The sequence below is a fragment of the Hibiscus syriacus genome, unplaced genomic scaffold, assembly GCF_006381635.1.
Source record: "Hibiscus syriacus cultivar Baekdansim isolate YM2019G1 unplaced genomic scaffold, ASM638163v2 tig00110186_pilon, whole genome shotgun sequence".
In the NCBI taxonomy this organism is placed as follows: domain Eukaryota; kingdom Viridiplantae; phylum Streptophyta; class Magnoliopsida; order Malvales; family Malvaceae; genus Hibiscus; species Hibiscus syriacus.
In genome coordinates, this window is record NW_024062617.1 from 714,449 (window position 1) to 858,127 (window position 143,679).

Here is a 143,679-nt window from a genome sequence, read left to right on the forward strand (position 1 = left end):
CACATACTCTATAGGTTGTTGATAATGAAAATTATTAGAATCAAATAACTTTTGTTCAAGAAGAATATCAAACCAATAAGGAATTGATCTTACACCAACCTGCAAGAAATTAAAAAAAAAAATCCCAAAAATGTTGACTTAAAATCAAAAGTTGAGTTATCAAAATGTAAACATACTCATGATCAAAGTGTAAAATTACCAAAAATGTTAACATCCGTGTGAGACTTAACAACACAGTGGCATGAGTACTACAATCGAATAATTGAATGATTTAATTGTGATTTTTTTGAAATACAGTAACTCAATTGTAAACTTAATAATAATATAGTGAACTACGATATAAGTTACCTATAAATATAGAAACGAGCTGAAAGTTTTACGATGATGTCTTCGATCGCTTTCATGTCTCTCGTCATCCCCTCCAAAATGCACACTTAGTAACGCTTATTCAAAACGCAAATAACTCCATCGCCATTGCTTTCATCGTCTACTCATCAATGACGAAAGCCAAGTCTCAAGCCGTGGCTTGTTCTCTCGAGCCAAACAAAAAGGGCCTTCATCACCGCCACCACCACAACAGCAACAACCAAAACGCCACCGACGTAGTCTTCGACCCTTCGTGTATGCCCCTCGATGATGATCCCAACTCCGCCGATGCCCTTTCTCCCGCCACCGCTAATTTGTCTCTTAAAAAGGCGACCCCGCCTCAACCCGCCAAAAAGCTTGTCATTAAACTCGTTAAAGGTATGTTTCTCTCTCTCGATTTTTTTTTTTTTTGTCTTTGTGAAATCTAATTCCTGGGAAATTTTTAAGTTGCTCGTTTAGTTAATTTGAGTGTTTGATCTTAGAAATTGAGTGGATTTAGTTGTTGGGTTTTTTTTGGAATGAACAATTAGAGGATATTAAATTCAGAAAATTGGAGTTTTGTTCAATTTTAGGATCCTGCAACTGGTTTGTTTATTTTTATAGTTTTCGCTGTTTTACTGAGCTAACACTCTTTAATAGGCATTGAATTATGGGATAAGATATACTTTCATAGTGTAAAACTCGTTACTTTTACACGGAAATATAGCAAACTTTTAGTATCAGTCATCCATTTAGATAAATCTGATGACTATATTTTCATGTAAAACTAATTAGCTTTACAGTGTGACTTGGTCCTACCCTTGAATTATTTATTTATTTGTTTGTTTTCGATTGTTCCATTTAGGCCATGTAAATGAAACCAAGTACTTCCCATTACTTCCTAAATAGCTTTAAATTAAGGTTTTACGAAGATCTGTTAACTGATCTTAAGAAGTGTCACCTTTGTCACTTCAATCATTTTCTAGAGTAGGGACCTTTTATTTTATGATTATTTGAAACTGGAATTGGTTTTTAGGAGACACTCTTTGAGGCTAAACAAATGAGGGACATAAGTTTCTCGTTTATTTACATGGCTTCAGAACTAACTGCTTATGGACATTCTACATTTTCTTGACATTGTGATGTAGAACTATTAATTAATGCAACTTTACTTGACAAGCTCTGAACCTAAGTTCTTTCGCTTTGCATGGTTTTTCGGTTTGGCCATTTATTTTTGTTAATTTATCGAACGAAAAATGATTTGAATATTGTCCTGGAGATAAACTCTACCCTCAGCTTTTCGAAAAAAGTTATTTTCTATCTTCTACTTGACCAATTTTTGTAGGCATCTGTGATGCTAGCTTTCATGAGTATAATCAATTACTTCATCTTCCTAAACAGCTAAATATCGCTTTTAGTTAGCTGGTGATTGAACCTGTTATTAGTAAGGTTATTTGCTCAGAATAGTAATGTCTTTTGAACTAAGGTTTACTTTTATATGCTTTTCCTCTAATTGCAAATCAGATTTTATCTTCAAAACTATGTTATTTATGTATACTAATGTAGAGAACAGAACAGCAGCTCTAAAATGGAAAATGCAATTTGAAGGTATAGTCAGAAAGGTAAATGGTTTCTGATAGATTTAATTTCTTGTGTTATTAACGTGTAGCAAAACCAACATTACCTGCTAATTTTGAAGATGAGACGTGGGCAAAACTGAAGTCAGCCATTAATGCTATATTTTTTAAGCAGCCAAATTCTTGTGACATGGAGAAGCTTTATCAGGTAAACCTCACATATTTCTTCATTTTCTCTGCTTTTACTATCCATTTGTGTTTTGATTGATATTATCTCTTTGATAATTGTACATGCTTCCTGTAGGCTGTTATTACTCTTTGCCTGCACAGGCTGGGAGGAAGGCTTTACCAACGGATTGAAAAAGAGTGTGAAGAACTTATGTCTGTGGCACTAAGATCTTTGGTTGGACAAAGCCCAGATCTGGTTGTTTTCTTATCACTCGTTGAGAAATGTTGGTGAGATATTTGTGATCAAATGTTGATGATTCGTAGTATAGCCTTGTTTCTAGACAGAACATATGTTAAACAAACCCCAACTGTACGTTCATTATAGGACATGGGCTTGCATCTCTTCCGGAAATATCTTTCTCTGGCTCCTGAAGTTGAGCTCAAAACTGTTGCTGGTCTTTTGAGAATGATGAGCGTGAGAGGTAATTCTAATGAATTTTGATTTGAAATATATATATTCTCCTTTTTCTTTTTGGGTTCAAAAGTATAGACCTTTGCAAAGCTGCATAATAGTTTTAGATGAATGTTGTAATGGATTGTGTGTCAATGAGTATAGCAAAACTTATGGATGAAACTCTCCTTCCGTTGTTGTAGTTGATGAAAAGGTATAATAAGTTGATAAAAGCTGTGCTGTTGGATGGAAGTAGACATAAACTTATACTATGGTTAACTTGTTTTCTATGCCTTCAGACCAACCAACTTGATACCACGTTGAATTTTCTGTGCAATTACAAGTGGAGAGGTAAAAAAATTGAAAATGTCAAGCTGCAACATCTTGAGTATTGGTCAACTTGAATTGACTCATACACTGTTGTCTAATGTTATTGTTCTCTTGGCATTACATTCTTGCCACCTGACAAAAGGCTAGAGAGCAAGAAGTAGTAACATGGTTTTTATTGCAGAAAAAAGTTTCTTTTTTTTTTATAAGAATTGAAGGCCTCGTTAAAAACTCCCTTCATAATTAATGGAACTCGTAGAGGAGTTCCTTAATCAGCAGAAAAAAGTTTCTTGAAGGGATGATTAAGATGTCTGATCAATTGACTATAGTCTGCTTGTCTATTATTTTTATTTTCTAGGTCATTTTAATTATTTTAACTTCTAAGAGTTTCCATTAGTTAAAAGAGTTTCCATCTACAAATTCACCATCTTGGGTCATGAATGATGTGACATGATAAATTTTCATCAGTGTTTATAATTTACATCTTGAAATCCGCTGTGCTCTGTTTTTGATCGTGCAGGTTAGGTGAAGCCATTGACAGGACACTCCTTAACCATCTTTTGAAGATGTTTACTGCTTTAGGCATTTACTCAGGAAGCTTTGAGAAGCCATTCCTGGAACACACATCCGAGTTTTATGCAGCTGAAGGAACAAAATACATACAACAATATGATGTTCCGGATTACCTGAAGCATGTTGAGGTGCTTCTCATATTTTATGTTCTCGATCTGCAATGACTAGGGCTCTGTATTTTGAAGTGTACATGTTTCATCCTTAAAAGAATGTTATCCATATTATTCCATTTTTATTTGGAGTACAGCTGGTTATCCCCATAAGATTTTTAGGGGGATTATCTTTGTTAAGATTTTAGTTGTATTCTTACAGACCAGGCTACATGAAGAACATGAAAGATGCGTACTCTACCTGGATGCTGTTACAAGAAAGCCGCTAATAGCAACGGTGGAAAGGCAACTTCTTGAATTGAATGCCATATACATGCTATTCTTGATAAGGTATGACCGTATGAATATGAATCTTCAGTTGTTTATGCAATTTGTATTCCTGCTTAGATTTGTATCTTTCAGTAGTTATAATTTCTCTGATTTCTGTAGGGATTTATGATGCTTATGGAAGGACACCGTATTGAGGACCTCCGGAGGATGTACTCACTATTTTCAAGGGTCAATTCTCTTGAACCACTCAGGCAGGCCATAAATAAATTCATATATTCGGAAAACTGGGCAGATCATGGTCATAGATGAAGAGAAAGACAAGGACATGGTGCCTTTCTTGTTAGAATTCAAGGCATCGCTTGACTCAATTTGGGAAGAATGCTTTTCTAAGAATGAGACACTTTGCATCCACATTAGGGATGCATTTGAGTATCTAATTAACCTTTGTCAGGTTAGCATTTCTTTGTCATTTGCATTTGGAGATTATTGTATTTTTAAACTGCATTCTCGATGTTAAGTTTATTCATTTCAGCAGCATTTCTAATTTAGATTACCGTATTTTTCACACTAGACTGATGGTTTAATTCTGTTTTTTGTTTAGCAGAACCGCCCCGCAGAGCTGGTTGCTAAGTTTCTAGATGAAAAGCTTCACACTGGTAATAAGGGTACTTCTAAAGAGGAATTAGAATGTACACTTGATAAAGTTTTGGTTTTATTCAGGTTCATTCAAGTAGAGTTCACGTTTTCACAATAAAAATCATTAAATTTACATTTTACCTTGAATAATAGTTCTCTTTATCTGTATTTCTTGCTTTTCCTGTCCTACAAATTAATGCTAGAGATACGTTTTTGATGGTAAATAAGGGCAAGGATGTCTTTGAAGCATTCTATAGGAAGGATCTTGCAAAAAGGCTGTTGTTAGGAAAGAGTGCTTCTATTGATGCAGAGAAATCCATGATTTCTAAGGTCGGTATTTTCTTATTTTGTATCCAATGACGCATTTTCTAGATCGTTTTAAATTGTTATGTTGTTATGATGCTGCAGCTGAAGACTGAGTGTGGCAGCCAGTTTACAAACAAACTTGAAGGAATGTTCAAGGTCCGCCTCTTTATCATTTTATATAAATTTGTCCAGTATATGTATTTAATAAATGTTGCCATCGGAATTTCTAATAAAACCATTAAGAGTATGCACTGAACTAATAATTATGTAACAATTTTATTGTGCGGCGAGGATGGATTATACAGATAAATATTAAAGTAATAGAATCATGTAAGAATAGAAGTGAAAAGGATTCTAGATTCATCTTTCATTTCTTGGATTACCTTCTCATGTATTGGTCAATGTAGGATCTGACAGTCTACAAATTGTTTCTTAGATTATAGCTTTGTCTTGTGTTAGTAATTAAATCACCTCATGTTCAATTACTGATCTTGCCTGGTGAATTTGTGCAGGATATTGAACTATCAAAGGAGATAAATGAATCGTTCAAGCAGTCATCGCAGGCCAGGACGAAGCTTCCATCGGGAATTGAGATGAGTGTCCATGTTTTAACAACTGGGTAAATCATATTTCATCATTGTCTCAACTAAATCATAGCTGCATAATAACTTAGTTATCGTTTAGGAATTTAATTCTCTTTGGCCGTTGACAGGTACTGGCCGACATATCCACCTACGGTTCTTCGGCTTCCTTGCGAGTTGAATGTCTATCAGGTTTGATGTTGGATTTAGTATGAAATGTTCACTGTTATAAAAACCGGGAAGTTTCCTTTATCAAGAAATGATCTAAAGCTATATTCTAGTTGGTGTAACAAGACATCTTTAAGGAGTTCTACTTAAGTAAGTACAGTGGGAGGCACCTAATGTGGCAAAACTCGTTAGGTCATTGCGTGTTGAAAGCCGGTTTTCTCAAAGGTAAAAAGAGCTTGCAGTTTCCCTTTTTCAGGTTGGTACCTTGGTGTCTCGTCGACCTTTGTTTTCCGTGTTATAATGTTTTGTACAAGCTGATATATTCTGACAGTTTTCTCGTTTTGTTGCCGTTTACCCTCTAAGACTGTAGTTCTGATGTTGTTCAATGATGCCGAAAAGCTTAGCTTCCTAGACATTAAGGGCTCTACTTCCATAGAGGATAAGGAATTGAGAAGGACCTTGCAGTCTCTTGCATGCGGGAAAGTACGAGTCCTGTAAAAGGTATCTTTAAAATCCTTTTTTTCTTTGTTCCAAAGCCCGTTTTCTTTTTGATTTCTCGGTTTGAATTAGTGTGCTGCAGTTTCCAAAAGGGAGGGACGTGGAAAATGATGATTCATTTGTTTTCAATGACGGATTTTCTTCTCCTCTCTTTCGTATAAAGGTACATCTATTTGCATTTTGTTCTCTCTTTTCTCTTCGACATAATTCCCATATAGAGCGATTTTATCGTGAACCTATTTCCTAGTGAATATAACTCGTACGATAAGGGAATTAACTTCCTTTCCGGAATGCAAGTAAATGCAATCCAGATGAAAGAGACAGTGGAGGAGAACACAAGCACTACCAAAAGAGTATTTCAGGACCGTCAATATCAGGTTCGGTTCGGCTCTGCTCTGCTTCACACTCACATTTCCTCTCTATCTATCCACCAAACATTGTAAAACACAACAAAAGAACAGGAACATATCTCAGACAAAAGAGCTTAATAAAGTAATATCCTTTATTACTCGGTTTATCACAGGTCGATGCTGCCATTGTTCGGATAATGAAGACAAGGAAAGTGTTGAGCCACACTCTGTTGATAACCGAACTCATCCAACAGGTAAGTGTATTCTTATTTGCTTGCATTGTGTATAAACCTGTCAACTCTAACTTGAACCCGAAGAAAACCCAGCCCCTTCGATTCATTTTAAGAAATAAACTATTCTTCCATGTGCAATGATTATATCACTGCCATTGATGATCTCTCGGTGGGAGATATCAAACAGATAATATGTTTTGTAAGTTGCAATTCGACATGTATTGAGAATATGTTTACGGTCGTTGAACAACTCAAGTTTCCGAGAAAACCGACCGATTTGAAGAAAAGAATCGAGTCTCTCATCGACAGGGAGTACCTGGAGCAAGGCAAGAACAACCCACAAATATACAATTACTTGGCGTAATTGTAACCTTTTCTTTTTCCCCCATCTTTGTTGATGCTAGATATCTCCTTGTTAGATCCATGTGCAGTAACTTGCAGTATTTGAGATTGTAATTTAAAGCATTCGGTATACGATAATTGCATCGAGTCTCGATTATTCCGGTGCTTAAGTCGGGTTAGTGTTCAAACGGTTTAATTAATGTCACGAATTAACTATATGAATATAGTTCAATGATATTTAATTTACTTCATCCAAAAATAAATGCATAAATTTATTTTCTTTTGAACAATTCCTATTTAGGTGAGGGAGAAAGGAAATTTTACTTCTAATAGGTACTAAATTCACAACCAAAAGAAGAAAAATGTTAAGTGAGAGTCTATAACCACATGCTCTAAATATTTTGACATATATCCATTTATTTTAAATATTATTACTTGAGCATATAAAACCCCCAAATAGTATTATATAATATTTTCATAATTTAATTTCCATGAGAACTACGAGCCATTCACATGTAGTATCCATTGTTTTCAAAAAGAATGTGAAATCACCGCTAAGGTAATTTCCAAATATGAAAAAAAAAAAAAACGTTAGACGGAATGGATTATACATTTGACCTCGTTGAGTGTATAGTAATTCCAGTTTCTCTACATGCAACTATTGATGTCATTTCAGCCACAAGATCAAACAAACAACAAGATATCGAAAACAAAGTTGCATGAGCACTGGTTTTAAAATAAACATGCCGAGAGTAACGTAACTTTACCTATGCAATCACTGGTTCAGCTACTACTTGCAGAGTTGCTCGACGGCCGTCACGATCTGAGCAGGCTGAACGACGGTCCATTCCTCCAATGTTCCGGCGTATGGTGTAGGGACATCCTGTGAAGATAAGCACATAATCGGAGAATCCAAATAATCATGGAAATTCTCGGTGATGGCAGCTCTCAAGCTAGCACCGATACCACCGGTCCGCATGCACTCTTCCACGATAAGAACACGGAGTTTTCTTCACCGAGTTCCCGATAGTGTAAAGATCGAATGGTTTCAAAGACCTAATATCAATTACTTCAGGATCATAACCCTTGTTCACCAATGTTTTAGCTGCCTGCATCACATGATACCTCATCCTTGAATAGGTGAGAATGGTGACATGTTCTCCAGGCCTTACCATCTCTGCTTCCTCGAGGTTGCATATATAATCCTCGTCCGGGATTCTCTCCTTGAGGTTGTACAACAAAACATGCTCGAAAAGTATAACAGGGTTCTCGCTTCTGATCGCAGCCTTCATTAAGCCCTTGGCATTGTAAGGGGTTGAACATGCAACCATTTGGATTCCAGGGATTGACTGAAAATATGATTCGAGACGTTGAGAGTGCTCAGCCCCTAGTTGACGTCCGACACCGCCAGGCCCACGAATGACTATCGGTATAGTGAACTGGCCACCAGATGTATAATGAAGCATACCACAGTTGTTGGAGATCTGATTAAAAGCAAGGAGGAGGAATCCCATGTTCATACCCTCGACAACTGGTCTCAGACCGGTCATGGAAGCTCCGATTCCCATGCCAGTGAATGAGTTCTCTGCAATAGGGGTGTCGAGAACCCGGAGGTCCCCATACTTTTCAGCCAATCCTCTGGTCACTTTGTATGATCCTCCATAGTGACCAACATCTTCACCCATGACACATACACGGGGATCCCGATCCATTTCTTCTTCCAAACCCTCTCGTAGAGCTTCGAAAAGTAAAAGCTCATGCCTGGAGTTACAACATAGATTTACTTAGATATACCACTGATAAGAGATGCTAACATCCGTTCATGAAAACGAAACAAAAGACAAGATGGTGACAACAGACACCCCTAAAAATTTCAAATTGCCTTATATTTTAGGTATTTTGTTTATATTTTCTATTGATTGTCTAATTTCATACTCCTAAATTTCAAATATAACTTCTTAAGTTCGTACTCCTGACATAAAATTATGTGTCCGTCTTTGATAACAAGTATAAATTTTGTATATACAACTTAAATTATCATAAACAGAAATCACACATATATAAATTTAAATTTATTTGTTAAAATATTGCTTCTCCTAAAAGTTTCAAAGCTAATAAAATGTCATAAGATATAATTGATATATATACATACACAAACTTAGTCTTTTTATTGAGTTTTATTTCAATATTATTGCTTATTCTTATTTCTCAAATCATGATTTTTTTCCCTCTATTCTTTTATAATATTTTCAAATAAAAATAAAATAAGAAAATATACATTGGCGAAAATCAAAGACATTCCTACTTTATTCTATAAATAAGTGCAAAATCTTACTAATTTACTCATCATTTTAATAATTTATTCTACAAATTGAGCGTCAATATCTGCTATTATAATTTTATATCGTTTTTTTTTCAAGAAAAAGCTCGATGAATATTTATTATAGATTTACATTTACTCCATAAAATTATACATCGACATTAAAATTAATCTCGATATTTGACTCCCTCAAATTAAAATGTCCATTCTAACACTGTCAAATGTCAATGCCAAGAATATAGTACACTTAACTATTTGCTTAACTACTACTAGCTTGTAACTTTCTTAATAATATAACAAGGATTGAGCAATTGAGTACTACAGATTACAGTGTAAAACCATTTCGTAGAGTTAACTATGAATCAAAAACAAAATCCATACCCTGGTTTCGAAGATGACGAAGCTGGAGAGCTATCAGATTTGGTCTAAAAGAATTAAACAAAAATACAATCAAGTTTAGTAACCAAAAAAAAACTTATAACATTAAAATTCAGGGAGAGAGAGAGAGAGGAGAGGAGAAAAACATTACTGCAACTGCATTGGCAATCACTTGTTGAGCTCTTCGACCCTTGGGATTAAAATCCAAGCTCACGCTTCCCTCAGATCTAGCCACTACAAGGCTTGTTCCTTTCCTCACTGCATCAAATCAAATTTCTTTTATAAGAAAACTGAATTGAAATGAAAAGGCAAGAAAATCAAAGAAAAAATCGAATATGTCGAACCGGGGAAGGATCTGCGATGAGAGCAAAGGAGTTTCTTGGAATCAACAGAATTGGACGGTGATGATGATAAAGCTGCAACAGCTGCTCCAACTCCATGGAAGCTCGTAGCCATCGGAATTTTGATTTTCAAAGAAACGGAAATGCAAATGAATTAGTGAAGCTTCATATGAGCCAACAGTAGGAAACGGCGGAGAATTTATGTCCTTCGATTAATTTATCTTGGTATATTTATTTTTTAGTCCCTTAATTTTTATATAATTTGATCCTCTATCATTATAATGTTTATAATATGAGAAAATAATTTAGTGACCGAAATACCTTATAATATACGATTTTAGTCAATTTTTTTAGATTTGTAAAAAAACCAATAAATTTACAACACGAACTCCTATTTCGCAACATAATTTCCAAATTCGCAACTCGAACATGGAAATTTTCGCAACGCGATTTCAAATTCGCAACACGAACTCTAATTTCGCAACACAGTTTCCAAATTCGCAACGCTAATTTAAAATTTTAGCAACGCTAATTACCGATATAGGTAAACACAACTATTCGCAACGCGAATTTCGTTTTCACAAATCGAATTAGCCAATTTCGTAACTCAATTACCGATATTGGTAAACACGGTAGAAAAAAACCGGTCAAAAATCTGAATTCGTCAATTTGAAAACTAAGTTGCGAATTTAGCAAATTCGTGTTGCGAAATGTAAAATCTCGCCTCTTAAAGAAAAAATCATTTCGACAGTTCGTTTGTTTGGTTAAAGTTAAACGAACAAACGAACGAACATGAACATACCCTTGTTCGTGTTTGTTAAATTCATTTACAGGCGTAAGTTTAATTGAGTGATTCATACGTAGACTTAGCAACTGTGATGTAAAACAACTCCAGTGCATTTTATGTCATTTAATTTTTTCTTTAAGAGGCGAGATTTTACATTCACAACACGAATTTGCCAAATTCGCAACTCAATTTTCAAATTGTCGAATTCGGATTTTTTACCGGATTTTCTACCGTTTTACCTATATCGGTAATTGAGTTGCGAAATTGGTGAATTTAATTTGCGAAATTCGCGTTGCGAATAGTTGTGTTTACCTATATCGGTAATTACCGTTGCGAAAATAAAAATCACGTTGCGAAAATTTTCATGTTCGAGTTGCGAATTTGGAAACTGTGTTATGAAATTGGAGTTCGCGTTGTGAATTTGTTGATTATTTTTTAAAATAAAAAAAAAATTGGTTAAAATTATATATTATAAGACATTTTCGGTTACTGGAGTTATTTATTTTTATAATATATCTAAATGAACATTATTAGCTACTATCATTATAGTAACAACGTACGATTTCAAAATTACATAAATTAAGTCTTGGCCCTCTAACGTTTTAGATTAAATTGCTTTTCGGTCCCTCTCAATTTTAAAACTATATAAATTGTCATTATCCTTAATATTTTTAAGTTTGAATACTTCCTAAATCCCTATTAATTTTAAAATTAAACAAATTAGAATAAGATAGCTTAACTTCCAAATATTAAATTGAGTACTTAATAATTAGGTTATGACTCATTTTGTCACTGTTTATTTGCCCAATGAAGTTTGATTCTGACTATGTTCCTGGTTGGGAAGAGCATCTGCAACCTAAACATGAACGGTAAAACGGACATGAGAGATACCCAAAAAAGTAAGATATATGGAAAAAATAAAATTTTAGCATAGTAAAGGGGCTAAATCAAAAGTAGCCGTTTATTTTCATTTTGTTGGGTATTTTGGGGATTTACTTGAGGAGAAACATGTTTAAAGGGCTTTTTTTCCATCGAACACTCTCTTACTTAGGGCTTTTAAGACTTTTAGTACAAAAAGTGGGATAAGCGATTGAAACGTCGACACGTGGAAACTAGCAGCTACTTAGTGTGGTTGAAATATGATTTCTGTTCAAAGAGGCAGTTAGTTATCTATTGCAGCCGAGCCTACAATTCGTGGGCACGAACATTCGTGATTGATACAGTCAGTTTTCATTTACTTTATCTAAGGTACGTGGTACCCCATAAATTATATGGGTAAACATATATTTTGATACAAGAATTTAATATTTATTTTTTTATTCAATTATATATCTAAATTTGACTAAGATTTAAATTGTATTTAAAGTTCATTGGTTCAATTATATACTTCAATTTAATTTGTTTGTTTGAGTTAATATCCAAATTTCATTTAGATGTATATAAATATATATATATAGTTCATGTATCATAATATTACACGTTAAATTAAAGTGAAATATTTTGTTTAAGTATTCTACTCACTCTACGTCGTCAAAATCTAAGAATTTTGTTTTCACACTTAACCTCTAATGTAAATTTAATTTGCACATTAAACTTATGTTTGATCATAGTAATATTTTTTTATAATTGTTTAATAGAAATGCAATTTACTAACATTCTGTGACAATGATATCAAAGCACTAATAGTATTTAGGTTTTTTCTAATCTAAAGAATGTTTACTATTCAAAAATCAACATCAAGGATAATTTTAGGAGTTAAAACTTTTAACAGGAATGTCATTGTTCAGTTTAATCAAATTAATTAATTGAACTAAATTTTATTTCAGTTAATTGGTTGAATAATTAGATGTTGGATAAGTTAACAATTACTAATTATTTTTTTAAAAGTTCAATTATCGTTTAATTCGACTTGAAATTAGTTAATTAACTAACATAACAATATATATATATATGCACGAACCAAGACTAATAAAAAGTATTATACATTAAGCTCATACCTCTAAAGAATTAAGACTCAATTATTTTTCTATATAACATCTTGATTTTTCTTTACTTTTTAATTTCTAATAACTTCGTCTTTATACCAGCCAGTTTTAATATATTTTTATGACATGTTTTTTTAGACTCGTTTTTTGTTTTTTATCGATAGTTTGATTATTCTCTTCCTTTAAACAACCATACCAAATGAATTAAGATACAATCTTATATACACTATATATTATTATGGATACATTACAACATATATCATTAATTATGTTTAAATAACCGTTTTAATAATTAAATTTTTAAAAATTATAAAATATTTATTAAATTATTTAACTATTTTACAACAACTTAATAAATTTAAAATACTTTTAAGAATTTCACGATTTAATCATTTTAACATAATTAAAAATGAAAATAATCTACCCTATTATTGCTACATGAAGAGATGAACCGCGACTAATCGACACTGGAGGTTTGGATTTCATAGAGTCGAGACTCGAGAGCAGCCATAACCGAGCAAAAGACCTCGAATGTCGACAGGAACAGAAGCACAACCGCCGCCAGCAGTGTGAGGAACCGCCATGAACGATAGACGTAGTGCTTCAACACGTTATTGAGCTTAACCTTCCATGTGCCAGTGTGGTATTTGTTAACGTCTTCAATCACTTTATCCACAACGGGACTTTGGTTATCTGATGGACTTACTCATCCCGTTCCACATATCAGCAGCTTCCTTGTCGCTCTTCAAACCATTCCAAACACACCCTTTTCTCGTAACAACCTCACGTCCTCCTCCGTGTCGATGATTCCATTTATTAACTCGGTGTATCGGGCGAAAACCAGCGGTCCTATCGCGTACGATGCTTCGTATGCCACCAAGTTCCTTAGGACGACATCGGTGTTATTGTCTGGAGATGATCGGGAGGTGTAATGTGACGGTCTGGACATCGAAACCGATCGTCGAGATGTTTCCGTTCGTCGGGACGATACGGACACCGGCTTTCGAGAGGTCAGATACGGATGGGATTGTGATCTCTTCTATCATGGAATTGTCATCTTCCTTCTTTAGCTCTTTCATTATGTTTGATAGGATTTTCCAGGGGAAATTGAGTATGAGCCGGAACGGTTTGTGCAACTGAGTCATTTTCGAAAGCGTCGTCCATATCTCGATCACAGCTGGTTCCTGTAACTAATGCTTTCTTTTCATCTGTGTGTTCCTTCTGTTCTTCCAATTCGACGACTTGTTCGGAATCTTCGGATGGTATTTGTTCAAGGTTAGGGACGATCATTTGGTAGAGAAAATCCAGAATATGATGACATTTCGAAACATCGATCGTCTCCATTGTTTTGAAAGGGGAGAGCTCGCCAGAAAATCCCTTCAGCATCGAAAGCATGATATCATCGGCTGTTTCCGACGATGAGTATTGGATTTCCAGCACCTTTCGCAGCACAAACAAGGGGATCTGATTCTCCAGCATCACAACGTCTCTGAGAATCGAGTCGTGATTCAGTTTCGACATCGTCATGCTCACTTGATCCTCACGACAAACATGGATTCGAAGAAACTCGAGCAAGAACGAACCGTTAACGGCCATCATCCAAGCCAAAGTTTTCATCCTCGAAGTCCAAGTACTTGTTGTAACAAGCCCGGATCCTCCTTCAGTACCTTCACCATCTTCTTCATCGTCAAGGAACGTACGGATGTTTATCACCCATCGACGTTCATCACGATTTGAAACCAAATCTGATGACCTTCTTGCTTGGGAACAAGACATGTCTGTTTTTTTATATATTATTTAAGCTCTTATTGTCGTATGTTTCTTTGGGTCGATGTGGCCGTACGGGCAGATGCTTTGGCTCTTTCGATGCTTGACGGCAGGGATTGTGATAAATGAGGGGCGCTTTTATAGAAGAAATCATAGGACATGACATGCAAGGATGGACGGATGTAGTTTATATTTCTGAAAATTTAAATATTTATATAATTTATGTTTTTATTAATAATTTAATTTTATATTTTTATAATTTTACATTTTTTAATTTATAATATAACTTATTAAATTTATCACTATTGTGTATATCTTAATGAGATGTGAGAAAATTTTCTAACCATATAATATATAGATTTTATAACAAACGGATTTATGAGTGTTAGTTAAACCTTAAATTATATTCTGTGTTCTCATTTTCTAAATCAAACGATATAGTAAGACGACACTAGTTTGAGTTATGAGCATCACTTAGTGCGAACTCAACTTTAGTATTTCTAAATTATGGGATGAAACCTCATAAGAATAGTTACTCTATGTAAAATTAGTTTCATTAAAACTATGTTTGAAGAACGATATATTTAAATATATAAAACTCAAAATAATTATAAATCTTATATTTTTAAATATTTATTAATTATTTACACCTATTTTTCAAAATTCTAGATTCTTTCTATTGGATTTATATTTTTTTAAAAATATAAAATGAATATAAAATATTTTTTATTTATTAACAATGTATATACATTTTATAAATATAATTATTCGAATTTAAAGTCGCTAAAGAGAAAAATACTCTATTTTATTAATGAAACCACTTAATAATTACATAAATTTATATTTTTAAAGTATATAACTTATCGGTTATGTAAGTTCACCCACGTCATTGAAATATTATATTTTTAAATATTTTATTAATTATTTACACTATTTTTCAAAATTCTAGATTCTTTCTATTGGATTTATATATTTTTTATAATATAAAATGATTATAAAATATTTTTTATTTATTAACAATGTATATACATTTTATAAATATAATTATTCGAATTTAAAGTCGCTAAAGAGAAAAATACTCTATTTTATTAATGAAACCACTTAATAATTACATAAATTTATATTTTTAAAGTATATAACTTATGGTTTGTTGAACAAAATGAAGGCTTATGGTTTTCTGAAACCCAAAAAAATGATTTATATTACTATGGATACATCTTTTAGAACCTGATTCTAATAGGGGTTTAATCACGTAAAGGCTCCCTTTAGTTTCAAGTTGTGTTTTGGTCCTTGCTCAGAGGTTCTGTAACTTTCCAATATGGTTCTTAAGTTTTACATGCATTTCATTTCGATCCCAATTTTTTTTTTATGTTGTTTCAGGCATTTGACCTTCAAGTTTTGCATGTTCTATTTTAGTTATCTTTATACATTAGGTGGCAATATATACACACACTTAATACCTTCGAAATCGTGTTCCGGAGTAATCCGAAAGAAGTCTACCCCCTCGTACCGAATTTTAGGGACCTAGCGAATTGCGATCCCGTTCCACGTTCCCGTACCGAGCGTACCGCGATCCATGTGACTATGTTCTGGACTATTACTTATTCTTAGGCTTTGAAATTTACCAAGTTAAAACATCTGGTTATCTGTGAAAGTTTAGTCTATTCAAATTGGAAGTAAGACTTCCCGAACTAATGTATCACAAAGTTGCTTTACTGTTCCTATCAAACTTTAAGTATTGGTGAAATCAAATTAACTTCTTTTTCGATGAATTAAATTTAAATTTGAGAAAGTTTAAAATGCTGTTTCCCCCCTTCAATTTTTTTGTGAAGTATCCAAAGCTTTGACTTGTGGTCATCTATGCATCTTTTTGTGGTTGGTATTCCTTCAAATGTAGGTGCATTGTTCTTAGTAGAGTACCTTTCCCCGGGTCTTAAAAATTCTGCTTGTGACGGGTTTTTGGTAACACTTCTTTGTTCAAGGAAGGTGTTGAACACGTTGATTCACTGTGAAATGTGTCTTTTTCCTTTCATGTGTGTTTATTTTGCATCTATACCATGCTTTGTAGGTTCTCAAGTACATGAAAGCTCCAATTTACATTTACTACCAGCTCGATAATTATTATCAGAACCATCGAAGGTGCAGACTCTTCGCTTAACCATTTAATGCTTTAACTTGATCAACATTGATGCTAGATTGTCCAGAACTACTAAATTGTTTAGGCATGCTGCGCTCTTTTAGGCAGTAGTAGTTTAGTTATATTTGTTATTTACAATTAGTCTGAAGTTTTGTTTAATCTCCGTTGTTTCTTCGATTTGCATTTCCTTTGTTTTATATATTTCCAGGTATGTCAAAAGCAGAAACGATAACAACTCTTGCATGGTCCGAAGTATCATGACAGAAGTTCCTGTAACCTGTTGAGTTGAACAACGGTCAACCCATTGTTCCTTGTGGATTGATAGCATGGAGTTTATTTAATGATTCATTTACATTTATTCGCGAGAGAGCAGTACTTAAAGTTAACAGGAAGAACATTGCCTGGAAGAGTGATCGGGATCACAAATTTGGAAAAAGCATTCATCCTTTCAATTTCCAAAATGGAACCTTGATCGGTGGTGGGAAACTGAATCCAGAAATTCCTGTAAGTATTAGCTCGGCATCGAGACTTCCTACCATGTTCTTTCCGATTCTTTTATTAGCATTACTTACTCAAAACACCTGTTTTCGAAATGACAAATGACATATCCTGCAATAACCACTTTTCTTTGTTATTCTTTGTTATTCTTTGAGGATCTTATTGTATGGATGCGTACATCTGCTCTCCCTAGCTTCCGGAAATTGTACGGTAGAATCGAAGAGGACCTGGATGTCGATGATGTCATAGTAGTCAATCTAATGAACAACTACAACACTTACAGTTTTGGCGGTATAAAGAAGCTTGGCCTTTCAACATCAAGCTGGTTGGGGGGAAAGAATGACTTCCTCGGCCATGCTTGCTTCCTTGTCGGTAGTTCTTCTCTTATCCTCGCCATCTTCTTCACGCTACTCCATCTAAAATATCGAAGGTAAAAGTTCAAGAGGTAATGACCTCTACACTTCAAAGACTGCACGATAATCTGTTGGATAGCATCTCTCGGTTTTCTGGAAATGCTATGAAGTCGTTAACAGAGCCATAATCTTGCTGTTTGCAGGCCTTACGGAGGCGCGAGTTATTTGCCTTGGAACATGAAAACTCTATCGGGGTGATTCTGGTGAGATTGATTTTACGTTTGAACTTTCAAACCGGTGAATGATTTTATATCCTTCGGAACTAGTTCGGACCGATAGGAAGAGAAAAACCGAGTGGCTTCGAGGGTAGGTTATATACTGTATATAATAGTTCAAGTAAAGAAACATTATCAGCAAATCCTCTCTCTAGGTGATAAATCAATTATGCAAATATGAATATTATTCATGTTTTAAATGTATTACCTTGTGTTTGTTACGTTACGTCGTTCGTACCGTGTTCCATCCTGATTAGGAGTGTTCATTGTTTAATTTTATTCGATTTAACGATCAAATCAAAATTTTGGTCGATTAATCAGTCGGATAATTAATGTTAGATCGGTTTACGGTTAAAATTTTTATTAAAAAATTGGTTATCAGTTAATTCATTTTCTTTAGTGGAACCAAGAATAAGGTAACAATCGTGTCGGAACCGTCTTTCGGTAGGGCCCCGGAATTGGGCTTCGACTTGGAAAATGTGGTTAGAGTCGCCACCGACCACTTTAAAACGAATTTAGGTGGGCCGGAACACCATCTTTCCTGATCTGCCTTGTACCAGAAACGTATCGGGTTCGGGAGTCGGTTACGGTCAAGGAAGGATTAGCACCCTTGAATCGCCCCTTTCGGTACCAATTAATTATCAGTTGTCTTAATTAATTGCGAAAAATTAAATTAAAATTAGAATTTAAAAAATTAAATTCAAATCATTTACCTTGATCGATATGAAAAAAATCCTCTAAAAAGAAAAAAAAATGTTATATAAGAGATGTTAAATAAATAAAAAAACAAAAGAGATGAACTAAAATAATAAATAAAAAAAAAATTTAAAAGTAATAACATAAATGAAAATAAAGTGGACCCATAATAAATGAAGGACCAAATGGAGAATTTACCCAAATCCTTGGTCACATGGGGTTTTGTTTTATTTCACGTGTACAGGAGCCTTTGCCTTTGCAATTCAATTTAAAACATTCCCTTGTTAGTGCTCTTTCCTATTCAAGACATGCTTGGCAACCATTAGTCAAAAGCTCTTTCTCAAGTCTCTATCATCATTACTAGCTCTGGATCAATCACCATTATACGCCACATGGACAAATAACATGTTAAATCTGCAAACATTTATTTGCAGAGCAAGAGCAACATCTTCCTCATACATTGCCATCATGCTATATATATGAACACAGGCACATCCATTTTTCCTTGAGGCAAAGGCGCAGGGAATACTTAACATCATAAAATAAATCAAGTCCGTTCTCTTGCTCAACTGTTTCTAGATAATTCCAACAACCGAGGTCATAAAATCCAGATCAGCATCCATGCAAAACAAAAATAGAAATGTACCAGTGGTCTGGATCCCACAAAAGCGACTTTATCGACGAGTGAGTAGTAGGGATCGAGGCATGTTGGGGCTAAGAAAGGAGATGAGAGATTTTGAGGCTTCTGTGTCTCGTTTAGACTTCTTGGGCAGTCGTTGAAGCTGGTCGAAGGGGAACTTTGTCGTCGAGTTATGACGAGCAGTACAGGGCCACGGGCCACGGGCAGAGCTTCCGCTTGCTCTGGGATGCCAGAATACAAATATTCAACAGCTCTCTCTGGGTTGTTATAAGCTGCTCGAAGGGCCCGGACAACGGTATCCCTATCCCAGGTTCCTCCACCCATGTCCAGAATTTGTGGATTGCTCCCTCCAAGTTGTTCCTGCTAACAGATTAGAAGATGCTTGGCCATAAACATCAGTTTCTGACGCAGTGGTATTTGATGCCAGAGGTGCAAATTCAGATACAGGTGCAGCAACTGCTGAAGTCTCAACAGGTGTAGAAGAAACTGTTGCTGGAGCCGGAGCTGGTACCGACGCTGGAGCCGGGGCTGGTGCCGATGATGGTTGTACTTGTCTGAGGAGCCAAAACTAGATCTTATTTTAGCTGTAGGAGCTGTTGAAGCAGTTGCACCCCCACCAGATGAACTCTTATTCTTTGTCAACATGATGACAATAAAGCTATTTTCAGCAACACTGTTCTCAGCCAATGTCGTATCATCTTTAAGAACTTTCCCCTTATGGATAAGCATTTGTTGTGAAGCAGGATAAACATCTGATCCTTGAACTGTTTCTATGTTCTTTTTTACGTCAGCTACCTCAGAATGCAGAACTTCATTCTCATTCGATATCGAAGTGAGTGCCCTTGAGAGTCTTGACGAAATCTTCATCTTCTGCTAATGGATCTCTCTCGCACACTCTGGTTCTTTTTCCTTTTTTCCAGTGCTCACAGGTATCTCTCGTGTCCCATTTTGAATACCCCTTTTTCCTTCCATTCTCTGTGTATTTATAGTGCTAATTCGGTTTTAGACTCCGTTAGGACTAAAACTCTTGCTTTGCTTGTGGCGAGGATTCCGGTGACGTGGATGGAGACGTGAGGCGAGAGGAGTCTTCGGGTTGACCGTGGAACTCGGCTGGCAGTTCCCCCCTTGCATGTTGGCTGCAACGCTGAAGATGTAGAAGACTAGGTTTTCTGTTGGGCCATTGTGTACAGGGCCTTGGAGTTTAAACTCATTTGTAGTATTGAACCTGAAAAATAAAATAGCAAATGAATAATAATATATAATGATATAATATAATAACATGTATATAAAATATAAGTCGGACGAAAATGCATGTCGACAGTTGCCCCTCTTTGACCTTTTTCGTGGAACGAAAAATAGGACAAAGAAAAAGACAAATTTTCGACCATATCGAATATCCTCTGTCGTAGAGTTGAAATCCGATATTTGATTGGTTTGTCAAATTGAACTGAAATATGGAATGACTCCCTCGTCGTGAGGTCGAATTGAACTGGAAGCTTTTGAGCACAACATCCTTCGTCGTAAAGTTGAAATCGAACTCAAAAAACCATTGGCAAGTAGCCTCTGAATCGTCTTCTTGCTCAAGATACTTCATCGTGAAGGTGAAACCTGACTTGAAGACTTCTGTGTTGATGTGTTATAGATGACTCCTTTGGGTCAATCTGTTTGTGAAGTTGGAATCGTATATGACCCTTCGTCGTGAAGTTGAGCCTTGGATTTGGATATCCTTCATCGTAAAGTTGAAATCCAATGTAAGTTGCGTTGTTTCGAGGCCAATATCCTTCGCTGTGAAGTTGAAATGACTCTGAAACTGAAAAGTGTGTTGACAGACACTTCTTCATTGAGTTGGATATCCTTCGTCGTGAAGTTGAAATCCAATCTAGAAATGGATGTTGCTTGTGTGCACGATTCCCTTCGTTGTGAAGTTGAAACCGTTGGTGACCCTTCGTCGTGAAGTTGAGTCTGGAATTGGATATCCCTCGTCGTGAAGTTGAACATGCATTGTCTGGAGTCCAATATCCTTCGCTGTGAAGTTGAAATTGGCTCTGAAATTGGGAAGTTGTTTATGACAACCAGCGGTCCCTTCGTCGTGAAGTTGAACTTGCGTTGTCTGGAGTCCAATATCCTTCGTTGTGAAGTTTTAAATTGGCTCTGAAATTGAGAAGTTGTTTGTGACAACCAGCGGTCCCTTCGTCGTGAAGTTGAACATGCGTTGTCTGGAGTCCAATATCCTTCGCTGTGAAGTTGAAATTGGCTCTGAAATTGAGAAGTTGTTTGTTGACAACCAGCGGTCCCTTCGTCGTGAAGTTGAACATGCGTTGTCTGGAGTCCAATATCCTTCGCTGTGAAGTGAAATTGGCTCTGAAATTGAGAAGTTGTTTGTTGACAACCAGCGGTCCCTTCGTCGTGAAGTTGAACATGTGTTGTCTGGATTCCAATATCCTTCGCTGTAAAGTTGAAATTGGCTCTGAAATTGGGAAGTTGTTTATTGACAACCAGCGGTCCCTTCGTCGTGAAGTTGAACTTGCGTTGTCTGGAGTCCAATATCCTTCGTTGTGAAGTGAAATTGGCTCTAAAATTGAGAAGTTGTTTATTGACAACCAGCGGTCCCTTCGTCGTGAAGTTGAACTTGTGTTGTCTGGAGTCCACTATCCTTCGTTGTGAAGTTGAAATTGGCTCTGAAATTGAGAAGTTGATTGAGGTGTAGCTTCTTACTGCCGAGTTAATCAACCACCATCCTTCTTTGAAGGCACTTGAGAATCGAGTTCTTCATCCTGAAGTCAAAACTTGACTCTAAAAGCTGCAAAATTATGAATGTGATGCACCTAAGTATGTCTAAGATGCATGCAACATGAATGAATTATGTGTTATTCCTTGGATGGAGTCTCGTGCTTTGTCTGCCAATCTGGTCCTTGGAATCGATCGTGCCCCATTCCCTTTTCCGGGCTTTGGCTTTACAGACCTTTCATATCCGAGCTATCCTGTTTGAAAATGTTTTTCTCCTTTTTTCTTGTTTTAGGAGGGAAAATGGTGAAAATTCTGTAAAATATTGTTCGTAATTGAATCAAATTGTAAACATGAGTTCAAAGTATATCAAAGGAATCAATAACACTTTTTATGATTTCAGAGTTACAGGTCTTTGACAAATGCTCAAAGGGATGAGTTGGCTTTAGGTTGGCCTCCTATTTTCTAAGGTTCTGGCAAAAAGAAAAAAAAATGTCATTTTTCTTGGTCATTGAACATGTTTTAACATTTTGGTTGGATGCAGACAAAATGACGCAACTAGCATTATCAACTACTAGGCCTTCTATTTCGGTTCTCCGAAATCTTTCATTTGTTCAAGTTTTGTAGGCTCCTCTAACAAAGGTAGTGTAGAAATATCGGTCTAAAATGAAATTCTTGAGTGCTCGTGTGTAGTTGACTATAACAGGTGTTCCTTAACTCCCTTAGTCCATTTTACCGAAAATTTCTTGCTTAGATAAATTTGATTTAATTTGTCGTTATTTGACTAGCTGAATCCATAAAGCCGGGGCGTTTAACCAATTGCTTTAGAGGGACAGCTTAATATTATAATCACAGTTATCAAGTTAACTGAAGGGTTCATCTCATCACAGAGTCTTCAGCCTGACAAGAGCAGTGGAGCAAACACCGAATTGCCAAGTGTCCGAGCAATGTCATGGTTTGAACGTAATCTACTCATAAGGCCAGGGCTTTCAAGTTTCCTCTATAACCAATTGCCTTAGCGGAATAGCTCAGTTTTTACGGATTTAATTTCCTAAGATTGTCAAGAAGAACATGTTATAGCCTAGGTGTTTTTTTGAAAGTCAAGGAATCTCATCTTTAGAGTTCAATTTTCAAGCAACTGACCTAAACTGGATTCACCTACTCGACTCTTTCATTTGTAAAGATCATCATCGTCATCGAATGTCTTAAATAAAAAACATAGTAATTGTCATAGGCAAATGATGCCCCATGTTGTCCGCACCTTATGAAAGGAAAAGGGTATATTGGTTAATTACAAGAGCAGGGTATGCTGTTTGAGGGTATATTCTGGATTAAGGTCAAAGTCTTTTTTTTTTAAATCATGTTACTTTGTCAAAGATCCGTAACTTTGAACCATTAACAGAGTTTCTTAATTCAAATGATATTCAAAGAATTGCAAGTTTGCAAATGTGATTTATTGCTCGCCATCATTAAAGCAACATAAATTTATTTAAAAGTCCTTGCAAAAACTTGAGAAAAGAATGAAAAAACAAATCCAAACAGAATGGCTCAAATGATGAAATGATATGCCTCACTTGGATGCCCCCAAGTTGTTGAAGTCGATCCGATTCTTGTTACGTATTTTCTGTATGATTCTCTTGATGGTGGAGTAATTCTCGATAGTGCACCCTGGGACTCCGCTATGATTTTCGCAATGAGCGTTCTCATCATACTACCTGGGGTACGGGGCTTCATGGACACCACGTGTGCATCAAACAACTGTTGGTAAAGCTCCTTATATGTCATAGGATCAGAAATTCTCATTTTTGATGAGACATGTGAATGCAATGAAAAAAGGGAATCATAATGCGAATGTAAAGAAAAGTAACAAAATGCACAATATGTCTGAATGTATGATGCATGAAATGTTCGAGGCATTGATCCGAAAAATGTGCCTATTATTCTGAATAATCCTTATTGGGGACAAAAATGTTACGTCTGAAGAGACAAAAAACTTTTTTTGATGGTATAGATCCTGCACAGCCTCTGGAAAGTTGATTCGTCTTCCGCTTTTTCACCGGTTGAATATCCTGTCGAACCATTTCGGTTCCTTTGGCTAAACTTGTGCGGGTGATAAGTTGCTTGCCCCAAAAAAGGTCTCGAATGACTGCATCTCCGGCCTTCACTCTATGCCGAGCTCGTTCCAAACGAAAGTGCCATTGGAACCCTCCATCCGAAGTTTGTCGACTTGTTTTTGGAATTCATCAATGATGGTCTCCGGCTTAGCTAGGGTTTCACCATCTTGTTCTCGTAATTTTTGAAAGGACTCTCCAGGTCAGTAACCATTTCCTCGTCTTGCCCCTGCAACCCTTGCCTCTGAGTATTCTTTGATCACGGTTGGACTTCTGAGCTTTTTGTCTCTTTGTATTATAACTCCTTTGTCCATTAATGCAGATTATTTATGTTTAACAAACACATTTTTGGTGGATCAACACCTCGTTTAAATGATGCGAATGATGAAAACAAAACAAAAGAGAACAATTAATGAAAAAGGTTAGTGATGTGAAAATAATAAAAAGCAATCATGAAAATAAAAGTCCTACCCCACATGATATCTACCCCACATGCTTATTATTCCTACCCGGACATGATCTCTATCCCGCATGTTAATTTTGAACTAGTCCTAACCGCATAAATTTCTAGTTCACATGCTTTGAACAGAAAGTAAAGCAGAAAATAAAATCAAAGCAGCCTAGGGTTTGGAATGAGGTTTCGGGGTGGGCTCTAGTTCTCCATAATCTCCCGGTTTAGGTTCTAAAAAGGTACTCGAGTTCTCCTTGCTGGTGCCCCCTTGGGCTTGTCAGACCCTTAGTCCTAAGCCCATTACAAGCTTGTGTGGACTAAGTTAAACTCGAGAGGACACATTCCCTTATGCCCATACGGAGAATAAATTCACACGAAGGCATAAGGTATATGAATCCCGAAGGCTACTTGCTAGGCATATGCGGTGAATAAATTCACACGAATGCGTCGCTTTCACCCCCACTCAAAACGGGTTTGGAGCTCGGGTTTAGAGCTTAGAGATGACAATTTTGAAAAAATCTGAAATCATTAAAAAACGTTAGTACAACTATTTATTTGAAAAATAACCAAAGGTAAATAATTAGAATCAAATAAACAAATTAAAATTTAGACTTGTAATTTTCGCTAAAAAAAGACAACCGGAAATTAATTTCGGCCTGACTCACTTACCTCTCCCCAGCAGAGTCGCCAAGCTGTCGGAACCGTCTTTCGGTAGGGCCCCGGAATTGGGCTTCGACTTGGAAAATGTGGTTAGAGTCGCCACCGACCACTTTAAAACGAATTTAGGTGGGCCGTACACCATCTTTCCTGATCTGCCTTGTACCAGAAACGTATCGGGTTCGGGAGTCGGTTACGGTCAAGGAAGGATTAGCACCCTTGAATCGCCCTTTCGGTACCAATTAATTTATCAGTTGTCTTAATTTAATTGCGAAAAATTAAAATTAAAATTAGAATTTAAAAAATTAAATTCAAATCATTTACCTTTGATCGATATGAAAAAAATCCTCTAAAAAGAAAAAAAAATGTTATATAAGAGATGTTAAATAAATATTAAATAAACAAAAGAGATGAACTAAAATAAATAAATAAAATAAAAATTTAAAAGTAATAACATAAATGAAAATAAAAGTGGACCCATAATAAATGAAGGACCAAATGGAGAATTTACCCAAATCCTTGGTCACATGGGGTTTTGTTTTATTTCACGTGTACAGGAGCCTTTGCATTTGCAATTCAATTTAAAACATTCCCTTGTTAGTGCTCTTTTCCTATTCAATGACATGCTTGGCAACCATTAGTCAAAAGCTTCTTTCTCAAGTCTCTATCATCATTACTAGCTCTGGATCAATCACCATTATACGCCACATGGACAAATAACATGTTTAATCTGCAAACATTTATTCTGCAGAGCAAGAGCAACATCTTCCTCATACATTGCCATCATGCTATATATATGAACACAGGCACACATCCATTTTTCCTTGAGGCAAAGGCGCAGGGAATACTTAACATCATAAAATAAATCAAGTCCGTTCTCTTGCTCAACTGTTTCTAGATAATTCCAACAACCGAGGTCATAAAATCCAGATCAGCATCCATGCAAAACAAAAATAGAAATGTTACCAGTGTGGTCTGGATCCCACATCAAAGCTGACTTTATCGACGAGTGAGTAGTAGGGATCGAGGCATGTTGGGGCTAAGAAAGGAGATTGAGATTTTGAGGCTTCTGTGTCTCGTTTAGACTTCTTGGGCAGTCGTTGAAGCTGGTCGAAGGGGAACTTTGTCGTCGAGTTATGACCGAGCAGTGTTGAGGGTTCGTTGTTTGCCCAACTACAGGGCCACGGGCCACGGGCAGAGCTTCCGCTTGCTCTGGGATGCCAGAATACAAATATTCAACAGCTCTCTCTGGGTTGTTATAAGCTGCTCGAAGGGCCCGGACAACGGTATCCCTATCCCAGGTTCCTCCACCCATGTCCAGAATTTGTTGGATTGCTCCCTCCAAGTTGTTTCCTGCTAACAGATTAGAAGATGCTTGGCCATAAACATCAGTTTCTGACGCAGTGGTATTTGATGCCAGAGGTGCAAATTCAGATACAGGTGCAGCAACTGCTGAAGTCTCAACAGGTGTAGAAGAAACTGTTGCTGGAGCCGGAGCTGGTACCGACGCTGGAGCCGGGGCTGGTGCCGATGATGGTGTACTTGTCTGAGGAGCCAAAACTAGATCTTATTTTAGCTGTAGGAGCTGTTGAAGCAGTTGCACCCCCACCAGATGAACTCTTATTCTTTGTCAACATGATGACAATAAAGCTATTTTCAGCAACACTGTTCTCAGCCAATGTCGTATCATCTTTAAGAACTTTCCCCTTATGGATAAGCATTTGTTGTGAAGCAGGATAAACATCTGATCCTTGAACTGTTTCTATGTTCTTTTTTACGTCAGCTACCTCAGAATGCAGAACTTCATTCTCATTCGATATCGAAGTGAGTGCCCTTGAGAGTCTTGACGAAAATCTTCATCTTCTGCTAATGGATCTCTCTCGCACACTCTGGTTCTTTTTTCCTTTTTTCCAGTGCTCACAGGTATCTCTCGTGTCCCCATTTTTGAATACCCCTTTTTCCTTCCATTCTCTGTGTATTTATAGTGCTAATTCGGTTTTAGACTCCCGTTAGGACTAAAACTCTTGCTTTGCTTGTGGCGAGGATTCCGGTGACGTGGATGGAGACGTGAGGCGAGAGGAGTCTTCGGGTTGACCGTGGAACTCGGCTGGCAGTTCCCCCCTTGCATGTTGGCTGCAACGCTGAAGATGTAGAAGACTAGGTTTTCTGTTGGGCCATTGTGTACAGGGCCTTGGAGTTTAAACTCATTTGTAGTATTGAACCTGAAAAATAAAATAGCAAATGAATAATAATATATAATGATATAATATAATAACATGTATATAAAATATAAAGTCGGACGAAAATGCATGTCGACAAATCGAACTGGCCAAAATTGGTTTAACTGATTAAAACAACCAAGACAGCTTTTTAAAGAAGGAATTAGTTTTTATTTTTAAAACTTTTAAATGGAAAAAAAGCATTGATTTCTTTATAATAGTATAATTTTAATGTTAAAAGAATGTTTACTAAGGATTGTGTCTATGATAACTTATTAACAATTACCTCCTAATTATTAATCTTTACATTTAATTTTAAGGGCAAGGTATATAAATAGTCCTTGAACTTTTAGTGCACTTGCATTTTGGCCATCCAACTTTTAAAACTTGCAACACAGTCACTGAACTTTTAGTTCGTTTCCAGTATGATCCCTGACGTTACCTCCCGCTAGTTTTGTCTGACGTGGCACGTTAACTCCGTCAACCCATCTTCTTCTTCCTTCTTTCCTTCCTTCCAACTTTCTTTCTTCCTTCCTTCCTTCTTTCTTCTTCTTCTCCTTCTCCTTCTCACACGTTACTTCCCATCTCTTCTTCTTCTTGAAGAAGAAGAAGAGATGGGAGGTAACGTGCCACGTCAGATAAGATTAACAGAGGAAACGGCAGGGATTTTATTGAAAATGAATTAAAAGTTCAATGACTATATTGCAAGTTTTAAAAGTTAGGTGACCAAAATGCAAGTGCCATTAAAATCAGGGACTATTTTGTATACTTTACCCTAATTTTAATTATTATATCATTTTATAACATGAGATGTGAGTTAAGATTAAATCATGACGTAAAATTATTAATATCAATCCTATCGATTTACTTAATTTTTCACTCATCAATCTCCATTCATCACATGATATATTAAAATAACGCATGGCATTTAAATTATATCTTCTTCAATTATTTTTTTATGTTTTACTTTTGACTATCACCCAATTATTTTTTATTATGTTGATGAGTTAAATAACGTTTTTAAAGTATTTATGTTCAATATATACATATATAAAATGTTTAAAGAGTTGTTGAGAGAAGGATAAGATTAAGGGTTAATGGCTCGATGATCAAAATATAATAAAATCGATAATATAATTGATTAAAGTTTAATTAATCGATAATATAAGTGATTGTAACATAACATTTTCAAAATTTGTGATTAGAAGTGACCAAAACTGAAACAAAAGTCACCATTCAGTTAGTTTACCCTTTTTTAGCCCTATTTCTCTAAAATGTCCACTCACTGTTTTGTTCCTTCGACTGAAAATGGCAATCAGTTAATCCGACACAGATTGAAAACATGACATGATTTGCTTCATCCTATGTTCTTTGCAAAAGTTTTTAATATTGCAGTATGAGGAAAATGAAGACTATTTTCTCGGGTGTTTTCCAGGATTTCTGGGATTCCCAGAAAACCTTTGTTTCATTGTCCTCAACACCTCCAATCTCTTGTTTTTACAGCTAATTCTCACTCTTCCATTGATTCTAATCCGAAGGTACATTCAAAAAAGCATTGTTTTTCCATTGTTTTTTTAACGAGAAAAAAGACAGATTCTGGGTTTCAAATATTGGTAAATTTGGATTCAGCAATCATAATCTGAAGCTGAAAGTCGATTCTTTTTTCCAGGAAAAAGTGGATCCATTTTCCCTTGTTGCTGATGAAATCTCACTTGTTTCAAACAGGTTGCGTTCATCTACAGTTTCCGAGGTATTTTCATTGCTATGTCTTGTCTTTTTTGGCTGTTTAGTAAAAGTTTATATGCTCAGAAGGTTGCCGGAATCGAATTTCCGATGCATAAGTCAGTTAAAAGAAGCATTAAGATTTACCCGAACAGTGACCTTTCTCACTAGATCTCAATAAATTAGATGTTTTAGATAAGTTTGATTACAATGAGGATGATATTGAAACATGAATTTCTATGTCATTTAGGTCCCTGAGCTTGCCTCGGCTGCTCGATATTTCTTCGAACATGGAGTGGAAGGGAAGAGAACATGTTCCATGGTAATAAGAACATTACTAAATGTTTTATGTTTTATGTTCCTTTGATGCTCATGAGTACATTTCACATGCATAAACAGGTAACTAAACACTACTAAATAGCTTTGTTCAATCTCCAACCAAAAGAAACCGAGGGATGTTGTGTATTCGATGTTCCCACCTATGTTACTTGCACTTAAATGAGTGTGTTGGTTACCAGTACTCGGTTCTTAGAGGATCAAAACAGGGGTACTTCAAGGTGATTTTCATACTTTTTTGCAGGTTTTGTTGTTGATGGCCAAATCAATGGATATACATAGACCCGAATCATCTTTTAGTTGCATCGGAGATACATCGAGAGTTGAACTGTGTCGGAAACAGCAACTTATTGCTGAAATAACCGAGATGATCCATGTTAGTTCTTCGTCTCCGAAGCAAACAGTACCTCATTCCAGGCACAGTCCAATAATCTTTGCATCAAACAGTTCTCATGTGGAGAAACATTTCTGTATCCATTGTTAGACTGATCTAATAATCTTTGTGAATTCAGGTGGCTAGTGTAATTCATGATGACATCTTGGATGATGTGAAAACGAGACGAGGCGTCAGTTCGTTAAATTTTGTGGTCGGAAATAAGGTAACCAAATACATACATCTTATGTTAATCGAAAAACATTCATAATTTTTAGTACTCATCCCTGGCTATTAATCTATATGATGCAGTTAGCAGTGTTAGCAGGGAATTTTCTGCTTTTTCGAGCTCTAAGGGCCCTTTCTTCCTTGAAAAACGAGGTATGTAGGTACAATTGTCCGAATATGAAGAAAGCTCGAAAAATCGAGCGTACCCGAGCCAGAATCATACCTATATCCTACACTTTCCCATTTCAAACTCATTATTTGCACTGCAGATTGTATCATTACTAGTTACTGCAGTCGAGAATCTTGTTACCGGTGAAGCCATGCAAATGGCTGCAACGGTCGAGCAGCGCTGTAGGTAAGATGCCGAGTTGGACCGACTCTTCATTTTTTTTTCTGAAGTATTTTTATCCGATTCTCGTGTCTAACTGAAAGATATTGGAAAAAAAACTTTTTAATTGCAGCATGGAGTATTATATGCAAAAGACATACTACAAGACTGCATCATTGGTCTCCAACAGCTGCAAGGCCATGGCCCTTTTATCCAATCAAGCACCCGAAGTTGCAATGTTGACTTTTGAATACGGCAAGAATTTGGTCTGTAAACTTCTTAAAGACCATCCTCTCGATTTTACGATCCGTGTTCCAGTACATACGTGTATCGAATATACGTTCAGTTTGTGTTTTACAGTTCATATTTCTTTGGCCATTTCCTGATTCTCTTTAATCCGTTTCCCAGGGATTGGCATATCAGCTCATAGACGATATTCTCGATTTCACAGGCACATCAGCTTCATTAGGAAAGGGTTTGTTATCGGACATACGACAGGTAATTTGTCTAACAACATCGTGTTATATCTCTTTGGCCCTGCATCTACATCTCTATGCGACATATATTCGAACAACTACATGTTCTGTTGATTCCATTTTTTTTGAAACCCTTTTTCGAGTACAAATGTTGACGAACTTGATCCGATCTTCGCAGGGAATCATAACTGCTCCTATAATATATGCCATGTAAGAGTTTCCTCGTTCAAAGCCGTGATCGAGCAGGGCTTCGACAACTCTGCCAATATAAATACGGTAAGTTCAAATTCGCAGCTCAATGCTACTTCAAATCAAACCAGTGGAAGTTTTGGTATTGATATTGAGACACTTGAGTACCTGTGGAAGAGCAAGGGAATACAAAGGACGAAAGAACTGGCGACGAAGCATGCTAATCTTGCTGCAGCAGCCATCGATTCTCTGCCCAAAAGCAGCAGCTCGGACGTAAGGAAATCAAGGCAAGCGCTCATTAATCTCGTTCGAATACTCACAATTAGGAATAAATGAGAACAGCCGAATCCCAACTTCCTTTCGTTAAACCGTTGTTATCCCACATCGATTAGAGTATTCCGTATTACTCTTGTTGGATGCTTAACATGGTATTAGAGCCTCGGTTCTGTTGTTACCCATGCCCAATATTGAAAACTGAATACTACTTTCTAAAATTATAAACTCATGGTATTATATATTTCAAAAATTCTAATTTTTCAGAATCTTTCCAGTGATTTCAATGACAAAAAAGAGTTGTTTTCTTTAGAAGTTTCGAGTTCAAACAGTTGTATCTATGAGATATAAATGTATTGTCCATAACTAAAAAAGATTCTGAACATATATTATCTTGTAACCATTTCATACTATTAAAAAAAAGAAAATTAAAAGTATCTCTCATACAAAAATTTCTTCTAAACTCTTTAACCATCATTATTTTCTATCTCTAATTTTATAATTTTTCGTAAACATCTGCAAGGATGAATTATTTTGATCCATAGTCTCCATACAAACAAACAAAATTTATAAATTATGACCATAATTTCAAAAATCTAACTTTATTAATTTGAACAAGAAAAGAAACTCAAATACAACCTATTACTATTTCTTTTTAAGAAACTAATTTATTTTATTATTTGGTGGATAACTCCCTTTGGGATTGTCTTCTTAGCGCTTGGGACACCCCGGTAAAATATGACCAATCGTCATCTAATTGTATTTGTACGTAGCTGCTACGGGTGGCATTTATATTTTAGACAAAAAGTTTATTTGCACCAAATACCACAAACTATGGTTAAGTTCTAGATTAGTCCCTAAATTTTACATAAATATCACATTAAACATATTTAAAATATATTAAGACCAAGTTATAAATATATGTGTATTTGTCGTATGAATTATTTGATACGATATATTAAAAAAACATACTATGAGAATAAAACTTAATAGGAGTGCTTTTAAAGATGCTAACGTGGTTCGAATATAATTTTAACATAATTTAATTTAATATGAATTCGATCTTAAAAATAAATTATATATTTGATTAATAAAAATGACTCAAATAATTAAAAAAAAACAATAATTTGGTTAACCTATCGAGGCACAATAGATTTGGTCTAAACCCATTAAAAAATTTTAATAAAAAATTAATCCTACCCCAAAACACAATTCTTTTTATAAAAAAAAAATCCCATAAGATTGGATCGAAATCCATCATTCGAATATTTTTGCTATTCTTTATTTATTTTTGATATATCATATTCAAATTGTCTATATAATAAGATTATACATATATAAAATTTGACCCATACATTTTAAATATACTTCACATATGATTTAAACTGCCTTTTATTGCTGAAGTGAATGGATACAATAATGATAATTTGAAGAGTCAATCAAAAACATTTTGAAGTTAGGGACTGGATTACAATCTATTCTATAGCTTGAGGACATTTAGTGAAGTTAACCCGAAAATAAAATAAGATAATGGTATACATTTATAATAATTTGTTGTATTTTCTTCTTTATTTAGCTTCTGTATGTAAATCGGTTGTTTGTCTCCTCTGTCTCTCCTTTAAACTGATAAACTCTTTCCTCGAGAATCTGAAACTCCAAATTCAAAAAGAAAAACAAAATTTCCCTTAGAATTTCATATATTTTTGTAAATATTTCATTTTTCTTCAATTTGGAAATTGGTTTTGATTTTGGTATGGCGATGTTATTGGAAGATATTGTACAATCCGTGGAGATGTGGTTGAAGCTGATTAAGAAACCTCAACCTTACGTTGACCCGAATTTGGACCCGGTTTTATTAGTTCCGGGTATTGCCGGGTCGATTTTGAATGCCGTGGATGATCAAAATGGGAAAGAAGAACGGGTGTGGGTTAGGATCCTCGGTGCCGATTATAAGTTCCGGACCAAGCTCTGGTCTCGTTTTGATCCTTCTACTGGTAATTTTTTATGTGTGTTTTTTGGCGATAAAGATTTTTAGTGGAATTGTTGAAACTAGAAAGTGTTTATATTGTTGAGTATTTTGGGGAATTTTAAGAAACTTGAGAATCTTATATTCATAATCATTAGAATCAGCTGTTGCGTGTTGGGATCTGTAAGCTAATATTTGGTTCAAAGAACTTTCCATTGAATTTAAGTGTGATTTCTTTTTAATGAGAGTCGATTTCTTTCCCTTTTTTTTGTTGAAATTTTGTGGAGCGATTATGTAATTGTGGTTTCATTGTTTGTGAAACAGGTAAAACTGTATCCTTAGATCCAAATACAAGTATTAAAGTCCCTGAAGGAAGATATGGACTTCAAGCCATTGATGTCTTGGACCCTGATATGGTATAAGCTGGATGCATGCATGCATGCATGTATATATTCCCCTTAGTATCATGTAATATACGATCCAAGAAGTTTTATTTGATGTTAACCCCAAAAGCTTGAAATTTCTTGCCCTTAACTAATGTTAGATTTCATTTTGTATGAAGTTTTCTGTCAGTGAAAACGAGACTCGATGTTTCGAAATGCTAAGATAACCCATATATAAACCTTAAGTTTGAATGGAACCTAATGACAATGAAACTAATGATGGGTTTTGACGAACTTTTCCTTTTGATGCAAGATCATCGGTCGTGAGTTTGTTGGTTATTTTCATGATATGATTGTTGAAATGATCAAGTGGGGTTTTCAAGAAGGCAAAACACTTTTCGGTTTTGGTTATGATTTTCGTCAAAGTAACAGGTATAATAAATTATTAACTCGATAATTGTTTCTCTTCCTTGTGTAGTATGGTGGCCTTATTTGTCCTTGTAATTGAAGGTTTGTTTTCAATGGGTTGATTGTTTTTCCCCCTCTCTTTTAGGCTGCAAGAAACAATGGACTGTCTGGCAGCGAAACTAGAGTCCGTGTACAATGCTTCAGGAGGGAAAAAGATAAATATCATAAGTCATTCTATGGGCGGCCTTCTGATAAAATGTTTCATGGGCCTTCACAGCGACGTAAGGAATCCACTCCCATCTTCTTCTATGCCCTTATTTTTCATCTTTTCCTTGTTCTGCTTCTCCATTTCTCTCATATCTATATACGGTTTAGTATTGTATCTCTTTGTGATCTACTGCTGCTTTTCTTCTGCAGGTTTTTCAGAAATATGTGAAGAACTGGATTGCAATTGCTGCACCATTCCGGGGTAGGTGGTCTTTGTAAATTGAGTAGAGAACAAGACACTTTAACAATTTCAGTTTAACACTTTAACTATTGTTCTATTCCGGGTTCAGAAACATTATCCATCTCAATGTCCACTAAAGAATCCAATAGTTCAGGCAAAAAAGAAAGAGATGACCTAGTATTTAGATAGCTTGATCTAATTTCAACTCAACTCCTTATTGAGATGCAATTTAAATGTTTCCAACAGGTGCACCTGGATATATTGCTTACACCTTTCTAAATGGAATGTCATTTGTTGACGGGTGGGAACAAAATTTTTTCATTTCAAAGTGGAGCATGCATCAATTGGTATGTGATTATTTTCTAAATTACTTTTGTCATTTTCAGCATTTCTACTTGGTTAGATGCTATTGAGGACATTAACTATCCTATTGATATGTCCATCACTTACGAATGTAGAGTCTGTTAAAATGTCTCAACACTCTCACTTAATTATGCAATCCTAATTCTTCACTCTTCATTTTATGTGGTTATTTCAAGTCGTTGAAATCGTCTACCAGCTGTTACTTGGGCCTTATGAGATAAGCTTCTCAACTTGAATTAAGAGTGGTTTACATTTAGGCCAAAACTTTTGATTAGTTGGCTTAAAGGAAAACAAGTAATCTCAAATGAAGTTGTAATTAAATGGAAGATTGTGATTGCATTATGATGTTGCTACAGTCTAGTATATTGAAATGTTTATGTATATTTTGTCATGTCGGTGCTCTTCATTGTTATTTTGATATTAGTTTGAGTTGTTTATTTCTGTGCTGCATCATTCAGCTGATTGAGTGCCCCTCGATATACGAGTTAATGGCTTGTCCACATTTCCATTGGCAACATACGCCTCTTCTTGAGATATGGAGGGAGAAAGAAGGTTGTGATGGAATTCCTCGGACTATTCTAGAGTCCTATCGTCCTCGAGATTGCATTGATATTTTTAAGGAAGCTCTTTCTGGGAACTCGGTAAGCTATGAACATTGATTGTGCAAGAAGGAAGTTAATTAGTCTTAGGTGTGAGTCCATTGCTAAAAAAATAAATAAATAGAGAAGGAAAAGCTTCATTGATGAGTTCCAAGTGATTGCTTGCATTTTTTAATTTCAGGTCGACTATGATGGGGAGATGATTCCACAACCTTTCAATTTGGAGATCTTGAAATGGGTTAAAGAGACACAAAAGGTGTTGTCTCATGCTAAGGTTCCTTCCGGAGTTAAATTCTACAATATATATGGGATGAATCTCGAGACACCACACAGCATTTGGTGATGCCTCTATTCCATTGTTTTGTTTAAATCGCTCGATGATTATTTCTGTTTCAGTTACAAACTTCATATTATTTGTGGTATTTTTGTACTTTGGGTTTTAGTTTTTAATTTAATAATTTTGCAGCTATGGAAGTGAGGAGACACCGGTCACAAATATGCAAGACTTGCGGTTCTTTCAGGTGATTCTTGTTGTGCTGTAATTCAAAGAACTTGTAAATCAGCCCAAATATACAATATTTGCAGATTTCATTGCTGAATTTCTTCTATATATCAGCCCAAATATATATGCGTCGACGGTGATGGAACGGTTCCAACAGAATCAGCTAAGGTCAGTACCCCAATTAACTAATTTACTCCAACGACCTCGTGGACAACACTATTATCTTTACAAATTTAGAATTTGTGCGATTTATGTATCAAGTAATCCATGTAATCTATGCGGTTTCCCGAGTATGAAGAATGTCCGGCTGACCATAGTCTTTAGATTTCAGTCAACCTCATCCTTTGATAAGCAAGTTATATACAGAATAATTGTTGAGTGATAAATATTATTTTCTAATTCGATGACGGATGATCACACCATTATTAATTATAGTAGATATTGCATGTCCAATTATTCTTTCTGGATTCTAATCTTGTGTCTCATGCGACTGAAATGGCGATATCTCTAACTCATTTTTGTTCTTGTTACTTTCAGGCAGATGGACTACATGCTGAAGCTAGGGTCGGAGTACCCGGCGAGCATCGGGGAATTCTTTGCGAACCTCACGTATTCCGAATTCTCAAACATTGGTTAAGGGCAGGTGATCCGGACCCTTTCTACAACCCGGTAAACGATTATGTTATTTTACCAACAGCATTCGAAATGGAAAGCCACTGCGAGAAGGGCTTGCAAGTTACTTCACTCAAAGAGGAATGGGAAATCATTCCCGAAGATCAAGACGATCCCGGCAATGCGGCTGGTAGAAAACCAGTCGTTAGCTCGATTTCCGTTTCGCAAGGGGGAAATAAGCAATCCTCAAGGTCTGAAGCCATGGCAACCATCGTTATTCATCCGCAAAACGAGGGTAAGCAACACGTCGAGCTAAATGCCATAAGTGTATCTGTTGATACCTAGATTCGGACTCCTATTAAAGAAAGCTTTCTTCTGTTTCCCTGTAACTCTTGTATATTAATTATGTGTTTGTAAATGGAAGACTTAACATATATTTTAATGTATATATTATAGTATTATATATTATTACAAATTTATTTTTATGTGTTATAAATTATATAACATATATTATATATATAATTAATATTAGAAGTGCCTTCTCGTTCAGGGTACAATCGAACTCAATTCTGTAATAATTGAGATCCAATGTGATTACTAAATAAATAAAACATGAACTTAAGTATAAAATGATGCTAATATTAGAAGTTGAAAATGAATGAGATTTTTACGAAAAAATAAATAATTTTAATTATTAATTTATATTTATGTTTATCTAATGATTTTAAATTAGTGTAGAATGTTTTAATTTTTATACTATATAAATAGATCTTATTCTTATATATAATTTTCGTTTTTATCTTTTATTTTTTATTTTGTCGTTGCAAGAAATAAATAAACAGCGACGCTTAGTACATTCCGTCGGGAAATGTTTGTTGTACTAAAGCATCAGCTCGTAAAGTTAGGCGCAGATCTAAGAGCCGAAATGCAAAAAAGAAAAATTAAATAATCCATAGCCTTTTATATATGGACCATCCTCTAAACCGAATCTCTAAATTTAATATCTCATTCGGTTCGCATAATTATCTTTAAAAGATAACATTTAGTTTTTAATGAAAAATCATATTTAATAATTTTAAAAATTTAATCACGATAAACTTCTTTTAATCTCAAAAGGGATTTTCGACCCTCAAATAAGTCCAATATTTATCTCTTAAAAGTCGTTTACCAGCGCGGTTTATGAAGAAATGTATAGTGTGTTATGTGTCTCGGCTAGATTGTAGAATAAAAAGGTTTCAGAAAAGATAAATCAGTGAAAAACTAAAGAGTTTGCACACGAAAAAAACTCAGTCCTGTGACCTTTACATATAGGTTATTAAATAAGGGAGATAGGTACCACTTTGCTTGCATCACTATTTAATCCATTGGAAGAACTTCAATTGATCATTAAAACCCCAAACCCACATCTGCGAATCTTCAACACAGATGGGAACCATTACGAATAAGCTTATTGTCACAGTTTCGATATTGTTTCGGGTTTTATCCATCTGTTGTGCTCAGAATATCGCTGCATTTTTCGTCTTCGGAGATTCACTGGTCGAAGCCGGAAACAACTTTTACATCGACACAGTGGCTAAACCGGTGTTTCCTAATGGTATCGACTTCCCGAAAGGCACTCCGTCCGGACGATACACGAATTCCCGAATAATTACAGACGTTATAGGCAAGTATCCGCGAAATTCTCTTTATAAAAAGGGATTGCAGAATGTAGACGACGTGACATTACGATCATTGTTTTGCTATTGATATTTGTTGCACTCGTTATACGATTCCAAATCAGACTTATGTATGATATAAACATAATATATTTCTATCAACATTATGAACATAATATATAGGTACATTAGAGTGAGATATCTAAGCATGGGTTTTAAATATGGAAATTCAATTACATGTATATCTTAAACGGGCTTAATTTTCTTTACTTAAATTGGTTTTTTTATTTATCTTAAATATGGAACATATCTTCTGATTTGGAAAGATGACTCGACTCGTGCTTTTGGTTAATTTGATTAATTCTGTGTGTTTGGACAGGTGAGGAATTGGGTTTCAAAGATTACGCTCCTCCTTTCTTGGCACCTAATATTACTGGAGATATGATTTTGAAGGGTGTTAATTATGCCTCCTCTGGAGCTGGAATTTTACAAGCTACTGGATCAATCTTTGTAATATTAATTTCTTCCCCATTTCTATGTATTAGTAATATGAACCCGAAACTAAATGGTACTTTTGTAGGGTGAAAGAATTTGCATGGATAGACAATTGGATTACTTTGGCAAGACTAGGCAAGACATCATATCCAAAATTGGTGCACCAGCGGCTCAAGCACTGCTCAGAAACTCACTCTATTTTCTTTCAATTGGGGCCAACGACGTCTTATTCGGAGAATATGAAACTCTTGACCGCAACAGCTACACAAATGAAGTAGTTTCCAATTTCAAATCCCAGATCATAGTAAGATCTTCTCCTTCTTCAGTTACGATTATTAATTCCGCTAAAATCCCACCAGACACGTCTAGAGGTTTACTCGATTTAATCACCGAGTACTAACTATCTTCGATCTATGTAAATTACAGAGACTTTATAACATGGATGCCAGGAAGTTCGCGGTAGCCGGGGTCTCGAAAGTGGGTTCCATTCCATTCGAGATCGATACACATATATGTGCCCAGAATTGTGCTGAGTCATTGAACAACTTCGCCAAGTTATTAAACTCGAAATTAAAGAGCTTGGTCGAAGATCTCACCAACAGTCTCGCGGGATCGATACTCATTTATGTCGATAATTATGCAGTAACCGAAGAAATCATTAACAACTCTAGATCATACGGTGAGATTCATCAATGGACTTTTGAATTGGGATTTGGAAGTGTCCATGAGCTTGGTTTCTTTTTCTTTTTCAGGATTTGAGAATGTAGATTATGCTTGTTGCGAAGTGATCGGGAGACACGGCGGTCTAATTCCGTGCATGGAGGTGTCTCGAGTTTGTTCCGACCGGAAGAAGTATATGTTTTGGGATCCGTTCCATCCGACGGAGTCGGCGATTTTAATTGCGGCAAAGTATATATTGGATGGTGGTACCGAATATGTTTCACCCATCAATATCCGACAGCTTGCTAATTCTTAATGTCGACGTTTCATCGTCTGATTTATTGATAATGTATGACTTAAACACTTGTTGTGGGTAGAATATAAACCTATATATTTCGTTATTATTCGAATAAATGTAAAAGTAAAAGAAATATTTCATAATATCATTCAAGAACTAGTGATGACAAATACCTTTCACGTTAATAAAATATATATATTAAATTACTAAATGCTAAATAAAAAATATTATATAACCTTTAAAAATTAAAACTAAATGCTCAAACAAGTTTAACTATCTATAGATTTGGGTATGTTGGGATAAAATTTGAAACCCTCGCCGTTGAGTTAGACTGAACTTAATTTGATCTTGCTATATCCATCCCCGCCTCGGACTGTAAGATTAATATCACTCTCCTTCCACTACACACGTAGATCTTGAAACCCACCAAAATTTTACTATATGCGTCTCACGATCTTTTTTATATGTTATATATATAAGTATTAATTTAAAAAATATATAAATGATTTTTTATGAAAAATATACGAAATATTTATCTTTCGGGCTCTCACCACATATGCAACATTATTCTAATAGTAGCCATTTTTAAAAGTAATAAGTAGTCATGACTCTTTAATTGATAAATTACAATATAATTTTAACACGGGTTGAAAAAAAATATAAAATAAAGTCCTTATATAACATCCAAATATAAATGATGATGCTAGACGAGTAAGGATAAGGGAGATACAAGGTTATACTCATGTTTATCCCACCACTTATGACAGGTCTAATTTTTTTTGTCTCGTCCCCGTCCTATCACCCTTAAAATTTCAATTTATACTCAAACTCTTACTCTTTGTTTGATCATGAATAATTAAACTTGACGTTTAACAGGTTGAGCTCGGATCAAATTTCAAATCTCGATTATCCAAAGACACAATAGGACTTAAAAGATCTAAATTCAAAAATCAAAGTCCAAATCGAAATAAATCTGAAAATCAAACCCTAAAAGGTAGCGCAGATCTATGAGGCGAATTTTTCGAAGAAATGGGGCATACTATAATTTATAGCATTAGTACTATTAACCATAGACCATAACTAAAATAAAATAATTAAAGAAAATATTGATGAGCCTTTCGATTCCTTCATGCTACATATGCTATGATTATGATTATATTTATTTAATTAAGTTTTGACATATTTAAATATTTTTTTAATAGTTTGGTGATTACAAGGTAGTATATGTTCATACTTTTTTTAACTATTAACATCACATACCCTATAAACGCAACTGCTCGAATTCAGAACCTCAAAAAATAAAACAATATAAATCATTAAATGTTTTAAAAATTATTGTATTATATGTAATTTCTTATTCATTGACGATGCATAAAATTATATACCGTCAATGAATAATAATCATAAAAGAAACATATATTAATCTTTAAATATCCATTTCTTGAATTAATTACATTTTTTTTAATTAGTTCCTATTTGGATTTGAATAATAATATTTAGATTTAATTCAAAAAATAAATTTAAATTTTAAAATAAATTTATAAATTTGAAATCGAAATTGAATTTTACTTTAGCTAGTTGTCATCCCTTTTAATAATTTAGGGTTTTAAGTTTTCTTCCAAGCAGGGAACCACAACCAAAATAAATAACCACTCAACAATAGTATAAAAATAACAATGGTAAGGTTATAATCTTCAACACATATACGTATTGGGGAACGAATGGGCACCATTTCAAAGAAGCTTGTAATAATTTGTTTAATGCATCAGATTTTAGCCATCCATATATGGCTACCCACCATCTGTTTTGCCCATAACATTACTCATTTTTCATCTTCGGAGACTCACTGGTCGAAGTCGGAAATAACTATTACATCGACACATTGGCAAAACCAGTGTTTCCTAATGGTATCGACTTCCCGAAAGGCACTCCGTCCGGACGATACACAAACTCTCGAATGATTACTGACGTTTTAGGCAAGTTTCTACAAATTATTTCTTCTTCTAATGAGTAGATCATAACAGCGTGGCGTTCCGATCACTATTTTAGGGCCAACACTTGCTTACACTCGTTATGTTATTGAGTATTCATGGATCAGGCTGGACCGAGTTTGAGTTGGACTCGTGTATAGTATCGACATTCTAACATTCTATTATGATTGTCCAAACCCGATTCGATTTAAATTATCTCAGGTTTAAATCTTGTGTTTGAAACAGGAGAACTTGGTTTCAAAAATTATGCTCCTCCTTTCTTGGTACCTAATACAAGTGGAGATATGATTTTGAAGGGTGTTAACTCTGCCTCCTCTGGGGCTGGAATTTTACAGTTCACTGGCTCAGCCATGGTAAGATTATATAGGTTCATTATGGGGATCTCGTACTCTCATGTCGTTATACCAATGTAATTTTTTAAAATACACTGTGATTATCGACTGATTCAAAAAAAAAAAAACTGTTAGATTTAACAGTCGACGCTTTTCAAATGAGTACATTGATGAAATTTCAGAATATAAAAACCTAATCGGTGAAAAGAAAAGTTCTTAATTGATTTTTTTTTTCTTTCAATTTTTGAAGGCTTTTGACACCCTTAAGTCTTTTCTATTCGAATGTTTTACGAAGATTTCAAACTAAAATTGGTGAAAATATTATATTTTTGCAGGGTGAACGAATTTGTATGGATACACAAATGGATTACTTTGCAAAGACTAGGCAAGACATTATATCAAGAATTGGTGCACCAGCGGCTCAAGCATTGCTCAGAAATTCACTCTATTTTCTTTTAATTGGGTCCAATGATATCTTATATGGAGAATATTCAATTCTTGATGTGAACCAATTTGTGGATGAAGTAGTTTCCAGTTTCAAATCCCAACTCATAGTTATATATTCTTGTCCATTGCTCCCAAAATATGATTTTAATTCCGATCAGTCGAGTGAAAGTCGGTTAGGTTTTTTTTTCCTGAAGACCTTCCCCTGCTTCCACTCGGACAAAAAAGACCTAAACGAGATCCGATCTTTAACGATCTTTGATCTGTGTGAATTGCAGAGACTTTATAACTTGGATGCTAGGAAGACTGCGGTGTCGAATGCCCCGAAAGTCGGTTGCATGCCATTCGAGATCGACGCGCATATATGCACCCATGATTGTGTAGCATCGTTAAACGAACTAGCCAAGTTATGCAACTCTAAATTGAAGAGTATGCTCGAAGGTCTTACGAAAAATCTTACGGGATCGACATTCGTTTATGTTGATAATTATGCAGTAACGGAAGATCTCATTGACAACTATAGATCATATGGTGAAATTCTGCATTGAAGTTTATGAAACTGGGATTTGGAAGAGTTGATGAGCTTTAAATTTTGATTTCCCCCCCGTTTTCTTTCCAGGTTTTGGGAACGCAAATTGTGCTTGTTGTGAAGTGATCGGGAGGCATGGAGGTCTGCTCCCATGCATACCGGTGTCTCAAGTTTGTCCGGACCGGACGAAGTATGTTTTCTGGGATCCATTCCACCCGACGGAATCGGCCGTTTTAATCGGAGCAAAGCATTTATTAGATGGTGGCCTTAAATATGTTTCACCAATCAACATCCGGCAACTTGTTAATTCTTGATGACATGTCATCATCTAATTAACGACGGTGTATGAAAATACATACTACAGTGCATCAAATATAAACATATATATCATATTATCATCTAAAAAATATTAAAAAAATTAAAAAAAATTAATTTAGAGACGAGAAATCCCTCCCGTATTAATAAATTAAGAATTTGATGTTGACTCTCCGATCAGCGTTTATTCTCTCATATTAGTTATCTTGTTTGTTTGATCAAAGTCGAGTTATGCTTCCACTATGTGGGATCGGAGTTTTATCAGATAAAATCATGTTAAATCAGAGTTCGATTGGGATCAGGTGGCGACTCTTAAGTAGTGAATCGAGATCATAGCGGTCGAAAATCCAACCCAACTCGTCCAGTTCACATTCCTAGTCAAATCATCAAAAAGGATTTAAAATAGGAAAAAGTTGCCAAGTCCGTGAACTTAAGTGGATCATTGGAAACAAAACAATTAGACGTACAAGTAAAGGCATGTGTATTTATTTAACACATAGAACTACAGAAGTGAAACCTGAAAATAGCGCACTATAATTACACAAAGAACATCAATCTCCGGCACAATGAACAGTTTGTTATCGAATGTATATATTAAGTAAAGATAGAGCTTTTGGTTGCAGAGAACGTTACACGAGCTACTTCGAAGATACACACCTCCATCTACGAGCAACAAGATGCGCTTCCTGTCAGTTCTGCAGCTCTATCCATGAGGACCATTCCAGCAGGGTTTTGTCCCGGCTGCATTCGAGGTAATTTTTTAGCTGTCGAGGGGAAAAAATTAGTTGACTGCCGACTCATTAAACAAATAATACTTTTTTTGAGGGGGAACTTAAACGAAACAACAAATTAAACTGACCTATTTCGTAGAAAATGTCATTGACATTGGATGCAGTCTTTGCAGAAGTTTCCATGAAGAAAAGGCCATTCTCTTGAGCATAAGTATTTGCTTCCTAAACCATCGAGGACAATAAGAAGTCAAATGCATGTTCGCTCGCATGTACGATGAGTTTAAACCGTAACTGCACCATGAATCTATTTGATCGTTTACCATCTCAAAGAGAAAAAGACTAGTTTGAAAGTCAATCCGAAACTACACTAATCCTAGCAGTTGTTCTACCTAAAAATGCAACTAAGAATCACTGATTACTAGTAATGCTACAATGTTTTATGTTTGAAGGGAAGTAAAAACTAATATGTGGACTCGAGTTTAAGAATCGGACATGGTATGGGTACTTTGTCTTTCCAGGTTTTTCCTAGCATTTTAAATCTTCGTAGAGCCATATAGGTATCGGTAATGGTAGTTCAAGAAAAATGAAGAGTTTAGGGAATACAGAAGAAACTAATAGCTTGCCTCGGATGCCACCTCCCTTTCTTCGAGTAAATCAACCTTGTTCCCAGCAAGTGCCGTTACCATATTAATATTTCCTTCAAAGAAAAACAAAAAGAAGAAATCAACATCGAAATTAGAATTCGATCACTCATAGCACTTAAATAAACAACTCATAAGGATAAAAATAAGAAAAATAAACTAGATACATAATCGAGTAGAATGTCAACAAGGAGTAGAAAATGAAAATGACTACCTTGTGATTGAAGTTCCTGGACCCATTTTTTGGCTCTCTCAAATGACGCCTACAAAATAAGAAGATATTACCATTCTTTCAAATACTAAATGTCATCACGTTGATGAATCAACCAGACAAAACCTACTCGAACATTGTGTTGCAGACGCATCATTCAAGTTAGATTCAAAGAAAGCTAGCCTTGAGACAATATTGTTTAGGGAATTTAACCAGCTATGACATCGGATATATTACAACTAGGCATTTACGAGTTTACATTACCAAATCACATAAAGAAGACACTGGTTAACCATCATGAACTTTCTGGATTCGTGACATCGTAAACAATGATCGCAGCCGCAGCTCCCCTGTAATATATCGGTGCCAAGCTATGGTACCTCTCTTGACCGGCAGTATCCCAAATCTCAAACTTTACAGTCGCATCATTCACCACCACTGTCTGAGAGAAAAAAACCACTCCTATGGTTGACTCCTACATATTACAAATCAATTTCAAACCATAAATTCCTAACTCAAAATTCGAATTAAGAATGTTCGAACTCGGAATCCATAATGGCACCAACCTGAAATTCAACGAATTGCCCTCTAACAAAGCGCAAAACAAGACTCGACTTTCCGGCTCCACGTCCCCAACATCCCCAAGAAGAACCTGAAGAACAAAACACATATTAATAACTCATACATGCAACAAACACCGGTTCAAAGATCAAACTAATAATATTTAAATATATGTTCGCATTAAAAAATCAAATATGAAGCACAATTCATCAAGACCGGATCATAATTCAGCATCTAAATCCGACCCAAGGTACAAAATTCAAGTTTTAAAAAAATATAACCCATAAACAATTCACACAAAAAGCAAACATGAAGCACAATACATCAAGACCCGGATCATAATTCAGCATCTTAAAGGAGGTTTAAAGGATCAAAAGAGAGAGAGAGAGAAAACGAACCAATTTGGCATTGATGTTCTTGTTTCCAGTGGTGGCCATGAGATCTTCTTGTTAATCAAATTTATGTTGCTAAACGACAAGGGATAAAATATAGATAAAATTGTAGAGTGAATCCAAAATGAAAGTGAGAATTGTGAAAAAAGCCGAAGGGTCATAACCAAAACCAAAGTCCCTTTACGAAGACTTTTGATGTTCTTTTCTTCTACGGATTTATATTGCAGTTTCTTTAGGCTCAATAGCCAAATAGACCCGCAAGTTATCTCTCCACTTAAGTATCTAATTTTATTTTTTATCCCAAGTGATAGTATTAGGGATGATAAAATTCTCATTCCGTAAGTGTTTATTTTTTGGTCATCGAATTTAAAAATAATATTTTAATCATTTATATTATCTATTTATATCATTTACGTCATTGATTTACAATATTTTAATCACAAGATATTTAAAATCGCTAGTTTAATGATGTGATACATTAGTAAAAGAGATTAATTTTTAATTTATCTCTTGAGCTATATATAAAATACTAATTTAATCATTAAACTTTTGATAGAATATCAATTTAACCCTTAAACTTTTGATAAAATATCAATTTAACTCATGAATTTGATCAATGTCGCCCACCATTGGCCACCGGTCACTTTCAGCTTTCATCGGTCATCGACGATCCTAGAAATTTCAATTCTCTCATTTTTAGTCTGAATGTGAATCCAATGTCTATTTCATCGAAAAATACCACGAACTTCACAAATCTAGTCTAAAACCCTTCCCTTTCTTTAAAATAAACTATAATAATAATAATACCACGAGGTTTGAAAATTTAGCCTTAGTTTAACAAGCATGCACCCTGGGAGCTGCATTTGAAAAACCAAATCCTATAAAGTTCAATAAAGTTAAAGTACTCAATGATTAGAACCTATCAAGAACCCAAGGAATTCATCTGTAAACATATACTCCGAAGCTCACTCAGATAAACAGAAATGAAAAAGTAAACCATATGAAGATGTTTAGCTCACTGGCAAATTTTAAAGCGTTCCAAGAAAAACCATGACCTGTTGTTTTGGGGAGTAATGGAGCTATCGCTTTTTTCTTCCACCCTTCCCGGACTTGGAAGATCCGGCAGTACTTGATATCGACGGAGCTTCCTGCTTCTTGGCCCTCCCCGGATGTCTAGGTACCAACTCCGCAACTTGGAACATCAGCTGTTTCCCTGCAACGAGACCAATTATAGAACATGTGTCTTTGATAGAGGAATTATGTGTTTTAAGTTCCCTGCATAATTCATTCCAGCACTGTTCTTTTTCTTCTCCATTCATAATATAATTTTGCGAAATTGAAGACTGAAAGTGCTTTTACACTATCAAATAACTCGTGTTATTACATAAAAGGGCTCTTTTTTTTCTTCAAAAAGTTCAATTATTCTCAAGCTCAAAACTGGCAGTAGAATTATTTTAAAAACTATACTTACTTGAAGGAATGACTGGATTGCATAAAGTCCCATCCTCCTTTTTCAACTGGACCCTCACTCTCCCTCTTTGCATGAAATCGCGAGGATATGCCTTGTCAATCTGTACAAATCACCTCTAACGTGGTTAAATAACAAATAGAAAGAACTAGTTTGTTCAAACAGCTGATAGTGTAAAAATTCCATGAAGCATGCAACAAGAGTGAGATGAATAAGTCATTTTCCTAGATGTTAGGCAAATGGTTATTTTCACAGGATGCCGAAATGATTTAGCAAATAAATAGCTCTAATGGTAGCAGGCCACAGCTGAGGTTTGAGGGAGCAACCTTCTTGTCAGGTAAATCGATGGCTAGGGAACCAAAGTCTACAAAAGACACGGACAATAACAGTGAGTGCTATTGTCCAACTAAAGATAAATTTCGGAAACAGGGGACAAGCAAAGGTAGAAATCAACAATGGACCCAGCACTCATGGATGGACCCTCGAATGATGAAAAAAGCAGTGCACGAAAAACCCAAAAAACCATGCTTGTGGCATTCAGAGACCATAAGAGTACTAAATCCACAAAGGAGCCAATAAATATCTCTGGTGACAGCCCTCATTAATTTTGATTCACCCTCCATAGTATCCATAAGAACAAATGGATAATAATAAGTCCTAAATGTCCATTTATGAGCTAGATTTCCAAAACCAGGCAGAAGGAAGCAATGATAGCAAGCAACAAGGGTTAAGAGAGCTCTTCGTTTGTTTCGATTGTCACAGAAGGAAATGCGTATAATTGTTTCTATCCACAACAGATTTCTATCATTGCTGATGGAACTATTTAAATTACATGAAACCTCGGGTTCTTTTTTTTTTGATAGGAATTGAAGGCCTCATTAAAAACCTCCTTCTTGATTAGAGAGACTTAAAGAGAAGCTCTTTAATCAGCGGAAGGAGGAAAAGAGTGCCTTGGGATTTCATTGAACATAAGAACACCAAAATACATCCAGATATCGACCCCGGGTTCTAATCAGGCGAAAAGTTCATATTAGATTCGATATCATTTTCCCCACATTTCCACAATGGCATCACAAATCATACAAGAACAAACCTCGATGGCATTCGGAACTTTGAGATGGTTGCAGCAATCAGCGATTTCAACACAGGTGGGATTTTCACATGCTTTAGCCAAGTTGATTCGCCTTCCCTCGGCTACTGTTTTCTTCGAATTAATATAAACAGGATAGAAAACCTCCCATTTCTTAATGTCGGGGACTTCTCCATTCATCTTTTCTTATCTGAATCAAACAACATATCATATAATTCAGCAAAAAAAAAAAAAAAACTAACTGTAAAAAGACCCGTTACATAATTCAGCAAAAAAAAATTACAAAAAATAAATTTCAGAATTCAAATTGCTATTCAATAACTCTCGATAAACAAGCTAATTACAATATCATTGTAAATGAAACAATTATAAAAGAAAAAAATTGGTCGAAACTATAAACAGATGAAATTAAACAAAAATTCTAAATCTACACGAGGAAAACAACAATGATAGAGGTAGATAAACCATAACAACTACAATCCCTAAAACCCAATATTTACTACCCAAAATCTTAAAAAAAAAACAAGCAAAATCCATAATTTTTTAACATTGAAAATAAGATTGAACTCAAATATCTAATCAATTACTTGAAAAATCGTACTGAAAACGGTAAAAAAAAAAGTTGAAACTTTTCTTTATAACCTAAAGTACCGATTCCGGTGACTGTTAATCGGCGGTAGAGTCGGATCTGGCTTCGAAATGCTGGGTTGCTCGAATCTTTAAGCCTCCAGCCAAATGCGAAAGCGTTTTGTAAACACATGCGAGCGTACATAGGCTAGGTGTTTTTTATTTAATTGCATAGTACGTCCACAAATCATAATTCTCATTTTAAAATAGTCCCTAAAATTTTAAACATTCTAATTTCATTCTCAAACTATGACTCTCATTCTAAGTTAGTCTTTAGCCTTTTGAATATTTCAATTTCATCTTCAAACTATGATCCTCGTTCTAAATTGATCTTCAAACTTTTGAATGTTAAATTTCATCCATTATTAATAAAATTGTTATGCCAAGCTATACTATTATATTTTAAAAAAAATTAGGTTAAACAAAGGTTGAAACTAATTACATATTAGGATTTAGAGATTATATTGAAAGATTCATAAGTTTAGGGATCAATTTACAATGAAGATATTAGTTTGAGAATGAAATTGGATGAGATATTAGATTTAGAGATTATATACATATACTTGATCCATTTGAAGTTTCCTGATACAATAGTTTTTTTGTCAATGATATTGTCATCATCAAATGAGATATTTGTCCCCAATGAATTCAAATTGTTTGCAGAGATGAACGAAGAGAGGCAGTCATTCGTTAAAAAATTGAATTCATATATATTTTAAATATTTTTATATTTTCTAAAATTTTATAAGTTTACCCTTTTACCATAAAATATAAGTCTATCTTTAATTATTTGATTAAAAATTAATTAATTCTGAAATTCGTATGAATAGAAGGATAAATTTCTTTAAATAATAATTTTCCCTGAAACTCATCTTACTATAACGAATAACTCACCTCCACAATCACAATAAATTACTAATTGTTTCCCCCACATGATGCATTCCCCCAAAATTATTTCTATTTGGCTAAAAAAAGCTAATTTAACCTATATAATATGCTATAGAATTCATTTATTTCTGATAGAAAAAGCAATCGTTGATATGCATATCACGGTTATAAGTTTATAAAGTAAAACCATGTAGTATTGCCCTACTTATTTCATGTTCTCTACATGATTTATCTACAAATGGTTCTTTCTCCATGTAGATGACATTCTTTTATATTTTTTAACCGATTTGAATTTTTTTCAAAATTATTAATCAAATCCAATACAGTTTAATTAATTTAGTTGGTTTTTAAATTAACCAAAATTTTATCATAATTTTTTTAGTTAGAATAATTTGAATTTAATTTCAATATTTTATCATTTTGATTAAAATTTAATTAAGTCTAATGTTGTTGTTAACATATAATTGAATCTTAATCCTCGATAGATTTGGGCTTAAAATATATATATAATATTTAATCTTTTTTATTACATTGATTAATTAATCGAATTTAAATCGAATTACTTGATAACTAAATTTTGAAAATTTTCTTAACCGTTAATCAATCTAACATCTAATGGATTAATCTAATTAAAATTTAATTCAATCAATTAATTCGATTAAAATCAAACAATGAACACTCCAACACGTGTAAATTAAATTCAAACTACTTTCGGATTGAATAAATCAGATTCAAACTACTTTCGGATTGAATAAATCAGATTCACACTACTTTCAATCTGAGTAAATTAGATTCAAACTACTTTCAGTTTGAGTTGATTTCATTTAGGTAATTCCAATTTCGAGTTTCATTCAATTCAAGATACTTTTAATCTGTTTTATTTTCAATTCAAGTTAATTTCAAATCAAAATGTTTTAATTTCGGGTTAAATTGTGTATGAGTCGAAATCAATCCAGCTAAAATTTAGGTTAATTTTGATTCAATTCGATTTGCTTAAGGTTTAAGACCAACTTTGAGCCCCTATGTTTGGATCCATGTCTCGAATCAGATAAATCAATTCGGGTAATCAAATTCGGATCATGTATTCCATGTGTATCCTTAACCTCACTGCAATGCAGAGGTGGCTAGTACAGAAAACAATGATAAAAGGAACCAATGCACGAGGATTTAAAGTTCACAATTTGACCAGAAGTAACTTAACGCAGTAGCAGAAACGTAAACCAAAGACGGTTCTTAGAAGAACCAACTGTTCGATGTCCTAAGTCACAATAGACATCACTTTGGTACTAGGATCAAGCTTAACCTCCCGGATCACACTTGATATGATCAAAATCATGTATAAAACACAACCAATTATTTCTCCTCCGCATGAGTGCTTATGCCCTCCCAATCTCCAAACTCCACTTTCAGCGAGCTTCATACTGAACAACTGCGGTAAACACAAGGTGTTAATATTAATTGTCGGAAAATGGGGAATCAATGTAGAATGGTGAAGGTTGCTACTTAATATTTTCCAGTTTGACTATCCGATAATAGTAGCGGAACACGAAGTATAAAAGAAAAGAAATAAGAGAAACAACTCGTTTAGAATTTGGGTTTGCTTCACCCCATCTCAGAGTTCAAAATGAAGCATAGTTGCTGAAATTGTTCATGAACTTATCAAGACTGCATGTCCGAGATAGAAAACTCTCGAACACCAAATGACTCTTAAGCTAAAAGCAAAAGCCTAGATAACACTAAACGATCCAAAATAACACTCAATGACAGCTTCTAATCACAGACTCATCAAATTCGGAATTTAGCATAGTAAAAATATAATTGAAATAAAACCAATTATGTCCTTATGCATGAAAGGATATATTTATCTTCTTAAAGAATCCAACATCAAATAAAGACCATGAATTAATAATCTTCAACATGCTATCTTGATGTTTCTAAATTTGTTGGTTGTTCCGGCAATAGATTGACTCCATGAAACAATGATTTCTTGGCCAATATGAATACGTACAAAGTGTTTATTTTCAGGACAATTGTTCTACGATTTCGATGTGTTTTTCTTCTCATAATGTTTTCCCAAGTTAAATTCGTTACTCCTATAGAGTGATAAGTCTATTCGGTTTCTTTTTTTTTTGGGGGGGGGGGAGGGGAACACAGTTACATTCAAGTTTTTAAAAACCCAAGACAAAACCAAATCATTTTTTTCCAATTGGGATCAAACCAAATCATCTTATGAACCGAAAACCAAACCAAAATGATTTAGGTACTACTGAACTGATACAAAACTGAATTTAATAAAACTGAACACCACGATTCATAAGTTTTTTTTGCTCAACGCTAACTGCCTACAGTTGTATCCTATTTCTGATCATTAAAAAACCCGTTTAAACGCATCCTAAATGCATTCTTGATAGCACCACAAATAAACAAGAATAAAAGAAAGCATTACAAACATTAATAAAATGAATAAAAACAATAGTAAAATGGAAAAAGGAGCATTACTTCTTCGGGTTCGTTTTTTGTAAAGAATGCGGTAACCACACTCCCGACATTGTATCACATCGCCGTGCTTCAGTGTGTTCTCTTGCCCACAGTCTTTATATCCCAAAAAATAAGGTATATATCATAAATTTGTGGCAAAATTTCAGAGCTTATTTACGGGTCAAAAGGTTATACGATACTAACCTCCACAGATGTATTGAACAGGTTCAGGCTGCGGATCCATTGATGCTCACTCAAACAAGGTCTTTGATTTTTTTCTACTGACAAAACCGCACAAAAGTCTGAGATTTTCACATAAATCAAACTAATTGAGAAGCCTTGCCACATTGTATAAAACAAATAACCCAAAACTTAGTTTTTTTCACTATATTTGGGAACATTAATCGATATTCATGTCCAAATATATTCAACTACAGATATTAGACAAATATTTTAGAGAAAACAAATAGTTCAAATAGCATATTTCCGATCCCCGAAGAGCGATATTTAGTGTAAAGGGCGATTGCTTACAATAATTTACCCTAAATAAAAGTTCGTTAATCTAAAACCCAGATATTAAATCATATAATTTCAGATCCGTAATATATATATATAACTTTATACAGTTCAAGAATAACGCATCCAACAAAATTCTACCAAAACTATTGCAGGTAAATCCCTAACTCAGTCTTACGATTTCAAAACTTTAGGTGCCCAATAATCGCAATTTCACCATTAATTTCTTTATTTCACTCCAAAAATATTGCAAATACTACACTCACCCAAACAACTATGTTCAGTCGAACCTGCTCAAATGTCGAGAGATATTTTAGCATAAATAAAATTAACCGGAAAAACACCTAGCAAATTGTATAAACAAATTACCCCAATCTTAATTAAAAATGAAATAAAATAATTTTTATACAATACCAAGGAGAGAAGAAGGATGAAGAGCACTAGATTGAAGATGGGTAGAAGAACTTACGAGAGAGAGAAACCTGAAGGTCTGGCTGCTAAGAAAGAATTGAAAATTTAGGGTTCCTTTTTCTTTTTTTAGGTCTTTATAGTTGACATAAAACGAATTAAAATAGGAGGGCAAAAAATAATAATATAAAATAGTCAAATGAAAAACACAATGGATTTTGTGACCCTCCAACTTTTCCCTAATATCATTTTAACCCTCACATTTTTTTCGTCTCCTAAATTTGCAATTTTTTTCTATCAATTGGACCAATTTAATAGAAAAAAGTGATGTTTTTGTTAAGGATAAAATAGTTTATGTCAATATTATTAAATTAAAAAATATTCTATACTATTTTAACAGTTTCATCACTTTTTCCTTAAATGAGTTAGTTTAATCAAAAAAATTAAAAATTTAAGAGTTAAAAAACAAATTGAGAGGTAAAATGAATTTTTAAAGAAAATGAAGATAAAAAAAGTCATTACCTTGAACCATGAGCTTATATACAAAAAATTTAAAGACCAATTCTTTTATCTATAATTAAAATGAGACTTCGCGTATAGAGAATATATAATAAAATTAGAATATGTTATAAAGAGAATGCAATAAGATTATAATTTGAATTCATGTAATTACTTTAACAAAATAAGATTATAAAGATCAAAGTCATGTGAACAATACTCAATTGTCAAATGATATCTAAAAATTACAAATTAACGGAAAAGACGTTGATATAATCATTATAAGACCTAAACTTAACTAAAATTAATTTAGATAAATTAATGTAAATATTTATAATAGTCTGAGGATGACATTTTCAATCGAGTTTATTTCGTTCATAATTTGATATTTACTTGACATTACTTAAGAAATTTAATATCATATCTCATTATACTAACGAATTGTTGGTTCATATACAAAAGAATTTAATTTAATTATTGATTCATAACTAATAGATTTTAGCTATTTAATTTAAAATTTATATAAAAAGATAAAAATATCCTTGTAATAGTATTCATTATACTTGTTTCATTATAACTATCATTGTTTGATCTATTAATGAGCTAATATGAGTTGAGTTTTGTAAAAATTTATTATGAGGAGAACTCTTACAACTTAACATTTATGCTCGTAAGGTCATGATTCAATTTCGTGATCATGCTTAAGGGACCTAACACTTTAACTCGTTAAACTACTTCATAGTTGACATGTACAAATAATAATATTTTGATAATAGTTCAATTAAAATAGTATCGAGTTGACTTGTAAGTCATTATATCAACTTTATGGGATACTTTATTGATATAATAAGTTATATTAATACGATTGATAAATTTTAAAGTTTTAACAAAAAATTATAGATTTAAAATTAAATTATAAAATTTTAGAAGAGTAAAATATAATTTTATTGTAGCATAGCCTACAAATTTACATTTATAGGACAATGGGAGGGACCAAACTACAATTTCACCATCAGATAAACACAATAAAACAAAAGATAAATACAAATTATACCTACGCCGTTTATATTAGAAGGACGAACGCGGACAAACGGCATCGATCAGTAAATTAAAATAGCTCTAATATAGAACCAAGCTTATAGGATTAAAGCTTTTTTGAATCCTCTCCCTATATTCCTTGCACTCCCAACCGATCATCATCTTGCTTAATTTTCTCTCCCGAATTCTCAGGTAAGAAAAGAATAATTATATAAATATATTTGCAGAATTTAATAATTTGTTTAATGTTCAGATAAATGGATTCTTTGATTTGTTGTAATTGTTTGTTGTTTGTGGTTGAAGAGGATGTGGGCTGCTTCATGCCTTGCGTCGTGTTGTGCGGCATGCGCCTGCGATGCGTGCCGCACGGTGGTTTCGGGGATTAGTCGGAGATCTGCTAGGATCGCCTATTGTGGACTTTTCGCCCTTTCTCTGATTCTTTCGTGGATCCTTCGTGAGGTTGCCGCCCCACTGATGGAGAAGCTCCCTTGTAATTTTCGTTAAAACTCCGCCTTTCTTATTTTGATTATTGCTGAATTATGTAATTCGCATAATTAGTTTGTTTTGTAGATCCCAATAGAAAAAAAATTGTTAATGTTGAACCGAGCAAATGATGATGCTAAATAGTTAACGATATCATATCATTGGCGTATGCAATGAGCAGGGAAGATGAATTCTTTAGTCTTTGGTTTTAAGGTAATTTGACTTACGAGCGTTAGATTACTTTGACCTAAGTGAACGTATACATGCTGTGTTAATGAATTGGGTATTTTAGGGAATCTGAAGACTGCTCAGATTTCCATGTGATTATGAAATTTATCACCATTCAGCTTTTCGAGGGATATCATTTATCAGATCAAACCTATTTTGTGGATGAGTTACGAGCTTGGTCTTTTACACATTTTACTTAAGTGATAACTGGGTTTTTGTACCTTATTTCTCTTGTATCACGCTGCCCCGTTTTAGGCTGTCATTAGTTATTGATATGTGCCTCCATATTTCACGTACAGAATGTTTAAAAGTGAGCTTGTTGGCTGCATCTTGCATATTCTTATTTTGCTGATTTTGTGAATATGCTATTGTCATTTATGCAGGGATAAATCATTTTCATAAAACACCTGACAGGGAATGGTTTGAAACGGATGCGGTGCTGAGGGTTAGCTTGGGGAATTTTATGTTTTTCACTATCCTATCAGTTTCTATGGTTGGAGTGAAAACTCAGAGGGATCCTCGTGATGCCGTGCACCATGGTGGATGGATGATGAAAATTATCTGCTGGTTCATTTTAGTGGTTTTAATGTTTTTTGTTCCAAACGAGATTATCAGCTTCTATGGTAAGTTACATTCTGGTGGATCATTCTACAAGATAAAGAATACCATCATTTTCGAAATGCTTTACATGCTATAGTAGATAAATTTCTTAAAACCATTTGCAAATATGATCAAAGGAGATAATAATTTGGCTAAAATTGATTATATTTGACTTAAGCTGGCACTAAATTTTGCTTTTGCAGAGTCGGTATCAAAGTTTGGCGCAGGACTGTTCCTTTTGGTTCAAGTTGTGCTTTTACTTGACTTTGTTCATGGATGGAATGACAAGTGGGTCGGATATGATGAACAGTTCTGGTTAGTTTTGCTTTTCTGATGTTTTTATTGTTTCACTTCCTTGTTCAGATAAACTGACATCCCTTGCCTTTTCTCTAGGTATGTTGCACTGTTAGTTGTTTCACTTGTTTGTTATTTGGCAACATTTGGCTTCTCGGGAATTCTCTTCCACTGGTTCACCCCATCCGGACATGATTGTGGACTCAATACCTTCTTTATTGTTATGACCTTGATTCTTGTTGTTATGTTTGCCATTGTTGCACTGCATCCTGCAGTAAGTCTCTATTTGTAGTGTGATTTTATCACCGTGTCTTATATCATGCAGTTTACACAAGTATGTTGATGCACTTGGTCATTTCTAATATGTGTATCTTGATGAATTCTTGTCTCACGTGTAACAGATTGGCGGTAGCATTTTGCCAGCTTCTGTCATATCATTGTACTGCATGTACCTATGCTACAGTGGACTTGCAAGTGAACCGAGAGATTATGAATGCAATGGTCTTCACAATCATTCTAAAGCAATTTCTACCGGCTCCCTGACCCTCGGTCTGGTTACTACTGTCCTGTCAGTTGTCTACTCTGCTGTTCGTGCTGGGTCTTCCACGACTCTGCTCTCCCCACCAAGTTCACCACGGGCAGGTATTGTTGACAAAAATACTCGATCCTTATGCATTTAACCATTAAAATAAATTTTCATGGTTCATTTCTTAGAACTTAAGCAAGTTCTATTTTCAAACGTCACTTTTTTTTGGGTATGATAATGGGGGTAGGTATTTTGGAAGTCCAGCGACCGTTTTTGGTTTTACATGTATTTTGAGCATATGGGGTTCACTTCTCCCTCAGTCCCTCTATTCTCCGTCCCTCACCGCTTTTTAGGATCTTTTCGAAGGCGAAGAAAGATAAAAATTCTAACATTCTGTTTTGAATGGTTGAAGGTGCTGGAAAGCCTTTGCTCCCAATGGACAAAGTAGATGAACACGAAGAAAAGGAGAAAATAAGCCAGTCACGTATTCATACGCCTTCTTCCACATAATCTTTTCTCTTGCAAGTATGTACTCAGCAATGCTTTTAACTGGATGGTCAACCTCGGTTGGGGAAAGTGGCAAGTTAGTCGACGTAGGTTGGCCATCTGTATGGGTTCGGATTATAACCGGGTGGGCAACTGCAGGTCTCTATATCTGGTCACTCCTTGCTCCTATTCTGTTCCCAGAGAGGGAATTCTAGGCCTCCAAAGAAAGTTCTTAGCTATTATTATTGCAAATAAATAAATAAATAAATAAAATTGTGTGTGATTTGACAAAAGATGTATTAAAAAACATTTATCTATGTGTCAAAAGTGGGAATTATTGCAGTAAATTTGCTCATTATCACATGATTGAAGAAAATGTCTTAGTTTTCCCCCTTTCCCCACCGGTATTTGATATGTTGGCCTACTAATCCGGATACCTAATCTGTTAAACAATTAATCCTGATATAGCATTCCTGCATCATTTGCTTATCGGAGACAAGATCCCATTGGCTAGGAGAAGCAAATCCAGTATCAGATTCCTTGATACCTATTAACCAAAGTTTACCAGCAGGAAAAACAAGAATACATTAAGAATAGACCTATTTTGCAACAAATTAATGAATTGTGACAAATTAATAGTAGTTTGAAGTTTGAAATTTATATGAGCTAATGGAAAATAAGATAATCAGTAAAACTCAATACTTCAGTATGACAACCGCATGGCCCACATCTGCTAAACATATTCTTGTACCCTATGATGTTTGTGTACACAAAGAATTGTTTTGCTTCGGTATTTCTCAGCTTCACTTGTCTTTCAGCTCAAGAAAAGTAGAAGAAAGATAAGAGATTCAAACAATCAATGGCACCCGAACCTGAAGATGAGATCAAGGACGAAAAGAACCCTAGACCTCTTGACGAAGATGATATCGCGCTACGCAAAACCTATGTAAATTTTAACTCTTTTTCCCCCTTCCTTCTATGAATCTTCGATGTGTTGTTTATTTTCAGATTTCAGATCCGTTTCAGCTACCGAACTTTTCTCCTCTTTTTATTCGTTAATTTTAGTGTATTATCTGTTGTGTTTAGAGATGTGCTATTGACATTAACTACTGATATCTAGGATTTATTAATTAAAATCTATGATTATCTGTTTCAGCTGATGAATTTTTCTTTCCATTATCTGTTTTTTAGTGTACTATTTGTTGTTTTTTCAGATGTGCTCTTGATATTGACCCCCAATTCTTGGGTTTATGAAGTAAAGTCTGTTATTGAAGACTTGAGGGTAAAAAGATATGAAGTAAAATTTATTATTATCTGTGTCGGCTATGGAATTTTTCTTTTCATTCTTTAATTTAGTGTATTATTTGTTGTTTTTGAGATGTGCTATCGGCATTAACTCCCAAATTATGGTTTATGAAGTTAAATCTATTATTGAAGACCTGATCAATTTTTTTGAAATGAAATCTACTATTTCCTGCTCCAGCTATTGCAGTATGCTTGTCATTCTTAACTCTAGAAAAGGAGATCAAGGAAATGGCAAAGAAAGTAAATGATTTATGCGGTAAATGATATCCCCCTTTTCAGCTGCTTATGTTTTTATGTTGTATTGAGCGGTATATTTTTTGTAAATTTTGTTGTTCTAAGTGGTGGGTACCAATTAAAGAGTTAAGAGATGGAGTTATGCTTGTTTTTTTTTAATGGTTTTTACAACATTTAGGATGCGATATGATATGATATGATATGCATATGGCATATTTGTTTTTGTTAGCTTATGAAAAACCTGTGCAACTGATTTTCGTCGATGAATCAGAAGTTAGCTTTTAAGGGGAAAAAACGTGCTTGCCTGTAAATTCCATAATTTCCATGACTGATCTTGACTAGGAAAAGCTTTCGTTTTGCATACATTTTTAAGCATTAATTCATTCTGCAACCACTTTCGCTCTGCCTATTGCTGTGACTTCTTGATTGCCAGCTACCAACATATCATTTAATATGTTTAGCAGATGTGGGCCATGCGGTTGTCATACTGAAGTATTGAGTTTTACTGATTATCTTATTTTCCATTAGCTCATATAAATTTCAAACTTCAAACTACTATTAATTTGTCACAATTCATTAATTTGTTGCAAAATAGGTCTATTCTTAATGTATTTTGTTTTCCTGCTGGTAAACTTTGGTTAATAGGTATCAAGGAATCTGATACTGGATTAGCTTCTCCTAGCCAATGGGATCTTGTCTCCGATAAGCAAATGATGCAGGAGGAGCAACCGCTTCAGGTATTGACTAAAATGGTTTGACGAAATATGTTGATTTATATTGCTTTTTTGAGTCATTGGGTATCGACTATATATTTCATCCAGGTCGCAAGATGCACAAAATTAATTAATCCGAATACAGAAGATGCCAAATATGTTATCAATGTGAAGCAAATAGCTAAGGTATATAAAGACGGAAAAAAACTTGTTCCGAATAAATCGTGTTTATTTCTGCTGAATATGGCTGACTTAAATAGAGTTTACAATGTAACAAATTTACATAAAAAGATGCATAAATTAGCAACAGAATAAAAATGATTCTATCTAATTAAAAATGATCCTATCTAATAACTAATAGAATAAAAAACTGATTCTATCTAATTAAAAATGATCCTATCTAATAACTAATAGAATAAAAATTGATTCTATCTAATTAAAATGATCCTATCTAATATTTAATTTAGATATTCTCGACACCCCCCTCAAGCTGGAGAATAGATATCGATCATTCCCAGCTTGGACAGAAATCCTTCGAACATCGTAGTAAACAGTCCCTTGGTGAGAACATCGACGAGCTGCTCTGATGATGGAACAAACGGTATGCAGATATCGCCATTTTCCAACCTCTCCTTGATGAAATGTCGATCTATTTCGACATGTTTTGTCCTGTCATGCTGTAAAGGATTCTGAGCAATACTGATTGCCGATTTGTTGTCGCAATACAACTTCATCGGTTTATCTCCTTCAACCTTCAGCTCCTCCAAGATCCTCCTAAGCCATAACAACTCACATACTCCTTGCGCCATGGCTCTGAACTCGGCCTCCGCACTGCTTCTAGAGACAACTGGTTGCTTCTTGCTCCTCCAAGTAATTAAGTTGCCCCAGACAAAGGAGCAATAACCGGTAGTAGATCTTCTGTCTGTAGAACTTCCGCCCCAATCAGCATCAGTGAAGATCTCCACTCTTCGACTTCCATTCTTCGAAAACATGATTCCTTTACCAGGACTCCCTTTCAAGTAATGAAGAATCCGGTAAACAGCCTTGGAGTGTTTTTATGAGGGACAATGCATAAACTGACTAACCAAGCTCACAGCAAATGCAATATATGGTCTCGTATGAGCCAAATAAATCAGTTTCCCCACCAGCTTCTAATACCGATTCTTGTCCACAGGCTCAGCACCATCTTCTTTTTCGAGTTTTTGATTTGGATCAATAGGAGTCGCCACTGGTTTACATCCGAGTAATCCGGTCTCTTTCAAGATATCGAGGACATATTTCCTTTGTGAGATAATTATACCTTTTGAGGATCTAGCCACCTCCATTCCAAGGAAATATTTGAGTTGTTCTAGATCCTTGACTTCAAACTGATTGGATAAGAAGTTCTTCAACGACTCCAACTCTACTGTGTCATCTCCTGTCATAACAATGTCATCTACATACACAATTAAAATAGCAATTTTACCATTATTGTGTTTGTAGAACATAGTATGATCAGACTGGGCCTGAGTGTAACCATGTTGTTTCACAGCTCTCGTGAATCTCTCGAACCAGGCTCTCGGAGATTGTTTCAATCCATAAATGGATTTCTTTAGCTTGCAGACCCTGCCATCCTTCTTCAATTCATCAAAGCCTGGAGGAACTTCCATAAACACCTCTTCCTCTAGCTCACCGTTTAGGAACGCATTCTTCACATCAAACTGTCTGAGAGTCCAATCCAGATTGGCGGCTAGTGAGAGTAGGACACGTACGGTGTTTAGTTTGGCCACAGGTGCGAAGGTCTCCTCGTAGTCAAGGCCGTATGTCTGAGTGAAGCCTCGTGCTACGAGTCTTGCCTTGTATCTCTCGACTGAGCCATCTGCATGGTATTTGATGGTGAACACCCACTTGCTGCCTACAGATCGTTTCCCCTCAGGTAAAGGAGTTGGATCCCACGTGTCATTCTTCTTCAGGGCCTTTAACTCCTCAAAAACTGCCTCTCTCCATCTCGGAACTTCTAGAGCTTCATGTATCGACTTAGGTAGTGCATCATCCATAATCCTGGTGGAAAAAGCTTTGAAATCTGGAGAGAGTTTATTATAAGATAAGAAATTGGATATTGGATGTTTTGTGGTACATGATCTAACACCTTTGCGTAAGGCTATGGGTTCAAAGAATTCTGTAAAAGGCTCTAAATTTGGAGAAGAAATAGGAGAAAGAGAAGTCGTACCTTGGACCATAGTCGAGTCTGATGGTTGGCATACCTTGGGGGCCGGTGGAACATTACTTGGTCGAGTCATCCATCTAGAATAAAAACGAAGTTCAGAAGGTGGTTCCAAGTTGGTTTCTACCTGAGTCTCACGAGGTTGTGAATTTATAGGTTGTGAAATCCTAGGATTAGTTACGGAAATATGAATTGGTTCCACTGAGCTATTTACAACCGATTTTGCCAAGGATGTTTGTTCCCAAAAACTCATTTCAGAGTCATTCTCCCCCGGAAGAGAGTTTTTGTCAAAAAAAGGTTGTTTTTCAAAAAACGTGACATCCATACTCACATAATACATCCCAGATTTAGGATCAAAGCATTTATACCCTTTTTGTGTTGGTGAAAAACCTAGAAATATGCATTTATGTGCTCGGGGATCGAGTTTTCCTCTATTTTGGCCGTGTATATGAACAAAAGCAATGCAACCAAAAATTTTAGGTGTTAAACCAGTGAAAGATCTATTTTCAGGAAACATATTCTTTAGAGCTTGCAAAAGAGTAATATAATTAAGAACTCTTGTAGGCATTCGATTTATCAAATAAGACGCTGTTAAGAGTGCTTCATTCCAAAAACGATTAGGAACATTCATAGCAAACAGTAAAGCCCTAGTCACCTCTAATAAATGCCTATTTTTTCTTTCAGCAACTCCATTTTGTTGGGGAGTATCAACGCAAGAACTGTGATGAATAATTCCTTTTTGTTTCAAAAAATCACCTAAGATTGCATTAAAATATTCTCGACCATTATCGGTTCTAAGAACTTGAATATTTGCTTGAAACTGAGTATTGATCAGTGAGTGAAAATTTTTGAAAACACTTGCTGCCTCGGATTTTTCTTTTAGTAAATAAATCCACGTGACTCTAATGTGATCATCAATGAATGTGATGAACCATCTAGATCCTGAGGTTGTTTTACTCGTGAAGGGCCCCAAATATCACTATGCACAAGAGAAAAAGGTTTTGATGGCATATACTTTAAAGATGGATAAACAGATCTATGATGTTTTGCCAATTCACAAGCTTCACACTGAAAAGAAAAACCGTCCTTTTTTTTGAAAAGATTTGGAAACAAATATTTCAAGTAATTAAAACTAGGATGGCCTAACCTATAATGCCACAACATTATTTCATTCTCACAAGACAAGGTAGTAAAGCATCTCGGTTTCTGAACTTGTTTATCTGAAGGATTGTCCGTGACCAAGTGATAGAGTCCATCAACCTCCTTAGCATTGCCAATCATCTTCCCCGAACAAGGGTCCTGAAATTCAAATCCAGCAAATGTTATTGTAGCAATGCATTTGCAATCATGAATAATACGATTAACAGAGATGAGATTGCAAGAGAGCTTTGGGACATGTAGGACATTTAGTAATGTGAGAGATGGAGAAATAATGATAGAGCCTTTTCCAGCTATAGAGGTTAGGGAGCCATCAGCAATTTTTACCTTCAGATTACCAGATAAAGGAAAATAAGATGAGAATATGGAGGAATTACCGGTCATGTGATCTGTTGCCCCTGAATCTATGATCCAAGGGTTTGATTTAGAACCGGCTATGAAAGCTGTAGGATATGTACCTTTCTGGGCTAATGATGAAGAGACAATATAAGATGATGGGTTAGGAGTGTTTGGATATGGAATGAGAACTCATTAGTTGATACAATTGCTCTAGTTGTTCTTTGCTGAAGGCAGACAGTTCTGAGGCAGGTTTCGGCTCTTCAGAAGCATCTTCAGATGAGGCATGAAATCCCTTTGCATTACGAGAATTTCGATTGGCTGAAAAATTCTCGGCTGGCTTCCCGTGTAGCTTCCAACACTTGGCTTTAGTGTGTCCCGGCTTGTTGCAGTGCTCGCAGATTGGTCGATCTCTGTCGTTCCAACGATCGTTGCGACGTGGTGGCTGACCCGAGAACAAGGCAGAAGACTCGGTGGGATTTGGTGAGTGGCCTCCAAGCATGACTGTCCGCCGGCTCTCCTCTCGTCTGACTTCGGAGAAGACTTCTCTTGTGCTTGGTAGTGGTTCACGACCAAGAATGCGCCCTCTGACTTCATCCAATTCCTTGTTAAGGCCGACAAGGAATTCGAAGACGCGTTCTTTTTCCACCATCTTCTGGAATAGAGCCTTGTCCTTAGCACAACTCCATTCGTAGTCGCTGAACATGTCAACCACTTGCCATAAGGTCTTGAGTTCAGTGTAGTATTGAATGACAGTTTTTTCTCCTTGTTTTAGCCTCCATAACCGAGTTTTTAGTTCAAACCATTGTTCTGCGTTCCCGAGATCAGAATAGGTCTCGTTCACAGCATTCCAAATGTCATGAGCAGTAGGTAGGAAGAGATAAGTTCTCAACTACACTCGGATCCATGGAATTTATGAGCCAAGACATAATCATCGAGTTTTCTGCCTCCCATCTTTCAGATTCTTCATCTTCTTCGGCAGGTTTCGTAGTGGTACCTGAGAGATAGCCGAATTTTCCACGGCCACGAATAAACAGTTTCACAGATTGTGACCACTGTAAGAAATTATTTCCATTCAACTTGTGAGAAGTGATGGATATGTTTTGGAAGGATTCAGTGTTTAGGGTGATTGAAGGTGAGCGAGTAGAACTCATAGAGTCGATACCAGAGGTATCATCGTATGGTTTGGCCATTTTGGCTCTGATACCATAAAGACGGAAAAAAACTTGTTCCGAATAAATCGTGTTTATTTCTGCTGAATATGGCTGACTTAAATAGAGTTTACAATGTAACAACTTTACATAAAAAGATGCATAAAATTAGCAACAGAATAAAAATGATTCTATCGAATTAAAAATGATCCTATCTAATAACTAATAAAATAAAAAACTAATTTTATCTAATTAAAAATGATCCTATCTAATAACTAATAGAATAAAAACTGATTCTATCTAATTAAAATTGATCATATCTAATATTTAATTTAGATATTCTCGACAGTATGTATCTTTACATCTCTGAGTCTAATGTTTGTCCATCTGGATGGTTAAGTATATATTTATCTAGTTAAAATAATTTCTTTGTAAGAAGAATAAAATCTGAAATTTTGTCTGATATGCATATGGTTTCTAACTGCAGTTTGTAGTTGGCTTGGGTGACAAAGTTTCCCCCACTGACATTGAAGAAGGCATGCGTGTGGGGTAAGTTTTCAATTTTGTTAACATATATATATCCCCTTCACTTTCTAATGGTTTTTCAAGAGTTTTATATCCTGAAAATAGTTTATTTCTCCCATTGCAGTTGTATTGATGCCTTTGTTTAAACCTTGGAAATTTTTTTGGTAGACTTATTCTTGCAAGACCTGAATATAATTGTTGCCTTTGCAGGGTAGATCGCAACAAATATCAGATACAAATTTCCTTGCCTCCAAAAATTGATCCAAGTGTGACCATGATCTGTGGAGGAGAAGCCAGATTCACACATAATGACGTTGGTGGATGTAAGGAGCAGATTGAAAAGGTGCGGGAAGCATGCATTACACCATCTTTGTTTAATATGTTCCTGCACACACAAAATCGGAAGCCTTTCTCAATTTTTTTGTGCTTTTCTAATTAGTTAGTATTAGAGACTTAACATCCATGAATTGACGAGTTTTGTTCATTTAGGTTGTTGAGCTACCAATGCTTCATCTTGAGAAATTTGTCAAGCTCGGGATCGATCCTCCTAAGGGTGTTCTTTGCTATGGTCCTCCTGGAACTGGTAAAACACTTCTGGCAAGAGCTGTTGCAAACAGAACTGATGCTTGCTTCACTGTGTTATTGGAAGCGAGCTTGTTCAAAAATATGTTGGTGAAGGAGCTAGGATGGTTCGGGAGCTGTTTCAGGTTATAATCTGCTAAATTTGGTCGCTTAAATTTTCTCTTGAAATTATGCTATGCCTACTTATTTTTATTCTGACATTATTGAATGACCACAGATGGCACGATCAAAGAAAGCATGCATTGTCTTCTTTGATGAAGTTGATGCCATTGGAGGTGCACGTTATGATGATGGTGTGGGTGGAGACAATGAGGTTCAGCGAACCATGCTTGAAATTGTTAACCAGCTAGATGGCTTTGATGCTCGTGGAAACATCAAAGTCCTGATGGCAACAAACAGGTCGAAGTTGCTTTCTACAATTTTAACTCTTTTTATTTGGTTTTATTCAAAGAAGCCTTTGTGCAGAGGAGATGCTTACAGCAATTGTGCATTTTTCAGGCCAGACACACTGGACCCTGCATTATTACGTCCCAGACGACTGGATCGTAAAGTTGAGTTTGGTCTTCCGGATTTAGAGAGCCGGACACAGATATTCAAAATTCACACTAGAACAATGAATTGTGAGCGTGATATTAGATTTGAGCTTTTGGCCCGACTTTGCCCTAATTCCACTGGTAGAATCTCCCTTCTAAAGTCAATCTTGTTCTGAATATTGTTCCACGTATAAGAGTGATTTTGAGATTTTATGCTTCTTATTTGCAGGAGCCGATATAAGAAGCGTATGCACTGAGGCTGGAATGTACGCTATTCGAGCTCGAAGAAAAACAGTGACGGAAAAAGTTTTCCTCGATGCGGTAAACAAAGTCATCAAGGGATACCAAAAGTTCAGTGCAACACCTAAATACATGGTTTACAATTAACCCAGAGACCTTGGTGAGACCCTCTTATTTGCACTTCTCAAACTTTTTAGGATACATGCATTTGCTTCAATCATAATGCATTTGAAATTATTTATTTTCCGTGCTGGTTTTTGTAATTGTTTTAATGGCTATTTCTTATTTACTTCTGCCTTTCTTTTCTTATTTTCAATGAAGTGGTCGATTTTAAGATTCGAAACTCGAATTTGTTGGATGCAATTTTAAAAGTGAATGCTTGAACCAAACTTCAGATTATTGGGTAATTATCACTCAACTTTCACCGTGCTCTTGTTTTAGTCGCTAAACTTTAAAAAATTTAATGCAGTTATTGAACTTTTAAATTTTTTCGTCTTTTTTGTCACTTGTTTAAAAGTTTTTTAATGGTTTGGGATGATTATAAGGTAATATATGTTCAGAATTTTTTTAACTAATTGATAATATATAGACATCCTATGCGTGCAGCTGTTCGAATTCATGATCTCTAATGACAATAATATTCTTTTTCAACATTGAAGCCTAAATAAAAAACGAAAGGGTGATGTGATCGATTTTTTGTTGATCGATATGGATTACATTTTTATTGATGAGGAAGTTATATGTTGGTATATAAATTTTTTTCTTTTTTCTTCCTCAAGACGATGCTAGTTTTTCTATTTATTTTATGTTGGTGGGGAAATTATTATTTTTGACTTTTTTTCGACGACACAAGTTAAGCTCACTTCATTGTTCTTTATTTAAAATATACAAAATTTAACTTAAAATTTAGAGAAAATTAATTTTTATATATGATTTCTGATCGATATAGAATCATGACATATAGCTTGTATCCTCTTAATTTCTCCATCATTAAAATAAAATGTCTCATTAAAGGAAATCTAAAATGGAGATTTCATAAAAGGTAAAAGAAAATCTTGGCCATTTTCATAATTTTCTTTTAAATTAGATATCCAATCCTGTCAATTTATTTAACTACGAAATGAATGCTTTATAAATTTAAAGTTAGTGATCAAAACAAGAATATAATAATTGAGCGATGAATGAAAATATTCCAAATTGTTAGTTTAATCATATTGTTTTCTCATATTCTTAGTTTAATCATCGGTCCTTGGGGTTGTTCGCAAATAGCAAAGTTCCATTGGCAAAAAGAAAATATAATTGCAATGAATGAAAATATTCCAAATTGATAGGCAAAAACAATAAATGGGGAAAATTACATCAAATCCCTCCACTTCAAAACATCATTCTTATTCAACCTAAACTTGATGCATATATCTGAAATAGCCTTTTCATTAACACTACCATTGTCATCATGTCCACTCTGAACAAGCTCCTCCAACTCCTTCGACGGCTCCAAAACCTATTAAGAAAATTGTAAGCTCGTGTTATCATCGGAATCCGTATTTTGTTCACTCCACTAGAATATCGATCGAAATGAATATATAATAATGAGGTCTTGCAAATGACAAAAGGACCTTCATCTTTGTATTTCATGCTTCTTTCCTAAAAATGGTTTTGAAATTAAAAACCGAAAAAGAAAATAAAGATAAGAGCATGAAATGGTAAACGGAAACCTTGGAAGAGCATTTTTGAGCTCTGGAAGAATCTGTGACTAATTGAAGAAGCTTCTCGCTTCCCTGCAATGTCGACATAGACAAAGAAATGGTGAGCGCACTGTTTTACTTTATACCAACGGATTGTATTAAGTGGAAGGTTAAAAAACAGTGATTACAATCGACCGAAAACAAAGGTACCAAGCTTAACAACATATTTAAAACTAGGCATATCAGTTCCTTTTTTCCTCTCACCTATGTACGGAACAGGATCTTCTACCACTCTGAAATAAAAAACAAGCATGCCGAGTGAACGAAAGCAGTAGCAAGGAACCACTTGAGAAAAAGTATTGTTGTGAATATCTTAACATGTTCAAAACAGATTATGGTTGCATATATGACTCAAGTTAGGCACTACATTACCCGGACTCGTCTTTGAGGGACGAATATGGGTACATTCAACTTTTTTCCACTTGTTTCTTGTGTTTGGGGGGTTATATCTCTATACTTTTATCTGGAAATGCGTCAAGCACGAGTATTGGACACAGTTACTTGAAGAAAAACAGAAGAGTCGGAATAACATGACTCAGGCAGCTAAAGTTGATCTGTGATATGATGGCTGACAAAGGTTATGCTAAACTGTTCGATTCAAATACTAGATGCAATAAAATATCCCACAACTACGGTCTCTTTTAAAGCACCCGAAAGTATCTTCAGGAATAATAAATCCCACCTGGAGAGCTCGCCAATGTGAATATGTGCGAAACAGGACCCAAAAAAAGGGGATGTTAGGCAGAGGTAGAACCTAGTGAGCAAGAAGATTTAAGCGAGAATGTGAGATAAAATCAGGACAAGGAAAAGTTCAAAATGGTTAAACCATAAATGATGGAGCAACAAAGTAACAACATACGTACAGCAAGTGCAGTAGTCAGTGGAAGCAACGTAACCGAACAGTAAAAGTATTTCCTGTGTATAACAGTACCCCTGAAAATCAGAGAACACTTTGGTTAGAAATAATCTTGCTTACGTGCATATTATGTTACTCGAGCTCAGGCATAATTGTCAGAAAAAATATTTCTACGTTTCCAATGTATTTGGAAGGTTGTTCGAGGGGCATATCCCCATACCCATGCTTGAAAATGTGTCAAACATAAGCACTTCAAGAAAAGCGAAGAGTCGGAGCAACATAGTTTGTATGAATTCATATTATATAAAAAATATATATCATCATAATTAAAACAACACCAAATCTCCAAAACCCCTTTTTTCATTGGATTGTTGGAGATTAAAATGTCTAGAAATCGATAAACTGTCCATTGAGGCAAAAACTGTCTAGAGATTCTGGACGTCCATATTCATCAGGATTCAAGCAGAAGGGAATTCCCGATAATCCAGAAGTGGTTCCTCCAGAAAGCCATAAACCAAGTTAAACGACCTTTGCAGCTATTCTCATGATCATTTTGAAAAATACAGGAACCTAGAAAACAACCAAGCTTCTCCACTACATTTTCATGTATTCTAATCTCCACAATATCAGTAAAGCACATAGAAAGAACAGTAGAACAATTACCTCAAGGCTATCTGTCGTAATCTTCTCCGTACAAGCCGTGCATTCAAACTGCAAAGCGTTTAGAAGCATTAGGAACAAACCAGCAATTATCCAAAATGCCGGACACTAGAAAACCAAATTCCGGTATTCTTGATCACAGTGTATTTAGTGTTAGTTTCTCATTGAAGAATCCAAATTCCATGTAGAATTCAACACAGGGACAAATCATAGAAGGATACCTACCTTTCTCCATTGCTCATTTGAATATGCCTACATGCTCCGATCATTCATTTTCTTTAAATACTCGTGTCCGACACCGGTATGGAGATTATAACTATTTTTTTATAACAATTGAAAAAAAAGAAGAGGAAAATAAATAACCTGGAGGGGTATGCAATCCGAACATTAGTGACCTCTTTGGTTATAGATTTCAACAGAATCTCAGACGGCTTAACTCGAGCTAAAAGCTGTAATCCAAACCTATAAATATCAAAACCGAAACACAATCAACATAAAATAAGGCAAAAACTCCAGTAATTCAAACCAATCATATTTGATTTTCAACTAATACCCATGGACTTGTTCTTGAAACTGCCTTCAGGTGCTTTTTCCAGACCAGCCCATGCATTATTCATCTATGTTAAAAACATGAACAAGAAAGGACTCAATGCATATTGAAAAGCACATTGAAAATCAAAAGGGTCCATGAAAATGATATATATATATATATAAACCTTGTCTGAAATGAAATCAACAAGAAGCTCAACATTGGCATTGAGTGGCTTGGGCCTGGATGAAATCTTCTTCCAGAGGTCTTTGACAGTGGAAGGAGTGTTAGTAGAGGTGAATTGTGATGCAGATTGATCAATGGATCTGCTAAAACACCAGATTTTGCCTCTAATTGGAAAAACCACCAGTCTAGCCCTCATAATGTATGATAAAATGTCAAAGAAAAAAAAAGAACAAAGAATTCAAATGGAATTCCTTTTGGGTTCAAATGGGTATTAAAAACCAAGGGATTCAAAAGGGTCTGTATATCCAAAAACTAAGAACAAGAAACAACAAAAGATATCCTTTTTTACAAAGAATTCAACACTTTTACAACGAAAAGAAAATGGGTTCTGTTTATGAGTAAAATCAAAGCATTTAGTTATGCAAAGCGAGCGCAAAGATAAAGAAGAAGAAGAATTACTTTTTATTTATTTTGTTTTGAAGAGGAGAAGCAAATGCTTTTGAAGCTTGTTTGAAAGGTTCAAAGTTCGAAAATTTTGTTAGAGAAAATGTGGGATATTGTCTGTTGTCTAGGACTATATAAAATTTAGAAGATTGAAAATGGATTGTATCAACTTTAGTTTAATACACATTTTGGACCCTAAATTAGAGTTATATTCTCATTTTAGCTCTTACATTTTTTTTCAAATGTTACCCTAAAGTTTAGATTCATCAACGATTTTGGCCATTTTGTCTAATATAATTAAAAATATTATATGATCTTTTAATCAATTAATGATTATTTTAAGGATAATTAAAAATAAATTAATGATTTTTTTGTATTTTAATATATCTGAAGTTTTCCAATTATTTTTTAATAAGTTAGAATAGTCAAAAAGATGTTTAAGAAAATGAGTGAACTACAGTGAGGTTTTGATTTAATTAGAAATTAGATTTAGAGATAAAAATTTAAATATTTTAAAAACAAATATTGATTTTTTTTTTATTTTTGAGAATTTTTTTAAAAATTGATTACAAATTACGATTGAAAAGATGATGAAGAAAAATTAATGCAAAAATCGAATAAAAAATATTATATGATCAAAACATTCTGAAATTCCTCAAAATATAAGTTATTTAATTTATATATATTTATTCTTTTCTAGTTTTGTGTTTAAAATATATTTATTTTAACTTGACTTTTACATGTCACTCAAATAAAGAAACTAAAAAAATTAAGTGTTAAAATGAAAACCACGCCATACTTTAGGGCTAAAATGAAAACTTTTTATTTATTAATTTCTCTGTTCATAATCTTAATCCCCTAGTTAATTATCCTTCCTAAAAGCACAAAAATAACCCAGAATCTCTCTCGTTGATCCATTCACTTTCCTTAAAATTTTCCCGAGAAAGTGACCCTCGTACCTCAAAGAGGAAAGGAAAAACATTATTAAATGTGGTGGAGATCTGCTTCTTTCATTCTCGACAGACAGCAAGAACAAAACGCCGCCGTTCCACCCAATCCCGAATCGCTCTTGCTCTCGTCTCCACCTTCTTCAATGGAAGATTCTCTCCAAAACCCTAAACCCAACATTTCCGCTTATTACCAAACCCGCGCCGCCCACCACGCCGTCGTAACAAGCGATTGGCTCGCCCAGGCTCAGGCCGCCGTCAGCATCCAAACCAACGACGACGACTCGTCTGTAAGTGATGGGAGAATCGCCCCGGCCGCTGGAGGGAGAGGAGGCGATAAGGCGTTTAGCGTTATTGATGAGTTCAATAGCTGGAGGAAGCAACCAGATTTGGCGGAGGCCGTGGCGGCCATCCGTGCCCTCGCGGCGGTTATTACGGCTAGCCAAGCTACTACCATGATGGAGCTTGAAATTGAGCTAAAAAAGGCTTCTGATTCGCTCAAAGTGAGTCCTTTACTTTTTATTTATCTGAAAATTTCTTTATAAGTTAAACACTTTTCATTGTTTTGATAATGACTGATGAATTATACTGTCAAACTTAGTGAAATACGGAAATTTATAGAATCATATGTGTGTGTTTAAGCGCTGAGTTACTGGGTTTCGGGAGTAAGTGTCGAACATGAGTAGGCTCAAAATTTGCCCACGTTTTCGTGTACGTGGAGGATCTTTTAGAGACTCCCATCTCCATCCTCATGTCCAAGAATGTGTTTAGTGTTTCCATATGTACTTCAGGAAAAATGAAGAATCGGATTATCAAAGTTTAAGCTACTCGCTTGAATCTTATACAAGCTAAGACATGTGAGAGTTTTAATGTGGATATCCATGTAATTGTCGGACATGGTAGGCTCAAAATTTTCCAAGGTTTTAGTGTTCGTGGTGGGTCTTTTAGATAATCCCATCTCCATCCTCATGTCCAAGAATGTGTTTACATATGTACTTCAGGAAAAAAAATGAAGAATCAGATTAACAAAGTTTAAGCTACTCGCTTGAATCGTATACAAGCTAAGACATGTAATTGTGTATAAAAGCTAGCTTTTACCATATTGCTGTGTAGGACACGCACTGGTTAAATGCTAATCCATGTATGATTGTAAAGGCCTAGTATACTGCATTGTCTTAATCATTTTTTCTTTTAAGTTTTCAAATTTGTTCTCGAGTTTCCAATGGCATTATAAGTGATGTTAGCACCATAGTTACGGAAGTATATTATAAGTTGCTTAGGTTTATTGATATGAAGTCATTCTCATTATTAGGTGTCCGGCATTTTCAACCATTGGCAATATGTTTTATGATAATAGAATGGTGCCCCAAAGCAATCCTTTTATGTTGCCTCTAGCTGTTTAGCATTTGTATATTTAAGAGAAGTCATATTGTAAACGGTTAAAGAATGACTTATTAGATGCATAGCAAGATGATAAATAGAGTTGGGGAAAATATTGGGTGCATTATAAATATACGAGGGTGTTTTGTTCTCATCCGCTGCCAGTGTGTGTTAGATTTACAAGTTACCTGTATGGTGTATGGTATTTTGGAATGTGTATCAGATATACCCTTCTTTTATTTTTAAAACACAATCGCACTGTTGTATAGAATTTGTACTTATTAGATTTTTCTTATAATCAAAATGTCGAGGCACTAAAGTTTGATTCATCAGGTGTGAATTTGGTTGGAATTTAACATATCTTTTTTCTGTTACTTTGGGTGAGGAATCCTGTTTTTGAGATGCGGAAGATGTGGAAATAAGAGAGTAACATGTAGAACTTATCCCAGTTCGTTCAGTTTGAGGGTTTAATGTAGTCTTTGTTTGCATCACTGCTAACTTGATGTTTGCTTTCCAGGCATGGGACACTACCTCGATCTCTTTGACAGCAGGTTGTGATCTCTTCATGCGGTACGTGACTCGAACATCAGCTTTAGAATATGAGGACTTCAATTCAGCTAGGTCTCGGTTGATAGAGCGTGCAGAGAAGTTTGGGGAAATATCTTGTAAGGTATTTTGGGTTATCATTACTTTTTATGATTTAACTTCAGTTATACTTCAATCATTCTCGTCCTGAAGACAGTATTCCTGAACATTGCAGGCACGCAGGATTATTGCAATGCTATGTCAAGATTTCATATTTGATGGTTGTACCATTTTGGTACACGGATTCTCCAGAGTTGTCCTTGAAGTATTGAAGACAGCGGCACAAAACAAGAAACACTTCCGAGTTTTCTGCACAGGTTCAGCTTTCTACATACCTCAGGACTAAGTCAAATGTGATGTTGTCATCCAAAAAGGAGTCGAGTCATCTTTTGCATATGTTTATGATGAGTTTATGACCATGCTTTCAATACAGAAGGAAGGCCCGACAGAACAGGGTTACGCTTATCTAACGAGCTGGCAAAGCTTGATGTCCCGGTAAAGCTTCTAATAGACTCGGCGGTGGCATATACGATGGACGAGGTGGACATGGTACTTGTCGGGGCCGATGGAGTCGTTGAAAGTGGGGTATCATAAATATGATGGGAACTTATCAGATTGCATTAGTGTCACATAGCATGAACAAACCCGTTTACGTGGCTGCCGAAAGCTACAAGGTGATTAAGGCTTCATTCTTTTTCTCATTTTTCCAAAACCATTTGAACTAGGAGATTATGGTATAGACTCATAAGAAAGAATCCGTATCGAGAAGTCAACGGTTTTTTATTAGCATATGATGTTTTTCTTTGCAGTTCGCCCGTCTTTATCCGTTGGACCAAAAGGATATGGGTCCTGCCTTACGCACTATTGATTTCGGGGTACCTATCCCATCCAAGGTTGAGGTCGAAAAGTCCGCTCGAGATTACACCCCTCCTCAATATCTTACTCTACTCTTCACAGATTTGGGTGTTCTCACTCCTTCCGTTGTTAGCGACGAGCTTATTCAGCTATATCTGTAGTGTTGATTGGCCGACGAAGCTCACCACTTGTTATGGTTTAGAACTATATGGAGACTGCTTATGTAGTGAGTGGGATTTGTGTTTTTGATGATTGATCACTTGATTTGCATCACATGCATAAAACCAAAGTTCATGTATCAAATACATCATTAAATACAAAGTTCATTAACAACTAGTCGTGTAGTGGGATGAACTATATCTTTGAAACAAGGTTAAGGGTTTGAATATGGGTATTTGTGAATGAAATAAACTGAATTAAGAGGCTTTCCTCCAAAATAAGTTTATGTAAAATTCGATTTAGATTAGTCGATCAATAGATCATATTTCAGTAGTTAAAAAATACAATTTGAAAATTTTGAAATCGTTTAAATGTTTTGATTCATGTCCAATATCTTTATTAATATATTTAACGATTAAAACTTTTTTACTGATTAAAAAAATTTTAGATGAAAATTTGTTATATATTTTGAATTTATTTAAGATTTAATATTTATGATTTATGTAAAGAGAATATAAAATTTAATAGTTAAGAATTCATCAAGTAGTTATAAAGAGTGAATGTTGTTCTCTTTAGAGGTCCTGAGTTTAAGCAGTTGCGTCTATAAGATATGTGTGCATTGTTAATGATTAAAAAATATTTTGAATATATACTACTTTTTATTTAGATCTCAAACTATTTAAAAATAATAATTATTAAAATATTTTAAATATAATTTGAAAATTTGTTTAAAAAGAAGCTTTGTGCAGCATATATATATATGTTCTTTGTCCTTGCCGTCCGCTATTAAAGCTTAAATCAAGATGTTTTAGTTGAAATCATAGTGAAAGCGATTTTCTTAAATTTTAATGAATAGATTTGTAATAGAAGAAAGACAAATAATAACGATGATTCCTAACATTTAGTTTGTTAGATTGAATAGTAAAGACTTTAGTCTTATTTAAATAAAATTTCAATATTAAATTTTGTAAATGGAAAAATAGAAGAGAATTTTGAATTTTATTAAGAAGTTTAACTCAATTCAACTTTAAATATAATCAAGATTCATATAATTATTAAATATCGATATTTAAAAAAATAATTATAATTAAGTCAAAGGAAAAAAATTAAAGATCTATAATAACTTATTGTAAATCTAAAAATACTCGAATTGTCGTAGAATATTTTGTCAAGATATTTGTTTTTAAGGTGAAAAACATTAAACATGTTTTTTTTTTATATATATTCAAGGTTTTTCTAAGGTACAACTTTTGTACTTAAATGACATCCTTCTTATGAATTATAAAAGAGGTGTTCTTTTAATCCAATATTCTAAACCAGATCAGAATATGGATCTAATTATAGATTGCTTTTTCTCCATTAAAAGCAAACAAGATTTCTTTTGACCTACGAGTGTTGACGTTGACCAACAAAAGCTACTTACAATTTAGGCAAAGGAAGGGTAGTTTCGGTACACCCTCGGAAAATGATCACTCAAAATAAGACCGATATTACCGAAAATTAACGCCGGTGACGGAATCTTCACATCCCACCAATCAAATCCTTCCACGTCAACCTCCCTTCTCCACGTGTCCCCTATGCAATGCCTCCTTCACCGACGCCGTCACTTCCCTTCCCGTCCACCGATAATAAAACACAAAATACCGAAATTTTCCAAATTTTCCGTTTCTTGTCGAAACCCTAAATATCCCCCTTTTTTGAAATTATTGATTTTTTTGGGTCTCCAATGGAGGATGGCGAAGAGATTCAATCGTACCCGTCGGTTGCCGCTACCGGATCTCCATCGCCGTCTTCGCCGTCCAATGGTCGTGTAACCGTGACGGTAGCAGCCGCACCTCCTCCGAATTCGCCACCTCCGGAAGAGCCGGGTCAACACGAAAAGGCGATAGTGCTGGCGCTTCCACCTCCACAGAAGCCGAAGAGCAACGGCGGTGGAAGGGAGGACTGCTGGAGCGAAGCCGCCACGAAGGTTTTGATTGATGCGTGGGGAGAGAGGTATTTGGAGCTGAGCCGCGGGAACTTAAAGCAAATGCATTGGAAAGAAGTGGCGGATATTGTGAGTAGCAGAGAAGATTATACAAAAACTCCGAAGACGGATATTCAGTGTAAGAATCGAATCGATACGGTTAAGAAGAAGTATAAGTCGGAGAAAGTTAAGGTTGCTGCCGGAGGCGGGCTGAGTAAGTGGGTGTTTTTTGAGAAATTGGATCAACTTATAGGATCCTCCGCCAAGATTCCTACTAATTCGGCTTCCCCCGGTGATGATGGCGGTGGAAGTGCTGACTTTTTGTCTAAAGTACCGATGGGGATTCCGGTCGGGATCCGGTCCAGTTTGAATCCATATCGAGTTTCTCGAGTTCAAGAAAGACGACAACAACAGTTCCAACAACAAAAGCAACCGAGAATTGTTGTATTGAAGAATCAGAGGAAACAGGGTCTGGTGGACATGGATTCCGAGGACGACGATGACGATGTGGATTCGGTCGATAGTTTACCGCCACCTCGGACAGAAAAAAGGGCAAGAAGGGTGGCTCACAAGGGTGCCAGTTCAGGTGAAAAAAGAAGAAAATGGGGGAATTCATTTAGGGAAATAACTCAGGCGATATTACGGTTCAGCAAGGCGTACGAGCAAGCGGAGACCGCGAAGCTTCAGCAAGTGGTGGAGATGGAGAAGCAGAGGATGAAATTCGCCAAGGAGATGGAATTGCAGAGGATGCAATTTTTCATGAAGACTGAGCTGGAGATTTCACAGTTGAAGCAAGGGAAAAAAAGTGCTGGAATCTGCAACTCTGGTAACCATCATAGTAAAGTTAATAATAGTAATAACAACAGTAATTGTAGTACTTGAGTTTCAGTAGGATTGGAATTTGATTAGTGGGTTAGATTTTATGTGCTTATTTGTATGTAATGAGTAAAGACATTAGATTTGTATTGGAATTGGTAGCTTGTTTTCTCAAGTGTAGTTATCATGGTTTTCTTTGTTAACATAGTGTGTGTACCTTGTATTGTGTTAGTGACTAGATGCCCAATTAGATTATCTACATATGGTCAAAATATAAGAATCAGACAGGTTTCAACCCAATGGTTGATTTTTTTTTTTTTTGAATTTTGGGTTTAGGACAGATCGAGACAAGTTTGTTATGAAGGGAATCGATGTCGAGACAGAGTCGGAGTGAGTTTTTACTTCAAAAGTCATGACAGATTTGAGACAAGTGAAATACCATCAAACTTGAGGTATTGGTAGGCAAGGAGAATGCGAGTAATTACAAGGGATTTTATAGGGGTGAAAGAGCAGGAGGAGCAATGGTGGTTGCAAACGCAAATGAAGAACCTATGGCAAGACATGGCAAATCATCAACAGCATGTGATTAGGTAGAACTCTACTTCTAGGGCTAACCATCAAGAAGGGTTATGGAATAAAACTTTGAACTTGTAGAACCGTCAACTTCGACATATTTGAAGCAGGAAATGCAAACAATCACATACAGAGATCATATAATAAATAACCTTAGATCTTCTCAAGAGATTAGAAGAGTCGGTCAAACAAAAAGCTTGTATCTAGGATTTTAGTACTCTAAAAGTAAATAACCAACAGATAGAATTCGAATCTGCTAATGCCTTTTCTTAAAGTATAGGGGTCCGCCACATGAGTATAGGGGTACAAAACCTCCAAGGATCCTTCAAATACAAAGAAAACCTGGAATAAATTGACTGACATATACTAGTATCGGACACTATGACTCGAGTCTGAACAACATAGAAATAATACACTCAAATTCAAGTTTTATACACATCAACAAGGAAAGATAAGGGGTTCATGGGTGAACTGGAGATATAGAACTTATCAAGAGAATTATTTAGAAGCCCATATAACTAGAAGATTGATATACAGCAATTAGAAAGCCTCACCTGATCAGTTATAGACATATTTCTTTAGAAGCACCATCCCAGGTCTCAATACATTTCCTAATTGCCCTTCAATTGATCTTTTGATTTCGTTCGCTTTTCTCTATTCTTAAGAAGCAAAGATGGTTTGAGCATGACTGGAGTTCCAATTTTGGGCAAAGCAAATATCAAAAGGCTCGACCACAGCTTGGCACTTAGCCTGACTCGAATCAACGATATCTGAACTATTTTGGGGTCTCCTTTCATGGGATGGTTTGGGTGTCTTGGACTTGTGTACTGAATCGGAGATGTTAATCTTGTTGGAGAAAGCATGGTGCAGTGGAGCTGTACAACTCTCGATGAAAGTTCAATCTGGTCTCTCTGAAATCCCAGGTTTGAGCCCGTAGAACAATGACAGGCAACCATCATTAAGGACAGCATCAGGAGTGCCCAATATTTCAGGAGTATCATTTTTCCCTCGAAATCCAGTACCAGCAGGCAATGATGCTTTCGGCCTATATTAGTAAACAGGGGCATTCTCATTCTTAGAGTACATTAAACCACTCGGCAACCTGTTGGAAACCGTCTCCCTTGTCTTTCCGGCATTCCATCAACCCGAGTATAATGAGACATTTCACAAGAATCGCCAAACTGGAGATGGTGATAAAAAATATTTAAACCGAGGGGAAAAAAGAACTTTTTCATTACTTATGACCTATTATCCAAACATTAGCACGTGAGAATCCACCATCGCCAAACCTCATAATAAACAAAAATTAACTCTGCCTTCTGTAATTAATGGAAATTATATAAATTTAAGTGTATATCAGTAAATTCCTCAAATTTTGCCACCTACGCTTTTTACAAAGAACTAAACCTTCAAGTAATGTACTATTTTTTTTTTAAATGAAAGAAAAAACGTAAAATTGAGTAATTGGTGAAGTTAGAGCAGAAGCTTACAGGGCTGTGACTGTGATCGGGAGGACTGGCCACCGTGAGGGGTTAGCCCACGGCCGGGATACATGTTCGCCGGCGAATCAACGGGGGAGGTTATTTTTAAGAATATTGGCGAGGAAATATAGTAGGCAGGAATCTGAAAAGCTATATATCTAAACTCATATTTAAATATGATTTTTTTTTCAATTAAATTGATATAAATACAAAGTAATATCTGTTCAATTTAAATATGATGTTAAATAGAAATGAAAAGTCTTACATACAATAAATAAATGGTAATCTAACTATTTAGTCATCTAACTATTGATGTATTTCTGTTTTCGCCATTTAAATACTAAAATTATCATTTTAACCATAAACATTAGTATTTTATTCTGTTTTAACTCTAACATGACTCGTGTTGCCGAGTTTGTCCATGTTTGTTGCAGAAACAGTGTTTGAAATTAAATTTAATGACTCTTTGGTTGGTTGTTGTGTTACAATTATTTATCAACTATGTTGTTCTAAATTTTTACTTTTTAATATTTATTTTTCTCTAAAAAGTAATTGTATATGAAAATATAACTTCTTAAAAATCTTTTAATTGAATAAGATTTTGTCAAACCGATTTATACAATCACAACGAAACGAGAAGTCCGAGTAAGATAATTTCTTGATGCTAGAGATGACAATCCAAATCCCCCGTTGAAATTACTATTTTACCCCATTCTCTCTCTCTATCTATCTATATATATTGATATAAATTTGATCTAAATTATTAATATTACCCTCACGATAAATTAATCAATTCCAAAAATTCATCAATGTTACTATTTTAGATGGGTATGAAACGATTTTAATAATTATTAAAAGAATACGACTTAAAGTACCCTCTTATTTGACCTAAATTATTAATATTACCCGTGTAATAAATTCTTCAATATTACCATCGTACTCTAAATATTCATCAATATCACCCTTTAACAGACAAAGCGATGAATACCACCTTCTAACAGACAAAGCTTCACATACATGTCTATTTCCCCGAGCCTCTCTCCAAGACAATGCCCAGATCGTTACGCCTTCATGCGGGTCAAAACTAACCCGACAAATAATTTCGCTACCTTAGGACCATTATAGTTACGGCCACTGTTTACTGGGGTTTCGGTCGCTGACCCCCTGTCATCAGGTCATCAACTTCCTTAACCTTCTGGCTCTGGGCAGGCTGAAACTATCTTCACCACCACTATGACAATCCACAACAATGCAAATATAACAAACTGTGACAATCTGCGACACTGACGTGATAGTAAATGATGGCATGACATAAGTGAATTTTTAGATGGGTATGGAACGATTTTGATAATAATACGATCAGCCCGATCTGTTATATATGAAGTTACTATTTTACCCCATATAAGTATTACTAGAATAAAAATATAAAATTGCACGATAGAATAAACCTTGTACTACATATATTGGGATTTGGGACAGCAACCATATGAAATATATATGAGTACATTGAAAAAGCTTCAAGATAGATAGCCATTTAGAACTCGAAATAATACCAGGAAATACATATGATTGACAATCAAGCAAACATATACGTATGCTATGTATAGACAGATAGAAATTAAATAGCAGGATGCAATGCCATCCCGCTGCTAAGAAAAGAACGAGGGGAAAAGCATATTAAAAAGCCTCCTAAATGTCTTTTTTCTTTAGAACTCGAATAAAACCTGCAAATGCGAGGGAATTAGGGATATAATAAATTACCACACCATCTCTGAATTTCGATTTACTGATAGTACATTAGCTGCTGGGCAGCAGCCACGTTCTGGAATCCACCGTCGTATATGGCCTGGCTTGCTCCCGCAGCACCAACTCCCATTGCTGTTTGCTTGAGAGGGTTCTGTCCCGGAGGGTGCATTAGGGCGTGAACACCGCCCATTTTGTTCATGGCAAGTTGACGCTCGTAGGCTAAAAGGTCAGTGGCTGAAAGCCCAGGTAAAGGTGCGGCGGCAGGAGGAGGAAGAGGATTTGAAGCTGTCCCGGGTGGTGTAGGTTTGCTGCCCCACGAACACTGCATAAAGCAAATTAATGATGCCGGTTTCTCATATTCTCATTAACTAAGGGATTAAAATTTGAAATAAGTTGGAAGTACACAATCTACATTAGTCGGACTCGGGTGTGCAAGATTCTGATATGTATCCGTCACAAGTATAATTAGATTTTTTAAGTGTTTTTCATGCATTTGAAGGATCATTAAAAGTCATATCCACATAATAAATGTCAGATTTAGATCAGCAAAAATGAATCTAATTAAAAACGACCATCCATTGCTCATTTTAGGATCCTTGTCCGAACATAAAAAGTATGCAAAGAATTCCTAAAACCAAACACTTAAAGTATTCAGATTTCAAGTAAAAGAGGAGAACAAACCTTAATTTGCTTGCCGCATAAATATGAGTGAGCATTCGCAGTTGAATAGCCAAAGCTGCCTCAGCATGAGTACTGTATCTCACAAAGCCAAATCCTTTTTCACGCTGGACTCGAACCTCCTCAATCACCCCAGCACCAAGAGCATGGAAGTGATAGTAGAGTTCAACTTGGGTGACCTGCAGAAACAAAAAAAAAATGGTTTTATTCGAGAATGTAACATGATCTTTACAGTACAAAGTAAACACAAGGGAAACTCTTGCAAGCGCTCAAAACTACATTAGAAGATGGGATTTCTTGGGTTCCAAAAACAGACAGCCGTTTCGAGCTCATACCATCATTGGTTGAAAATTTAATGAGAAGGATAGGAGAGTTCTCAAGATTAACATAAATTACTTACCTTGGGTGCAAGATTGCCGACATAAACAGTAGTATATTGAGGATTATTCTCAGGAGCCTCGTTGTTTGTTGTTGTCTCTTTACCATCCTCTGAGTCCAAAGCTATGAGGTGTAAGTTTATTTCACATTTGGCACAAATTTGAAGAAGCCGTAAAAAGGTAAAATAAAAGTAAAAAAAAATAATAGTAACAGTTTTGAGATTTGCATTAAAAAAAGCAATAATAATGTGAATGTTTCGAAAGCTACAATAAACACACCTGAAGAGTCATTGGTTAGTTCTACGACACTTTTGGCATCAGAGCTATCATCGCTGGTACCAACACCCTTTGTTGCCCAGTTACAACGAATCTGTCGACTGCCAAGCCACTTGCCTATAAAAATAAATCAAAGAACCTATGTATTTTAATGCAATATCAGCTAACAGAAATCTATGCCAGTGGCAGTCTGTTTAAAAATTAGTGCTACCTACAATTCTTCAGCTCAGCTGCAATAATATAATGAATTGATACTATAAACATGGTGCAATTAATGACAAAAGAAAGGAAAAACTTTTTTCAGATAACTCTTTCAGCAGCCTATTAATACTTCAAAGCAGGAAAGAAATGAAATCACATTTTGACACGAAAATTCACAGCTTTATTGATAGGCTAAAGCAGTGGTTAATGAACATAAAACACGTATTGCATTAAAAGCATTAATCTTACCATTTAAGTCATTAATTGCACTTTGTGCATCCTGAACAGATAAAAGAAGTCGATATCAATAGATGAAGCAACATTATAATGGAAGAGAAACACGACTTAACCAAGAAACAGTACCTGCTGGTTGCGAAAGGAAACAAACCCAAATCCTCTTGAACGCCCAGTTTTCTGATCCCACATAACTCGTGCATGCCTGAAATCAGAAAAGGCATCAGTTTCTTCATTCATAGATCACTCTGAAAGTAACGTGAAAAACATTATTTGAGGTTTCCTGACAAATGAATTTACACTTAGCGGATAATTTATGCATTTAGCTTTAATAAGTTACAGCACATTTACTGGTATCAATAACAAAGGAAACAATGCTTACGAACAACTGGGATAGACATAAAAGCAGGCGAACAACATTGCATCAGTAACCTCAGGACTGAGATCCCCAACAAAAATGTTAAAATGGCCTGCACCAATTATGATAATATCAAAAAGTAGATTAAAAAATCCAACTCATCATGAATATTTCAGAGATTATTTTTGCAAACTAAAACATGCACAAACCCGATGTATCCTCTCTCTGACCACTAGCATATGCCCAATTGACCTTGATAGGCTGTCCAAATCTGCAGATTACATGACGTGAGGTAAAATCACACTCAAAATATAGTAAGGGGGGAATTAAATGTTAGCACTTACAAATGCCTTCCATTAAGAGATAATATAGCAAGGGCAGCTGATCTGCGATCGAAGTAATGGATAAATCCGTATGACGACTGCTAAATGAGAGTGAGAAAACAAAAGGCATATCAATCATATGACAACCAATTGGCTAAAGGAAAAGAGAGAAAGACTAGTAAAGAAAGTTAACCATAGAACACTTACAACATCCTCATAATATATGGGGAAGAAAAGAGGACACTAGTTTGAAAACAATACCTTTTCCTTTCTGACAAGCTTGCAACTTTCAACAGGACCTGTACTTGCAAAAACCTCTTGGAGTAGTGGTTCAGTCACTTGTGTATGGATGTTTCCCACATACCTACAGTTTCTCAAAATAAAAACTAGAAGTTTAAAAAGAAAAGAAACAAAATAAAAGGCTATAAGTAACTTCCTGAGTTATTAGAAAGAGGACAGAAAATAAAAGCTATAACATTCCCAAAACTATTCAATCATCAAGTAAAAGAGAAAACAGCTCAGAACTTAGCATTAAGGGTAGCAATAACATTTTTCAATCACCAGATTCATGAAGGAAAGGGCATACAATGTATATTGTTATAAGCATAAAAGTGACTAGGAAGTTGCTCAATTAAGAAAGGGAAACAGAAGACGCACAAAATGCAGATGAACAAGGAAATTGGAAGGAAAAAAAATCTAGGCAAACACTCACACACTGCGGCAAGTACTTGGATCAAAACCAGGTGGCAGATTTCCACTTGGGATTGGCTCTATCTGCAAAATAAAAATGTGAAAAAAGGGAAAATAGATATGGGGAAACAAATAAATGATGTACAAAATGTCCCTTCCCACTCAACCCAATTCTAAAGAATTTGAATCAAAGAAAGAAGATGAATTTTTGAAGGTATCCAACACTAGCTAAAAAAACAAGATGTTAACTACAACCATCAGAGACCAAGGCAACTTCTCCAACCTCAATGAAAAACACTTTCAACTTAAACCCAAAAACTACTGTGTCTGCTTGCTTAGTCACGAAATTAAATTCAGGAACCATGTTTTACGTTCTAACACTTGTCTTAATAAAAAGAAAAATAAATAAATAGATTGCAATTTTCATGGGATAAAGATATAGTACATGTAAGCATGAAGAAACAGAAGATTAGTTGTACAAGAGAGATAGTATAGGGTACTAAAACACATCCAATCATTTCTCAACATTTGCAAAACCAGAAGATTGGGATCACAAGTTAAACAAAACCAAAGTAGGAAAAACAGCAGTAAATGAGAATGAAAACACCTATTGGTTTTCCAATGGCAACTTCAAATAAGTGAAATAATATTGGGGCTTCATGCAATAATGAAAATCTAAAATTATTAAGAAACAGAACAACCTCTCATCAAATTCCTAACCGAAAATGATGAGTCTTCGCTTACAAAAGACAAATACTTGTTCATTTAAAAAAATGCAACAAAAAATCAACTTTCCAATCGATAAAGCATGTCAGAGCGCTGAAAGCAACAAAACGGAAATAAAATCCATTCAATTCAAGCTAAACCCCATAGAAAAAGCTTATTTTCAAAAGCTAAACCATCGCCACATAAATTCCCAAACTAACCCTAGCTCCAGTAATCAATTACAAACAAGAAACAAAAACACGAGCTCGAAGACAAAAAAGAACGCAAGATCCAACAAATCATTCCTAAAAAAAAGGGATCAAAAACCTCTACTCGAACAAAAATAAAATAAAAGAGATAATAGATTAAAAAAGTGTAGAAAACCTGTGGAGGAGCTAAGATGCCTGGGTGATAAAGAGACTGTTGTTGGAGGAGAGCTTGTTGCATCAAGGCTTGTTGCTGTTGCTTCAGCCTCTGGTGCTGCATTGTTCTTTTTCCTATTCAAGGCGATGTTCCAGGGAAAATTAATCCGGTTGTTTGGTTTCCGAGAAAATTACCCCTTTTTCCCCTTCTCTGTCTTCGCTACGGTTCAATCGTAATCGAGAAAGCGATAGAAAAAAAATAAAACTATGAAATAAAATAAATAAATGAATAAAGGTGCCTTAGCCCTTAAGTGGGGATTTGTTACTTGTGATCTAATCAAAGTTTTTTATTACTAATTTGGGAACTTTTAGCATAGATAAACTCATATTAGACTTTCTTCACAATAATATCACTTTCTAACAAATTATGTGAATTTTAGTACTTTATTTATACATATGTTACTTCATATTTTAATAAATTATTAGGTAAATTACATAAACGATTACTTATCTTTTGTTTTCGTACACTTATATTCATTAAATTGAAAAAAATATAAGTTTTGGTCACTTATGTTGTCGTCCTGTTGAGTTTTAGTCACTGAAACGTTATATATTATTAGTTTGATAATATGACATATTAATAAAACAATTTAAATTTTATTTTAATTGTTGAATTTTATATAAAATACTAATTATAAGCTTTTTATAAAAACTTAAAAAATAGCTTATGATAAATCATCAATTTACCCAAACCCTACCTTCCCTCCTCACCCTCCCCCAGCTGTGGCTGACAATCATGACAATGATAAGTTCCCCGGTATAAACTCTCCTAATGCTAGCTTGAAACTGTCACAAACTGAATCCTCCATTACCAAATACGTACATAAAAACACTCTTATATACTTATATTCAAAAGAGAATTTAAAAACCTTTATTTTAAAAAGAAATATTAGATAGAAATTTACCTTTTACTGTGCATGAGGCAAGTCTATGATTTTGGGCGCTGGAAATGAAGTGACGACTCTAGGTTTTCGAGATTCTTCAACTAAGCTAATGAGATGATTGACAAAAAAGAAGACAATTAAGGCTGAAATGATGTGGATACCTAACATGATTTTAAAATCAGTGTTAGGGATTCGAAGTGCGTTGTCGTGATATTTGGTTTAATTTCTGCAGAGTTCAGAGTTTGATTAGTTTTAATGAAAGCGTCATCGTCTTTGTTGAACTCAGTGGAGAATTTGGTTTTGAACCGAGTGTTTTGCCGAGCATCGTCGATCATTCTTAAATTAAGGTCTCGATAGTTGTGAGACTATGGATATTTTATAGCACTGATCGATGGACGATGGAGAAAAATGGAGCAACAAAGAGAGTGCGGGTGAGATTAGGCGTCAGACTTGGTGATGTAATAACCGACCGCCAGTCACAATTGCGCATACAAAATTCATCATACGGTGTGCGGTGCAAGGGGAGGAAGGTAGGGTTTCGACAAAAAACAAGTGAAGAAAAATATTAAAAATAGTTAAATTGATCATTTGTACCTAAATTATTTTGAGTTTACAAAAATGCCTATAAATAGTATTTTATTTAAAGTTCGGGGGTTAAAATGAAAATTAAATCATTTTACTAGTGTGTCACGTCATCAAACTAACAACACTTGACGTCTTAGTAATCAAAACTTAATAAAACGATAACGTAAGTAACTAAAAGTTAATGAAACGGTAACGTAAGTGACCAAAACTTAATAAAACGATAATATAAGTGACTAAAACTTAATAAAACGATAATGTAAGTGACCAAAACTTAACTTTTTTGAATTTGGTGAGTAAAAGTGTACAAAAATGAAAGGTAAGTGACCATTTCAGTAGTTTACCCTAAATTTTTTAAGAGATTAACATGTTACAACAATTAATTTGTAAAATAAACTATCAATTTGGGCCCTTAATCATTTCGTGTGATAAATGAAATTTATAACTGGACCTGTTTAGAGATCGAACTGATTTCGGAGTATAATAGTTTGCATGACATTTAAGAGAGTTTGAACAAAACATTGAACTCAAAATACGAGTTTGGATAAAAGAAAACTTAAACTTATAATAAAGGGCAAAGTATACATACGTCACTGACTATAGGATATTACTTTGGTGAGTCCTTCAATTATTAAAAGTTATAAAATGATCCTCAATGATACTATTTTGTTGAGTCACCCAACTGTTAAAAAGTTACAAAATGATCACCTTACTATTCATATACTCCAAACTCGTCCTTTTTCGTTAAAAAATGGCAACCATCTAAGTTGAACGTTAACTTACTGAGTGAGATATAATAAAACATATTTTAATGATGTCTATTGGTATTATTATTGCTTTCAAGTACTAGCTCGACAACATAATGTTTCAAGCAATAAACGGAGACTCGATCCACGAAATACACCTCAAATGGTTATGAGATCAGATTTTATCATATCTTGATCAACAAGTTAACGTTCAGCTTAGATGACTGCCAACTTTTTAATGAGAAAAGATGAGTTTGGAAGAAGTGAAGAGTCGGATGACCATTTTGTAATTTTTAATTGTTGGAAATTCAACAAAATAATGTCCTATAATTGAAGAATTCAACAAAACAACATCTTATATTATTTGAGTACTTTATCTTATAATCACCCTAGATTAATAAAAAAATATTAACATGAAAGATCATAAACATACCTCAAAATTAATCTTATCGAATAATTATTGAAAAAGAGTGAAATATTAGCATGTCGAGTCTTTAGATGAATTTTTATTGATTTTTAGATGAATTTCGTGAAAAACAAAATTCTATTAGAAGAAACAAATGTTTTGATATTACATTGTCAATAGGCGAATTGTTTAAAAGTTCAGTGGCAAATTTAATATACTCCTAAAATTCGGTGTTTAAAACATCATTTTAAACATCAATAATTACACCAAAATAATATTGTTTTGTCCATGTCATCACAGTAACAAAAAGATACATCCGTATCGATTTAATATCGCAATAATGTAATAAAATCAAAATTTAAATCTTATATTATAATTAAAGCAATTAAAAGATAAATAATATAAATGATATATTACTAAAGTTTTTTCTTTTTAACTATATATTACCAAAGTTAAATTTATCTTATATAGTTTACCGTTGTGATTTTTTTTTTTTGCTACTCAAACACAAATGTCTTTATCGGAAAGAAAACACGATAAGGGAAAAAAACATTCCCCTATATGCCAAATCTTTTAAATGTGGAGGACACAAAACGAATTTATTTATTTATTTCCTAAAAAAATGTCAACAAAAATCAACAGTAGAATCAAGCAATAATTGGTCGATAAAAGTGAAGTTATGGATGTTACTAATCCTTAGTAGTTAGGAGTCTTCAAATCTGATAAAATCACTGTGAAATTGTGGATGTTACTAATTCTAGTAGTTAGGAGTGTTCAAATCTTGCAAAATCACTGTGAAGTTGTGGATATTACTAATGCTTAGTTGTTAGGATTGTTCAAATTTGGCAAAATCACTTAAATATCATTTTGGGAAACATAAATTCTTCATATAATTATTATCATAATTTATTCTTTTAAACAGAGTGGTCTTTACAGTGCTGCAGGAAAATCGCATGGACCATTCGTCGTCTTCATGAAAACGCATGAAGATTCGACGTCTTTTTACTAAGACGCATGCATGCACGTAAGCTAACAATGCCGCAGTTCAAACATGTCTTTCCAAAGATGTTGTGTAATCCGGGTATCTTCTAGAAGTCGTCAGATACTCTAACATTTTTCATGATGTACTCTAACAATAATTGAGAAATAATTTTCCCAACCCTTATATTAGCACTTTTTTTTCTACCTCATCATGTAAGAAAATTTTCCGTTCCAAACCTGAACAATTTATCTTTAATTTCACATGATTAATCATATAAATTTAAATTTGATTAATGGTAGAAATTTTAAGAAAAAAGTTATTCATCAATTGGATCGGTCTAATAAAATTAATTGATCTTCTGAATTAATTAAAATTCGATATCATAGATGATAGTATTATAGAAATTCTTATATTATATTTCGGATTGTGTTTATCTCTTTTTAAAGCATTAGGGAAAAATAATATATTGTTGTGATTGTGTTGTTTAATATTTATTTTAATATTTTATTATATAAAACATAATAATAACCTTAATCCTCGATTTTTATGATTTTATTTAGTTTGGCCATTACTCTTTTGTTAGGAGCAAATAGACCCTCAACTTTTCACCATTCAAGTGTCACCTTATTTTATACATATCATGCGGGTAAAAAATAAAGGTCAAATTGAATAAAATATAAAAATTAAAAGTTAAATTTATTATTATATCTTATATATAAAACACAATTATAACATATAAATTATTTTACCTTTTGTATAACACACAATGGTCAAATTAAATTAAAAGAATCGTTTAATAAAAAAATTAAATTAAAAGAATCATCTAATAATAAACTTTTATAATTTTTAATCTTAATTAGTTGTTAATAAATCGATTATAAGTAATTGTATATAAAAAATTAAAGTTGGATTGGTTTGAACACTCCTACCAACCAAGGTTTGGACGAGCCACAACCTTCATGTCAGATGTCACCATGCAGGAAAGAGAACGCATGACACGTTGCCAATCTGCCAATAGAATACAACAAATTTGCATGTGATGAATAGTCCCATGCAAAGGTAACAAAAACCAATACTCTGCTGACAAGTGTCAAGTTGAGACTAACCGTTAATTACGAGTAAATTAAAAGTTCGAGTAGAATAAATATATTTCAGTTAAATATTATTTCATTATAATTAAACGAGTCCTATAAAGTTTCATATGACCCGAGAATCCACTTAAACATTGTAAATCATCGATAACACAAAATAAATAGTTTTTAATAAATATTATTTTAATTAATATTCGTGTATGATATTAAATCTGGTTAAATTCATACGCATCTTATATCTACAAATAAAGTTATTGGGATTCAAATTATCAAAAGAAATAATAATATTTACTTTATCATCAAAACCATAAAATAAAATTATATAGGATATATATTGAAAAGTTATACCAGTTATATAATTAATCCGTTATGTAAAATCGACACCATTAGTTTTCTAACCATGGCAAAAATCAACTCTACTAATTATACTAGTTATATAATAAATTGCATAAACTACCTATTTAATACTTTATTTATTCACGTATTTTATTTTAGTCACTTAATTGTTTTAAAAAAAAATTATACTAATTTTACGTTGTGTTTCTGTTTTGACGCTCCCACAATTAATTCGATCATTGACTAAATGAAAATGATAAAACCACATTATAAAAGTATTAACTATATTAAAAGATCATAATAAATAAATTCATATATATGATAATCATGTTTTAAACTATTTAGACGTATGAATATTGAATGAAAGCACCACTACAGAATTATGAAGTTTGCTTCTAGTAAAGTATAATCTAGAAGGCTGAAGTCTTTATTAATTACATAAGAGGAATCAATATTATAAAATATAAATTTATTGTACCGGTAACACCCCTAATTCATACCCGACCCAGATACGAATCCGAGTGTCACATTGACTTTTCAAAACATATGTAATTAACAAATAAGAACAATTTAAAGTTTTTGGTCAAGAGAAAAATGTATAAACCTTAACTTAAATAAGATAACCATTTCACAATTATATTTACATAAAAGCTTTGATAATTTACATAGATACAAAATATATGAGTTTACAAAATAGATCAGAGCATTTTAAAATAAATGTATAATACATGCCAACAGTTTACAAAATTAACAAAATTAAACCTATAGTTAATTTGTCCTGATCTGATCTTCAAGTGGTATGTTATCCTCAACCAATCAGTCTTCCGCTTTCTTTAAACCTACGCGTGAGGAAATCACACGCTAAGTCAATGACTTAGTGAGGCAAATACTAATAGTGCTAACTTAATAAAGGAAATCTTTATTGGTTTTTATCGAAACTTTTTATAAAGAATTTCAACTTATTTTCCATATCATGAAGGTATAATTATGTATTTTATTCACTTTATTTAGCTTCGTTTCAGTTGTCCAATGTATACTACTGAGAACTTTAGGTATTTGATTACATTGAGGTTGTACACTAATGATGTCACCACAGCTCGTAATTTACACCGAAGTACCACATACTTGTCTCGAATGACCACATAAGTTTGCACCGAAGTGCCACATATTTGTTCGGAGGACCACATAAAACCCTCGACTCTTGGCATGCCAAATAGACCTTAATCCTCATACATATACCTTGGGTTATTAATCACATAATTATTTTCAATCACTATTCGAATGTCCCTTATTCACATAGTTTCTTTTCATATACGCTTGTTCACAGTTCACATTTCCATAATCATATAACCATAAAACATAGCTTATATAATATAAATTGAATAAAACATTGCAATATAACATATAAGATATTATAAAGTTTTCGATCGAAAACACTGAGGTTGGCTTATCGCAAGCCTTCCTCAATTCTGTTATAAAACTGAGAAGTTGCACCCACCTTTGCCTCACTAAAGTTCTAAGCAAAATCCTTAACACCTTCGAATCGATTCTTAATATGTCGAGCTGACTGAAAGTTAATTACGTTCAACCACTACACAAAACAAATTGAAAATCAATATCATTCTTCGAATCGCTTATATCAAATCATAATAACTTGTGATGCAAGAAACACTTATCGATACTACCAACTCAATATCGATACCCTCTTCAACCGATATCAATGCTACCCTTCAAAATCCACAGATTTAACCTTGAAGTATCGATATTATTCTAACAGTACCGATACTCCATGCCCGAAATGGCTTTTTTACATCAAAATTCAACCCAAAATCTTCCTAAATCTCTAATTAAGCCCTTAAACTAAATTTTCCTTCATTCAAACCAATTTTCCTCCAATTACTACTCCCTAACATACAAAATCTCACTAAAACACTTACATCTCAAAATCATACCATGTTTTCAACCAGGATCTTAATCATTTCTAATACTCCTAACCCTTTAGTTAGCTCATTGACAAGTCAAATATCTCAATAAAACTTCAAAAACTACTCTATATAAAAATTTCATTTCGAAACCTATTTTACAATTTCATCTCTAATACAATCATCTTGTTGTTTAACTGCTATACAAGCTTTCTTTAAGCTTATATAAGACCCATACTTTCCAATAGAATTCAAAATTAAGAAATTCAATCAAAATTAAAAAAATTACCTTTGCATATATGAACCCACGACGCAAAGAAGAAGCAAGAAAAGTTCCAGACACTTCTCTCTCTTTACCACTTACTTATCCAATAAGAAAGTAAATAAAATATCATTCCCTGCAAATTACCATTTTGCCTTTGCTAACAATCCATATTTGCTATCAAACCCTACATAAAAATTTTCACCATAAATCCCTAAATTTATCACATTATTCTAATTTAACCACCGAATTTAAAAATTCTTACATTCTGATTATTGACCCAATAATTGGGATGTTACAAATCTTCCCCCTTAAGAAAATTCGTCCTCGAATTTTCATTGCACAAAGAGGTGGGGATATTGATTCCTCATATCTTTTTCATGCTCTCACGTAGTTTCTTCTACTTTATGGTTTCTCCAAATAACCTTAACTAGTGGAATCGTCTTATTCCGTAACTGTTTGCTCTCAAAAACTAGAATCTGCATCGGTTCTTCCTCATATGTCAAGTCAGATTGAACTTCTATTTCATCTGGAGTTATAATGTGTGCAAGATCTAACTGATATCGCCTAAGAATAGACACATGGAAGACATTGTGGATCTTTTCCATCTCGGGAGGCAACGCTAACTGATACGCCACTGGTCCAACTCTTTTAAAAACTTCATAAGGTCCAATGAACCTAGGACTCAGTTTTCCTTTACGCCCAAATCGAAGTACTTTCTTTTAAGGTAATACTTTTAAGAATACCTTGTCACTTATTTGAAATTCAATTTCTTTTCTTTTTAAATCGACGTTTGACTTTCGTCTGTCTGATGCCACTTTCAAATTGTGCTGAATCACTTGAACATTTTCTTCCATTTCTTTAATCAAGTTTAGACCATGAACTTCTCTATCCCTTAATTTATACCAATTGAGTATCGTTTTGCACTTCCTTTTATATAATGCTTCATATGGTGTCATCTTGATGTTGGAATAACTATTATTATAGGCAAACTTCACAAACGGCAAATATTTTTCCCAGATCCAACAAAATTGATCACACACGCTCTCAACATATCATTCAGAATCTAAATTGTTCGCTCTGATTGACCATCAATTGAGGATGAAAAACAATGCTAAAATTTAATCGAGTACCCAAAACTCCTTGCAAAGACTTCCAAAATCTCAAAGTGAATCTGGGATCTCTATCTGAAACTATTAAAATTGGTACACCATGAAGTCGTACTATCTCATTGATATACAATTCAACATGTTTTTTCATAGAGAAATCCGTTCGCACATGAATGAAATGTGTAGTCTTTGTAAGGCGATCCACAATTACCCAAATTGAATCCTTTTTGCTCAACGATAAGGGCAAACCTGTTATGAAATCCATCGAAATGTTTTTCCATTTCCACTAAGGAATTAAGATCGGTTACAATAATCTCGAGGGTAGTTGATGTTCAACTTTTACTTGTTGACAATTTAAGCACTTTGAAACAAATTTCGTAATGTTTCTTTTCATACCTGGCCATAAAAAACGCTCCTTCAAATCTTGATACATCTTGTTTCCTCATGGGTGCATAGTTAAGGGACTACAATGTGCTTCATTTAAAATATCTTGTTTCAGCTCACAATCATTAGGAACACAAACATGATTTTTGAAATATAAACACCCATCCAATTTTACTTCATAGTCCTTGAGTTCACCATTCTCTACTTGTTCGAACCAAGCTAAACACTTCTTATAATTCCTTTGTAATTCCTTTATCCGCTCTAACAATAATGGTTTCAACATTAACTCGACCATCAATGCACCATTTTCCTTTAACACAATTCGGGCATCCAATCAACGTAAAGCGGCAAAAGTCTTACGACTAAGAGCGTCAGCTACTACGTTGGCTTTCCCGATATAATAATCGATAATGGCATCATAATCCTTAGTAACTCCATCAATCTTCTTTTCCTCAAATTTAACTCCTTTTAAGTTAATAAATACTTCAAACTCTTGTGATCAGTGAAGATGTAACAACGCTCGCCATATAAGTTGTGCCGCCATATTTTCAATGTCAAGACCACAGCTGCTAACTCAAGGTCATGCATCGGATAATTCTTTTCACGAGACTTAAGCTGTCTTGAAGCATAAGCAACTACTTTTCCATTTTGCATTAAGACACATCCCAAACCATTATGGGAAGCGTCACTGAAAATCTTGAAATCCTTGTTCGATTCTGGTTGTACCAACACTGGAGCTTCTGTCAAAACTTTCTTCAATGCTTCAAAACTCTTCTGACAATCAAGAGTCCATTCAAAATGCACATATTTTCTTAACAATTTAGTTAAAGGCAAAGATATCATCGAAAATTTTTGACAAACCTTCGATAATAGCCTGCGAGACCTAAGAAACTTCTAACTTCCGACATATTCTTCAGAATCTCACATTCTAACACAACTTTAACTTTTTGAGGATCAACCCGAATTCCCTCTGCAGAAACCACGTGTCCAAGGAATATCACGTAATATAACCAAAACTCACACTTAGAGAACTTTGCATAAATCTTCTTGTCTTGCAACGTTTGAAGAACCACATGAAGATGGACATCATGCTCTTCCCTTGACTTTGAATACACCAAGATATCATCGATAAAAATGACCACGAACTGATCAAGGTACAATTGAAAAATTATATTCATCAAGTCCATAAATGTTGCAGGTGCGTTAGTTAACCCAAATGACATTACTACAAATTCGTAATGACCATATCGAGTCCTAAATGACGTTTTTGGAACATCTTTTTCTTGAATCTTCAACTGATGATACCCTGAACGTAAATCAAAGTTTGAAAACACTACATCCCCTTGAGTTGATCAAACAAACCATCAATCCTTGGAAGATGATACTTGTTCTTTATGGTTACCTTGTTAAGTTAACGATAATCAATACAAAGGCGCATTGAACCATCCTTCTTCTTTACAAATAAAATTAGAGCACCCCAAGGTGACACACTAGGTCTAATAAATCCTTTATCTAAAAGCTCCTTGTTGAGTTAATCGATTGAGTGAATTGGCCAAGAGGGGGTGAATTGGTAATAAAAATTTTTGTGGAAGCTTTTGCAGAAAATTGAAAGAAATTGCACAGCGATTTAGAGTGGTTCGACTTTATCAACCAAAATCTAAATCAACTACCTTAGCTATCCACAATAAGGATTTTCCAACAAATTCACTAATTTGTTCTTTCTTTTGAGGCCAAAGAGATAACCTTACAACTCCCTCAAGAATATACCCCAATTCTTGAGAACACTCTTTTTCAAAGAGAAATACAAATTTGCAAACTTACAAGAAAAACCTCACAAGGCAAATATGTTTGCACAATTCTAGAACAAAGAAAGAACACTCAAGAATAAATACAATTGAGCACAATAAGTGTTCTCGAAAGCAAAATGAATATTGAATGAAAAATAGGCTTGAAATGCTCAAACTTGAGGTTTGATGCTTTCTCTTTGATTCTCTCTTGATTCTAATTGCTTGATGTTTCTTGTTTTTGATCAGTGGCTTCTAAGCTTGGTTAAATACACCTTGAATCACTTCTGAACGTTGGGGATGATTAGAGAAAATAATATAGCCGTTTTAGTGTGAAAATAATTAATAAAACAGTTTGGAGCGTGGGGAGAATCGGTACCCCCTATGGGGAATCGGTTCCCTAAGTGTAAAATTCAAATATTTCGACTGTTATACAAGGGGGAATCGGTACCCTCTGGGGGGAATCGGTTCCCTCCGAGTACTGGAATTCTCGGAGCCAAACCATTCAGGGGGAATCGGTACCCCTTGGGGGGGAATCGGTTCCCTCTGAGCAATCTGGAATTTTTGGCTTTGAAATGGTTCGAAATACTTTGTAAAATTATTTTGAAATTGTTTTAAGATTAAAACTTAATTTTACACTTTGAGTAAGGATTAAAAATGATCTTTGAAAGATTTGGAGTAATGTTTTGATATTCGAATAATTCTATCGAATATACTTAGAAAATCATTTGGAAAAACTTAAAATTCATTTAACTTAATTTGTTATATCGAAATATCAAAATGTTTTCAACAATCTCCCCTTTTTGATATAACAAAACATTTTAGTAATTTTAAGATTTTGAAATTACTCCCCCTTACTTTAACACTAACGCTTCTCTCATTTATCATTTTTACCTTCTCCCCCTTTTTGTTAAATCAAAAAGACATTTTAAAGAATTTAAACAAGGTTTTGAAATCATTTAGCCAATTGATTATATATAATATAAGCTGCTAAGATCACAAGCAAGAGAAACGTTAGCCATTAGTTCATAATCAATATTCATAATTAATGTGAAATGTCAAAATTGGTCATATATCTAATCATGAAGTAAATGATGCAATAATGAATAAATTTAATCACACCAAATAGATAATTTCTAACCATTCATAAATCCAAACAAATTCAAAGTGTTAAAACAATAAGTTTGGAGTTCAAAGCAAAACATAGAATCATATATCAGGATCAGGAGGAGGAGGAAACGAACTCGCATAGCGGCCATTTCGTGAGTGAGGTCATTAATACGCGCATTGGTTGCTTCATTTTTTGCGCGCATCTCCCGAAGAATTTCTAATTGTTGAGCTCCCATTGTGGATAAGTGGGACTCTATAGAAGAAAAGCGTGAATCCATGGTAGCGTATCGGAAATCGAATGTCTCCATAAAGGATTGAAAATATGGAGGCATTTGATGCGTTTGTTGTGCTTGCTCTTCGGGCTGCTCCTCGGGCTGCTCAGGCTCATCTTTAGCTTCATCGATGTCTTGCATTAATTGCTCAAGCTCGAGATATTTGTCACCTTCGGGTGGAGCTTGTGAAGAACTAGCTCCCGGAGTATTTGCAGAAGATCGAACCCATTCACCGGTTTCCTTATCCTTAATTCATCCCGCTCTCATTAAGGAAAGAAGGTTAATTTGTTTCTTAAGGGGAAAACGTCATCTAGACCGACTCTAAGCCCAGATTTGGAAAACAGATTACTCAAAATGCAACCGTAAACAAGAGATGAACAGAGTTTCTTGTTAGGAACAAGATTTACGGTTTCAACAATTTCAACAAAAATAATCTGAGGTAGGTTAATTTTAATATTGTTTTCGAAACAATGTAACAACCAAAGATCTAAGGCTCTAAGAGTAGAATAACGACCTCCGGATGGTCGAAACCACCAAGAAATCATTAGATGAAGAAAACATTCATGAAGGTCTAAGACACTTGCACTATCCCTTCTTTTATAACGAGATCCTAAAACCTGTTTTTCATTTGAAATACCATCATTATCTAGTCCGAATGTATTGGCTATGTAAGCTGAGTCAATATATAAGAATTGTCCTAGGAGGTAGGAACGAATTCCTATGGTTTCAGTTTCAGTTTGGTTTTTAACACAAACGGCATTAGAATAGAAAATACGAACAAGTTGATGGTAAACGATGGGTTCAAGGTCAAATAGTTTATCAAATTTCCACTCTTGTAAAAGAGGAAGATATTTAAAATTGATAGCTAACATAGCTTGACGAGAAGGAATACGTTCTTCCTGGATTTTGTAAGAGTCGAAATATTGATAATACCAAAAACGATGATTTTTAGGACCAGAATGATTGAAACACGAATTTTGGATAGTCAAGTTAGGATCAATGGGATTAGGATTAGAAATTAGAATAGGAGGAGGATTTGGAGGTGGATTTGGTTGACGGTGTGAGTGACTAGATGATGACCTAGCACGTTTAGGATTTGACATGGTTTAGGAAATCGAAATAGAATTGATAACCTGCAATTTAGAAAATACATGTATGCAATTTAATCAATCCCAAAACTCAATTGAGTCCTCAATATTTTAAGGTTCTCTAAATCAATCCTAATAGGCAAAGTTTTTTGAAAAACTTTTGAAAAATATGGTTTTGAGAAACAATATATGTATAGTTTTCATAACAACAACATAATTTAATCAAAACACGATAATTTGAAAATTAACATTTTTTTAATTTCGAAAATTTAAAAAAAATTGGAAAATTCTTGTGTTTTTTATGAAATTGGTTGTAATATCTAGTTTCTAATCACTAAACAATCAATGCCCAATCTAAAGTTCATCCTAGAACTAATTAAAACAAGTCCTATGTTCAAAATCAATAAAATAGGGAGTTTAGAAAATTTTACCTTGAAGGATGAGATTGAGTGGATTTTGATGTTGTTTGCACGATTTTAATGATGATTGCAAGTTTAGGAGATGATATTTGAGGTGAATTCCGATTAAAATCGATGATTTGAGGCAAGAATGAAGATAGGGAGAGAGTTGAGGGAAGAAACGACGTGAAGAGAAAGGAGGGTTTTGAGTAAAAATAAGGGTTCTGCCCGTGTATAACCAGAACCCAATGGGGGTATCGATTACCCTGTGGGGGGAATCGGTTCCCCTTCAAAGGGGGAATTGGTTCCCTCAAGGGGGGATCGATTCCCTCTGCACCAAAATGCTAAAATCCGATTTTAAACACCCAAAATGCTAAATTAATTTCCTCTAGTGGTATTGGCAACTCATATATTGAAAATTAATCATGTTCAAACAATTCAATTAATTTTTAAACGATATTTGAACATAAAATTAATTTTTCATCAAGAATCATAAACTCCCCCTAACTAATAGCAATGAATGCAATCAAAAATTACTATTATAAGCATTTTTCATTTATTATTAAAAGTGCTAAAATTATTTTAAACACTCACTGAAGATAGGTTGGTCAAACTAATTCTCTCCTAAGTGTCCAAAATCGTTCCTTGTCTAAAGGTTTTGTAAAGATATCGCTAATTGGTGCAAAGTATCAACAAAAACTCATCTTCCTTAGTGACATGGTCTCTAATGAAGTGATGTCTTATTTCAATGTGCTTAGTTCTAGAGTGTTGGATGGGATTTTTAATGAGACAAATAGCACTAGTATTATCACACTTGATAGGAATGGTACCTACTTCAATTCCATAATCAAAAAGTTGTTGTTTCATCCATAAAACTTGTGCACATCAACTACCAGCTGAAATGTATTCGGCTTCAGTGGTAGATAATACAACACAATTTTGTTTCTTTGAAAACCAAGAAATTAGCATATTTCCAAGGAATTGGCAAGTACTGGAGGTGCTTTTCCTATCTAATTTCCATCCTCCATAATCCGTATCAGAAAAAGCATGCAAGCTAAAGCTAGAGTCTCTAGGATACCAAAGTCCTGAACTAGGAGTGTCCTTAAGGTATCTAAAGATTCTCTTAACAGATAGTAAATGTGATTCCTTAGGACATGATTGAAATCTAGCACATAAGCAAACACTAAACATAATGTTCAGTCTACTTGCAGTTAGATAAAGTAGAGATCCAATCATTGACCTATAAAATTTAACATCTACACATTTACCTCCTTCATCTAAGTCAAGCTTTGTTGAAGAGCTCATTGGAGTGTCATGAGGTTTCCCATTTTCCAGTCCAAACTTCTTGAGCATATCTTTGATGTACTTAGCTTGATTGATGAAGATGCCATCTTTTCTTTGTTTGATTTGGAGTCCCAAGAAAAATGAGAGCTCCCCCATCATGCTCATCTCAAACTCACTTTGCATTAGCTTAGAAAATTCTTGGCAAAAAACATCATTAGTAGAACCAAATATTATATCATCAACATAAATTTGAACTACTAATAAATCTTTACCTTTATGCTTCAAAAACAATGTAGTGTCGACCTTCCCTTTTGAAAAACCTTTTTCAATTAAAAAATTTGAAAATCTTTCATACCAAGCTCTAGGAGATTGCTTTAAACCATAAAGAGCTTTTGTCAATTTTAAAACATGATCCGGAAAATTTGAATCTTCAAAACCTAGAGGTTGTTCCACATACACTTCTTCTTTTATAAAACCATTTAAAATGCACTTTTAACATCCATTTGATATAATTTAAATTCATTGAAACATGCAAATGCTAATAACATTCTATTGCTTTCATCCTAGCTACGGAAGCGTATGTTTCATCATAGTCTATGCCCTCTTCTTGAGTATACCCTTGAGCAACAAGTCTAGCCTTGTTTCTCACTATATTACCACTCTCATCAAGCTTATTCCTAAATACCCATCTAGTACCTACAGTAGATTTATTACTAGGCCTTTCAACTAATGTCCATACTTTACTTCTCTCAAATTGATTTAACTCTTCTTGCATAGCCATAATCCAATGTTCATCATTTAATGCTTCTTTAATATTCTTAGGCTCTATGCATGAGATAAATGCAACATAATTACAAATATTTCTAAGAGAAGATCGAGTTGTTACCCCTTTGGATGGATCACCTATAATTTCACCATCCTTGACATAGTTGTACTCTCTTGGAAAAGATACTTCCCTTTCTTCAATGGTTGGATTCTCAAGAGGATCATGAGTTTCCTCATTTTTCGTTTCTTCCTTTGATGATGGTTCTCCAACGTCATGTCTAACGTCATTTGTATTTATAACACCTACATCATCATTCACACAAGAATCCTTCCTCGGAAGAGGATTATCATCGAAAACAACATGTATAGGCTCTTCTACAACTAAAGTTCTTTTATTAAATACACGATAGGCTTTAGAATTTAAGGAATAACCCAGAAAAATTCCTTCATCACTTTTAGCATCAAATTTGCCAAGGTTTTCTTTACCGTTGTTTAAAACAAAACATTTACATCCAAAAGGATGAAAATAACTAATGTTAGGCTTTTTATTTTTGAAAATTTCATATGGAGTTTTCTTTAAAATTGGCCTAATCATTACTCGATTTACAACATAACAAGCGGTATTTGTGGCTTCCGCCCAAAAATATTTTGGCAAATTATTTTCACAAAGCATGGTTCTAGCCATTTCTTCTAAAGTTCGATTTTTCCTCTCAACAACTCCATTTTGTTGAGGGGTTCTAGGTGCTGAAAAATTATGGCTAATACCGTTAGAGTTACAAAATTCAGTAAATCCAAGATTTTTAAATTCAGTTCCATGATCACTCCTAACACTAGTTATAGAGTAACCTTTTTCATTTTGGATTACTTTTGAAAACGTGATGAATTGTTCTAATGCTTCATCTTTAGTACTTAAAAATAAAACCCAAGTATATCTAGAATAGTCATCAAATGCATATTGTTTTCCACCCAAGCTAGTAGTTCTAGTTGGCCCAAAAAGATCTAAATGGATCAATTGTAAAACTCTACTAGTTGATACATCATTAATGGATTTAAAAGAAACTCGCTTTTGTTTTCCTTTAGCACAAGCATCACAGATTTTATCAGTATCAAATTTAAGCTTAGGCAACCCTCTTACTAGGTCTCCTTGAATTAACCGTTGTAAAACACTCATACTAGCATGTCCTAGTCTCTTATGCCATAACCAACTATCATGTTCATCCTTAGCAACTAGGCATAAATTAGTCATATCAAAAGAATCTAAATACACCATGTATATGTTTCCTATTCTATGACCAACAAGCATAATCCGATTAGATGCAATGTCAATGACTTTACAACCATTAATTTCAAATAAGACATTGAATCCATTATCGCATAATTGACTAATACTCAATAGATTATGCTTTAATCCATTCACATATAAAACATTTTTAATTTGTATGGAAGAGGTATTACCTATTGTACCAATACCTTCAATGTGACCTTTTGAATTGTCTCAAAAAGTCGTTTCTCCTCCATTTTTGGCGTTAAGCTCAATGAACCGGCTTTTGTCTCCGATCATGTGTCTTGAGCATCCACTATCAAGGTACCATGAATTTGAATTTGTTTCCCGTGCCTTGTATCAATGCTCCTTTCCCTACAAACATAGATTAATTTTTTATTTTTGGTACCCAAATTCTTTTGGGTCCATATTCATTAGTTTCCAAAATCCTAGTCCCCTTAGGTATCCATTTGTGTATGATATTTTTATCTTTAGTAGTAATGAGTTCTTTAGGAACCCACATACTTCTAACGATTTTTCCATTAGAGGTTCTTTGGGGACCTCTATGATTGTAGTTTCTAAAACTTTTTCTAACAAAGTTGGATTTTGAATTTTCACCTTTTTCAAAATGTTTTGTTCCAACTTTATCAAAAGAAGTTTTAAGATCATCAATTTTCTTTTGATGATCATTATTGATCTTTGAAAGTAAATTTTGCAAATCTAAATTTTTCTTTTCAAACTCTTCTAGTTTGATTTGCAAATCTTTGATTTTACTTTCAAGATCGTTGTTGGTTTTGGATATGAGTTTGTTTTCATTTTTCAATTTTGAAACATCATTTTTATATTTTAAAAATAATTTCTCATAATCCGAAGCCAACCCATTATATTCCTCTAATAACTCATTATAGGATAAATCATCAAAATCGGATGAGTTAGAGGTTACCTTAGAATCTTTCCCAAATGCCATCAAGCACAAGTTAGCTACTTCTTGTTCCTCTTCATCGGAACTTTCTTCATCGTTCCATGTAGCCACATGAGCCCTGTGCTTATTCTTTGATTGACCATTTTTCTTCAATTATGGGAAATCATATTTGACATGCCCTGGCTTTTTGCATTCGTAGCAAATGATTGGGTCCATCTCTTTTGGTTCATTTTTGAGGCCTTCATTTCGTTTGAATTTTCTTCCTCGATAAGGTCTCATCATTTTTCTGAACCGTTTGGAAAACAATGTCATTTCCTCGTCATCGCCATCGTCATTCGAATCACTCTCATCTTTTGTGGATTTGAGAGCAACTCCAATGTTTTTCTTCTTCTCCTTCTCCATTTGTGTCTCGTCAATCTTGTCGAGGTCCACCTCATCTTCGAGCATCATTTCATGAGTGAGGAGTGACCCAATTAGCTCTTCAAGAGTTAAGGACGTTAAGTCCTTAGACTCGATGATTGCCATCTTCTTTGATTGCCACGATTTTGGGAGGGAGTAGACTAACTTCCTCACAAGCTTTTCATTTGAAATGAACTCTCCATATGATTTGAGACCATTGACAATCATTGAAAATCTATCCGTCATAGCTTTGATATCTTCATTTGGTTTTATCCTGAAATTTTCATAGCTATACGTTAGAATACTAATTTTAGATTTCTTTACCTCATCGGTACCTTCATGAGTGACTTGAAGTTTGTACCATATTTCTTTGGCGGTTGTACACGATGAAACTCTTCTGTATTCATCTGGTCCAAGAGCACAAAAAATGATATGGATGGCTTTGGAGTTGAGCTGGAACATTCTTGTCTGTCCTTCACTCCACAACCTTGGATGAGTGAGAGGTTTGATGTATCCTTCTTCTACAACATTCCATGTTCCCATGTCACTTGCTTGAATGAAGTACATCATTCTATTATTCCAATAGGCATAGTTAGCTCCATTGAAGAAAGGAGGCTTGTTGACGGGCATCAAATCGAGACCGGAGTCGAAGTTTGAAGCGGAGGCCATTGATGACTTTGATTATCGATATAACTCTTCCCGAATTGACTCAAGAGGCGATTAAACCTTCAAATGAGTTAGGCTCTGATACCAATTGTTAAGTTAATCGATTGACTGAATCGGCCAAGAGGGGGGTGAATTGGCAATAAAAAATTTTGTGGAAGCTTTTGCAGAAAATTGAAAGAAATTGCACAGCGATTTAGAGTGGTTCGACTTTATCAACCAAAGTCTACGTCCACTACCTTAGCTATCCACACTAAGGATTTTCCAACAAATTCACTAAATTGTTCTTTCTTTTGAGGCCAAAGAGATAACCTTACAACTCCCTCAAGAATATACCCCAATTCTTGAGAACGCTCTTTTCTCAAAGAGAAATACAAATTTGCAAACTTACAAGAAAAACCTCACAAGGAAAATATGTTTGCACAATTCTAGAACAAAGAAAGAACACTCAAGAATAAATATAATTGAGCACAATAAGTGTTCTTGAAAGCAAAATGAATATTGAATGAAAAATAGGCTTGAAATGCTCAAACTTGAGGTTTGATGCTTTCTCTTTGATTCTCTCTTGATTCTAATTGCTTGATGTTTCTTGTTTTTGATCAATGGCTTCTAAGCTTGCTTAAATACACCTTGAATCACTTCTGAACGTTGGGGATGATTAGAGAAAATAATATAGCCGTTTTAGTGTGAAAACAATTAATAAAACAGTTTGGAGCGAGGGGAATCGGTTCCCTAAGTGTAAAATTCAAATATTTCGACCGTTATACAAGGGGGGAATCGGTACCCCCTGGGGGGAATCGGTTCCCTCCGAGCATACTGGAATTCTCAGAGCCAAACCATTCAGGGGGGAATCGGTACCCCCTTGGGGGGTAATCAGTTCCCTCTGAGCAATCTGGAATTTTTGGCTTTGAAATGGTTCGAAATACTTTGTAAAATTATTTTGAAATTGTTTTAAGATTAAAACTTAATTTTACACTTTGAGTAAGGATTAAAAATGATCTTTGAAAGATTTAAAGTAATGTTTTATATTCGAATAATTCTATCGAATATACTTAGAAAATCATTTGGAAAATCTTAAAATTCATTTAACTTAATTTGTTATATCGAAATATCAAAATGTTTTCAACACTCCTGCAACTAAATCTTTAACTCTTTCAACTCCTTTGGGGCCATCCTGTAAGGAGCCATTGAAATCGGTGCTGATTCTGACATCACTTCAATCTGAAACTCAACCTCCCTATCTGGAGGTAATCCAGGCAATTCTTCCTGAAATACTTCTGGAAATTATCTAACTGTCGGAATATCTCAAGCTTCTTTTCTTTGGCTCTCTTATCGATTATATTAGCAATATACGCTTGACATCTTGTAGCATTAACTTTTGAGCCGACATCATGGATATCACATTAGCTAAGAGATTTATTCTTTTGCTGACCACACTAACCTCCAATCCATCCAAACTTGTTAACATAACTCGCTTAAGTCGACAATCCACATTGGCATGATAATGGTACAACCAATCCATTCCAAGGATAATCTCGAATTCGTCAAAGGGTAATTCATTAAATTAGCAGGGAATTCAATTCCCTGAATCTATATGGGACACCCTCGATAGATTTGTCTCACCCGAGCACTATATCCTAATGAATTAGTCACAATCACCTCACTACGAATAGGTTCTAATGGAATGCTCAAGTATTTAACCAGTTTACTACTAACATAGGAATAATTCGATCCTGGATCAATCAAAACTAAAACATATTTACCAGCTATCTGAAAAGTACCTGCAATGATTTCAGGATCATCACAACCTTCATTGGTCTTTAAAATGTATACTCAAGCGGTGGAACGTATTTCAGGTTGAGTGGTCGACTCAGATTGATTCTTCCTCTACCTCGACCTTTGTCTCTTCTAGGTACTGCAATGGATCTTTCTGTTTGGGCAGGATCTCCCATCATCAATGGGCAGTCTCGAATAAAGTGCACTACCTCTCCACTCTTAAAACAAGCTCCGGAGACCCTTCGACAAACTCCACTATGATTTTTGCCACAATGCTGACATTGTCTCGACTTGTCCATTCTGGATTCCACTGAATAAGTTTTCTTGCTCTTCCCAGATTTGATCCTCTACCTGAGGATGCTGCGGATTTTGCTCTAGTATGAGGTCGAGAACTTGAACCTCTACTCTTCTTTATTTCACTGCATCCTTTGCTCCACAAACCGCTCGTTTTGAGCTCGCTCCAGTGGTTTAGCTCTATTCATAACCTCTTGAAATGAAGAGAGGTAAGTGCCAACAATAACTCTTTCAGTCTGGGGCGTAAACAACATCTTATATGACCAATTTGTAATTTTAATTGTCGGAAATTCAACAAAATAACGTCCTATAATCGAATAATTCAACAAAACAACATCTTATATTATTTGAGTACTTTATCTTATAATCACCCTAGATTAATAAATAAAAAATATTAATATGAAAGATCATAAGCATACCTCAAAATCAAACTTATCGAATAATTATTGAAAAAGAGTGAAATATTAGTATGTCGAGTCTTTAGATGAATTTTTATTGATTTATGGATGAATTTCGTAAAAAAACAATTCTATTAAAAGAAATTAATGTTTTGATATTGATCTTGTCACAAAAGATGATTGTTGACGGACGGCGATTAGTTTTCAACGACGGTTGAAGAAATACATTGTCAATAGGCGAATTATTTAAAAGTTCAGTGATAATTTTAATATACTCCTAAAATTTGATGTTTAAAACATCATTTTAGACATCAATAATTACGCCAAAATAATATTGTTTTGTCCATATCAACGTATCGATTTAATATCACAATAATGTAAATAAAATCAAAATTTAAATCTTATATTATAATTAAAGCAATTAAAAGATCAATAATATAAATGATATATTACTATAAAGTTGTTTTCTTTTTAACTATATATTACCAAAGTTAAATTTATCTTATATTGTTTACCGTTGTGATTTTTCATTTCGTTGCTACTCAAACACAAATGTATTTATCGGAAAGAAAACGCGTTAAGGAATAAAACACTCCACTATATGCCAAACCTTTTAAATGTGGAGGACTCAAAACGAATTTATTTATTTATTTCCTAAAAAAATGTCAACAAAAATCAATAGTAGAATCAAGCAATAATTGGTCGATAAAAGTGAAGTTGTGGATGTCACTAATCCTTAGTAGTTAGGAGTCTTCAAATCTGATAAAATCACTATGAAGTTGTGGATGTTACTAATTCTAGTAGTTAGGAGTGTTCAAATCTAATAAAATCACTGTGAAATGTGGATGTTACTAATTCTAGTAGTTAGGAGTGTTCAAATCTTGCAAAATCACTGTGAAGTTGTGGATGTTACTAATGCTTAGTTGTTAGGATTGTTCAAATTTGGCAAAATCACTTAAATATCATTTTGGGAAACATAAATTCTTCATATAATTATTATCATAATTTATTTTTTTAAATAGAGTGGTCTTTACCGTACTGAAGGAAAATCGCATGGACCATTCGTCGTCTTTCATGGAAGATTCGACGTCTTTTATTAAGACGCGTGCATGCCCGTAAGCTAATAATTTTGCAGTTCAAACGTATATTTCCAAAGATGTTGTGTAATTCGGGTATCTTCCAGAAGTCATCAGGTAATCTAGCATTTTTCATGATGTACTGTAACAATAATCCGAGAAATAATTTTTCCAACCCTTATATGAGCACTTTTTTTTCAACCTCATCATGTAAGAAAATTTTCCTTTCCAACCCTGACCAATTTATCTTTAATCCCACATGATTAATCATATAAATTTGAATTTGATTAATGGTATAAATTTTAAGGAAAAAAAGTTATTCATCAATTGGATCGGTCTAATAAAATTAATTGATCTACTGAATTAATTAAAATTTGATATCATAGATGATATTATTATAGAAATTCTTATATTATATTTCGGATTGTGTTTATCTCTTTTTAAAGCATTAGGGAAAAAATAATATATCGTTGTGATTGTGTTGTTTAATATTTATTTTAATATTTTATTATATAAAACATAATAATAAATTTAATCCTCGATTTTTATGCTTTTATTTAGTTTGGCCATTACTCTTTTGTTAGGAGCAAATAGACCCTCAACTTTTCACCATTCAAGTGTCACCTTATTTTTTTTTTGGATAAGTAAGAATTTTATTATCCAAATAGCAAAGTTTTACTACAAACCAATCAACCAATCAATACAAAAAGAAGCTATGCACACCTAAACAAAAACAGTGATTGGTAGAACTATAAACCGCAAGCATTACAAAGGTTAAGATTAGTACTATCTAGCCTATTGATATTTTCCCCTAAGACAAAACCGAACATCATCAATGATTTCAGTTAGCAAAATTTCAGCCTGTCTTGACCGATGTTGAAAATTCACTGATTTCTATCCTTCCATATAGTATAGATAAAAGCAGACCAAGCTATCTTCAAAATGGAGGTGATAAGAGACTTCCCTTTCCATGAAGTGCTTGTTGTAGCAACTGTTTCTTCCCATGATAAGTTTGTAGGATTCATTCCATTCAATATCAAAACAGAATTCCATAAGCAGACTGCTAGTGAACACTTAGAAAATAGATGGTTTCTTGTCTCGTGAGATAAGTTGCAGTTTACTCAAGCTGTATCAGTGCTAATTCCCATTCATTGCAGGCGATCTCTGGTGTGTAATTTGTCCTGTAGAGCCATCCAAACGATTACTCATGTCACCTTATTTTATATATATCATGCGGGCAAAAAAAAAGGGTCAAATTGAATAAAATATAAAAATTAAAAGTTAAATTTATTATTATATCTTATATATAAAACACAATTATAACAGATAAATTATTTTACCTTTTTGAATTACACACGATGGTCAAATTAAATTAAAAGAATTGTCTAATAAAGTAACAAATTAAATTAAAAGAATCGTCTAATAATTAACTTTTATAATTTTTAATCTTAATTAGTCTGTCAAATAGATCTATTATAAGTAATTGTATATAAAAAATTAAAGTTGGTTTGGTTTGAACACTCCTAACAACCAGGGTTTGGACGAGCCACAACCTTCACGTCAGATGTTATCATCAACAAAAATGTTATCATATCCTAAATGCAGTATATATATAGGTGCCCAATGAGGCAGTGGAAGCGCACAAAACAAGAGAAGCAACACAGAATAATTGAAGCAAGATGGCAACGAAGAGAGCTGTTCTGGTGGGTTGCAACTATCCCTACACGAAATTCAGGTTGCATGGATGCGCAAATGACGTGAAATCCATAAAAGATATAATCAAGAAAAAATTTGGATTCGATGAGAGAAATATTACGGTCCTGACTGATGATAAAGATTCAGAAGGATGGTCGTCGTCGTGCCTGCCTACTGGTGCAAACATTAAGGCTGCTCTTAATGCAATGGTGAAAAAGGCTAAACCAGAAGACGTCCTGTTTTTCTACTTCAGTGGACATGGAACAACCATTCCGGTCTTGGAACCTCACAAGCCTTTCAGGCAGGACGAGGCCATCGTGCCTTGTGATTTCAATCTCATCACTGGTAGGCCGTTTAAATTGCTAGATCCATATATTTCAGGTTTAATCGAGAAATATGTATTCAAATTATACTTTTGTTAACTTTTAAGTGTTTAACGTTTTTTCTTTTATTAAAGTATGTATTTAACGTTTTCAAAACTATTATTTTAAGGTCAATTCGGTCATGATCGTTAAAAAAAATAATTCTCAAATCTTTAAACCCTAATTTCATACTTAACTTTAGAGATTTAGGGAACCTAGGCAGCGACAAAGGGATGGCCGACAATAGGGGTCAGACAACAGATGGGTGAGCGTTTGGCCTATTACAGTGATGGTGGTAATGAATTTTGAGATTAGTAATTTGTATTGGAAATTTAGGAAATTAAAATTTATGGAGATTTAGGGGTTTGGGACAACAGTAACAGGATGACTGATAGTGATGAACTGAGTCCCGACGTTAGGTGAGTGGGCTTTCGACTACAATGATAACGACCGACGACGATAATAAACTTTGAGATTATATATTTTAGGATTTTTTTTTGGATTTTAGAGAAACTTGGAATTTTTTAGAAAATAATAATTTCAAATTTTTCAAAAAAAATAATTTTTCAAAATTTTATATACGTTAAAGGTGTCACATTTCGTGAAAGATTTGATTTTAAAATAATAATTTTAAAAATATTAAACACTTAAAGTTAAGAGATGTAATTTAGAGACTTAGTTTTTAAATAAGACCATAATTTGGAGTAATATTCATACAGTATATATAAACATTGGATTGCAGATGTGGACTTCAGGCGTTTGGTTAACCGGCTGCCAGCAGAAGCAAGCTTCACAGTTCTTTCGGATTCATGCCATAGTGGTGGTCTCATTGAAAAAGAGAAAAAACAAACTGTATCTTCCGAGGATACAGAAAATACTGATAATCAGGTTAAGGGTAAGGTTAAGGTTAAGGCTAAGCCTAAGTTCCTTGGTTTTGATTTCATAAGCCACGCGATCGACACAGCGGCAGGCTGGGCAGTGCAGGCGGTCGACACAGCGGCAGGCTGGGCCGGTCAGGCGATCGATACAGCAGCGGGCTTCGCCCACAACGAAGTAACTAAAATCGCCCAGGGTACTCACAGAATCTTCGGGAAGGATGTGAGTCTCAAATTCCATCCTCATTACACAGGCGGGGCACTACAGTTGGATGCACTTGAGGAGGATGATGGGATTTTGTTAAGCGGGTGCGAATCGGATGAGACGTCGTACGACATCGTTTCCGGTGGTCGAGCCTATGGGGCGTTCACCGATGCAGTGGTTAAGACACTCACAAATCTCAGCGCGCATGAAGAAATTACCAATAAAAAGCTTTTGTCCATGGCTGCCGAGGCCGTACGGAAACAAGCACATGAGGCTGAGCAGCACCCTTGCCTTTATTGCAGTGATAATAACAAAGATCAGCCTTTCTTGGGCGGCTTTGCTTGAATATCTGATCAAAACGTCGCTGCCTCCGGCCGTCGACGTTATAATAATAGTAATGTGCTATGTTGATCCATAGTAAATTACTACTACTAGTCCACTGCAATAAATTCGACGGCGGATTGGCTTACATCTACCTTTGTTTATCCATGTACGTCTTTATATATAGCGTGTGTTTGTTATGTTAAGGCCTTCAAACTTATGCCATTGTATATTTCCATATATGTATGGCTATATATGATAAATAAGAAAGGCTTTTATATTTTATCTTGTTTTGTATTATGTATCATCCATTTTTCGATTCGGAAAATAAAATTTATATCACAAGAATAGCTCTCTTGGTCACTTTCGCCATTGATTTTAAGTTGTTGGATTTGAGGAATATTAAAAGCCAATACCTTGGTAAATATTGCCTGTGTTTGGCGTCCATAAACTCATAAATTAAGAGTAATAATTTAACTCAAACGTCTGAAATGTTTTTCTAAATGTAAATACGTGTTATTTTCAGATCAATTAACATTATGGGTAAACTACACATTTAGTACCCTAACTATCATTTTTGTTTTGTTTTAGTCATTCAACTATTTTTTTTTCAAAATCATACTTAATTTACGTTTCCTGTTAAAAAAATTAATAAAACTACTGATGTGATATTTTTTTTATTTTTTCAATAATGATGTAAAATTATCTTTTGGTGATACATCAACATCACTATTAATTTTTCAGTAACGGGTGACTAAAATGAAACAAAATGTATGATTTTGAAAAAAATAGTTGAGTATGTAACCAAAACTGAACAAAAGTTATAGTTGAGGTACTGAACACATAATTTTCCCTAATATTATTTATTAATTTCAATTCATTTAATTTTAGTAAAATTACGAACATATCCATAAATATAAACTATAAAATATTAATTAAATTTTGTTAATAATATCATCAATCCATGAACATGAGTTCGTTACAAAGTCAATAGTCAATATTTCATTGTGTTCGTTTCCCAATTAATGTGTGTGTGTATATATAACATTAGATTTGATGGAGAATGTCATGGTCTGTAGATTTCTTGAGTAAAAGTTTGCAGAAAAGGTACACACTCAAATTTTTACTCATCACGATATGTTAGATGGGGATGTTAGTGGAACGGATTACTCAAAGACTTGTCCTACTTTATGGAAGAGGATGGATGTGAGTTTTATGGGTTGAGGACCGGGACGAAGATAAAAATAAATCTATTGTATATGCTGGGATAGGCGTGGATATGATCTTGTATCTGTTTTTTCTATGGATGATAATTTTACTTGAATTTGATAGAATTTTAACTTGACATTATAGGGGTCAGGTTTTATTATTAAAAAAATTTAGATTGGATCAAATTTTGTAAAGAGTGAAGTTAGATTAGGATTTAGGGTAAAAAATCTTTAATCCGACCTAATTTAGGATAATAATATAATTTTCTTCAATAAGTTTTTTATTTAGATCCTTTATTATAGTTAGGGTCTTTTGGTCTAAATTAAAAATAATAAAAATCATCACCAACCTCCACCGTCACTTTCCTTTTTCATTTTCGAATGATCATCATACACAATAAATGTTTTTGTCATACACAATTTTGATTTGGGTAAACTGTACTTGATACTATTAAATTTTAGATGATATATCATTTATATCATTGAACTTCCGGTTGCTTTTTTATAATATTAAATTTTAGTTTTGATTTTAATTATATTATTGGGTCGTTAAAATTCAAACAATGTGATGACACAGACTAAATTAGCAACTAATCACCATCTATCCCATTAGAAGACCATCGGAAGAGATCGAAATATTAATACGTTGAACTTTTAGATATATTTTCATTGATTTTGGACCGGTTTCATGAAAAATCAATCCTATAAAAAAAATGAGTGAAATGCAAATTTTTCTATATCAATTTACCTTGTAAGATGATGACGACGAGCAGTGATTGACTGTCAACGATTGTCGATAAAGTACAATATCAAAAAGTAATGTATTTAAAATTTTAATGATAAATTTGATACACCTCTTAAGTTCTTGCTTGAAACAACTTTATTTTAGACATCAACAATTGTACTAAAACAACATTGTTTTATTCAAGTAATCACAATAATGAAAAAAAACATGGCTTAAATATATAAAAGCTGACCAACGTATGCTCGTTTTTTTAGTTTAGTGTCTAACGTTTTTTTCATTCAAGTTTTGTGTCTAATGTCTAATTTCGTTACTCAAAATGGCTCACGTCGTGACAGATCGTTAGTTTTCTCCGTTAAGTGACACATGTCACAATCTGGTAATTTTAAATTTTTTATTTAAAATTTAAAAAATAAAAGTATATATTTTTAAAAAAAGAAAACACAAATTTTGAAATAACACTAAAACTTTGAAAACCTTCATTTCAACCCATTAACCTTTAACCCATCACCGAACCAACATTCTTCGACCGGAGGTGATCTACACCGTCGCTCCCATCGAACTCAGAAGCAACCGACGACCTCAACCTTGCCCTCAGATCACCCAAAATCGGTCACCGTCGAGCTTATTCGCAAGGAAACTATTCAGTTGCCTACTTCCAACCTCGGCCCCCGCTTGTTGGGAGTCATCACCGCCTAGCCTAGTGGAAGCGCCGTCCCAGACCAGTCATAACCTAGTCATCCACTCCCCGTTGTTCGTGGTGGAGTGGCATTTGAAAGTCCGACGAAAAACCCCATCATCGTTGGACTTTCAGAACTACACTCGATCAGAGGCATCCTTGCAGGAGAGAGGGCAAGAGCATTCCAACTACAGGTATGGCATTCGTAACCCTAGACCCTAAACTAATGTCACGGCCGGAGTACGCTGCACGATTCCTTAATGACAATATAACATATAGCTTTTTTGCACTGCAGGTTGAAGTTTTCCACCTCAAGCAAAGACTGCAGTCTATGGAGAACCGAGCACGACTCCAAGGAAGCCATTCAATGTATAGTGTTGGACCAAAACCGACTAGTTACAGCCATCTTATATGGTAAGAGGAACAGTCCGAATAAACAACTGCTCAACTGGGCCCGATTTGAGCCCTTGTCGGATAGAACTAAGTAATGGAGCTTATGTAAAAAATGCTTATGAGAATAACTTTTCCATTACTTCAAAGAAGTGTTGCAATCTTGACTGTATTTGTCAAATTTATGTAATGCAATCATAATTCAGATTCTAAGTCATGCTCTTCTTCTTGGAGAAGATTTTCCCTGTTGTCATGAGCCCAAAACCCTTGCACGTCGATCAGCATGCTGGCCACGGTACCGCCCTGTTTACAAGCCAGGAGGTCAGCCAATGTAATCCTCAATGGATCAACCGGCTTCATCATATCCCATATTTCGTCCCTCACATCCTCGATGCATAATTCGTAGTTGCCCCCCTCTGTCCATTTCCGGTGTACATCTCTGTTTTAAGAGTAAAATGACATTCTTTCAGCTGACGTATTAAAATAAATTGACAATCCTAGTTCAATAAGAACTACTAATAAATATCAGAAAATCTATTCCGAGTCTTAAACCATGCTTCATTCATCATTCATGTATCTGAAGATACAAGACTTGAGGAAACATCCGAATTTTCTGTAGGAATATTGTCATCAGAAAGCATCTCATCTCTTAGATGCTCCCTTTCTTCACTTCCATGTTTCAAGATATGTTTAAAAGCTCAGGAAAGGAAAAAAAATTCAACTCCTAGCACCAGCTCAAAGCGCATAGTAAATGAAATCCGGGAACCATATCGGTCAAGATGAAACATCGATATGACTATATGAAAGATGTCTTCACATGAAAAGAGAAAGAATATTTGCAGTTGTGAGGAATCCCCTGCCATTAAGATCGAGACAACGAAATATATATGGTAATCCTTCTGGAGTGTCTTTGTTCTCTAGGGCCAGAACAAAGTCAACTTTCAAAATCCATCTCCCGAATATTTCCAGCGCCGGTTTTGCCACGGCGGATGTGCTCATCAAATACTATTTAAAGCATAAGAAATGCAACAAATAAGTAGAACAACTCGAAACAATACCATTTTTGTTTCGAAGGGCATACTTTAAGTAACAACTAAACATAAGAAATTCTAGTATACTTTGAAAGTAAACAATAGTTTATATATCCTACCTCTTTCAATGAAAATTTCAGTTAAGAGTTCCATCTGGGTGGTCCCATCATCGTCGGAATTTCAAACGCCACTCCACCACGAACGGCGGAGAGTGGAGGCGAGTGGATGACTGGGATATGACCGGTCCGGGACGACGCTTCCACTGGGCTAGGCGATGATGACTCCTGACGAGCGGTGGTCGAGGTTGGAGGTGGGCGACCGAATGGTTTCCTTGCGATTAAGCTCGACGGTGACCCATTTTGGGTGATTTGAGGGTCGGGTTGAGGTTGCCGGTTGCTTCTGAGTTCGGTAGGAGCGGCAGTGAACACTACCACCGGTCGAAGAAGTGTGGTTCGGTGATGGGGTTAAAGGTTAATGGGTAGAAATGAAAGTTTTCAAAGTTTTGGGGTTATTTCAAAATTTTTGTGTTTTCTTTTTAAAAAATATTTTTTTAAAAAAAAATTAAATATTTTTTAAAATTACCATATTGTGACACGTGCCACTTAACGAAAAAAACTAACGATACGTCATGGTGTGACACATTTTGAGTAACGGAATGAAACGTTAGACACCAAACTAGAACGAAAAAACGTTAGACACTAAACTAAAAAAATGAACATACGTTAGACACCTTTTATATATTTAAGCTAAAAAATATTAACTTTATTGTACTATTATAATTTCGCATCCAAGTGATATAATTAAATTTTAATATTCTAATTAGAACAATTAAAATTTTAATAATAAAACCATACGTCATAAAAATTTTAATAGTATCTTATACGATTTACCATTTTTTTTATTTTTCCTTTTGTTTCATATTCAAACACAAATGTCTTTATCGATAAGGAAAAAGCATTCCACTATATACCAAACCTTTTAAATGAGAGGGACACAAAACGAGTTTCTTCTTTTTCTTTTTCTAGAAAAAAAAAACAACAGTGAAATCAAGTAATAATTAGTTGACAAATGTGAATATGTGGATGTCAGAAATCCTTGGTTGTTAGGAGTGTTCAAACCCTAACCAATTCACCTTTAGTTCCACATAATCGTACAAATTTCATTTCATTAATGGTATAAATTTTAAGCATAATATAAAAAAAGTGTTCAAATTATACCGTTATTTTTAAATAAGTGTCTAAATTTTTTTCGATCCATCCAAATTTTAAAAAATTTTAGAGTTTGAAATTAGGGGTATATAGTTTAAAGTCAATGTCGTTTAGTAGGTAGGCGGCGACCGGTGAGTAGGTAGGCGGCGACCGGTGAGTAGCTATTCGACAGCTGTGGTGGAAGATGGCAGTGGCCAAATATGACTGTCGGTGGTAATGGGTTTGGAATGAAAGATTTTAAAGATTTTGTAACACCCCCAACCCGTATCCGACCCGGATACGAGTCCGAAGTGTCACATTAACTTTTCAAACCTTGACTCTTAAGAAAAATCCCGGGAAATTTAAAACTTTATTAAATCAAAATAAAGACTTTATCAGAGTGCTCGTACTTAATGACTTATTACATGCCAACACTTTATACATAACCAAATACATACTTTGTCAAATATTTCTGATCTGATCTTTTGGTAAGGAAAACTGACATGTCTTGCTCCGCATCCCTCCTTACTCTTCTCGAAACCTACGTGTGAAACAATCACACGCTAAGTCAAAGACTTAGTGAGGCATAACCACTTATAATGCACTTTAAAACATATATTGATACATGCATGTTCTGTTCTATCATGTTATAGCAATTCCAGGCATTTTTCATATCGTATAAAATCATATCAGATTAATCGCAGTAAATACATACATACACATAATTCATCATTCACAGGTTATCATATAATCACATACTTTTTCAATCAAACACTATACACACAACATCATATCATTTCTATAGCATTTATCATACCACTAACTTATATTTGTTCATATCTCTGGATTAGCCCATGTACATATGTGAGAACTATCGATATGTGAGTCTATAGAGGTTGTGCACTATGCTGTCACCACAGCTCGTATAAATGCACCGAAGTGCCCCGTAGAATTGCACCGTAGTGCCATATAATGATGTCCATAAGGACCACGTAGAATTCTTTAAGAATCATATACATATGCTAGGGATCAAGTATGTGTCTTTCCAGACTTTACACATGTTCCAAAGAATATACATATGTCCCTAAGAACCGCGTAGACTTGCACCGTAGTGCCATATAATAATGTTCATAAGGACCACATAGAATTCTTTAAGAATCATATACATATGCTAGGGATCAAGTATGTGTCTTTCCAGACTTCACACATGTTCCAAAGAATATACATATGTCCCTAAGAACCGCGTAGACCCTCGACTCTTGGCATGCCAACTATACCCCTAGCTCTCATGACACATAACATGGGCGTTATCATTTATTTCATTTCAAATATTCATATAAACTTGTAATTCACTTTCACATATCACTTATCACATAGCTTCTTTTCATATGATCACATAGTCACGTAGTTCACTTACACGTAGATCATTTCCATATAATTCACATGTTCATCATATCTTGTTCACATATGATCATATATTTCATATAACAGATAGGAACACTTTCACATAGCTTATAATCATAAGTTTTGTCTCGTAACATATACTTGTTTTCACATATATATTTTCCTATCAATTCTTATACCATCACATAATTCCTTTAACATACATAACATATCTCACTTCTATTATTTCTCTATATATAATCTAATATGTTTACTTAATTCAATTTCATATAACTCCTATAATCTTCTCATATAACCTTATAAATTTCTATCATACAACCCATGTGTTATAGTTTTATTTAAACCTATGAATCTTTCCCATCTAGCTTATCTTATACGTTCATCTTATCATTTATGTTCAAATCCCCTAGTTAGTGTACTATTCTCACTTCATCCTATAGATCAATATTATCCAGCTTATTTCACTTATCATATAATAATATAATTATATTTTACTATGATCACATAGTTTATATCTCATACTTCGCTTTCTCATGTTCACCTATATCATATCATATGGCTCATATCTTTCTCATGCAGTCACATAGTTCAGTTTCACATATATATATATATATACATTATATAGCACATACTTCTCATAACATTACATTCAAAAGCATGTCAACACATATATTCATGCATACATACAATTCATGTCATTCATATACGTATAATCATATATTCATGCATTCTAACATAGGAAATAGACTTGTCGCAAGTCTTGTTTCCATTTAGCACCATAAACTAACTAATATGCACTCACCTGGCCTCACTAGCCAATTCAAATCTCTTATCTTTCCCTTGATCGATCTTACTTGCCAAACGTTCCGGAATTTCTTTATGCTTAGAATCTATATAAATGTACATTTCGAGACAATCAATAGATACCTACACCTTGTAATTGGATACTATCAATTTAAATGAACTTATTAAATCCATATTCCCAATTTTCCTTTAGGGGGAATCGGTTCCCCCCCATGGGGTATCGGTTCCCCTATGACATACTGGAAATTCTTGTTCGTTTGAAGGGGTATCGGTTCCCCTTGAATGGGTACCGATTCCCCTTGCCCAGAAATCATATTTTCAACCCGAAAATTACTTCATTTCCTCTCAAACACTTCATATATCATCTCCTTTTCATTCTTAACTCTAGTACACATACTTTAACCAATCTATATTCATTTATTTCATCTTAAACCTTAAAATCTTATATTCCATACGAGATTCAAAAATCATACCAAATTTTCAATGTGTTCTAATTCCAATTCTAACACCTCATACTTCTTAATTAGATTGATGGCAAGTCAAATTCATCCATAAAACTTCAACAACCATACCCTATCAAAATTCCATCTTAAAACTCATATTGTAAATTCCTTCATAATTCCTTTATCTTATTGTTTAAATCCTATATAAGCTTTCCTTAAGCTTATTTAATACCCAAATATTCAAAACCAACTTATAAATTCCAGAAATTAACAGTTAAAAATCAAACTTACCTTTAAGTTGGAGCTACGAGAAGAAGAAGAAGAGAGTAAGAAGAAGGCTTCCAGAACTCTCCCAAAACCCACGTGTATCACTTGTATTTAAAGAAAATACAAAATATTCTTTAAGCTGAAAAGACTAAATTGCCCCTTTAATTATCCATCTATGCTATTTAATCCATCATCAAAATTCTTTACTTAAATCCCAAAACTTTTAACTTATTTCAAAATTGAGCACTAAATTTCCCAAAATTTACATTTTAGTCACTGACCCGGCTTTCGGGATGTTACAGATTTGGTTTTTTTGTGTGATTTTTTTTGGATTTTTTTATTTTTTATTTTAAATATAAATTTTAAAATTACCACGCCACATGTAATTTAACGGAATATTTTAATAGTCGTTACGATCAAGACACCTAAAATGGTAACGTTTGTAACATTAGGCACCTGGATGGATCGAAAAAAATTTTGGGCATCTAATTAAAAAAACGGTGTAGTTTGGGCCTTATTTTTATATTAAGCCTAAATTTTAAGAAAAAAATAAGTTATTGCACAAACCAAGCGACCTTGGTAAAGAAATTATTGTTATTCCTTGAGGTTATGGGTTCGAGTACCCTGAATGTCAGGGGTGTAAGCGTTCAATGTCAAATGATTGAAAGTTATCTTTGAACCTATATTTACTTATACTTACCCCATATTAATATAAAAAAGTTATTCATCAAATGGATTGATTTAATAAAATTAACTTATATATTTTTTAGTAGTATAAGGTGATTACAATGTAGTATATGTTCATAATCTTTCTTAACCACTGATAATATACACACACTCTGAAGGCATAGCTGCTCAAACTCAATACCTCAAAAAAGAACATTCTTACATTTATGGCTTTATCATTGATGTCACTTGATGTGTTCACTTAACTAATATATTTGAATTAATTAAAATTTGTTATTAAACATAATAATACTATATAAGTTATTACATTATATCTCAAATTTTATTTTTCTCTTCTAAAATTATTTTAAAAATAATATGTTCATGTGATTGTATTATTTAATATTTATTTTAATATAATATAATATATAATAATGAAGTTAATCCTTAATCTTCACATTTTTATTTAGTTTATCCTTACTATTTTGTTTGGAACTTGAAGTGTCACATTTTTTCTCATACGTCATGCATATAAATAAGAGAGTAAGGGTTAGATTGAATAAAGGTGTAAAGGTTTAGAATTAAATTTATTATTATGGTTCGTATATAAAATACTAGAACAAGCATTGAACGACGCAATTATAACGGATGAACTATTTTATTGTTTTTTATAGCATACAATCATCTTTTAAAAAGGAAAAAAGAAAAGAAAGAAGAGACACACAATCTGATATATAATGAAGGGGCCTCTATAGCACAATCAGCCCTAACTTCGAATTTTAAGTAATTCAATTAAATCAGTTGATTTTACTAAATCGATCGGATTAATTGGTAATCAAATTATTTTTAAAAAATACTATTAATCAAAGTCTTTTTATGATTAATCATACAAAATTAAAGTTGAATTCCTAAGTAATGATGAGGTACTAAGTTCTTTAAGTAATGTAAGATGTATGAATTTTGACATTTTTTTAGATTAATTGGTGACAATATGTATAAAGTAAGATGAGTTGAAAATATCATTTTTATAATAAATTTCTATAATTTTAAATTTTAATTAATTAATCGATTAGTACATCAAATTTCGATAAATTATGCAAAGAAAGTTAAAGTTGGTTTGGTTTGAACACTCCTAACATCCCTTTTTGGATGAGCCACAACGTTCTATTGTTGGCTGGTGAACTAAAGAGAACGCATGACACGTCGCTAATTTGTCAAGAGAATACAACAAGTTTGCATGTGATGAACAGTCCCACGCAAAGGTGATAACAACCAATACTCGACTGAACAAGTGTCAAGTTGAGACTAACGACGAATCTATATCTGACTAAAAAAATTCCGAGTCGAATAAATATATTTCAGTTAAATAATATTTCATTATAATCAAGCGAGTGAATCCACTCAAAATAATATTTCACTTCAAATTCAAGTTGAATAAATATATTTCAGTTAAATAATATTTCATTATAATCAAGCTAGTGAATCCACCTAAAATAATATTTCACTTCAAATTCAAGTCGAATAAATATATTTCAGTTAAATAATATTTCATCATAATAGTTATTATTTTTTAAAAGCCATAAATTCGGAAATCAACGATTAAAAGGGTGATCGTTCATTATTAAATAATTAAGAGTATATAAAATATAAATTATTTTATAATCAATTTTAATTTAATAAAAATAAAATAAAATAAAATAAGCCAAGATAGACAATGGGAAACCGACAATGACGTACCTTACCTAAACTCTTGCTGTCCAAATGGGAACAAATCAATCGTCAACATACCCCTTGGGGGCAATTGATAACTCCTACTAATATCAAGGCACTCAATTATATATCTACACACGCTTCCTGATAAATTCTTACTATTATTAGGGTTGAATAGTCTACGTAGACTAATTAAATAAACTCGTGTAAATAAATTTAGGTTAATTGGGTTAATGAAGCATACTTTTTCTTACAAATTTTGTTTAATTTTTAATAGATTCGAATTGAAATAAGTTTATTTGAATTGAATTAAAAAAATTGAAAGTACATATAAACACACACACACATATATATAAGCATATTATTTTATACACACATATATATATAAGCATATTCTAAAAAATAAGGAAAAATAAAATTTAATATGATAAACTACGTTCAATAACTTATTTATTTAATATTTAAATCTAATAAAACTTCAATTAACTTGAGAATTAAATATTATACAACTTAAGTTGTTTTGAAAATATTTTATAGTTTTAATGTGTTTTTTATGAGAATAATATATATTTCTAAATTTTTATTTTTATAAATTAATGGAAAGATTTTATGTTTTTTTGGGATTAAGATTATTTTGAGTTTTTTTCTTAAATAGATCAATTAGTTTATTTTCAAAATTGACAATAATCTAATAAGTATATACATTAATTAGTTTGTAAAATAGCCCTCGACGTTAAAAACATATAAAATAAACATTGTTTTTTTGTCAATGATCATTTAGTTTATTTCTAAAAGGGATAATGTCGAAATTAGCTCATAAGGTTTATTAAAATTGTCATTTTAACCTTTATTTTTTTTAAACACTTTAGCCCTCAACGTTTTATTTTAGGACAAAAATATTATTCTATGGGTAGAAATCGTTTTAACAAACGGTTAACGTTACAGAATATGTGTATTTTTACTTTAAAATAAAATGTTAGGGGACCAAAATGTTTATGTAAAAAAGAACAAGAGCTAAAATGACTATACCGCTAACTGTTAGGAACTTTTTTCTCATAAAATAAAATGTTTGGGTCGAAAACGCTCTAAAATAATAAAATTAAAATAAATATTTTAATAAATATTAGAGACTAATATCATGCATTTCAAAAACTCTGATTCTATAATTAAAAACATATAAAAGAAACATTGTACTTTTGTATTCATATCAAAACATGTGTTGAATTCAAGTGTCCACTATACTCCCACAGTCCCACTACAGCGTCATTGACCCGTGACCACTGATATTGAAGTCTTCATTCTCGTTCCAGCTAGTCATTTTATCATACACTTGACGTGCATATAAGACATCAGCTAATGTCGGTAAATAATATCAGAGCATGTATTTGCACGACTGATTTTCATGTATATAAAAGAGTTGACAGTAATGAAAATTATGAATATAGTACAAAATACATGACAATTTAATTAACTAAAATAATGAATGTAATAAATTGGGTTAGTATTATATTATTATACTTATGTTTGACTTTTAATATATTTATTTATATATAAATGAATAACGTGAAAAACGATTAATAAATAATAGTTAATTAGTGAACTGGTCCTAGACCCAGGAATCTAGGACAGTGGATCCCTTTCGCCCTCGATCTTGGGCATTAATTACAAAGATACAAGGACTCAGATCCATCGAGAAACGGCATCGTTTCATTCTTTCAAGTCACTCTTGTCCTAGGCCCTCGTGGATGGCGACTGGTGGGGTGGATTGTTTTCAATTACTCCTGTCCCATAAGTATATTCTCTCCGTCTGAATTTACTAAAATTTATAGATATTTTATTTAATTTAAAATTTGATCCAAATTTTAAAGTAAAATTTTGTATATAACTAATAAGAATTTAATTAGAAAATAAAAAGAAAGCATTACAGCAATTGTGCTTTAGATATATATAAAAAATTATATTATTATTTATTTATCGCTTTGAAGATTTTTTTATCACAAATCTGAACTTAATTATATCTCACCCTTTATAAAATTAGATCAAACCCCTACTAAACTGAATTTTTTTTAAAATAAAACACAATATTATCCAATAAAACCATTCCCACATGAATATAAATTTAGTTTTATTTGTTTAAACTTAGGTTTTATAATTAAAATACATTTAAAGAATCATATTTCCATATTCGTATCAATATATGAGTTGAATTTAAGTATTCTTAATTTCCACTACTGCTTCACTCTATTTGATGCTTTCACGTGTTTTTTTTAAATCCCTAGAAACAAACGTGCTCTTTTTCTTGTAGACATTTTATCAGACAATTATCAATAAAAAAAATACTCAATATGAATTCTGACTTAAATCTGATTCGATATTTTTTTTATGCAATTTAAATTTCACGTTAATATAAAGAATTAAACTAATTATGTCGTATACATTTTAAAAATTTTAAAAGTAAATTTTATTATAATAATATAAGATCGAATTTAGATCCTCGAAATACATGCCCCACTTGTTGCCAACTTGCCATCCCCGTATACAACTGAGGTGTCCGATAAAAAAATATACAACTGGGGTGAATATAAGAGATCAGCTAGCTTAACAAATTAAGCCTGGGAATCATTAAAATTCAAAACAATGACTTTGCTTCGAAGACGACGACGCCATTTCAGTAAAAACTCGAATCCCCAAAAGAAAACAGAGGAATCTGTCAATGGCTATGACGATTTCAGCGATGAAAACAAGAGAAAACCCCCAGTAAAGATCGACGAGGAACCGCCGCCGCCGAAGGTTTCACGTCTGGACACGTGGTTTTGGTTTATGGGTTGCGTTTGCGTAACGTGGTGGTTCATCTTGCTCCTTTACAGCTCATTGCCGGCTTCGTTTCCCAAGTACGTGATGGAGGCGATAACCGGGCCGTTTCCGGACCCGCCTGGCGTGAAGCTGAGAAAACAAGGGTTGACGGCGAAGCATCCTGTGGTGTTTGTGCCGGCGCCGATGACTGGCGGACTTGAGCTTTGGGAAGGGCGGAAATGTGCTCAAGGGTTGTTTAGGAAGCGGCTTTGGGGTGGCACTTTCAGTGAAGGTTACAAGAGGTGATCTATTTTTTTACTATTTTGGGTAAAGTAAATCGTGGGTAGTTAAGCTATGTCCAAATGATATTTTGGTTATTAAATTTTTTTAAATTTACAAAATGTTTATTATATTAATCTAATTGTTAAAAATGGTCATTTGAGACGTTACAAAATGGTCATGAATTAATTAAAATTTATTTTATTGTTATTGTTATTATTATATCACGATGATCATTTTGCAATAGTTTGATAAATTTAATGACTTTTTTTTTACAATTTTTGAAAGTTTATTTATCAGAAAAATCAATTGAGCATAGTACATTGACTTTGGTGTACTTTACCCTAATATTTTTGAGTTCATTTTTGGTTAAATTTAATTTGTTTTCCCTATACCATACTTAAATTTGTGATTTAGTCTTTATATTTTAATTTAACATAATCTGATCTTCTAATTTATTTATAGAGTTGCCGATTAGTGAAAGTAATTAACACCGTGAATAAATCCATTAAAATATTGACGTGCTTTTTTCTTATTCGATAATCTTTTTTTAATGTCGGAAATGCATTTTTAAAAACCTTAAATTTGAATATATTAAAGGGATCAAATAATATTTCGACGTTAAATGTAGAGGTTTTGAGAAGAAGAAAGTGCTCCTTTTATGATTAGTTGTTGATGGACTACGGCAATTATTTATGAATTATTGATGTTTTTTAAGTTTTTATGGTCATCTAATGTGATAAAAGTAGCAACCTAAGGGAAGGAGCGGGGTTGGGTTGGAATTAATTAATTTTGTTCTGATTTGGAATAAGTGAAACATTACCAAATGTCAAGATCGATCAAAATCAGGCGAAAGCATTTAATTTTCGAGTTAGGATTGGAGTCGACAAAAATAACAGACTCGTCGTATTACATGCTCATATCTAATTATAAAAATTGAAATCATTATTACTTTTATGATATCGATTTAATTAAATAATATGTCAAAAGTTAAAGGGTAAAGTACACAAATGGTCCATCGACTATAAAATATTATTTTGTTGAATCTTCCGACTATTAAAAATTATAAAATTATCACTTGACTATTCATTATGCTTTAAACTTATCATTTTCTGTTAAAAAATTAACCATCGTCTGAGCTGTACGATAATATGTTGACTGATATAATGGTCGTTTGAGATTATGAAATCAGATTTTATCATATCTTAGTTATTAAATCTGTCAATGTATATATTTGTATGTGGTGGTAGGAAAACACATTAAGCCATACATGTGTGGGAGTAATATAGATGTTGGATAGTCGTATCTTAGACATGGATATAGGGATATGAGCAGGGATTTTGTAAATGTATGAAATAAGTTAGAAAAATCTAACCATATCCGTATGGGATGTGCTGGATTTATGCAGACCTCAATGCTGGGTGGAGCACATGTCATTGGACAGTGAAACTGGTTTGGATCCAATTGGTATACGAGTGAGACCTGTCTCTGGTCTTGTGGGTGCAGATGACTTAGCTTCAGGCTATTTTGTGTGGGCAACTCTGGTTTCCAACTTAGCACGCATAGGATATGAAGAGAAATCCATGTACATGGTTGCCTATGATTGGAGACTCTCCTTTCAAAACACCGAGGTAAGCGTATTTCCCAACTCTATTTTTCTTAATGTAATTGAGAAGCGAGTTGAAGGGACGTCGTGAATTGACCGTCTTTCGGATAATCAGGTACGGGATGGAACATTGAGCCGTATCAAGAGTCATATAGAACGGATGGTTGCTACAAGCGGAGGACAAAAGGCTGTTATTGTTCCACATTCCATGGGAGCTCTATATTTCCTTCATTTCATGAAGTGGGTCGAAGCACCGGCCCCGATGGGTGGTGGCGGCGGACCTGATTGGTGTTCTAAGCATATTAAGGCTGTGGTTAACATTGCTGCACCATTTCTTGGTGTTCCTAAAGCCGTTGCCTTGCTTTTCTCGGCTGAAGCCAAGGATATTTCGGTTGCCAGGTACCTAAAACTAGAACTCGGTTGCGAGTGTTCGACATATACGTATACATATGCATATATATACATATACAGTGGCACTAAAATGAACCCAAAATGCAGGGCTATTGCACCTGGTTTTCTTGAGAACTATATATTCCAACTTCAGACATTACAACATGTGATGAGGCTTAGCCGTTCTTGGGATTCGACCATGTCGATGATACCGAGAGGTGGCAACACCATATGGGGTGGTCTAGATTGGTCACCGGATGAAGGCTATTCTTGTGGCCGGAAAAGAGAAACGGAAAACGGCACCGGGATCACGGATCTAGCTCGTGTTAGAAGTGTTGTTTCTCAAACAAGAAGTGCAAATTATGGAAGGATAATATCCTTTGGCAAAGATGTTGCTAAGGCACCTTCTTATGATATTGAGAGAACAGATTTCAGGGTAATTTACTTTCTTGTGTCTTAAGATTACAGATTCGAAATTGGACTACGAATTTATATCACTCGGTTCTTTGAAACCATGTCGGAATTTATTCCTACTCCATGCTCATATTTGTGCTTTCCATGAAAAATAGTAGAAATCATCACCATATTGTGATAACCTGACTTGATTAGCAATGTTCAGGGTGCTGTTAAGGGTCACAGTGCTGCAAATCGGACTTGCCGAGATTCATGGACCGAGTACCACGGCATGGGGCTCGGAGGTATCAAAGGTGTTGCAAATTATAAAATCTACACTGCTGAATCAACTGTTGAACTTCTTCGTTTCGTTGCTCCAAAAATGATGGCACGCGGTGCTGCTCATTTCTCTTATGGAATCGCCAATAAGTTGGATGATCCTAAATATAAACACTACAAATACTGGTCGAACCCCTTGGAAACGACGTGAGAATCAGATAACTAAGTCCCTTTCCTTCGTCGGATTTTTATTATTCGGTTAATAAATTTAGTTAATACCATTTGTTGACATACATTCTCCGTCACTATGATGTACAGATTGCCAAATTCTCCTGAAATGGAAATCTTTTCTTTCTACGGAGTCGGCCTACCGACCGAAAGAGCATATGTTTATAAGTTTTCTGCTTCCGAGTGTTATATTCCGTTTCGGATCGATACATCCGCCGACGATGAAGCGACCTGCTTGAAGGATGGTGTGTATTCTGTGGACGGAGACGAGACCGTACCGGTTATAAGTGCTGGATTCATGTGTGCCAAAGGTTGGAATGGTAAAACCAGATTCAATCCTTCCGGAATTCGAACATATATTCGGGAATACCGTCATTCTCCGCTGTTGAAACTACGGAAAGGACGCGGCACACTTAGCGGAGCTCACATCAATATAATGGGAAATTTTGCCTTAATTGAGGATGTCATAAGGATCGCGGCCGGAGCTTTGGGTGAAGATCTGGGAGGGAATCGAGTTCATTCCAATATCTTCAAATGGTCCGAGAAGATCAACTTGGAATTATAAGCCTGCACCGGCGCATACCGTACCCTGCCTTGTGTTTCCTCTTCAAATCCTCCAGTCCGTACACTCGAATTCGATGGCACTGATCGATCTTGTTAGTTCAATAAGGACTCCAAATTGTCATCCGAAAACCGATTTCCGGACCATCATTTTTCTAAGCTTCAACTGGTTTGGAAATTTATTCACCCATGATAATCTGTCTGGGAATTTGTTCTTATCAGTTTGTATCAAAAACATTCTTTTGAAGCTCTAAACCGAAACGAATCCTCAGTTATGTAAATTCGGATTCGACGTCATTAATCGATATCGTTAGTTTAACGAGTTCTACTAATTGTCATTTGCGAGAAAAGAAAAACAACTTCCAAGTTCATTACGTTCATTTCCGCTTAGTGAGAAGTTGTTCTGGTTTTCTTGCTCATACAAGTGTTGGCTATAATACTTTTTACTATTCATTAATTCTACCATAATTGATATTGTATTTTCGAGATGTTTAGGCTTTGTTTTAGTATCCAAATTTTATCTCTCAACTCCTAAGAGACTATAGACAATGTTTGATGGTTGATTCATATGATCTAAAAGATCACACGAGGAACCATAGGAGTTGTAAAACGCTAACACCGATGAAAACAATTCAAACTTTTTAATTTCACAAATAAGATTAAAGAATTTATCTCATAATATCAAGCCATGCCCTATATCCATCCGTACTCTCTGTCCTTATAAAAGAGTAGGGAAGGGAGTAAAAGACTGCCTAATAGATTTGGATATAGGAAATCACATCATGGTTATTGAATTATGTTTAAATAATTTATTTAATGGTATGTTTTTGTATCTAAGCTTTCATTTTTCTCAAAATCATAAAGTTTAGTTTTTGTTTCATTTTAGTATGCGTCATTAAAAACTTAGACGCACGGGCTGACGTGACATAGTTCTGATGGACGGACGACCAATCCGAACGGTGGATTATGAGAGAATAACAAGTCGACCAACATAGTTCAATTTCTGGCCCATCGGATAGTGGACTATGGAGATCAGAGGATGAAGAAATCGAAGAGTCAATCGTCGATTTAGAGAGCTTGAAGAGTTTCTCGGTGAAATAGAGGCTTAAATCGCGTTTAGGGGGTCGAAAAGGTGTGGATTGAAAAGTTTGGGCTTTACCGACCGACGAATGCGATGACAGTAGACGTGGCGACCGACGAGTCCATCTGTTAAGTTTTTAACGGCGAGTACTAAAATGAAACAAATACTAGATGTTAGGTAGGTTTTTATCAAATCATTATAAAATAATCATTAGTTTATTAATATCATTTAAATTTATAAATTTTTAACAATTATTATAGTATCACACTAATAATATTATAAAAGTTTAATAAATTTAATAATCATTCTATAACCTTAAATTTTAATCCCGAAAACCTAATACGAATTAAATTATCTCAATGGTTAAAATAATAGTTGTTATCTCTAAAAGTTTTGGGTTCGAACACCAAAGGCTATAGAATTGTTTCAGTGCTCATTGTCAAAAAATTTAAAACTCTTAAAATATATATTATCTTATAATCATTTAATTTAATAAAAAAAAAAGATTGAGTGACTATTACCAGCATTTGAGCATCATTAACCAGTGTGTTTTACCCATTGATAAATTGGTCAAGACACAGGATTAAAGAATGGCAAATAACCAATAGGAAAATAGGACCCACGTTATTAACATGAATCCAGGCATAGACAATCTCTACCAATTTTCCAATCATAAAATAACTTTTTCAATTCATAATTTACTCATATATATATTCGTCTTCGCCTCTGCCTTTATTACTTCAGAAAAAAAAACTTTTTTTTAACTCCCTTCCTCTCGCTTGATCGCCATCTAGAGCTCTCCCCCTCGCCGCTTGTCTTTCGAGCTTCGATCTCTTCTCTCTTAACCCCCTTTATTTAAAACCCTAACTCACTGATTCACAATCCTCCCTCTCAACTCGGATTAACTGCCGCTTTCATCCGCCCATATTATTGTTTAATCAAGTTCTTTAAGGCAAGGATTGCTTTTCCCCTCCCACTTTCATTTAATTATTACTTTTTAATTCTTGTTGAAAAATCCGGATGCGAATGCATTTAGCAGTTATATTTTAGGGTTACTTGGTTTATATTATAAAATTTCATTTAGGGTTTTAGATATGGAAGTTTCATATTGCTGTAAATTGTTCTTTTTAATGTAAACTCTGTAAGTGACGTTTATTTTGGATTTGCTTTGCTTTTGATTTCTAATAAAACATGCAACCGTTTCAGACATTAGCCCAATTATTGTCAATAAGCAGGGTCTAATATCCTTAACAAATTGATTAAAGGCCCTTCTGTTTATGTGAAAATTTTCTTGCAACAATTGTGCTATATTCTCATCCAATCTTTTTGTGCAGTTTACCATATCGTGCATAATGCAGTTTATTTTACGTTAAACTGACCTGGATTTTTAGACTAGGAAATAAGGAATTTACGCTTTAGTTACTGTTTTCATTCTTGATATGGGAGCTTTGTTGCATCTGTAGTTAACCTGTAGGATGTACGTGTCTAAATACTTTTCTAGTAACATATTTAAGTAAATCAGGATCTGCCACTTATGTGTTCTGAATAAATGATGTTTTATGCATATATAACCAGTAGAATAGGTGAAGATGGACCATTGACAGCAGTTAATTCTGGAGGTTTATGCTACAATTATAGGTGGAAAGTTTTAGATTAGCAATACAAGGATGGGTATGTTTATAGGTTTATGCTATATATAAGCGGGAGGTTTTAGTTCAACATCGAGAGCCCTGAAATTTTAACATTGATGTGGCTATGCAGAGAAGTACCTTTTTTTTTCTTCCCAATTTGCAAATCCAAACACATGTATGGGTTTCATGGAACAATGGAAAGATAGAGGAGATCTTCCGATTCGTTGCATTAACTTTAGGTTTAATGGTTTCCTGGTTTCTAAATCCACTTGAGTGTTGTTAAATTAAAAATCTTGAATTTGAAAAATTTAAGTGTTAATGTTTTAGAATTGGATCTTAGAAGTGTTGAGTTTATACTAAAAACTTATTCTATAGGGGCTCTTTTTTTCCTTCTGAGATGAATATTCAACAAGCTCTGTTGCCCAAATCTTCTGCTAATGGATTTCCCCGTCGAAGAGGTGATAGAGAGGGTGGGGCTAGGTTGGAGAATAAGTTGCAGTCAGGAAAACCTAATCAGGGAAGAATTCAAGCTACAGGTGAACAGTCTCTTACATGAATTTCTTATTATTGAACTATTTTTTTGATCTAATATTTTTGGTATAGGTGCAGTGGCTGGTGGGAAGGCTGGAGGTTATAAGAGTTCTTCCCGTGATCGGCTAGTTTTTCTCACAACTTGTCTCATTGGGCATATGGTGGAAGTTCATGTGAAAAATGGATCAATTTACACTGGAATATTTCATGCAACTGATGCAGAAAAGGATTTTGGTATTGTATTTCTTTTTTTGTATTAATTAAGCATCTGTAATTAGTTTGAAAGATTGAGCTTTGTTCACGTAGAAATCGTATGCGAATATAATTTAACTTTGAAAAATGATTCTTCTTCTTAACATTCAATCTGTTGCCACTTCAGGAATAATCTTGAAAATGGCTCGCATGACAAAGGAAGGTACTTTGCAAGGAAACAAGGCTGTTACCGAGTTTGTTAGCAAGGCACCCACAAAGATTTTAATTATACCCGCCAAAGAACTTGTGCAAGTTATAGCAAAGGTTTTGCTAATTTTCCTATCTTTAGAGTTCCATCCCTGGTCGAGTTGCCAGTAAGAGATGAATTGTCTAGTAGTTTATGGGGGCTTTCTAAATACTGATAGTCTGTTTTGGATAGATCATTGTGAATGAATAGTTAAAACTTGGTTAAAACAAAATATTGCTATTTTTTATCTGTAATTTCTTCAATATTAATTTGGTTCTTCTTAAATTGATTTCAGGATGTGGCTGTAACCAGTGATGGATTTGCAAGTGAGCTCCAGCATGAAAAACATCAGGAACTTTTGATAGATTCTGTGATATCACAATCCCGTCATGTTGGGATGGAGAGAGAATTGGAGCCATGGGTTCCTGAAGAAGATGTCCCACAGTGTCCTGAGCTAGAAAATATTTTTGCTGGCTCGTGGAACAGGTTGCAATCATGTTCTCTCATTTCAAAAATATGTTTTGTGATAGCTTTTCTGTTCCAATTTCTTCATCCCACTTGCATCTAATTTGTTTCTGTTATTTCCATTTGATCTCCATTTTTATATATTAGAGTCATTTGTTATCAGTTGTCTTCCTGGTTATTTCCCATCAATAAATTTGTCTGGAAAATAGATGTCAGAGAGTTCAAGGTGTGATCCTACTTAGGAAATGTTCTTTAATGGTTTTAGTATTGAGAGAATCAAGGATATCAACTAAAACACAATTTCTTAATTGATATTCGATTGTGTGAGATTAGTTTAATATGGAGATGCAGGTTGAGATTTCTTGTCATGTTAATCTAGTATGTCAAGTTTGTTTTTTGCTATCCCCTGTAGTTTTGTTGCAACAACCAGGCAGAGCCTGGTTCGTTGTCAATGTTAGAATATTGGTGAGCTAAAAAAGAGAAGAGACCCTCTGCATTGAAATAAAAAAAGTTTATGGCAAATCTTTGCTTTTGACAATCATTGTGTGTGTTTTCCTGTATTTTTCAGTTAATATATGTAACTTTCCTCTTTTTCTTATTAACATTGTATTTAAATACTCATTTAATTGCATTATTAGGAACTGGGATCAGTTTGAAACCAATCAAAAGTTATTTGGTGTACAAAGTACTTTCAAGGAGGAGCTTTACACAACAAAACTTGAGAGAGGTCCTCAAATGAGAGAGTTGGAGAAGGAAGCAATGAGAATAGCAAGGGAGATTGAGGGCGAGGAGACCCAGGACCTTCATCAAGCAGAGGTAACTTTCCCTAATATGATTATTTGTCTCTTTAAGTTTGTGAATTTCTCTCTAAAATTGTCTCATGCTTATTTTATGACAGGAGAGAGGCTTTGATCTCCATGATAATTTGGATATTGATGAGGAGATGAGATACTCCTCTGTCTTTAGGGGTAGAGGGTTTGACGATAGTGGTTATGAAGAAGAGGAGGATATCATGTTGGATTCCCACAACATTGAGACCTTTGGAGATTCTTCTGATTCTCTCAGTAGAGGACCAGCGGATTTGACCTGTTTTCAAAGCAGTGACGGGGCTCGAATGCCATCAAGCACGTCTTTAGTGGTAGTTATTGGCTTTTGAAATTAGAAATGTTGTTCTTTCTTTTCTGAATGCATGTACATATATATATATTGTGATTATATGTCTAAACCATTTTAAGGTGATGTTTTTTCTTGTGCTTATGTGCCCTCAGTAAACCAAGAGGGTAATAAAATAGCAAGATTAGAACCATAATTATTTTTTAGTTTCTTGGTGAATTTTTTTTGGTGTTGGTCCTTATTAGTTAATACATCTTTTAATGGTTCTTTACTCCAATATTGATCTAGATGGATTTTCATTTTATGATGAATTTTCTTGGGAGGTAGATTAGTTGGGTGGTGGGGATCTGCTACAATTTGCAATGTTAACTGAAGTTGATCATAAGTGATATTACTTGAGAAGGTTGAGAGTTTATTATATATTCTAATTAAAGTTATTTTAGTACTTTGTTGTATTTGCTTCAACAATGCCATTATTCTGAAGTTTTTCTTTTCACATCTTGTATTTTATCTTTGCCTTTCCTAAACATAATATTCTCCTACTGCGTTCTGATGGTTATTTCAATTTTAATGTTGGAATCTAGTAAATGATTTTACTTGGTATAATGCTAAAAGTTAGTTACATGCCAGGTAGAAAGTGCTATGAAAGATAGTTGTATCATCCGATGTGTTTCTATTTGCATGTGTTTAATCCTCTGTGTGATCCTTAACCTTTTATAACTGACTTCTGTTTTATCTTTGTTTTGTAGGATAAGGCACCATCTTCCCAAGTGGCCATTGGTGCAGATTTGAACCATACTGGTTTTAATGGTCAAGCCAAACAGCTGGCATCTGAAATTCCTTCTGAAAGTTTCTCTGTATCTAGCAGTGAAAGCAGGTATTTAATTTTTTCCTCCTTTAGTAAGATTTGTATTTTGCTGCCTGATTAAATTTGCGATTCCTTCTTTCTGTCAAGTTTAAGGCAATATTAGATATTCTACTCAGAATCAATTCTCTGGACATGATATTGGGGTTAGCTCTTTTTTTTCTCCTGATTCAACACTTGTAATATAGGATCCAAGACAATTTGCTTGGTGAGCATGGAGGAACCAGTGATGCTAAAGGGTTTGCTCAAAAGCAGTCTGTAAGTTGAACATCCCTTATATTCAAATCTTTTATAGTGAATATGGAGCTCCTTAATTTGTTTCTTTAACTTCCATAACTGATCTATATCACCGTTGTATTTCTTTGTTCCAGTTTATTCGCTTCTAACATGTTTGTTTTCTGTTTGAATTACCATTTGTTATAATGCAGCCATCCGAGGACCAGCAGTTGTCTAATTCCATCGGTGAGTATGGTTAATCTTGCTTTATACACTATTGATCTGCACTTAATCTTGCTGCTGCAGCTGGTTATTTTATTATAAGAGCAATTTGTAATGCAGATTCCCAGTCATCATTGAATGACAAGTTAGAGGGGTCTGATAAAGCTGGACCACCAGCAAATCCTACTACTCAACTCCAAGCTAATTTTATGTCAAAAGTTAGTGAAAAACCAGCCGCTAGCAAAGTTACTGGTGAAACACGTTCTGTGAACTCCCGTGGACAACCTGGTAGTTCTACATCATCAAATTCAGATTCTGTTGCTGCTGTCTCAGCATCTAGTGGCCCTGGCTTATCACCAAGTTCATCAATGGGTTCATTATCCTCTGAGAAGTCAACACTGAACCCCCATGCAAAGGTGCAATATCTTCCTTTCTTGCTGGCGTGTGATAAGCTAACTTCAAGACTTACAGACTTTTAAACATGAAGTGTCTTAACTGTTCTATCGTTTACCTTTTAGCATGATTATTTGTTTCTTGCCTTCTGTTGTCTTTTCACACACCTTAATCTTAACAGGAATTCAAACTCAACCCTAATGCGAAGAGTTTCAAACCATCTCAGACATCCGTTAGGCCTCAATCCCCTGTCTCTGATGGTTCATTCTACTATCAAACACAAGCGTCTCCTGTACCACATATGCACATGCCTGTTAATTTCGGGGTAAGCTGCTGAAAAGTAATTGCAATTGTTATGAACACTGATTTTGTGAGCAAGACATGCAACTCTTGCATCACGTAGGGCATCTCTCGATGTCACTGCATTCTGAAATTACTACACATTGTTTCCAAAGGTTTTCCTTGGTTACTTGTATCATGTATCAGTTACATATGTTGTTAAGATCCTGAGTTCATGCCTCTTATGACTGGAAACCTTCGCGCTCTGAGGGGAGTTTTGAGAAGGCATTTATTCCCGTTTCTTGTTATTACCGTCTGTGGGTTAAAGGTTTAGGTGGGATTAACTAGGGTTCTGACTTGGAATGAAAAAGTACTACCTGTATTCAGCTTGTATTCAACTAAATCTTCGATCAGGTGTAGCTGTGTACATTTGACCTTTTGTTTTCCAGTCTATAGCGCTTCCATTGTCGATTTATTCTTTTTCCTTTTTCGATGCAAAATTTATTCTCGTCGGTCTTCATGTTTACCATTGTTGATGATAACATGGGTTTTGCAGATTGGACCCTCCTTTCCGGGACACCAACCTGTTGTATTCAATCCACAGGTGGCACCAATGCAATCACCTCAACCATATTTTCATCCAACTGGGCCACAGGTGGGCAACCTAACATTCTATACTATTATCTTATCGACCCATCTTAATATGCTTATTTACTTTTTATATTTTTCAAAATTGCAGTATGGGCAGCAGATGTTTCTTGGGCAACGACCTGTGATGTACTACCAACCGGTAAGTGGTTCCGAAAGTTCTTGAGTTATTGTAGATTTGCTGAATGGGAAAAATAGTATGTTACCCGACTCTTCATTTTAGCTTAAAATACGCTTCTTCGGGCATGGATGTAGCATATCTTTTTGGGAATCATACCTAATAATTAACACACTTCTGAGCCCGAGTAATTATTCAGAACCTACTACATGATTAACACTTGGTGTTTCATTTATTATCAAGAAGATTCGACGTCTGGGGATCGTGACAGAAACCAAAACCCTGTTTTTGTAGGAAATGCAATACAAAGGAAGGGAATATTAACCAGTTGTAGTTTGGTGACAGCATTCTTGAGACCGTGCTCTGCTCGTGAAAGAATAAAACTTTCAAAAGACTGCTCAGATTAACTCGGAACAATGCCTTATAGCCGTCCAAGAAAGATTGCATAGGTTGTCTTGATCGCCTCATATATTTTCCAGGGTCAAGGGTTATATAATATTTACTGTCATGGGAAATAATTTTATAAACCCATTATATGCTTTTTCATTCACATCCATGTCTCTGGATTTCTAGATTTTCCTAACTAACCTGGCATTTTCTCTGATTGTTTAAAATATTTGATAGTTTTGGGACAATTTGTGGTTCAATGATAATATTGTGTTTATATTATTATATTTTTAAAGTTTTTTTTATAATATTTCTAATCACCAGCTTGATATATTTGCTATTCTATTTTACAAGATTATTCGTAAATCTACTTGTGTTAATTCGATCATTCAAATAGAATCGCAAATAATTTTTTAATTAGTAGTGTGTATCTGTCCATAAATCTACATGTCAATCAAAAATTTAAAGTTGATTTTAGCTATAATTACAGTAAGGTATATTTTCTAAGTAGTCCAATTATAGGTTGTTTTCTAAAAAATTATAAAATAGTTATTCGATTTTTCGAAAAAGATGACAAATTTTTTTAAAAAAATTATGTAGATTTTTATTAATTTTTAGGAGTTAAAAGGATTAACTCGCATTTCTTTGATGTCACTTTTTTAAAGAGTCTTTGCAGGAAGTATATTGATTAGGCCTAGTATTCGGCCTCAACTTTTCATCCTCAATCGACAGATCCAGTGAACCTTGCTGTAACAACACGGAAAAATTTAGAATAATATTAAATTGAAATTGGAGGTTAATTGTGAAAATTGGTAAATTTTTTTGGGACTAAATTGAAATATTTTAAAACTTGGAGCTTGTTTTAGAGTTAAAGGAAATTCAGGGACCAAACCCTAAATTTATCCTAAAAGTGTCGACAGCTTTGGTGATTTAAGCGTGTTTCTGGTTTCAAATCAGAAACCACAAATGTTAAATTGCTCAAGTTTTTCTCCTCCCGTACCCTTACTTCCAAGCCCGATTTCGACGCCGTTCGACGTCCAATCGTAAAATTGAAACCACCGTTGTGTTCATCATCAAGCGAGGAACAAACCCTTCAAATTAATTGAAGTGAAACGCTGCCAAACGTCGGGAATTTTTAGTCAAAGCATCGTCGTTTTTTTTAGCTCTATCGCCGGGAAAAACTTAAATTCACCGCCGATCGTTGTTCCGTTTACGACACCTCCTGCATCATCGTGTTCCTTGTGTCGTTGCGAGTCCGCCGGTGTCAACCTTGTTCGCCGTCGACGGCGGTGCGTGAGGAGGTGGAGCAGTCAAAGATTCGGCCGAGTTAAAATACGAGCTCTCCGCCGTTCAAAAATTTGAACCGATCGTTGTAAGTATCTCGAAATCGCTCAAAATAATTTTTAGAAATTTTTCCGGGAATTTTCCGACACCGTGGCACTGTTCACGCGCCGCACGCGCCGCCGCAGGGAGAGTGAGCTGCTGGAAAACCGGTTTGACCAGTTTTGAACCGGTTTGACCGGTTCGAACCGGTTTGACCGGTCTGAACCGGTTTGACCGGTTCGAACCGGTTTGACCGGTCTGAACCGGGTTGACCCGACCCGACTGTTGACCCGACCCGACCGTTGACCCGACCCGACCGTTGACCGTGACCGTTGACCGTGACTTTCTTTGATTAAAACTTAAAATGGCTTTGACCGACCCTTAAACGACCGTAAATCTTTTCCGAGTATACCTATCCTGATAGTTTTCGACGTGCCAAATCCATTTCCGTAGTCCGTTTCACCAAATTCAAACCCGAAGGTCTCCAAATCGACGGTCAAAGTGGTTGACTTTGACTCTGACCAAGAATCTGAATTTCCAAAAAGTCATACTTTATATTTTTCGACGTCCTGATTCCGTTTCTGCAATCCGTTTGGCCAAATTCAGACTCGAAATACCCCAAATTGATAGTCAAACTCGAAAAATGCTTATATACTTGAGAAGACTAGCTTTGAACAATTAAATAGGATTTGAGACTGATAAATATTATTGTTTGAAGGTACAAGAGACTTTCCGGATCGTTCGACAGCTCGACCCAGCTCTTCTAGATCAGTTAAACCACGTGTGCCAGTATTCACCCGTTCGAAAATTGTAGCAGAGCGTGGTGAAACCATCAATCAGTAAATTTGCTATTTGAACCTATTGTCGAGGTGTGTTCCCTACTTATTATTGAACTGTTTTATTGGTTTTAATATGTGGTACACCGAATTCATTGGCTATTGTTTTATGGATGCACCAATTTAATGTGACAATTTATGGAATATGGCTGCTATCTAATTTTTGTTTTGAAATGGTATATGATTACCATGTTTTTGGATTTATGGAATTTATTTCACGGTGCAATTGAATTTTGGAATTGAAATACGATGGAATAGCTCTGATCAAGCTAACTGGGCCTAATGTGACTCTTGAGGGCCCCAAGATGTTTCATTAGGTCGGCTTTCCTTTGCTGTGTGCTTAGGGTAAGCTATATGGACTTATTGACTTGGGCTTAAGGATACAAGCTTCATAGCCTATCCTTAAGTCGGCTTTCTTTTTGCTATGTGCATAAAGTAAGCTATATGGAAAATACTTTTGGGAACTACTGATGGTGTACCAGAAAAGGGTTTAAACTATGATTTTCAAAAAGTTAAACTCTTTTACGAATTTGTGAGATTACTGGACTATGATTTGTACCTATTGTGATTTTATGGAAATGTTGGGACACACTGAGCCTAGCTCACCTTTTGAAAATGTTTTCCCCTTTCAGATACTGTTGGTTAGATACCTTGGTTCGAGCACTTGGAGGATCAACATATCTCTTGAAGTAAATCAAATTGTAATGTTTTTATCTGGCAAGTTGACTTTATTTTGGTGACATGGACCTTATTTTAAAATATCGGATGTTATAATGATAACTCTTTTGCTAATACTGCTCGGATTATTGTGATATTGAATTTGAAGACAAGTTTTAAATTAAATTATTATTTATTGGTACTATATTTACGAGTTCGATTTTGATAGTATAATTTGTTTATAATTTTATGTTATTTATAATGTGATTTTATATTGATGGAATAACGGTTTCGAAAAATGTATTTAATAATCATAATGTGATCCACTAGACTTAGTCGAAACGTATAGGCCGGGTCTAGGGGGTTACACTTGCCGTTTTATCCTCGAAAGTTATTTTGTATTACCATACAGAATCCCTGAAACCGGAATCGGACTCGAATTTTGAATTGTTCTAAACGGCCGGGCACGGTTAAGCGAATTGCAAATAAAATATATAAATAACTTGCTAACAATTTGCAAATCGAAAAGTAGGCATACATCTATCTGAATAAAGAAAGGTAGAGCCAACAGAACTTACAAAGGTGCTATGAAATTACTTAGTTGTAACTTATTTCGTCCAGCTTCTAGATTTGATTCTGATGAAATATCACAAAAATCACAGATTCTGAGCTGTAATTCTCGAACGACCCTTTTCTAATCTTCGAGCAATGACTCTCCTGCCGCCCTTGGTCCCCTTGCTGTTCATGTAAAAAAAAATACTTATACGAGAAAACAAAACCAGAAAATGGCTTTACATCATGTAGAAGAGGGAGCCATCTACACGGCTACTGAAGTTTAAACGAAACCGCTAACTACCATTCTGACACCCTGAATTTCGACATGCCAAAAACTAATGATTCACGATAAGAGAAGAAGGAAACATTAACGAGCAAAATATAGAAGATTCGGGTTTTACTAATCAAACCATAGTTCAAGTGAAATCATCAACTACTATATCTATGCAATAAATTTCAGACAAGCTAAAAGTTAATGATTCGAGAGAACAGTTCCCCAGCAAAATTACCAAGCATAATATCCCTGGTTCAGCTTTTCCAACTCAGGCTATAGTTCAAGCAAAACTATCAACTATTCTGTCTATGCTCTGGATCTCAACGTTCCAAAATTTACTGATTTGAGTTAGGAGAAGGAAACATTCCTGATGGTAATAGGCTGATATGTTCTCTTCGGGAAACAAAGCATTGGCTCACTTGATGAATCTCCTGAAGTGAACAACAATAATGCAAGTAAAGTGAAACCAGTTAACAAATTATCAACAGCATCAAAGATTCATACTTCAATCAAAGAAAATTTCACGCAAACCTTGATGAAGATATACCATATGAAAAAGATTAACAATGAGTTTCTGTGACATAAACTAAAGCTGACCAACATTGAAATTAAATGGAAATCAGCTAAAGACATTAACTTAATAAAAAAAGATACAAATGAATAATAGAACCCATGGTTGAAAGCTGTAGAATTACACTTTCCACACTTCATTTCAAAGTAAACAAATACATAGAGAGAACGAGACTTGAGAGAGATAATCAGCGTCGTTTTGAGGCAAATGTAGAGCTGGTATTGGCTTCGAGAGACACTGGAACAGCTGGGGAGTGGTTTGAAAGCCTTGATTCACGACCCGGTGGTTTGAAATCGGGTTCGGGTTGAGAACTTGATTCATGAACACTCGATTCATGAACAAAGCTCCGTTTTGAATAAGGGATTTCGTTGCCATTTCCCCGCCTTTTTCTCCGTTGAAAAACTGTTTTTTGTTGTTGCTAAACTCCTAATTAATGGAAAATGAATGAAGAAGGTAAAACTAGTTGATGGGTCAACCAGTTAAGGCCCAAGCAAGTTGATTTGGGTTTTAATTTAAAACCATCATTTAATCACAACGAATCAAATATTTCATAATAACCATATTACTTTTCTTTGCTTGTGGTGTTCTGTGAGTCTTCTGGATCAGATACAGAGTGCCATTGGATTTAAAATTGGGCAGCTTCCAGTCAGGTATCTGGGAGTGCCTTTGGTTACTCGGAAGCTTACTAGTAAAGATTGTTCGGCTCTCCTTGTGAAAATTAAGAATAAGATCGATCATTGGTCGAGCAGGAATCTTAGTTTTGGAGGGAGGTTGCAGTTGGTTAAATCTGTTTTATCTAGCATCTTTGGTTATTGGAGCAGGTAGATTATCCTGCCCAAAGGGGTTGTTAATGATGCGGAAAAGCTCTGTATGCGGTTTTTTCTGGAAGGGTTGTGATACTTCAGCTCGAGGTGCCAGGGTGAGCTGGAGTCAGATTTGTTCTTTAAAATCTGAGGGTGGTATGGGATTAAGAAAGTTAGCTGATTGGAGTAAGGCTTGCTGCCTGATGCTTGTAAAGAACATCTTGGCCAGTGAAGGTTCCTTGTGGATCGCTTGGATTAAAGATTACTGCTTCAAATCTTTGGACTATTGGAATGTTGACAGAAAACCCCATTTCAGTTGGATCCTCAACAAGCTGTCAAACTTAGAGAGGAGGCTAGGAGATTGTTCATTTCGGTTTCTATTTGGTCACAGATCAAGGGTGGTTGGATTTGGGATCGTATCCGTGATAGGAGGGATAAGGTTGGGTGGCATAGGCTTATTTGGTTCTCATCTCATACCCCAAAATTCTCCATTATTGCTTGGATGGTGATTCTCGATAGATTGCCAACCAAAGACAGGTTAGCAAGGTTTGACATTGTCACTGTTAATGTCTATGGATTGTGTGGTGATAATCAAGAAGCTCGGAACCATTTGTTCTTGGAATGTTCCTTTGCAAGGGTGATATGAGAAGCTATTCTGCATGCTTGTGGTCTCCAATTACATATGCTAACCTGTTGGGAAGATGCCATGCACTGGTTGATTTCGAACTTGAAGGGTAAATCCCTCCTTGTTCATATTCTAAAGCTCGCGTGGACTGTTTTTTTTTATTTTCTTTGGGAAGAACGTAATCGCAGGCTTTTTCGTGGTGTGATTCGTTCTGCTGATACGATTGTAAATAGCATTAGAGAGTCTGTAAGAATTAAATTGTATAGATGTCATATGAACAGGATGGATGATGTTAATAGGAGGTTGAACCTAGCTTGGGGATTAATCTAGGCTGTTTGATGTCATTTGTAGCAACTTGCTGTTTCTTTTTTAATAAATAAACTTCTACTTATCCAAAAATAAAATAAAATAAAATAAAATATTATCATAAATAGATCATTTACGGTTATATAATAAAAAACTTGATATAATAATAATTCTAGTCTTCAAAATTCATGAAAATTATCGATTTCATCTTAATTTGAAATAATAAAAAAACTAATATATTCCTATTGACACCACACATATCTTGCTAATGCAACTACTCCAACCAAAGACATCTAAAGAGATCAACATACCTTTTTAATAAGAATTTAAAATAAATTATTGTTTTTAATGGTACAATATAAGTACCTAATTATTGCTTTATTTTGATGAGTTCATTTGTTTTGACACTATAAAAAAACTTAAATTTATAATATTTTTAGATATAAAAATTTGAATATATTAAATATATTGAATAAATATTAAATTAATTGATACTATAAAGTTTAAGACAAAAATTATTATTGTACATGATCCCATTAAGCAAAATAACATATAATTCAAATTTGGATTTGGATAATCATACTCGAACTTTATGTAATTAACCTTATTTATTTTAGCTCAATTCATTCATTTACACCGCAGATTACATGATTGGTCACTATTCAAAACCGGAGGCGGGAGCAGTCAACTGTCAACTCCACTTTTAACGGATAAGGAAATAGAAATGGAAGATGATGAACGAGGAACTTCACATTACTCCTCAGGATCGATTCAATTTTCTCTCTGTATGTCTTCCATTGAAATAGCTCGCCTCAGCTTTTGAGCTATCGGTTTCAAACAAGATTCAATGGGTAATGTTTCCTCATCGTCTTATAATTTCTTTATTTTGTTTTGATTTTTGCATTATCTGTTCATTGCTTTCATTAGTTTATCGATTTTGTGATTTCTTGTATTGATTTACGTAATGTGATGAGAAGGAGAGCGTTAGAGCATGTAACGCGACTTTAAGGAGGGGGAGGATCGAATTAGTTTTAGAAGAATAACGAAAATTGGATCCGAATTTGAATTTTTACGTTTTCTTAAAGAGCTATCGG

General features: G+C 34.5%; 11 protein-coding genes, 1 long non-coding RNA gene, 1 other non-coding gene and 11 pseudogenes across 18 annotated transcripts in view; 15 read left to right on the plus strand and 9 right to left on the minus strand.

Moving 5' to 3' along the window:
• Window positions 1–453: 453 nt before the first annotated feature.
• Window positions 454–7,036, plus strand: LOC120217240 (annotated as a pseudogene).
• A 642-nt stretch (window positions 7,037–7,678) lies between these two features.
• Window positions 7,679–10,123, minus strand: LOC120217241 (annotated as a pseudogene).
• Window positions 10,124–13,203: 3,080 nt separating this feature from the next.
• On the minus strand, window positions 13,204–14,463 carry LOC120217299 (annotated as a pseudogene).
• A 1,910-nt stretch (window positions 14,464–16,373) lies between these two features.
• On the plus strand, window positions 16,374–17,799 carry LOC120217300 (annotated as a pseudogene).
• An 8,295-nt stretch (window positions 17,800–26,094) lies between these two features.
• LOC120217301 lies at window positions 26,095–26,960 on the minus strand (annotated as a pseudogene).
• LOC120217302 (solanesyl diphosphate synthase 3, chloroplastic/mitochondrial-like) lies at window positions 26,925–31,364 on the plus strand. Its single transcript, XM_039214466.1, is given in 14 exon segments — window positions 26,925–26,978; window positions 27,058–27,122; window positions 28,686–28,812; window positions 28,920–29,024; window positions 29,247–29,318; window positions 29,577–29,708; window positions 29,845–29,931; window positions 30,018–30,086; window positions 30,203–30,288; window positions 30,395–30,527; window positions 30,670–30,759; window positions 30,916–30,961; window positions 30,964–31,013; window positions 31,083–31,364. Coding segments are annotated over 14 exon segments (1,296 nt in total). The 3' UTR covers window positions 31,263–31,364.
• A 243-nt stretch (window positions 31,365–31,607) lies between these two features.
• Window positions 31,608–36,891, plus strand: LOC120217242 (lecithin-cholesterol acyltransferase-like 4). 2 transcript variants are annotated; one of them, XM_039214430.1, is made up of 12 exons: window positions 31,608–31,624; window positions 32,929–33,193; window positions 33,490–33,581; window positions 33,862–33,980; window positions 34,102–34,237; window positions 34,374–34,425; window positions 34,651–34,751; window positions 35,226–35,408; window positions 35,548–35,705; window positions 35,833–35,887; window positions 35,983–36,036; window positions 36,406–36,825. In XM_039214430.1, the coding sequence occupies exons 2-12, from the start codon at window positions 32,953–32,955 to the stop codon at window positions 36,823–36,825; spliced, it is 1,611 nt and encodes a 536-aa protein (XP_039070361.1). In that variant the 5' UTR covers window positions 31,608–31,624; window positions 32,929–32,952. The 2 variants fall into 2 exon arrangements, with proteins under 2 accessions (XP_039070361.1, XP_039070362.1); XM_039214431.1 differs by lacking the exon at window positions 31,608–31,624 and having other exon boundaries at window positions 32,953–33,193; window positions 36,406–36,891.
• A 988-nt stretch (window positions 36,892–37,879) lies between these two features.
• LOC120217243 (GDSL esterase/lipase At4g16230-like) lies at window positions 37,880–39,667 on the plus strand. Its single transcript, XM_039214432.1, has 5 exons — window positions 37,880–38,143; window positions 38,515–38,645; window positions 38,716–38,934; window positions 39,057–39,309; window positions 39,383–39,667. The coding sequence occupies exons 1-5, from the start codon at window positions 37,906–37,908 to the stop codon at window positions 39,604–39,606; spliced, it is 1,065 nt and encodes a 354-aa protein (XP_039070363.1). The 5' UTR covers window positions 37,880–37,905; the 3' UTR covers window positions 39,607–39,667.
• Window positions 39,668–41,309: 1,642 nt separating this feature from the next.
• On the plus strand, window positions 41,310–43,216 carry LOC120217244 (annotated as a pseudogene).
• A 494-nt stretch (window positions 43,217–43,710) lies between these two features.
• LOC120217245 lies at window positions 43,711–45,976 on the minus strand (annotated as a pseudogene).
• Window positions 45,977–46,621: 645 nt separating this feature from the next.
• LOC120217164 (signal recognition particle 19 kDa protein-like) lies at window positions 46,622–49,051 on the minus strand. Its single transcript, XM_039214371.1, has 4 exons — window positions 48,945–49,051; window positions 48,297–48,483; window positions 47,207–47,306; window positions 46,622–46,948 (listed from the first exon to the last, which is right to left on the minus strand). Exons 2-4 carry the CDS (start codon window positions 48,471–48,473, stop codon window positions 46,815–46,817), a joined length of 411 nt encoding a protein of 136 aa, XP_039070302.1. The 5' UTR covers window positions 48,474–48,483; window positions 48,945–49,051; the 3' UTR covers window positions 46,622–46,814.
• Window positions 49,052–50,865: 1,814 nt separating this feature from the next.
• Window positions 50,866–53,369, minus strand: LOC120217173 (DNA-directed RNA polymerases II, IV and V subunit 12). 3 transcript variants are annotated; one of them, XM_039214374.1, is made up of 4 exons: window positions 53,274–53,369; window positions 52,491–52,576; window positions 52,308–52,400; window positions 50,866–51,237 (listed from the first exon to the last, which is right to left on the minus strand). In XM_039214374.1, exons 2-4 carry the CDS (start codon window positions 52,528–52,530, stop codon window positions 51,215–51,217), a joined length of 156 nt encoding a protein of 51 aa, XP_039070305.1. In that variant the 5' UTR covers window positions 52,531–52,576; window positions 53,274–53,369; the 3' UTR covers window positions 50,866–51,214. The 3 variants fall into 3 exon arrangements, with proteins under 3 accessions (XP_039070305.1, XP_039070307.1, XP_039070306.1); XM_039214376.1 differs by having other exon boundaries at window positions 52,491–52,567; window positions 53,272–53,369; XM_039214375.1 differs by having other exon boundaries at window positions 52,491–52,588; window positions 53,272–53,355.
• A 1,469-nt stretch (window positions 53,370–54,838) lies between these two features.
• Window positions 54,839–57,726, plus strand: LOC120217247 (annotated as a pseudogene).
• A 561-nt stretch (window positions 57,727–58,287) lies between these two features.
• On the plus strand, window positions 58,288–66,534 carry LOC120217303 (annotated as a pseudogene).
• Window positions 66,535–67,622: 1,088 nt separating this feature from the next.
• Window positions 67,623–70,867, minus strand: LOC120217250. The gene is made up of 8 exons (XM_039214437.1): window positions 70,321–70,867; window positions 70,166–70,221; window positions 69,968–70,066; window positions 69,608–69,655; window positions 68,952–69,021; window positions 68,771–68,842; window positions 68,059–68,121; window positions 67,623–67,844 (listed from the first exon to the last, which is right to left on the minus strand). Exons 1-8 carry the CDS (start codon window positions 70,513–70,515, stop codon window positions 67,698–67,700), a joined length of 750 nt encoding a protein of 249 aa, XP_039070368.1. The 5' UTR covers window positions 70,516–70,867; the 3' UTR covers window positions 67,623–67,697.
• Window positions 70,868–71,633: 766 nt separating this feature from the next.
• LOC120217248 lies at window positions 71,634–74,884 on the plus strand (annotated as a pseudogene).
• A 1,151-nt stretch (window positions 74,885–76,035) lies between these two features.
• LOC120217249 (trihelix transcription factor ASIL2-like) lies at window positions 76,036–78,048 on the plus strand. Of its 2 annotated transcripts, none has more exons than XM_039214434.1 (2): window positions 76,036–77,481; window positions 77,813–78,048. In XM_039214434.1, exons 1-2 carry the CDS (start codon window positions 76,416–76,418, stop codon window positions 77,863–77,865), a joined length of 1,119 nt encoding a protein of 372 aa, XP_039070365.1. In that variant the 5' UTR covers window positions 76,036–76,415; the 3' UTR covers window positions 77,866–78,048. The 2 variants fall into 2 exon arrangements, with proteins under 2 accessions (XP_039070365.1, XP_039070366.1); XM_039214435.1 differs by having other exon boundaries at window positions 77,808–77,848.
• Window positions 78,049–81,018: 2,970 nt separating this feature from the next.
• On the minus strand, window positions 81,019–85,741 carry LOC120217246 (annotated as a pseudogene).
• A 23,667-nt stretch (window positions 85,742–109,408) lies between these two features.
• LOC120217304 (metacaspase-9-like) lies at window positions 109,409–111,211 on the plus strand. The gene is made up of 2 exons (XM_039214467.1): window positions 109,409–109,769; window positions 110,529–111,211. The coding sequence occupies exons 1-2, from the start codon at window positions 109,409–109,411 to the stop codon at window positions 111,209–111,211; spliced, it is 1,044 nt and encodes a 347-aa protein (XP_039070398.1).
• Window positions 111,212–113,964: 2,753 nt separating this feature from the next.
• On the plus strand, window positions 113,965–114,439 carry LOC120217172. The gene is made up of 2 exons (XR_005525131.1): window positions 113,965–114,010; window positions 114,112–114,439. It is a non-coding gene; the product is annotated as an uncharacterized LOC120217172 (long non-coding RNA).
• Window positions 114,440–114,775: 336 nt separating this feature from the next.
• LOC120217315 lies at window positions 114,776–114,868 on the minus strand. Its single transcript, XR_005525143.1, has one exon. It is a non-coding gene; the product is annotated as a small nucleolar RNA snoR104 (small nucleolar RNA).
• Window positions 114,869–124,355: 9,487 nt separating this feature from the next.
• Window positions 124,356–128,251, plus strand: LOC120217305 (phospholipid:diacylglycerol acyltransferase 1-like). Its single transcript, XM_039214468.1, has 6 exons — window positions 124,356–124,813; window positions 126,199–126,421; window positions 126,512–126,795; window positions 126,895–127,222; window positions 127,406–127,665; window positions 127,777–128,251. Exons 1-6 carry the CDS (start codon window positions 124,356–124,358, stop codon window positions 128,249–128,251), a joined length of 2,028 nt encoding a protein of 675 aa, XP_039070399.1.
• Window positions 128,252–130,065: 1,814 nt separating this feature from the next.
• LOC120217251 (polyadenylate-binding protein-interacting protein 3-like) lies at window positions 130,066–136,659 on the plus strand. 2 transcript variants are annotated; one of them, XM_039214438.1, is made up of 15 exons: window positions 130,066–130,280; window positions 131,335–131,495; window positions 131,563–131,724; window positions 131,870–132,006; window positions 132,225–132,415; window positions 133,033–133,210; window positions 133,293–133,532; window positions 134,257–134,384; window positions 134,561–134,630; window positions 134,801–134,834; window positions 134,931–135,226; window positions 135,385–135,528; window positions 136,039–136,137; window positions 136,222–136,272; window positions 136,543–136,659. In XM_039214438.1, the coding sequence occupies exons 2-15, from the start codon at window positions 131,357–131,359 to the stop codon at window positions 136,570–136,572; spliced, it is 1,899 nt and encodes a 632-aa protein (XP_039070369.1). In that variant the 5' UTR covers window positions 130,066–130,280; window positions 131,335–131,356; the 3' UTR covers window positions 136,573–136,659. The 2 variants fall into 2 exon arrangements, with proteins under 2 accessions (XP_039070369.1, XP_039070370.1); XM_039214439.1 differs by having other exon boundaries at window positions 131,569–131,724.
• A 6,699-nt stretch (window positions 136,660–143,358) lies between these two features.
• Window positions 143,359–143,679, plus strand: part of LOC120217167 (protein ROOT HAIR DEFECTIVE 3-like) — a 6,729-nt gene continuing 6,408 nt past the window's right edge. Inside the window, exon 1 of the mRNA XM_039214372.1 lies at window positions 143,359–143,436. Coding sequence (XP_039070303.1) covers window positions 143,433–143,436 — 4 coding nt within the window. The 5' untranslated portion in view covers window positions 143,359–143,432. The remainder of the gene's footprint in view (window positions 143,437–143,679) is intronic.

What these genes read in the sequence shown, in the direction of transcription:
- LOC120217251 (XM_039214438.1), top strand. Translation starts at nt 131,357, where the DNA reads ATGAATATTCAACAAGCTCTGTTGCCCAAATCTTCTGCTAATGGATTT. An exon ending in TGATGCAGAAAAGGATTTTG is followed by an intron (nt 131,725 to 131,869) that starts GTATTGTATTTC and finishes TTGCCACTTCAG; the next exon opens with GAATAATCTTGAAAATGGCT. An exon ending in TTTGCTGGCTCGTGGAACAG is followed by an intron (nt 132,416 to 133,032) that starts GTTGCAATCATG and finishes TTGCATTATTAG; the next exon opens with GAACTGGGATCAGTTTGAAA.
- LOC120217242 (XM_039214430.1), top strand. Translation starts at nt 32,953, where the DNA reads ATGGCGATGTTATTGGAAGATATTGTACAATCCGTGGAGATGTGGTTG. An exon ending in AATTGCTGCACCATTCCGGG is followed by an intron (nt 34,426 to 34,650) that starts GTAGGTGGTCTT and finishes TGTTTCCAACAG; the next exon opens with GTGCACCTGGATATATTGCT. An exon ending in GAGACACCACACAGCATTTG is followed by an intron (nt 35,706 to 35,832) that starts GTGATGCCTCTA and finishes ATAATTTTGCAG; the next exon opens with CTATGGAAGTGAGGAGACAC.
- LOC120217250 (XM_039214437.1), bottom strand. Translation starts at nt 70,515, where the DNA reads ATGAGGGCTAGACTGGTGGTTTTTCCAATTAGAGGCAAAATCTGGTGT. An exon ending in TTACGACAGATAGCCTTGAG is followed by an intron (nt 69,022 to 69,607) that starts GTAATTGTTCTA and finishes TCTGATTTTCAG; the next exon opens with GGGTACTGTTATACACAGGA. An exon ending in CTCAAAAATGCTCTTCCAAG is followed by an intron (nt 67,845 to 68,058) that starts GTTTCCGTTTAC and finishes TTTTCTTAATAG; the next exon opens with GTTTTGGAGCCGTCGAAGGA.
- LOC120217173 (XM_039214374.1), bottom strand. Translation starts at nt 52,530, where the DNA reads ATGGATCCGCAGCCTGAACCTGTTCAATACATCTGTGGAG. An exon ending in TGTTCAATACATCTGTGGAG is followed by an intron (nt 52,401 to 52,490) that starts GTTAGTATCGTA and finishes TGGGATATAAAG; the next exon opens with ACTGTGGGCAAGAGAACACA. An exon ending in CAAAAAACGAACCCGAAGAA is followed by an intron (nt 51,238 to 52,307) that starts GTAATGCTCCTT and finishes TGTTTACCGCAG; the next exon opens with TTGTTCAGTATGAAGCTCGC.
- LOC120217164 (XM_039214371.1), bottom strand. Translation starts at nt 48,473, where the DNA reads ATGAATGGAGAAGTCCCCGACATTAAGAAATGGGAGGTTTTCTATCCT. An exon ending in AAGTTCCGAATGCCATCGAG is followed by an intron (nt 47,307 to 48,296) that starts GTTTGTTCTTGT and finishes TGATTTGTACAG; the next exon opens with ATTGACAAGGCATATCCTCG. An exon ending in CAATCCAGTCATTCCTTCAA is followed by an intron (nt 46,949 to 47,206) that starts GTAAGTATAGTT and finishes GTCTCGTTGCAG; the next exon opens with GGAAACAGCTGATGTTCCAA.
- LOC120217243 (XM_039214432.1), top strand. Translation starts at nt 37,906, where the DNA reads ATGGGAACCATTACGAATAAGCTTATTGTCACAGTTTCGATATTGTTT. An exon ending in ATTTCAAATCCCAGATCATA is followed by an intron (nt 38,935 to 39,056) that starts GTAAGATCTTCT and finishes TGTAAATTACAG; the next exon opens with AGACTTTATAACATGGATGC. An exon ending in TAACAACTCTAGATCATACG is followed by an intron (nt 39,310 to 39,382) that starts GTGAGATTCATC and finishes TTTCTTTTTCAG; the next exon opens with GATTTGAGAATGTAGATTAT.
- LOC120217249 (XM_039214434.1), top strand. Translation starts at nt 76,416, where the DNA reads ATGGAGGATGGCGAAGAGATTCAATCGTACCCGTCGGTTGCCGCTACC. An exon ending in TGCTGGAATCTGCAACTCTG is followed by an intron (nt 77,482 to 77,812) that starts GTAACCATCATA and finishes GGTTTAGGACAG; the next exon opens with ATCGAGACAAGTTTGTTATG.
- LOC120217305 (XM_039214468.1), top strand. Translation starts at nt 124,356, where the DNA reads ATGACTTTGCTTCGAAGACGACGACGCCATTTCAGTAAAAACTCGAAT. An exon ending in TTCAGTGAAGGTTACAAGAG is followed by an intron (nt 124,814 to 126,198) that starts GTGATCTATTTT and finishes GGATTTATGCAG; the next exon opens with ACCTCAATGCTGGGTGGAGC. An exon ending in TCTCCTTTCAAAACACCGAG is followed by an intron (nt 126,422 to 126,511) that starts GTAAGCGTATTT and finishes TCGGATAATCAG; the next exon opens with GTACGGGATGGAACATTGAG.
- LOC120217304 (XM_039214467.1), top strand. Translation starts at nt 109,409, where the DNA reads ATGGCAACGAAGAGAGCTGTTCTGGTGGGTTGCAACTATCCCTACACG. An exon ending in TGATTTCAATCTCATCACTG is followed by an intron (nt 109,770 to 110,528) that starts GTAGGCCGTTTA and finishes ATTGGATTGCAG; the next exon opens with ATGTGGACTTCAGGCGTTTG.